Below are 144,179 nucleotides of genomic sequence, written 5' to 3'. Positions count from 1 at the left end.
CTGGAGGGTGTCGGTGCGCGCGGCTAGAGGCTGGAGGGTGTCGGTGCGCGCGGCTAGAGGCTGGAGGCTAATGGCTGATGGAGTCCGCCCCGGGTCCAGTCCGTCATTACGTGCCTCCCCCCTCCCTTCCACCCTTCCTCCCGCCGGCAGGTACCGCCGCCCCGGCCCCGCCTAATTAGAAAATAATTACCCCCTCCCCCTCGTGGTCCCAGGACCCCGGGGGCCCTGCGCCAGGCCTGCGCACAGCCGCGTTCAGGCGCGATCCCGAGCTGTCCCGCCGTCTTGCTGTGAGCGCTGAGCGAGGAACAGGGCACGCACCACGACGCCGAAATACATTAGCCCCGAAATATGTCATTGCAGGACTGCCACAAAGGTTAGGTTAGGTAAGGTTAGCACACAAATCCATTCAGTGGTTTTTCATTTTGCTCCTGTGGCAACATTTTTCGGCGTCACTGTATTTCGGTATTGTGGTACACAGCAGTTTTATAGCAGTCGGCGTTGCGGTCAATTTGGAATTCGGTGTTATGGTATTCGGCGTTATTGTACGTTCGGCGTTGTGGTATTCGGCGTTATTGTAGGTTCGGCGTTGTGGTGACCCCGAGGAACATCGTGATCTCGGATGCGGACCGACTCTCGCGTGATCCGTGGCGATGATCTCGGATCACACATCCGCGGCATTTCACGGACGTCATGCAGGCTCATTTGTTCACACGTTAATACTAGAGTGTTGTTATTATTATTAAATATTCAAACCATATACATATAATACCCGTATGAAAAAAAATTCACTTATTCTAGTGTTACAACCTCTTCTTACATAAATACCCATATTTTGTCTTGACTACTTTCCTTATTAAATAGAAGCTTTTTTTTTTTTTTTTTGTCAAAACCTAATTATATTTCAGACTTCTTCGATTTGAATTAACTTTTAAAAACCAGTATGAGTTTTCAGCCGTTATTAGAATTTTAAAGATTAGGTCACGACCATATGTGTTACTATCTCGCGGCAATCGCATGAACCATTTGCTCGCCGTTTAGCAATCGATTTTGGCGACTGCATATCGACCCAAGCCACCAATAGAAATGCACCTGGCATTTCTTCGACGCTGCTGCTGCCGGTTGCCGCGGATTGGAAATGTGTGAACTACATGTTCACGCGGACGAAGATCGTGTAGTCCCATTAGGCCTGTGTGTTGGCGCAACGCTTAGAGGAATGATCGTCAGATCATTCTTGGACTAAGATAATTTGATCGTGGATCGAAGAGCAGTATGGTGCAACTGGCCATAAACCATTTATCTCCGACATGCTTTCAAAAATATATTACGTAATATTCCTGAAAAAATTAAAACAGAAAAAATCTATACTTTAAATGCGTAAACATAACAAACGGATGACTAGTTTATGTAAGACTAGTATTTAAGTAGTATTTATTTTTATGGAATGTATTTTCCTCTTTTTTTTCATTTATTCTTATTACCTGCTGTTTTTGAAATACAGTACATAATATCACTTAATTTTCGCAGTTTTGAGATTTAAAACATTTCATATGTTTGTTGGAAACTTAAAAAGGTTTAAAAATGATTATAAAAAGTCCCGGGTAATGGTACAATATAGACTGGTGATACACACACAAACACGAATAAACTTTTGTGATTCTTATTTCCTGAAACATAAAATTAGTATGTAACTAACGGTGAATAATTTAGAAAGTGTATCTAAAATTTGATGAATAGATCTGACATAAGAGATATGCGCTAGGTATTTATTTTTATGAAAATATTATCAAGTGAAAAGAATATTACGATAAAATTAAAAAAAAAGATATTAACTAAATCCTTTCTCGAGGCAAAAAAGTTAAAACTAAATATTTAATGAAAGAAAGTAAAATAGTTCAAAGTATGAAGACGTTTAAAAGACAATCGTTTAAATTGGGGACAGCTATAATCGGTTATGGTACCTTGGTACGTAGCAACCTACTTTCGTTTCTAAAAATCTCACTTTCATACTAACGACCAACGGATACTGGTGGTTGGTCGTTATTCCCTTCTTGGCTATTTTAATTAATTATGGGCGAAAGGATACATACAGCGCGGAGAGCACATTTAATATGTATATTTCCTTTGAATCTTGAAGATTTATTTGTCACTAGCCGTGTTTCCGATAGGAAAGTATTTGATCGTCATGTTTGATGAATTACCAAAAACGCTTATACAACTGGCTTTTATTTATAAACAGAGGTGTAAACACCAATTTCCATATTTCTAACTTCAAAAATGACAAACTCCATACAAACTTTCATCCCCTATTTAACCGCTTTAAGAGAAACATTTTTAAAAATCCTTTCTTAGTGCTCACTTATGTTATAAGGAACTACTATGCAAAATTTCCTGCTTCTAGACCCATCGGTTTGAGCTCTGAGTTGTCTGTCAGTTAGTGTTAGAGTTTTATTAAGTATATTTGTAAGTTACTTTATACATGAAAAATGAAATATCGAAATTCAGTATTGTGAATGGAATTCTGTATTGGTGCATATTTAGTAACGTCTGTTATTACCTGTGTAGTCCATGCACACACGATCAGTCTTGTGGCTGCTGTTGCTGTTACCTGTCTTGTTGCATCATAAAATATGGAAGAAACAATGGATTTTGCAATTGCAGTTGCACTTTTAGTAAGAAAACGGGAAAACAAACTAGCCAAGCAACCCAAAGAGAAAAACTGCACGAAAACAATTTTTTCCCCCCAACTTACTTAATATTAGAGTGAATATCCTCTTTAAAATGTGATTCCGTATTAGTTTGGTTAAGTATTAATGCAATTTTTGTATAATATATGTAAATTTTCTTCTATATGTACTTGAGTTTTTTAAAAAGTATTTTATGCTAAATATCTAAATGGCGAAAAATTATTTTTAATTAAATAAAAGATCACCCTCCTGTAGCTCTCATCTCGAATTGTGATTTTCTCATTAGAGAATAATGCAATTCCGAGGATCTCTTCGCTAGTTTTGGTCGCTTTAACAATCTTTCTTTTTTCGGAAAGTTTTAAGACGCGCGCTGCTCCTCCCACTGGTGATATATAACCACGGAACTTTCCACTCAATATTTATGCAGAAGATTCTGGGATCGCAAATAGACATTTATATGTATATATCGCCAAAATTACAAAAGTCGTATTGCAATGGGGTGGATGTTCATTTCCCCCCCCCTTCCCCGCTATTTCTAATGGACGTACTATGGAAACTTTATTTTTTGTTTGGGAGGGGGTGAGTTTATTGCCTTATGGTTGGGCCTCTACAAAGCCGGTGTTACAATACAACCCAAAATAAAAGTTTTTGTCTCGAGAAGAACACTCTAATCAAAATGCTGTATGACGGTCTAAGAACGGACGGAATCCTCTGAAAAATATATCCACGGCTTAAATTTGCCATACATTTTGACTGAAACATTCCTTTTCCGACCTTGTGCTAAACGTTGAATCTGCATGGAAAAAAGGCATATCTAAATTACATGTCCGTAAAAGTTTCAGAATAACGAATTATCTCTCAGTATATATAATCCAATTTAATCTAGGAACCTTAATCCATGTGTTTTCTAAGACATATCTAAATAAAAGTAATTTTGTCACTTTTCATAATTATTAGCGACAAGATTTTATGGTTTTAGTTCTAGGACAATGTTGTTTTTAAAACAGGAGATTTCGGTTTTCTTGTTTTCAAAACTTTAAAAAGGTGTATTATTATTGAACAAATACGAAACTTAAATAATATTTAATACTTATTTCACCGAAATAGTAGGTATCATTGTGATTGACACCTGATGCACATATGCACAGTAAAATCATTAGAAATAAGAATAAGTATGTATAGAACAGAACTACTCAGCAAAATAAATATAAATCAAAACGTTTTGTGTGTTTAAAAAATGTGCCATTATAAATGTAAAAATGTGTTACTAAAGTAAGACATGCAAGATCAAACAATATAATATTAATTTGTTTCCAGTCCATTTAGGCCAAACATTTTGGTGCAAAATTGTGTATGAATTGCATTTCGGTGTTATATGTTGTGTTGGCATGATTGGCTGTGTTCTTCCGGTTTCATCGCAGTTTACCACATAATCTTTTCCCTATTTTTAAAAGGTAAAAATTAGGGAAACAACTTATTTCATTCAAATAAAAATAATATAGCTAATATAGCTGAGGTTTTCACGAATATACAAACTGTGCCATGTATAATTTTGTTGTTGTTAAATTATAAAACCCTGAACTGTATCATTTCCGTGTATATCCAGCTGTGTATGGTCAGGACCGAACTGAACTACCACTAGTTCTCCGACCACCGCGTCGTGGTAGTCTGGTCGGAGTGACAACCCAGCTCATCCCAAACACGGGCTGAACAAACATCTTCCCGTCATCACTGCTCGCATCAGTGCGTGAATGTGTGGCTGGTTTCTATGCACGTAGTACCACCTATTATCTCGTCTTGGCATCGCTGGATTTTTTTTAAAGTGTCAATTGAGGCGGTGACAATGGAAAAAATAGGTAAGTGCCATTACTGCTTCTTTTATTTTCAGGAAAAGAAAAACCAAATGCAGAGTATAAATACACTACCCTTGATTTATTTTGTTTTATTATGATACAATTTGTGGTACTTATATTCATGTTCACTTTCGCATCTTCAGTAGATCCTTCTTTTCCTGGGTAAATGGCAATGTGGTGAAATATGGCACTTAACTCCTTTGCAATGTCAGTGCCGCAATTACTTTCCAGCTATTGTATGCCTATGCTTAATTTTCGGTGACTTGTAAGTTAGCTTTTTGATTAAATTTTGTAATGGTTACCTCTTATCTTTGAACATTGACTCTTAATTCTGCATTCTATCTTATTACCTAAGTATTTTATAAAATATATTTTCATATATTATGATTATCTTTGTAAAATTTCAATGTATAATGTGGTTAAGTGTAAGAAAAGGCGTATTGCCTTAACTTCGCCAATATAAAGACGATAATCTGTATAAATAAAAATGTAAATGTTTGTTCGTTCAAAATCTTAAATCTCCGAAAGTTCTTCACAGATTGCTTTTAAATTTTGACACAACGTTGCATTCCAATAGACGCGTGTTTTATATACCTATGACACATCTGTGACAGGTATAAAGATAAAAAATATATATAGGTAAAAACATAAATTTTTAATCATTTCCATTGCATAGTGACATATAAAGGGATATAGAAGAGAGAGTTAGGGAGATATTGATATAGAGGTATGTATAGAGACATTAGGAGAAGTAGAGAGGTATACATGTACAGATAGAGATATAGAGGTATAGATACTATGCCCGGCAGATATCTTGGCGTCTGAGCTCCCTAGTCCTGTCTGGTGGGGAGGGGAGGGCGAAGAGGAAGCGATACCCTATTGTCAAGGTCAGCGGCCAGGTTTGTACTAGCAGAACAGAATACATTCGGCGCGTGACTTCCTACACTACGTAAGTCTGTATCCACGTCCGTGGGGGCCCCAGGGCGGTAAGGCCTTTTGGCTAAGAGCGCTGAGTTACCAAACCAAAAGTGAGAAATCCTATGAATTGTACTTGTATTACATAAGTGTAACATTGTGTAAATTGCAGTGGTTTTGCTCGAATATTTGTACTCATCTGTCAGGAAAAGTAACAAACTATTATCTAAACCTGCAACGTTTTACTTTGTCCCATTAAATATACTTACGGTGTCTGTTAATTATTATGCTAACCAAAATTAATTGAAATGTTAACTCAGTAACTAGCGAAAACCATACACGATTTATTTTGGAAAACTAGGTCACTTAGTATGTAAAATAAATTTAAAACTATGCTTCTCAGTTCATTGTGTTCTCAAAGTTAATTAAAACAAAAGTCTTACAAGAAAAAGCAAACGACCAAAACATTACGCAATTGTAGCTCTCCGCGCGAAAGCTATCTCACAGTTGATGACGCAGGAGCCAGTCTAGCCCTTATCGTTCTCCGGTTTCCGTACCTAAAACGTTCAATTTAGCGCTGGATGTACATTTAAGTAAACATGGAGCTTGTTATGTTATATTTGCTGCTTTAACTTCATGTCAGTCGTTTAGTAAACACCTGACTACCAACGTTAATGGCATTTAAAAAATGCTTGTGTATGTGTGGCTTTATATTTTAATGCACCTATTTTCGATTATTTGTTATAAATGTAAATACAATTTGCATTGTACTTCCACTTTAGAATGCATATTATAACCTTAAAAACCTCATATATATTATATGATTTGTTTAATGTAAGTATGAAGTTCTCTGTCCATGATAATTGATTGTATTAGGTGACGAAAAACAAAATTAAGTTAACATTAATTACTATTATTACTATTATTATTACTTTCTCTAGGTACTCCCGTTTTCCCCGTTCTGTCATTTCGTCAACGCTTCATACTCGTCATTTCTTCACAATAGGCTATCAAGACCTTACTTGTTAATAGCCGCCCAACTCACACACACCCTAACTGTCCAAATATTTTACTCCACTATACACTACGTAACAGTAACGTAGTAAAGATATATTTCCATTGTTTATTAAATACTTAAAATATCTGGGTTTTTTCCTGGCGTAGTCTGTGGGTCATGTGGTCGTTCTTTGCTGACTTTACGAATCCTGACTATAGACCGTTCACTCACACCCGTGTACTTTGCTGCGCTTGCCGCCTGTCTCTGTAAAGGCTTGAGCAGACATTTACTTTTCGCTTCTTCATCACAAAACTACATCACGGTTTTTATTATTTCCCGCTCTCCGCTATGTATCACTTTACCGCGCCTCTACGAGCTGCCACCTTCGCCTTCCATTTTCGGGTATACACTGAAGGGCGATATTTTCCTAACAGCCACTACACGGCTCTCGGCTACGTGTCGCCTGCTTACCCCCTCTTCTTTCTCCGGTCCCGCTGTCCCCGCACCCCCGCGCTGAGAGACGCTAAGATAACTGCCGGGCACAGTATATACATGGAAATAATAGATAGATATATAGGCAGTTACAGAGAGGGATATGATGTGTGTTCCTACTGCAAACAAATTACATAAAAATAAATAGCTTGAGGCATTGCAGCGCGTGCTAGTGAACAGACACAAGTGCACACGTGTGCGCGGCACGGACTGTACCTGGGCAAGGCCCGGGGGACCGACCAAATTACAGGGCAGGGACTAGGGAGGGGGGGGGGGGTGGTATCGGAGTCCACCACAGGCCCGCCGATAGCCAGGGCTGAGTCTGTGTCGGCGAGGCAAGTAGGGCAGCCAGGCGAGTTTGCTGTCAGGCGCAGTGCAACCGTGCGGTACTTTCAACCATCTGAACAGGAGGTTTCACACCTAAAAGTTATTTCCGAAATCACTCGTTCTAGCCACGTAATTCGTAAACAGGAAAAAAAAATTCAACTTAATTTTCTTAAATGCCTCTTGTAAATAAACACCAGTTGGATATCTTGAACAGTTTTTTTTTTTTTTTTAACTGTTTGCTATCCTGAAGCTCTTAACATTAACAGTGCCAGAGATAATTGAATAGCTACAAAAAAAAATTCGAATACTTCAGAAAATGCTCAAATGCTTTGGGAAATGCCGTGTTTTCGCGCAGTATAATTTGTTTGTTAGTGACACAGTGCACATATTTCAAGTATGATGTTTCGTAACTCGGGATAAATTTAATGTCTCCTAGCTCTCGAATCGATTCCAGCCGAAAGAATTTTATTTTCTTATTATTAATACAAAGTTTAGTCTCTTAAAGGCGATATCATCGCTCATGTTAAAATTATTTAAAAAAATATTAGAAAAATGTAAATTATCTTAAAATAGTGGAATTTGTTTGAACTCCCTAAGAAAGTTTCGTCAATCCTGTATTCATCTTCATATTTATTGTCGATTTATAAGGATTTTAATGTATGCTTTACTCTGAGACACTTGCTTTGTTTTAAAGCGAAACAGGATCTCATAAAAGCATCTTTCTTATAATTAATTACAACCTGCAAAGAGTAATGTGTATTTTTTTTGTATGCAGCAGTGTTTCCCCAGACATTATTTCTCTCAAAAAGCGTTTACTCGTAGCGTCGAAAATACGTAACCGGCATTCGTGTGCCGCTCTTTCACGCGACATCAAAGAGAAAACATATATATATATATATAATAAAGGGCTAGGTTTTGGAACAATAATTTCCAACTGTCGCGTGGAATAATTGCCGCGGACGGAACAGAACGCGATGCTATCGGCGGGAGTTTGAGGGAAGGACTTGCGGCGCGGAAGTGCGGCTGTTATCAGCGCAGCTGAGCGAGGGAGGCGGAGCAGGGCAGCCCTCCAGACCGACAAAGGTAGGAATGCACGAGTACCGCCACACAAGTCGCTTTTTTATGACGTTTTTGTTTCCTCGGGCCGCCTTCTGTCGCTTGGTACACAAAGAGAGCCGCCTCCGCCGGGAAGAGGGAGGGGGTAACAGGGAGGGAGGGGGACAGGAAGAATACAGTCGGCCGCGGGTTCCCGGCCCAACAGGAAGACCGCGCTGTCGGCTTGTCGCCAGGGAGAAGAGAGCGACACAATGTGGCATCTCCCGGGAGCCGTGGCTGAGGGACAGCTCTGCGACCGCGACTGATGCAAGAATAATCGCCGCGTTCGCGTGGAGCACAAATCATAAGAGTGACGTTCGTACGCGTCGCCAGTTCTGTCTCGCCTTTATGTGCAACCACAGCGGGTCTCAGCCTTAGTTTGCAGCGTGCATTTTAATGGGCATTTATTTACTCTCTAGTTACAATCTCTAGTTACAATGCATGATAGTTGCTATAAGCGCTGACATTGTTTCAGTGAGCTCTGTTGCGAAGAGCACAAAAGTTTTGCATACAACTTTATAATTTAAAAAAAAGTGTTTAGCTGTATTGCAGCAGTAGCTGCGCTCAGTCGCCGTCAGTCGCGATGCAGCGCCACCTCCTTTCATTTCCCCTACTCCCACTCTAGGTGTCTTGTTCCCCCTCCACCACCTCTCATCCTTCCCCTTTTTTCCCTCTAGATTCAACACTAGCGACATCTGTGATTTTAGTTCTTTTTAGAGTATTTAAGCGGGCTCTCAGCTCGCTATAGTTGCTGTCTGCCCAGTAGGTCTAAGGGGACAGTCCGCCGGTTAGCGCTAACGAGTTACGTCTACACTCAGCGTCGTCATGCTGCCCGAATACGGACTGACCGTCATGAACCTAGATTCGTGTTACGTAGATCTTGAAACCGTAAATCCGCGGCATTACATTTTGCAAAGTAAATGCTGGTAATAGTGACGGCGATTGCTGAGTGTTGGGCCCGCCATTATTTGTATGCAATTTATATTGTTAGTTCGGCTCTCTACAACTGCGTGTTGTGCGCCAGCACTATTTAATTTAGCTTGCTATTTCGTTATTACTCAGACGTTAGCGCATAGCCGGTGTAGGTAAAATATACGCTTACATATTTACGAGAACACTGTAAACCAATCCCTATGTACGTTAGGAACGTTTCCGCAACATGTTACGTAAAATCATAAGGCAATATGCATATAGTATTGGTTCTACACATAGGCGGACATAGTTTTGCTTATGCTTGTTGTAAAGGAAGACATTAAAGAGCAGTTACTATTACCTTGTGCCGTAAAAGTAAATCAAATATGTACAACATTCGTACTTAGTAAATGCACAGCATATAAAGAGATATATATATATATATATAGGTTATACCCAAATTGTAAAGATTCGTATGTAAAGAAATGATGCTGTTAATGGTTGTAAATATAAATAAACTTATATTGATGATAGACGCATGTATTATTGAAGCACCATATAAACAAGATTTTGTTATACACACAACAATTGGCCCATGCTAAGGGATTTTAATATCTCATTCTTGTTCTTTGTAATCGAGGCACTAGTAGTCAAACTGCAGTTTTCCGGCGTTTGGCTGCAGTATTATGAGTACTTTAATGAGATCTTATTCTTAACTTATATAAGTAATACAATTTAGTAACTTTTAACTTGATTAACTAACTCAGAAAGACATGTACTAGGTTCTTTTTAAAAAATATCCACGGGCGCCAGTGATAAAATCTAAGTATGGTTAAAATTAAGCCAAGTTTGAAATAAACTATTAGCGAAAATTATATAGTTTGGAAATTCTGTAATTCCCTCTTAATTTCATTTAACAGCTGGGAATATTGAAGGTAACACTGAACACCAAAACTAACTGGACCTAGTTTAAAACAAAATGACAATATTATTTGCAATGATATTTAAATTTGCCAACAAAATCAATACCACCATCCTAATTTCTTTTGTACCTGTGTTTACTGTATCATGATATATATATATATATTGTAGCACAATATTTTCTATTGTAAATGAAATCACAATTACTTCAACTAAGCAAGGTTTTTTTTATATGAAATGTTGAATAAGAATCTCTAAAAAAAATTTAATAAAATACTAAATGTAATTATTTTTAAAAAATCGCTTTCAGGTGCACACAGACCCTCCGTGGAGAAGTTAGGCACCAAATATCACGGCATTAGGCCTTTCCGTCTGCGCAACGCGAGCCATGCACAGACAGACTGGTACACAGAGAGATACAACAGAGGTGCAGTAGCGAAGACAGTGAGTGACGTGATGTCGTGGTGACACTTGTGTGACGCGGTCAGCAAGACATGGCATCTTCGTGACCGAATAACGCGAGCTTATGGAATCCGACCTCGAAATTAATAAACTTTATCAATCTAAGTCAGGTATGGCAAACCTTTATCGGTGAGCGTGCCATTTTCATGAAGAAACAAATTGGCTATGACGTGCCAACGAAGAATCTTGACTTAGTGATGATAAAAATAATAATGATTAACTTAAAAACTACTTATTTGCAATTCGAAATTTGTGCAGCATTCGAAATGTTTACTATTTTATGTTTATTTGAATATAATAAAAGGTTAGAGTGATTTTTGCTGTTGTCAAATTAGATGCTAAATATCTTATACCTATTAGTCTCGTAATTTTGTTACTTTTAATGATCAAGTACATAGGTTCTTTAATTATTAGCGTGCCAGAATTGTTTAGTCGCGTGCCACCACTGGCACTAGGGTGTCAACTACACCAATGACATCTCTGAACCACATACTGTAAATGTGATTGTTTCAGCATCAGACAAAAATGACGAAACCTATTCCAATCATATTTCTTAACGACGTAAAAAAAGGATAGCTTTTGAAAGCAAAATAAAATAAAATTTTGTCTTACAAAAACCAATATGCATACTACTGATGTAGAATATCTTTGATATCTTTGGTGGTGATATTTTCAAATGCCAATTATTATTAAACATTAAAATCTTTTAGAGACATTGTTTCTAGCACGGGTAAAGAATGTTGCTAAAAAAAAATTCACTCCTCTAAAAGAGAGGCAGATGTCTTTTCTAACAATGTATAGAATAATTTACAGAAGACAAAGGGGCATTTCAAAGTCTCTTTATAACAAATATAAGACAATTGAGAAAATAAAATTATTTATCTATGAGAACCATGTACATTTTTAGGACTCTGTATCGTCAAATGCAATGCACCTGAAGATTTTTGAAACTCAAGTTGACGAAGAAAACCAGTCTGTTCGGAAATGAGTTTTATTTTATGTTTGATTCAGAGACTTTCCTTTGCAGACGAGAGGATTCGTCTGCCAGATTTGAAATTGGAAAGTGTAAGAAGCAAGAAGGTGCCTAGTCACATTATCCAAGGTGATGAAATTTCTAAACTTTTTAAAGTTAACTGCTCCAACAGGGCTAGAAGCAATTCCCAATTCCATATACCTATAGCTGAAGTGAGTTATGGAAATTATAGCTTTTCTCTGAAGGGAAAATACGTCGCATAAATACATTCAAGAAATATTCATCCAATTTACGGCATTTTCAATTATTCGTTTTACGTTTTAGTCGAATCAACGTAGTTAATAATTCACTGGTGTCCTTCAAATTAGCCAGTTTAAATTATGTATTGTTACGAGTGGGGAGAAAAGGGTTTCTTAAGGATAGCCCAATTAAATTTTTACAGTCTTTTATTTGTTACTAATATCTACATAAATAGTTAAATCACCACTCTTAATGTCTGTTCACAAATCTCTAAGTATATGCCCAGTCCGCAGCTCGCTCTCCTCACTGGAGCCAGGCTCACCTCGCGCCTGTCCACACACACAGTCTCGCGCCACTCAGTCGCACTCTCACGGTCTTGTCACTCCACTTCGCGCCGGGGTATCTCGACCTCCTCGCCGAACTCGCACTCTACTCCACTCGGCTGTTGGAACTCTCGGAACTCCCGCGAAGGTCGGCGTCACCGCTTTTATACCCGTGTACCGTCCTTCTGGCATGTACGGGAGTGGCTGTGACGTGTCGCGTCATCCAGGGACACCCGACGCTAGAAGCATCCAGAACAGTGGCGTGGATGTCTGTGAACAATATGACACCGAGTTACTTCTAAGTGATAATTTTTTTCTTTGGCGGGGGTAGTATCCCAACCGTTGCCGAGGGCAATGCGATGAAGAAAAGAAGTGGGAGGAAATAAAGTAGTGAGGTTTTGAAAAAATCGGGTTCGAACCCCAATGCGAGCAGTTTCAGTCGAGTGCTCTGACTGCCAGAGTTTGCAGAGAGTGCGTATCAATCAGCCTCGGAGGATAGTTTATATTTGTCGTTTCGAATTGGGTTCATTAGCGGTCTCGCGAAGTGTGACGGTGATGATGATGGTGTTGATTGTTCGCGGCGCAGCGGGAGTGAGATTGTTCGGGCACCTCGGCCAGGGATAGAGGAGTGGGGCAACACACAGCGCCGGTTGTACCTGGAGGAGTGTGGGGGGGGGGGGGCCCGCCGTCATTCATAATGACAGCGATTACCCGCCATTTCTGCAGCGTGGCCCTCCGGCTGTTGCTTCAGCCTATTAATTCCCTCCCCCCTCCCCTTCCCTCGTCCACCCGTGACTGCGAGGTAATATTATGTATCCAGCATTAATGTCGGGCGCGCGGCGAATGCTCAAGCGACTCCACAGAGGCTCCAAAATAATTAACCGAAACTCCTTCGCGAATTACCTTGCGCCTTTCTCCGGCTGCAAACCGAACTTCTTTCGCTTTTCCTACGGTTTGCATTTTACATTTGATCATCGGGGCGGTAACTCAATTAGAGTACGCAGAAAAAGCAGAGATTGTTCAAATAAAATCATTAACCCGTTTAATATTGCTTGTCACTTAATATATGATAGCACCTTTAACCGATTTAAATTGTTCAAAAGTTTTTTCCGCCGACAATCATTTCTCGTGATGATCATCACTTTTAACGTAGAATTTGGTGATACATTTTTCAGGCAGAAAAAATAATGTGGATGATTTTTAAAGCGTATTGTTTGCGGTTAAAAATATTTCATATTTGTGTGTTGCAACCAAAAGAAGTCTAGAGCTTTGTCTGAAATATGTGCTTATTGTTTTGAGCCCTTAAAATAGATAAATGCTGTCATTGTTGCTTAAATGTAATAAACAAGAACATTAACTCAGTAAACGAAACTTAAATGAAACCCATGACAGACTGAAACAAGGCTTACGGAAATTTTCAAAATGAATTTTAAAAAAAGTATTATTTGTTTTGAAACTGTGATAAATATTGCTAATATATTTTTCTGGAATCTTGAAATTGACAATAACAGGACGTACGATGATAATAAATTCTGAAATTCCGAAATAGTAAGAAGAAGAAAAATTCGTGAGTTCAATTATAATGAAAATTTGAAGGATAAATTAATTAATGGAGCGTGTAAAATATATATTATATGAATTGTAACTTGCTGTCTCAAGTTATAAAATGTAATTCTTGAGGAATACAATAAGTATAGCGAATATGGCTACTTGAGAAACGAGAGAGCATGGCTGTCACTAGGGGAGGTTCGTGATTAGTCGACAGCTGTGATTGGTCAACGAGCTTCAAGGAGGATTATTCTCTTGAAGTTCTTACAACTATCATCCATCGGGGAGAAATTCTAATTATTATAATACTCAACCTTTATCTATGTTGATATACCTATACATTACACGCACAAAGCAGACACCGCCTGTCTGTTAGTGCTGACCCCATTGCGCACATCATTTATTTAAGAAAGTAATCATATAACTTTCTTTCGATACTTAAAAAAATATACGTAACAAGTACAAAGCCAACTGTTTTAAGAGATTTGCGCAGTTATTAAATCAAGGCGATGACATCATCAAACCGTAAGGCGAAGTGTAACAATCAGGCAGAGAGTGGTGAAACTGCGTTGCTATTTGGCGCCAAGTTCTGTGGCGATATCGAGCGAGTGCCTTGTGGCTTCTTATACATCGATTGCACATTACACACAATTGTTTATGAAGTCATTCAACACTACTAGAAACTTAATTTTCGGGTATATATAAACTCTTACATAGCCGGCAGCAGCGAACGAAAGCATATGATTCATTCGCTATGTAAAGAATCGGTTCTTGAAGAGTCGATTACTCGAAAGCTGAACACGATTCGGGAGGATAAGAAAGAACGCAGTCTTGATTCGTTCGTGAAACGACTCAGGTGTGTCAGGAGTCAGAGCGATCAGTAGTCGCAGCTTGCGCGTGTTCACGCGAGCGAACGGTAGGAGTTTGTATCAGCGACAGAACAAGTATCGCGCTACAATTACTATTTGTTTATTTTCTAGGTTTCGTTAACTGAATTTATCTGCGAGATCGTTGAAATGTGTTGAAGCATATATATATTTTTTTTGTAACAGCTAGACGTGTGTAATTTCAGCTATCCGAGTCGGCCACGCGATAGGCCGGCCGCCTAGACGTAACGAATACCCCGACGAATGAAGGAGTTACGACTCCTGAGATGTTCCGGATCTCGTTGTCGGCGGTCGGAACCGAGAGAGCGGCGAAGGAGTCGAATGAAGCACTGGCGGGAGCACAGGAGGCTGAGCCCCCAGCTGTCGGCGACCTGAGCCTTGCCTTTGAAGTGCGCCGCCGCGCGCGATTGAGCCGTCGCCGACCCCGCGGCGCGTGTGACGAATCCTCCCCACCTTCGCCCGGCGCGGCCACTTCAAAGCGCGCCGCCGGCAACATAATACAGTGCTAACGAAGTCCCGCGCCGGGGTCAGGAGGGGGACATTACACCACGACCCGGGGGGGGGGGGGACACTGGTAAACTGCTATCTGCAGCTGCATTGTAAGAAGCTTTCAATTTCCGACACCGCCCCTCCACCTCCCCTGTCGCCGCGTCTCTTTCTCCGCGCTCGCGGGCGGAAGCTACATGAGCGGCTCTAAGGGCTCCCCCCTAAGTGCAGTGTCCCTTTGACCCCGTGCGCGGTGCTCGATCACCCTCGTCCAGGCGTGCCACGCACCCGTACACCGTCGCACTTGAATGAGGGCGGGGGGGGGGGGGGATGTATATATGTCCATAATCCCAACTCTCTGAACTTACTTTATTTGACTGGCGTTTTGGAAAATTCGACCGGGCAAGCTAACCGAGCGATGTGGCGATTAACAAACAACTGCGAGTTTTTTTTTTTTTAAGACTAGCTGCACCCCGCGGTTTCAACCGCGGTTTAGCAGTTTAAATTTTACATTTAAAAAAAAAAAGGCCAAGTGCGATTTTGACTCGCGCACGTGTACGTATTTATAGTTAGATTATAGTGTTCAAACATATGGGCTTTTTTCTGTGTCTGTTACTTTACAAGTAAAAATAAAATTGGGCATAGGTGGTTATAATGATTGTTTCCACGGTCTTGATGTTTGCAGTCAAAATAAAAGAAAAAGAGACATAAAGAAGGAATAAATAGTAGCTTCGCTTGTGCCAGAAAAGATAAAATTATCCTGCTTTTCTTGTGTAAATTTTGTTTGAGCAACTGCTCGTATACAATGAATTTCCTTTTTCTTTTTTTATGTCTTTCTATGTCATTAACTTTTAATCTTTAAAAAATAGGTCAGTATTTTTTTTTATTTTCCTTATCCATCTATTATTAATTAGAATAAAAATTACTATGAATCTAAATTTTGTTTAAGATCCTTTCAACAAGCATCAAAGTAAAGTCTAGCTGTACTTTTAAGACAATCCGACTCTGTTTCGGTTCTTACAGCGATGTCGTTTTACTTGGAGTTATTAAGTTAACTTTAGATAATGATTGCATTTTATAATTCACTTGCAGTTCTTACGATACAATTTTGCATTAGCATTCAATATGTTTCTCCACTTCCTATCAGTTTATATGTTCTTCTGTAAACAAGCTGATAGCTTGAACATTTTTTTTGTTTAGTCCGTTAAATATAGTTTTATTCAAGCTGAAAATTGTATTATTTCACGTTCTTTTGTAGCGGTAATCATAATTGGGATTGCGTTAATTAGCGCAGACCTTTGATGTACAGTGAAGATGTATGTTTTTGGTATTCAGTGCCCTACACTGTTAGAAATTATATTCAAATTTACGGACTTTCAACGAAGAATACACCTTAAAAAAACTAAGAGTTATTTTCGTAGTAATAGATGACTGGAGTTCTATGTTCTATTGTCTACAGTGTAAACAGTGACGTGGAAGGAATAACTGGATCTTACCTGTATTTTTAACAAGTTTTGAAAGTTTTTTTAACAGTCCGAGATGATTCCTGTTGCTTCACGCTCAACGCAGGTAAGCTCTGAACTCAAAAAAATGCACATATATACGTGAATAATTTGTAACCAGCGTTGTTCTAGAATTTTAAGCGTGCTCTCTTACTGCTATTCAGTTATGATCCCACACTAATAAAAAATTCACCTTTCATTTACGAATAACCCTGGTTTCAAACTATCCAGGGATTTTATTAGATTTGCGGCTTTACGGTGTTTTGTTTATTTTCTTTGGACATGTATCCACAAGACTAATAATAGTATTTATAAATAACAAATTGAATAATTCCTAAGTCTACAGCAAACCCACCTTTCATTACTTCATGCGTTATTTTACCTTGTTTAATAAGAAACACATAAAATAGAAATTATTGGGACCAGACACTTTTGGGATTAACGAATTTTTTGTTCAATTAAATTTAATCGCCAGTGGAAGTAAATGAAAATGCTTGGATGAGTGGTTGCGAGCGACGAACACGACCGTGAGAAGTCAGACGATCAGCAGATCGTGGGAAAGGTTTTGATAGAACCTATAACGTCTCAGACGAGAGGCAGGTAGGGCAGACGGCGACAGCGAGCGGAGGGTATGCCACTCGGACACCGCAGCTGCACTTGCCCTAGCGCTACGCTACGCACACATTTGATGTAGCGCTACGCTATTTACACAACGTACACATTTCATATAGCACTACGCTACGCACACATTTAATGTAGCGCTCCGCTATGTAAACGTTTCATGTAGCACTATGCTACGCATACATTTGATGTAGGCTACGCTATGTACACATTTCATGTAGCACTACGCTACGCACACATTTGATGTAGCAACTCTCCGCCACGCTTTCGGTTTAGGATTACCGAAGTTCGGATTACCGGGACTCCACTGTCTCGGATGCAACAACCCGGCGGAGAAGTCCTGGTCTAAAAGCCCGCACGAGCAGCGCAGGCGCAGCGGGGACCTGGAAGCGAGGCGGTGATTGGTGGCTGCACAGCTCCACGCGCTGTGACGTCATCTGCGGAGTCGCAGTGGCGCGACGGACGCGACGGGTGCGACGCGATGCCGCAGTCAGATATCGCGTCCTCGAGAACATGCGATTCTCACCTTGTGCGAACAACAAAAATAAACGATTACATGCTACTTTTTTTTTTTTTGCCATCACACACGCACCAAACATGCGACAGCCATCAAATCTTGCAGGTTCTTTGTTAGAAACATGTTCAATTCAAATTTAACTTTGGGTTGAAATAAAATCACCGTGCGTAAACTCGTTCCAAATATTCCACAAACAATTTCATCAAACAAAACCTTAAATAATTGCATCACCAAAGCACCTGAATTCTTCTGAACAAAGAAACGACCTGTTACCCCTGGTTATTAGTAAACAACCAGTTCCGTGAACTGGTCGTGTCAATGACCCCAGGATGTATTCTAAACATCCTTACATGTGTTACTGTTGACGAGCAAAAAGCTATTTTTAGTTTTGTGGAAATGAGTAATCGAACGAGTGAAATTGTTGTCTCAGTGGAGGCGGTTTTAATTTTTTTCATAATTTTTTTTTAATTTCGATAGCCGGTGTGTCTGATTTTGTGAGCTTTCATAACAATATTATAATAAATTTTTGTGGTATTATATGTCAATTAATTTGTTATTCGAAACTAATATATTAATATGCCAGCGTTTTCGTATAAATTGTAATATTTTCTCAAAATTGTAGCCAGCCATTTTATTAATTATTACTGTCGCATTGTTTATTTTTTAATTTTTTTATTGTTTATTCTACTCAGTAAAATGTAAAAAATTTAAACGAAAAAAGATAAATATTAATTATATTTTTACTAACATAATACAGTGTGACATAAAAATGAAAATCTCGAAGAAATTTTCTTAACGCCAACAGTTTAACAAACATGACCCCATACTTTTCTTGGTCAAACCACGCCTGATTTAATATATATTATTTTCTTAACAGTTTATTTCTGCCTGGAAACAGCATACCATAGAAGTGAAAAATAAATCATCCGTCGTTATTTTTTCAATTACGGCGATTTAAGCAACACTCGTGTAAAATCAACCCAGTGCGAAACACTTGTGCCGAACCCGGGACGTTCTAACTGTCAGTCCCACTGGAGACCGACAACCCGTGTTTAGGCTGGGGTGGGGTTATTAGATTTGCATTTTACACTGTAATAGCATTTTCTGAGGGAAATCACGAGCAATTACGAGTTTAAGCTTTCCCTTTTTTTTTATAAAAAAAAAAAGCACCTTCGTTCAGGGCCTTAGGTGAATGTGCGGCTCTGAAAGACTCACAAAGCACAAAGGCCGCTGTAAAGCTATCGCCACAGGCAAGCCGGCAGGTGCTGGCAATCCTCGCCCCCTTCCACGCGCGCACGTAACCTGCGCAACACGACGGTAAGACGTGTTGCCTAACGTGAGTTAACAGGCGCGTTAATGTCAGCTGGTGCACACGGACAACACCAGAACGTATAAAAACCTCGACGGCATTTATCTGAAACTAAAAAGAAGGCTCGAACGTGCTTGTGCGCCAAAATCGTCCATTTTCTCCGAGAGACCTTTTTTTTTGTTTTTAGAAAGAGAAAAAGGCGCTATGGTTTTCACACCTTCTTATTGACGTTCTGATACCAAAATGGAAAACATACATACATACACTTTTGAATGTGTACTTCACTATTCGCGACACCTGCAAGACTTACAGTACTCTTCCAATGCCGCGGGAGTCTCCAATTACTGCACCAGCGCTTCCTTGTCCAGTGACGGCCCTAGGCCCTTCCCCGGGAAATAGACAAACTAACTCTTTCAAACAGAATTTCAAGCCAAACTGGAACTTAAATTTGAACGATGGTTAAGATAATTTATCTTTAAAAAATGTTTGGTCTTCCTCTTTCCGTGGAAAAACTTACATTTTTGACTTTGTTGACTAAATTAAAACTTTATGGAATCTGCTTTTTTAAATGCTTACGGTCAAATTCCGGTGGAATCGCGTAATTAAACGTGGCAATAACATATTTGAAAGTTTTCCTAATACAAAATCATGAATTTAAATTTGTATTGACCAGCACTTTAATTTACATGGTAATCAAATTTTAATTATTATTTTCCCATTAATGTTCACATTTTAAAAAGAACACTGTACAAACAAGTAAAATAAAAAATGAAAAACATCGGCGTGGGACCTGGCGCCGGCCATGTCCGTATCACACGAGTACATTATCAGTCAACTTGCTGACTCAAAGTCCCGTTGTTCCCGCTAGACGTTCCCGCTTCATGATGTCAGCGCTTCAGACCACGCGCGAATGACGCACGTGATTGGTCGGGAGAAGAGTGACGTACTATTTACATCGAAGCTCACGCATGTGTGTTTATTTCACCGCCGGTGTCATTATCACAGTATTTTCTCGATTCAACATTACAGTGAGAAAGAAGTAAACCGTTATTTCAACACGACACTTCAGTGAAATGTGCGGACATGCGTATAAACATTCAAACTACCGGAGGATACTTCATAGTTATTATAGTACTAAATGGTATAGCTAATTATCTGTACAGTTTCCGCGTAGCAAGATTCCATCACAAAATATAAAATAATAATTTTATTGATATTTCAGTTATAGTATCTAAGATTTAAAAAAACATAAACTTAACGTTTTATATTATTAGAAAGATTATTTAACCTGTTAACGTAATTCCCGACTCTGTTTTTTAATAAACGCGTGTCTGCCATAGTTGTCCACTATAGGGACCAGCGCATCCCAGGAGGCGCGAGGTAAACTAGCCCTTAAAGCTTCTGTCCAGAGCTGCTGCCACAAGCGACATGCGGCACGACCAAAATTCAAACGTTTTCTGAACACTGGGGCGTCGTCGGAAATAAATATGCAATGAAGGAAGAGAATAGCTATTGAGGAAAGTGAAAAATATAAATTGTTGTTGATTCGTCACATTATTAGTTCTTTTCATTACTAATAAGTTGCATTGTATTTAACGCTACACAAGTGCCGTTGCTATTATTGTGCGCGCAAGGAAATAGAAGTTCAAAAATCGGTGTTGTGTTAATGGTTAATGGAAGTGAAATATGACATGGTTAACCCTCACCCGGATAATCGGAAGTCTACTGTTACTTCATACATCATATTTCAACATTTCAACATTGTTTATAGGCGGCATCTCCCGGAAAGAAATAACACCAAAGTAGATCAGAAAAAAGAAGAACAAAAATCAAGAACAAAAAAAATAATGAACAATTAAAAAAGACGCCAAAACGTTTTCAACTCGGGTTGACTCGTGAATCGACGGGAAATGAACCTCATGGTGCCTCTCCAACTGCGAGTACGTCTGCCGGCGCAACGATTACAAGATTTTTGGTTTACTAGAGACCTTAAAGAATTTCAACATTCAGATTGTGATTTTTCAGTTTCGAGCTGACAATTTGAAAATTTTAAAAGGATTTTTTTTTTCTCGTTCTACATATATTTATTTTTCCCCGACCACATGTAAGTGGTGGTAAAATCAAAAGAGAGTGGCTCATGTATTCTCCGTCTACTGGAAATATATATTTTTTTTTCCGTGTGTTCTTTTTGGTGAAGCCCAAACCCAACCTCAATTTAAAACTGTATTATCTGATTGTAAACACGCATCACAACAGCGAGCTAGGGAACCCCAGCGCAGACACCCCCCCCCCCCCCCCTGACTGTGAGGGCCTCCAGGGTTGGTCATCGCAGTGCAGTTTCGTTCCCGAGGGGTTGTTTGAAGAAGTAACCGGCAGCGGGAGGGGAGCCCCTACACGGGGGGGGGGGGTGCCAGCCCCGATAAGCGCGGCGGCAGTCGGCGATCCATCACACCCCGGGACTATCTCAGCCCTCAGGAGCCCTGGTGCACTCAGCACCGCGCACGTGCTGATACAGGCCTACACTGGATATTCATGTAGAACTCACAGATATTTCTACATTTTTACATTTACATGAAAATAATTTCGTAGTAATAATGCGTTCGGATTCTAACCTGAAAATGTATACCAATAGTGGACTGCTCGCTCTCTCGGGACGGCAGATGGCAGATAGCTCTGGATTCCAACCAGCGACCTCGCTCGTCCGGGCAGTCCTCCCGCGACTACTCGTGCGGCGAGTAGCTGCCCGGCTCCGTGTGTCCGTGCACTCGCTCTGCGGACACGCGCGTGACGGGTCGTGACGGCACCGGCGCGTGTCACTCGTGTGTCACTCGTGTGTGACTCGGGCGAGTCTCTGACACTCCCGCCGCCTGCTGGCCTCGTGCGCTGGTCTGCGGACACGCGCGTGACGGGTCGTGACGGCACCGGCGCGTGTCACTCGTGTGTCACTCGTGCGTGACTCGGGCGAGTCTCTGACACTCCCGCCGCCTGCTGGCCTCGTGCGCTGGTCTGCGAGTGAGGCTCCTTCAACTCGGGGTCTGTCACACTCGCTCCCGCGTCACACTCGCTCCCGCGTCACACTCGCTCCCGCGTCACACTCGCTCCCGCGTCACACTCGCTCCCGCGTCACACTCGCTCCCGCGTCACACTCGCTCCCGCGTCACGTCCAGCGACTTCTTCAGGTAACTCGCTCGGTGACTCTGGAGGAGAAGAAACGGCCGTACGCGTTTTTACACTATATACTATATATTATATCATATTATATCATATTATATCATGCATAGTACAATATATAAATGAATTACCTAACTCAACATTAAGAATCAAATTCTAGGAAACAAACAAATAATTCTACATAATCACAAAATTTTGCTTAAAATTAGTCTGACAACTACAGCAGTTTGCAAAATAATATATTTTAACGTGTATCATAAATATAACAGCGTTTATTCTGGATATAATGCATTATTTGGAAGTCTGAAGGCTGTGTGATCTAAAAGTGGGCATTAAGTCTTCTAGGGCGGTACATAAGCCAAAATTTCTTTTTCCGTTTTACAGTTGCTGAGCCTTGTGAGGATCGAAGAAATTTTTTAGTTTTGTGTTTAACTGAACTTTGTTCGTAATCAGCCTACTGTATGAAGCGCATACTTACTTGTTTTATCGACTGTCGTATATAACGTTTGCCGTTTGTAAATGTTTATCAGAAATTTTAAAGAAATATGTTTTAAGTTGATATTTTTCTAACCTCAATGATTTATGCGCCATTAAATTGTAAGGATACTTTCATAACACTAGCACTACTCGTTGACTGTTAACTGACAAAAATATAATCCCCAACATTAAGCCACAGAATTACCTACTTCCCGAAGATCGTGGGTTCGAACCTCCGGCATGGTAGCACATCTAGAAGCGAGAGTAGAAAAGTTGAAAAACTGATCTTGGATACTGACTTTGGTGGTCATTTTACATGAACTTGACAATTTGCCATCGCAAATGCACTTATGTCCAAAAATTTAAGTATCGAATATTTCACAAATTTCAAAACGTTTCAAGGAACAGAAAATAATAATTTAATCTTGATCTACGACTCTTTTTCGACGATCAACATTTTCAAATAATAAGTGATTTCTACCTATCCTAAATAATACACAAAATTTTAAGGAAAAAACGAAATCCTTACATTAAATGTAAATATAATGCGCTATAATTTGGCTTTGTTGTTCAAACACTTCAGTTAGTTCATTTTATGATAGGAAATGACTTAAAACGCTTTGTGCTCCGATCGCTCGGAGCAGGCTCCAAGGGTTCCCCAGCCCGATGCGGAGTCGACGTGGTGAGCGACGACACAGCTCCGGCACTAGCCTGGACGGCTAGGCCTCCACCGGACCACGGGTTCACTGGGTGTTGTTGTAGATGGAGGTAGGCGCCAGCAGTGCTGATGACACAGGCAACTGTCTGGTTAGTTGAGAGAGGCAGGGGGCTAGCCTCTGGTCGTAGCTGAATCTCTAACACCTTCCCCGATCAAAAGAGGGAGCAATCCCTTATACAGTTCTGGCTTAAAACTGTCTCTGGAATGTTTAATACAGATCTGTAGGTAGAGACCGGAAAAATTCGCGGATTCATTTCACGACAGCCTGAAATTCAAATAGTTATACCTCAGTGTTGCCTCTGCTATTGGCTCACAACTCACCTGGACGACTCTGGGCCAGTGAGAAACACTCAACCGAAGCTGTATCGAATCACAGGTCGCTACGTCGGGACACCTTCACAAGACAGCAGCCAATGAGAGGGTGACATTTGACCGAGTGTACGTAGAACTATATAGTTCATCCTAGAGTTAATTGAACCCGCGAATTTTTCCGGTCCCTATCTGTAGGTCGACTCGGAAGCTACCCTAAAAGGAGGGGCGGTTGTAAAACAGTTGTCACCCACCCTCCTGAGAGCGCGACTTTGCCCACCCCTGAGCTGCGCGCCCGCCGCTTTGAAGTCCCGCCGCCACTCGCGTGCCGCCGCCTGGGGGCGTGGCCTCTGCCCCCCCCCCCCCTGCTACCACCCGGCAGGCCGTCTGCTTGTGCACGTCACTGCTGCAAGCTCCTGTAGTCGCGCATTCCTCTCGTGACACTCCAGTAACTCTTCCCTCTCACTGTTACGAGTGAAGCATTTCTCGGGTGGAGGGGGGGGGGGGGTTGGGGGGTAAATTTTGGTTTCGTTTTGCTGCAAGCTGCGATGCAAACTCTTTTACCCTTGTGTTGCTAATGCGACTGGCGCGTAGTTAGTCTCCTGCAAGAATCGCGTCAATATTACCGTAAGTGACAGCCTAGATTGCAAACGTTATTTCACTGAATTACCCCGAGTCGTTGGAACAAATGTTATTTGACACGCATTGAAGCCAATGACAAAAAGGTTAGAATCATGTTACCGGATAATGTGCAACCAGAAGAGAAAGCAAAGTAAGGCAGCTGCCAAAAATAATTTGGGATCTGACTTCATTAGGCATGCGTTTAAGGATTATATCCTGGAAACAAAAAATAGCGACGATTATGTAGGTCTCTACACATATGTACATATAATCTGTGAATACCTGAGTCAACGAGAAAACCATAATAGTAGGATAGCTTGGTAGGTCCGGCTACTGGGTTCATGGGTGAGAAGCTTGAGTAGACGACCGCCATCTTGAAATATGTCGTCAAGGCGTACATATTAGATGACCCTGACTTTACTTTTGACCTTCATCTTCAAAAATTGCCAAAATAGCCTTAAAATTTGCCAAAATTCGGAAAAGTTTCCAGTGTTTAGGGAAAAAATTCCGCAAAAAAAATCTAGAAATTCAAATTTTCCATTTTTGAGGGAAAAAGCGTTAAAAATTCAAAATGTTGAAATTCATGATGCTTCAAAATATTTGTGCCTTAAAAAAATCCCAATGGAGACTCAAATTCCCCATCTTCAAGCCTGCAATAAGCCTCTGGAGGGGAGTTTTGACCTTGACCTTGATCTCGGCCGCCATTTTGGATGACGTCACGTTCGCCATTTTGAAAATCAGTATTTTTATGCTAGAAAATCGGGAAATATTTTAAAATTTATAAAAAGTTACTTTAATAAATGTTGATAGTAAAATTTATAAAAAGAATTATCCTCGGAATTATTCGACTGATTCCTGCCCTTGGTTCAATCTTTGTTCGATGCAAAAAATATAATTTTATTTTTAAATATTTTAAATTAAATTTCACATCATTAACCAATAGTATAGTGATAGGTTCAAAAAAAACGCAAGATTTTTAAATTATTATTTTTTACGTAAATTATATTCTACAACATGAACACTTGCGAAAGATAGCAATCTAATACATAGTTCTGCATTGGCTTGAACTGACTAATTCTCAGCTCCAAACAGTTCACTGAATTCAGAGACCAGCCGGATCCTTTACTGACATAGTCTTCCTCTTCCCGACAGAGTTTCTGGACACTGTGTTCAACAGACTGCTTCACGTCGTCAGAACTGCAAATGGGAGTAGTCATAGTCTTGAAGCGCACTTCTCTTGGTCCTCGAACGGATATGGTTTACCATACTCGCAGTCCAGCTGCAAGTTATATTTTACAGATCCATGCGTAGCTAACTCATCTGTAAGCTATTTGATAATGTTCTGATGGATATCGTCAAGAAAAATACAAATGTATTTTGACTCACTACACGTATTTTGATGATAATAGTAGTCTTTCAACATTCCACAAAATGCAGATTTCAACTAGTTCCATGATTTTCTCTGTGAATAATGGATTATGAGGTTTCCAATGTATGCAAGTTGCAACTGGAGAGTGGCAAGATTTGACTCCCGCAGGTTTTGACAGAAACTTTGCGTCGGTACTGTCTGCTCGTCGGTGTTTATTTTCTTCGTGAGATAACAGCCGGCGCGCTCGCCACCCTAGTTGCAGACCTATCATGTTCCCGCCTCTGTGCAAGCTCGTCCGCTGAGACCCCGTTCACACGCCAGGGCAACCGCCGCCTGTCGCGGTCAGAAACGGGATAACAGTTGAAAGTTTGATTTCAAAGACCCCGCGCTTGATAGGACTTGCCCCTTTGCAGCTTATTACTCAACATTTTTATAAAGCATTGTTCAACTTGGGTATCGCCAATACAATTTTGAATAAATCCTCGAGTTTGCAAAGTTCATGTTAGAATGCTACACCTGTAGGTGTATCTCCATACGATTTTTGTTTTAATTATTTAATTTCACGTTCGGTGCGTATTCAAAAATTACATGAAGTAAAGAAGGAATTCTATATCCAGTATTGGAAATTATTGACAGAATTTTCTCCATGTTAGATAGTTAAATGCATACATTTAATAAATTTAGTTTTCATATAATAAAGCTATGCAAACATTTAAAAGTATTTTTTCTCAAAAATAATGAAAGAATATTCCGCTGCCAAACTAGAAATGTTAACATTTCTGGTCCTGGTCAGAAAAGTGCACTCGTTTGTGCGTAGTTCTTAGAGACCTGCTGATACCGCGTTCTTTCTTGGTGGTAAGGTTAACTTTTCAAACCTATACGTAATAAATTCGGTGTTCTTCATTCATTGCCTGCTACCTCAGTTGATCTTCATTTAGATTGCCAATTATTAGGGCCATGTATTTTTCGCGAAAATATTCCGATACTAGTTGTGTATTAATAGATTGCAGCATCGTCTTTGTTTCGTTATTGGTTGAGTTTCTCTACGTTACATGTCTGCTGTGGGCACACGAATCGCTGTAATCTCATGTGGAAGAAAACTCGTCATGATTGGCCTGCTCAAAGGTCGCAATGCCTTATCTTGCAGTCTCCCGCCAATCACAACCAAGAAACTGGTTGCCCGGGCATATTTTATTACTAGGGACTGGAAAAATTCGCTGTTTCAATGACCACTAGGATAGACTCCACGATTCTCTATGTACTCGGGCAACTATCACCTGGTCATTGGCTACTGACTCGGGACACCTGTTTACTGCGATTCTTATGATTCGATACTTCTTTTGTTGAGTGTTTGCCATTGGCTCAGAGTCCTTCAGGTAAATTGCGGTCCAATCACTGACGCAGCATTAAGCTAAACGAGTTTGGATTCCAGCCTGTCTCGAAAGGAATCCGCGAATTTTTCCGGTCTCTATTTATTACAGTCCTAAGTGCGCTTATATTGATTCGCGAAAAATACATGTTCTTACCCGTTATTGATTCCTGAGCTTCTTCTAATCTTCCGTGGCGACTAAAATAACCAATGGTTAGGGGCAGGCATTTTTCGCGAAAAGATCTTAACACTTATTAAACTGCAACAAGGTATACCCGCACCTGTGGTTTCTTCCTTGCGATTGGCGGCCGTCTGCGAGAGATGTCGTTGCATTATTTGACCGAGCCACTCAGGACGCGTTTGCTTCCGCACTGAATCACTGTGATTGGTGTTCGTTACAATCGATATGTACCTGGGAGAAACTCACCCAGTCACGAAACACAGACGATGCTACAGTGTTTTAACTTTCATCTAGTCCCGAAATCTTTTCGCGAAATCTGCATGCCCCTACCAATGGTCCAATAATAAGTTTCACAGTCAAATGCCGTCAAATAAATAACGTGGAAGTTGCACGGCACTGACAGTTCTGACTGTGGCTCTACAACAGCAGGAGATACCAACTCGAGGCAATGTCTGAGTGGCTCTTGCAACTCGCTATTGCGACACCGACCGTCAAGTCAGCCTTCCTCGGGAGTGAAATGTCAAGAATGTTCTGTGTGTGTGTGTGTAGGAGGGGTTAGGAAAGAGACAGCTCGACCCTTTCAAGGGGTTAATAAAAACACACTGCAGACGCGATCGATGTCCGCGCCGCCGATGGACACCCCTGGCCCCATTCCGTGCCGCTTCGTGCTTCGCGCGGCGCAAATTGCCGCTCCCCCCCCCTCCCCCCACGCCGCCCGGAGCCCTCCTGCGCTTTGATGTTCGCCGCCCCATTATTACTGGAAGGCCGAGTCCCCAGTGCGAGCGGAGATTAGATGAAGATATCTCGAAAACGGAAACAACCGACTTTCACTTTGTCTTGCCCCGCGTCCCGCCGACGTACAGTCGGGGGGGGGGGGGGGGGGAGGCTAGCGCTGCCGCGTGTTTGCGAGGACGTCTCAGCGACAGGGAGACCGCGGCCATTGGGCGCGGAGGACTTCTTCAGCGGCGACAATGTGTGGCTTGCGGTGCTGCGAGGTGTCGGTTCCCCCGCGCCCTTCGCTCAACCACACTCGGGGCCCAGAGCGAGCAGTTCCGGATCACCAATGAGTAGAGACCGGAAACATTCGTGGATTCATTTCACGACAGCCTGAAATTCAAATAGTTACACCTCAGTGCTGCCTCTGCTATTGGCTCACAACTCACCTGGACGACTCCGGGCCGGTGAGAAACACTCAACCGGAGCTGTATCGAATCACAGGCCGCTACGTTGGGACACCTCCACAAGACAGCAGCCAATGAGAGGGTGACATTTGACCGAGTGTACGCAGAACTATAAAGTTCATCCTAGAGGTCATTGAACCCGCGAATTTTTCCGGTCCCTACCGATGAGTGTGGCAAGGGGCGTATGCCTGGGAATTGGGGGGTGAAGTGGTTAAACTTATATCCCCCCTCCCCCTCCCAGATATACTAAAAAAAGTATATAAAAATATATCATTCCCAATAGTCCGGTCAAAATATACATAAAAATTGTTATCAAATAAAAAATTCCGACAGAGCTGAATTTTGGTAGAGACCTTGGGTACACCAGTAGAAATAAAGTGCCAAAAGTACCAATAGGTACCATGTGTGCTAATAACGTTATTCAAGATCAAAGGTCAAAATTTTCGGTGTTTTGGATTTTTCGCAAAAACGGCAAGTTTTATCAAACATATAGCCCTGACAAAAATTATCTACAAAAATGGTCTTAATACTTCTTTTCCTATGAATCACCAATTCTAAGATATCGCCATTCTAAAAGTTGAAGGAGTTAGATTTTTACATGATATGCACACAAATGCCACGTAAATAAGTAGTTAGGCACTTAATATAAGTAAAAATGCCTATTTGTGTCTCTTATATGTATAAAATATACAGTTCTGAGAATATACACTCAATAGCCAGTCCCTTCTACCCGCATGGCCCAAAGTGGTTCTATCTCCATCCCCCCCCCCCCCCCACCCGGAATATGTAGATTTAAATTTTGCATACGCTCTTAAGTAAGGCACGTATTTTCCCATTAAAATACATTTCGAGATTAGATTTGTGTTAAAAGAAAACTGTAACATCGTCTGTGATTCGTGATTAGTTGATTCCCCCCCTCCTTCTTCAGGTACATGTCCAAAGCGGGCACACCAATCACAGCCATTCCGAGCGAACACGATAAAACAAACTCGTCCTGAATGGCCCGGTGAAATAAGGCAATGGTTCCATTTTGCAGACGGCCGCCAATAAATTGCATATCTTTCAGCGGGCTGATGAGAGTTAAAATTTGATCGCGTGAAATATGCATGGCCCTGCCAATTATAAGAGACCTTCGGAATTCACGTTATTTTCTGGTGCCAAGTTACAATCCACGAGAGCATAGTGAATCTGAGATGTTCACTGTCTTGTGCTGCATAGTGCGATGGTGCTAAGATAGTACACAACGCTGACTCGTGTTTCCAAATTGTTAACGTTTAAAATTGTATTATGTATCATATAATAGGTTTTTTTTTACTGTTTGTTGATATTTCAAGGCTATTAATTACTGTCTATTGGGAGCATTATGACTTTGTAGACCTACTGACAAAAAATAATTCAATGATAAATACCTATTATTTCACAGCAGAATCTATTTTTAGCAGTCAGTCGCTATTAATAACAAGGCATTCCTTAAAATTATGTGCTATGCTCAAAAGAACAAACATAGTTTAGTTCAAATAAAATAGATAAAATGTTGAAAAGTTTATATCGAGATTCCGTCTCTCAATTCCTACTCCTTAGAAGTAAATAATGATTGCTGCAGTACCCGGTGTTGCCCGGGCTGAACACAGGCTGATAGCGCTATATGACAATGTGTTGGACATACAGAAATGACACACAATTGATGTTTGTATATCTACGACCTATGATTTTTTGTTTACCAATGGCGATAGGTTGATACGCTGTAGCGCCAATTAGCAACGAGTTCCAAAAAAAAAAAAAAAACACTTCGATGTGCCAACTTTCATGGCAATCGGTCAAACTGTGTCTGCGTTTATCAAAGTCATAAATACCAAAATCCTATTTTATATTTACATATTTTCTATGTTAAAATAAAAATAGAGCTATAAATAATTTGTTCGAATAAATTCTGCAGTGTTACCTATATTATTGTTTGTGTGCGTACTTGTGTTAATATTATGTGTGGTTTCATTAAGCAAGCTTAAAATTATTAAAATTTAGCTCATTGAATTGCATATATCCACACTCAGCAACTTGTGTTATCGATATAAAACCGATAAGTTTTATACACACTCGGTATTCTGAAATGTTGTTAAAATAAATCTGTTGGTAGTTATCATAAAATTTAACGATACCCAGTACCCTCTATGTGCATTGTATGTTTGTGGCACACCTGTAAACACAGTACACTCTTTATTTGGCATCCCAAGGGGTTTTTGGCACGGTGCCACTACAAATCAACAGTAACAAGCTTACGAAAAATACACAATTAATATATTATTATAGAGCACGCACAGGGCTTTCATTTTGAAAATAATTGACTGGTGTGACCGTCGAAAGATATAATTCCATCCGTTCAACGTTCATCCTCCGAAATTATGAGTTTGCCAAAAAGAAAAAAGGGGGTGTGGTTGTCTGTAAAGTCTGTTTACGGACGATAATTTTACGTGATAACGTCATAAGAAAGCATCGATGAAATGATGGCATACTTTTTAATTTTAAAATATTACTTACAGTTTTGCAAATTTAATTATAAAATTTGTTTAAATACAATTACGAGCAATTAGTTAAAAAAAAAAAAAAACAGTCTTTACATGTTTGATATTATAGAAGATTTTCTCGCACGGTGATTGGCCGGTTCCTGCACGCTCGGCTCAGGCGGAACGTGACAATGAGTCATGCGCTTTTTCGTGCGTGCAGCCGGCGTTCATCGGTTTATGAGACGTTATCACGTCAAAAAAGACGGACATGCGGGCGTTTTCCGGGTCGTGCGAAGCCTGCAGGTCTCGTGCCGAGGACGGCGAGGAGTGGGAGGGCTGGAGGGCAGGAGGGGAGGAGGGGAGGGAACAAAGCCCCGGGCCTCCTGCTGAGGCAGCGCTCAGCCGGTAACGACGTCTCAGCTGCGCCTCGTGCGAGCTGACGGCGCAGTTCCGGGAAGTCTGTAGTCCCCGGTAGAGGGCCGTGTCAGAGACTGTCCGGGTCCCACAGATGTGCCGGGGACTCCTGTTTGCTCAACCACAGTTACTGGGCCGGCTGGCAGCCCGGCGGGAAGCGACTAAAGTCGCCCCCGAAACAACCAGTGCCACCCAAACCAATGCGCACAACAATGTCCAAGCCCCCAACCCCCCCGCATGGTAGACTATTTTCTACTCTGTCCAACTCTTCTTCCAGATCCATCCTTCTGTTTTCCCGTAAGCCTCCTGCTTCATATCAATGCATGAAATTTTGCATCCCGCATGTCTGAGCCCAGGGTTTTCCCTGTGCCTATGCAGGTTTTACCTGGGTTCAACTTATCTAGTTTTAGTCTAGTATAGTCAGTGAGGGGAGTTAGTCATGGCGCCAATCGCTGCCAATCCCCCTCCTAGCACACGATGCATGAGACCCTCTCCTGCATGGCTAACCCCCTGCATGATTAGAGCGTATAGTCTTCGGCCTGAGACGCACTTACTGTAACTCGTCCTCAAGCACCTGCAAGTAGCGATGAGACGGCGGGGCTGCAGGGAGCTCGTGTTGACGGACACCCGCGTTTTTTGCAGAGTAATTTTTAGGCATAAAACAACAGATACGGGATCTTGAAAGCACTTAAAGGACATGCACTACACCTTTACCTTCATTTCTCCGCCGTATAATCTCATCGTCGCCCCATGCACTGGGAGAGGACTGCACTCCAGTTCATAGCCTTGCGCTAGAAGCACCAGTGGGCGTCGCACATATCATCCCGCCTTGCTGACACAAGTACATCCCTAAAATAAAAGATACAGCTGTAACGGAGCAATCAGTATCTCCGTTGTTGCTAGACGAGCGTCCCGGCCACAGTGCGCGGTTGCCAGGGATTAGCTTGCCAGCTTTGTCAACCACGTGGTCTAGTTTCAGGAGACGAGTGACAGCCGCAGATGTCACATCTGCGAACGCTTTCTGGAAGGAACGAACTTGTTCTTTCCAACCAACACCCGACCTCCTGAAGCGAAAAGGTCTTCAAAATATCTTAGCCAATGGTCTACCCCCATTGAAAACTGACAAATTGTTATGATACGTAAAATGTTTTATTTGGCTGGCGCAGAATCGTCACGTACATACTACTCCCGTGCCAGCAGTTTCTTCCTTGCTTTTGGCGGCCGTCTGCGAGAGAAACCATTGCCTTGTTTGGCCGAGCTGTGCAGGGCGAGTTTCCTGCCGCCCAGAATGGCCGTGCTTCGAGGTGCCGGCAAACACTGGTCCGGGAATAACTCGGCCAATCACGAAACACAGCCCGATGCCAGTGTGTTTTAACACACGGGTAGCCTCGAAACCTCTTTGCGAAAACAAATACATGCGCCTGCGCACACGGGAAAGAAGTCGCTATTATCCACATATCCTGAAAAGTATTTCAAACAAATGAAAAAAAAAAATGTGTCAGGTATCATATAAAAGATATTTCCTTGTTTTTATTTCTCTCTGAACCCAGTCGCATCCGCGCCATCATTACAGGTTTCGCAACTGAATAGGGCATTCTTTTATTCGCTTTGCGTTTTTTTAAATTTATTTATGGTGGGCTATTGTGGCGCAAACACGAAGAGGATGAATGAATGACCTCCCACTTACGGCTCCTCGTACAGCACTGAGACTGTTCCACGTTCTTTCCCTGGTCAAAGCGCATCCTATTATTATTATTATAAAACGTTAATTTCATATTTTATATATACACATACACAATATACACAAACTGAGTATGAATTCGAACAGCAAACTTCGACTACAGGTTCATATCAAAATAAGTTGAAAACATGTACACGACTTTTGATTTAAAGTGCTTCCCAAGTTTGGCATAGGTCTTTGAAGTTGGGGCTGAACGGTAGTTTTACTTTAAATAATGGAGAAAGTATTTAAGATGGAACACTGCGCGTCTGGATTATGTTTAGTCGAATTAAGTTATACAACCACCACGAATTTTGTCGCTGTAGCAAAATTGTTTTCATTGAAATAATTAGGGGTGGTGACACACCACAAAACATATGTGAAAAATAAAGGTGTAAAATAATAAACAAATAAATATATTTTTACACAAAAGTTTAAAAAAAATTGGAAGGTTTCCAAAGATATGTATTTGGTAACATTTGTTTAATCTCGGGCGCAATCATTTGATTTAATTTCTTAGTTGCGACCACGTCTTGTCACTGCCAGAAGTGTTGTCTTAGGTCTTTTAAACAAACACAGGCCACTGCTGTGTTACCAGCGCCACCTACCAACGTATTCTACTTTATCAAAACACTGAGAGCAAAGTTTATAAGAAATGCTGGTAGAATTTCGCTGATACTTTTCTCCATGTTTCGAGTAGAGGTGAAATGCAGATTTTCCATTCTGACATATTCCCCCCTCCCCGTAAATTTGAATTAGGCCAGGGGGCGTGTACCCCGTCACGTGATGGCGCTGCGCCAACAAACAAGTTCAGCGAGATCCATCGAGAAAGACAGCTTATTCCTAATTTACACCATTCCTTCGATGTTTAATCAATACTACTTATTATTATTTTTTTTGACAACTACGGACTTAAGTGTTTATTACTTTCCAGTTACGTGTACATTTTGTTTTGGTTACCTTTTATCTTCGAACATTAAGTTGAAGCTTAATTCTCCTTCTTATTTTATTACCTATCTTGTCATATTATGTTTATGTTATTCTTACATTTGAAAAATTCAATGTATGCTGGACTAGCAGAAAATGTGGTTAAGTGTAAGAAGAGGCACATCGCATTAACTTCGCCAGTAGGTAATAAAAACAATAAATACGTTTTATTTGTTTACATTTAGCACCCACGCATCCTAACTTGAAAACAAAACAAAAAATAAAATGGGAAGGATTTCGGAAACATGTCACACAGATGTTGCATCCGCACGCATTGAATAAAATAAGAAATAACCCGCTAATTAATTTTTGATGACAGTAAAACCACTCTTTAACGAACACAAAACTGTTTATTTGTGACAACCAAACCAACTACTTTGTTAGGATTTATTTGAAAACTTAACAATATTGGCAAGATTATTCTCTGAAACGAGGGGGGGGGGGGGAAGACTTATTTTTGTTAGTGCACGCCAAGAGCGGTGCAGTCGGCGGGAGACGAGCGATGGCAACGCCGCCCTGGCCGCAGGGAGAAAAGAAAGAACAAGAAGGTATCTCCTGAGCTCGTGTGTGTCCGCGTGTGTTCGCGTGTGTCCGTGTGTGTGTGCCTCGCGGGCCGGTGTCAGGTAATTCGAGGCCGACTGGTAATTGTCGGACGGCGGTTGTGGCGCAAAGACTCCGCCGCTTCCTTTGAAGCTCCGCCGCAGCGCGGCTGCCCGTCTTCCCCCCTCCGATACAACTTCCCCTCCCTCATGCCATCCCCTCCACTCGATTCCCCCTCCCCCCCCCCATTCCGATCTCTCGACAAGGTCTTCCAGAGTCGTGAGGCTCGAAGCCGTCCGGCCTCAGATGTCCGGTCTGTGCTGCGCTTCGGATCAGTGATCTTCACTGTCTGTGAAGCGCCGTGTATCATTTCCGAAACTAACACAAGGACCAGGCAGATTACCTATAAGTTAGCATTAATTAAATTTACAAAAATATGTTTTAATGTATTTTTAATCTGTCGACCAACCAATAAATACAATACATGGGATGTGGTGAATTAAAGAAAAGTAATTATGCTAAAAATGTTATATACAAATAATAAATAATACCTTAAAATCTAGGATATATATATATATATATATATATAATGGTTAACATCTTAGTTGTCGTTATACGGCATTTAGTATGAGTAATTTCGTGAATTACGGAATTAGCTTGGAACGGAGAAATATGTTACCACGGTGCTGCTATCTGTGGCCGTTGGCGCATACAAAAGTTCACAAAGACAAAGGGAAACATAATAGTATTACCTGTTTACTGAGTTTTAACAACATGGGTTGTATTTAAATTGCAATTCATTGTCGAAAATCAGGTCCAAAGCCGTGGTTTAGTATAATGCGTATCAATGTATGGAAAGCTATTCACGAAACGTTTTACAAATACCTTTAACTATTGGAGGTACTGGAACCACACAGAGCATAAATTCCCGGATAAGAATCCGAACTCAGTATTACTGCGAACGCTATTTTACATCGATACAGTCGTTTTCATGTAAATGTACAAAATTACGAATATATTTAATTTGATATAAATATTTCTGTTTCATTTACAAAAAATAATTTACAGCGCATCGAGACTAACTTCAGAAAAGAGCTTCGCAGTCCGTGTCTAGTCAGCCCCTGGTGCGAACAGAAGCTTCGCATCCAGATCCACGTGGCACTCGCATGGATGTCGACTAGGGCGTGTTCAATAACCCCCATGATGGACTCCACGGCTCTACGTACACTCGGGCTGTCGTCACCCACTCATTGGCTGCTGTCTTGTGATACGTCCCGACATAGCAGCTTTGGTTAGAGTGTTTCTCATTGGCCCAGAGTCCTCCAGACGATCTGCGAGCCAATAGCAGAACCAGCACTGAGGTATACAACTATCTGAATTTTAGCCTATCGCGAACTGAATCCACCAACTTTTCCTGTCTCTGATAATGACGGAATGATCGCTAGGTCAGTGTACTTTTCGCGAGAAGATTTCCAAAACCAACTGCGTGTTGAAAACTTTGAAGCATTTTTAGAGACATGCAAAATTCGCGGATTTATTTCGCGATAGGCTAGCATCAAAACAACTATACCTTCGTACCGCTTCTGCGATTGGCCCACATTTTATCCGCGGAACTGTGAGCCAATTGGAAACACTAAACCAAGAAAGTGCCGAATTACGGACAGCCTAGTTGAGACGTCTCACGCGTCAGTAGCCAATGAACAGGTGTCATTTCCGCGAGTATTTAAAGGACTTTGGAGTCTATCCTAGAGGTCAATGAATCCGCGAATTGTGCAGGTCTCTAAGCATTGTCTTTGTTTCGTGGACGGCTGGGGTTATTCCAGGCTCGTGTCCACTGTCGGCTCACCAATCAGAGCCGTCCACTCGTCCTGAATGGCCAGGCCATATAAGGCTGTGGCTTCTGTTGCAGACGGCCGCCAATCACAAGGAATCAAACGCCAGCGCAGGCATACGTTATTGCATTCTAATGAGCGATCAGATTATTTCGCGAAAAAAAAAAAAAAAAAAAAACATGCTCCTATCGATCGTCACAGGCTGGAAGGTCACCGTGGGCGTGGCGTAATGAAGACGGCCCAATCACACGAGACGTGGAACAAACGCATGTTTGTAGGGAAGCCTGCGGATGTGAAATATACCAAGAAATAGAAGGATTATTGATGAGAGATGTATTCCCCCTTCCTTGTACGCCATTATCTCATTTGATAATCAGACTGTCTTTAAAAATTATGATACAAAAGTAAAAAGGCTATTTAATTTTACTTTAATGATATCAGAGTCACTAAAATGGTAAACATATTAATTGAACGCATATTTAGGTAATTACGTCTTCTTAACAAGTGCGCGTGCTTAGCCACTGTGAACCTTAAGGCCCCGCCTACTCGAGCACACACAGTGTGGGGCTTCAGAAGATACTACGCCATTTGAAAACTACTCAAGATATCCGAGTGGGGTCTGTCAACGGAAAACATTTAAGAATGCGTTGAGGGAGGATGGTTAGTTCTGTAGCCCTGTTTCCGTATTTCGTTTTTAATCAGTATTTTTAGAAAAGTTAAAATTGCTAAAACACGTGTTTTTAGAATAATTGTCATGCATGATACAACCGATGAAGATTCTTGGAAGCACTTAAGGGACGTGCGTTACACCTTCATCTTCATTTCTCTGCCATATAATGTTGTTATCCCTCGAATCTCATAGTTACCCTGTATGCGTGCCAGTTCAGAGCCCGGCGCACAGAGACGCACTTATTCGGCCTCATCGACACAAGAAGACTCAGACTGAGATGCAGAAGTTAGAGCGTGGTTGTGTTGCGTCATCTCCCCCCCCCCCCCCCCGGCACCACAGATAACACAGCCTCGCTGAACGCGCTATCTGCGCCCGAGGAACTATCTCCAACCTGCCCCACTCCGCCGGCCAGGAAGTAGCGGCCGTATCGCCCACGTGGGTGGCTGGGTGAAGGGGGGGGGGGGGGGCCACGCCTTCCGGAGAGTAAAAGAAAACCAATGAAAATACATTGATATTCGAAATTTCACGCGGCACCAGATATCTCCACGGATTTCAGGTAGGCGCGGTTCGAAAGCTTTCAGGTAAGGTAAGGTAAGTAATTGATTGAAACTATTGAGTGAACTACAATATATCACAAGAAAGTGAAATAAAACTCTTGAGCGGCGTCACGGCCCAATATGTAGACCGCAAGCTCAAGATCACAAGTTAAAGCTCAGCGAGTCAACTCGTCGGATGCAAATGCTTGTTGTCAACAGGGAGAAAGTCGGGAATAGTTTGAGTCACGTACATATCTTGGCTAAAATTTGACAGTACTAGACAGTACTAGTAGCACTCGTTTCCTAACTGCAGTCTGCAAATTTATTTGCGTGCAGTTGTTTCAGGCCCTGTCACACTGACAGATTTTCGTCTCCAACTATATTTGACAATAGAGTTGGAGGGGTAACTTTGGACTTAAAATGGCTTCCAGCTATCTCCATCAAATAAAGTTATATTGGCTTAAAATTATGTATCTCTCTCATAGTTTATTTTTAGTCTGAAATACCTTTAATTTTCCATTTTTAAACTCATTTTAAAATTAAATAATGCGTTCCCAGTACTGGGTAGAGTTTTTGAACTTTAAAGCTTTTTGTACTATTATTAACTTTTTAAATTTCACTCACATTAATGCTCATTAAATAATAAAACTAATGTTCAGTAATGTTTAAAGTTATTAACACATGAAATGCATTTTACATATAAAATTATTTTGCATACGACATTCATATTAACATTATTTCAGGTATTCTCCTTTTTAACCAAATCAATCCACCCATGCCTTCTTTACCATTTAAAAGATTCGTTGTGACGGCAACGGACGTCATTTTCGTTTTCGTTAGGCACGATTCTCATTGGCTGATTCCATTCAAACATATTTTAGAACCCATCATTTGTTCAAAATATAATGATGGTAAATCTATTCATTCAACTAGCGGAACAAGCATGGCTGAGCTAATAACATTTTCATTGACGTCATAAACCTCCGACAAAATTTGACTAAACATATTTGAAGGTGTTGGAAGTATGTGGCAGTGTAACTGGGCCTTTACAAACACTGTTGACGGAACATCAATGACGGAAGGATACTATACTATTTTCGTCGCTTAGCTAATAATCCCGCCTGAATAACAATTTCAGTAACTTTAAAAGAGGGCCAATAACTGCTTATTGTCAAATACATTTATAGTTTATTTTTAATGAAATACATTTTTTAAAAGGATATTTTGAATATTTTTTATACCATCAAGCAAGGGTAAACAAGTACACTCCTGTTACCTCAGCATGGAGCCTACTGCAGTGTCGGCCTTGTGTATTTAGGCGGTTCCAGTTTTGTGCGATGGTGCTGCTATCTCTAGGATTCATCCCGTGAAAATTGTATCGGTGTGTGCGAAATGTCCGCTAGAATGCGTTGGAACCGAAAAGTCAGTTTCGTTAAGAATGTCAGTCAGGCTTGGACTCAAAAAGTTTATGAATGTCTTGTTACTATTATAAGATTATTATTGTTTATGAATGTTGAACGTGATTGAGCTCAAAATAGTAAAATTAGGAAGATAACTGTAAATCAACGAAAATCCCTGGATATTTTGTAATCAGCGTTCTTCGTAAATTCAAGATGAATATTTCTAACAGTGTAATCAGTAGAGACCTGCAAAATTCGGGGATTCATTCGGTGATAGGCTAGAATTCAAACGCATATAGGTACCTCTTAGATAATTTTGCTATTTGCTAACTGTTCATCTGGACGACTCTCAACCAGTTATAAACCCTCAACCAAAGAAGGATCGAATCACAGACAAACCAACTGAGACGACTTACAAGTCGGCAGCCAATGAACTTGCGTTATTTGCCCGAGTGTACAGGGGTATGTGCAGTCTATCCTGAAGGCCATCGAAACCGCGAATTTTGCAGGTCTCTAGTAATCAGAGATGAGATTATTTCACGAAAATGGCATACCCCTAGTTATTAGCATTAGTATGCAAGATATGGGAACTAGTAAATGTCATTTTTCTGACATATTATTGTTTGGTTTTGTTTCCCCTCTGTTGACTGAGGTACATAAGACACGAAGCGACGCTGCGCTGCTCTTGAGGACAAGAGGACGCAGGACTGTCGCTTGGGCCGCTCTCGCACCGAGTGCCGCGAGGGAGAAGCCTGCAATTGCCGGCTGGCGGCGAGGGAATCACGAATCCTCCCCGAGCCAGCGCGAGGGAGGGAGGGAGGGAGGGAGGCCGCGGGGTTCGGCGACCGCTGTTGTCGCCACGGAGTCGAGGTGGACTCGCATCTGTCCGCCGTCCGTCCGTCAGCAAGCCGAGCCGCGCGGCCGTCAACTACTCCTCCACTCTGATGCTGCCAGCCGACCAGAAGGCTTAAATACCGGTGAAACCTCATCTCGTGCAAGCATATCAGACTGACGATCATGAAACGTAAGCACGTAATGAATCATTTCAACTCATTTTTTTTTCGCTGGTATATTTATTAAAATATTTTCAAGGTTAAAAATATATTCAAAAGTAACTTAAAACATTAAATTGAAGCAGCTTAACAAATAAACGTACTTAAAAACCTTCTAAGATAGTAAAGGTTGCCGGCTATAGATATCCTGCTAACATTATGGAGGTTATTCCGTTCGTCCGCCCGTCGAAAGTTAAAGCTTCGTAAGGTTTCAATGGACGGACGGTCTGATTGGCCACCTGATTGGCTGCAGGTCACGTGATTGGCGGACCATTGTGAGTCCAGTTGAAGTTAACAGAGGCAGACGTCATACCACGGTCCAACATTGGTGAAATTCCCTTATTGGATAGTCTCTTTTGAGGGTGATGTTGGTCTTAATACTGCGTGCCAACCTTAGTCAATAAGGGAAAACAAAACCATCAAATAATATGCAAAAAAAATGACATTTACTAGTTCCTATATCCTGCATACTAATGCTAATAACTAGGGGTATGCCATTTTCGTGAAATAATCTCATCGCTGATTACACTCTTAGAAATATTCATCTTAAATTTGCGAAGAACGCTGATTACAAAATATCCAGGGATTCTCGTTCATTTACGGTTATCTTTTATTAATTTTACGGGCTTTGAGTTCAATCAAGTTAAACATGTTTACACAATAATAATCTTATAATAGTAACAAGACATTCATAAACTTTTTGAGTCCAAGCAATTTTTTTCTTCTCCAGCTTGTGTTTACAACGCAACACAGAACTAGAAAGTCGGAACTCGGCGTAATTTCTACGAAGATCAGGTTATTTGAGATTGCTAATACCTCTTCATGTATTTCAGGTTAATTATTCTTTTAAAAAAAACTTTAAATTGCTGTAATTTCTAACAGTATATACTGTAATAAGATACCACTGCGCTAAAGATTGTTCCCTTGTGATTGGCGGCCGTCTGCAAGACTCCATTTGGCCGGGCCATGCAAGGTGCGTTTACTCCCGCACTGGATGGCTGTGATTGGTGCGCTTACAGTAGACATGTGCTTGAATAAACCCAGCCAATCACGAAACACAGACAATGCTAAAAGGTTTTAACACACAAATTGTTTGGAAATCTTTTCGCGAAAAGTGCATGGCCCTGTCACAACTAATATAGCTATAGTCGTGTAAAGGGACCCACATACTGATATGCTGTACAGAGCTTCTGATAAAAACCACGTGATTTAAGTGGAGTCAATTTACGAATAGCATTTAAGAATAAGCTGGAAGCGAAAGAGGAGTCCTGTTTCCGTATTTCATTTTTAAAGTGAGTTTTTAGAAGAGTGAAAGGACTGAAATGCGTGTTTTCTGAATAATGTTCGGACATGAAAAACCCCGGTACAGATTCTTGAAAGCACTCAAGAGAGTTTATCTTCATTTCTCCGCCATAAAATGTTATGGTTACTGCTCAAATATCATAGTTGCTCTGTGCACGACGAGAAGACTGCGCGGCAGTTCACAGCCTTGCACTTAGAGGCGACACCGCGCTAGAAGCACCAGCGAGCGTCGCACTTATCATCCCGCCTCACTGACATACGTACACCCCTGACTAGGCGGGCCCGTTAATTTTTTTATTTTTACTGTCTTCCTTTTGTTACACTACCTTTTATATCCATATACTCAGTAAATGTATTTTTACGGTCTTGCAGGGCAGCATCTTCGGTTATATTTTCCCGACATAGGCTGGTTATTTCCTCATTAGTCTCTTATTTCAGGGAGGTGTTTGTTAATAACTTTCATCCAACATCTGCTTAGGAGAATTTTCCATTTTCTTAACTAATTCAATTATAATTTTTAAGTTATCTAGCAACAAACCCCACAAAAATGCACACAACTATAAACAGCTGCCATAAAAATGAAATCACGTGTGACAGTGTGACCAACTTTAGGAATAGTTTTATGCATGTCCATAAGAAATATGAAAATTTCTGTAACCTACAATTTTACTAAATAGCTTTATAACCATAAAATTTTTGAAGATGCAAAACAACGATTTTTAAGTTGTCGGAAAACACTTAGTTACTCTCGTAAACAAAGTAATACTGGTGTTAGAATACAAGAGCCTCGTGGCCCTGATAGGTCCAGCGCTGGAATGACCGCCAGCAACTGAGGACAATGAGCGAGCCTCTGTGTCCCTAGTCGCCGACAGCAGCCGAGGAACGGCTTCGCTTGCGGCTGAAGCCCACTGCAGCCGAGGAACGGCTTCACTTGCGGCTGAAGCCCACTGCAGCCGAGGAACGGCTTCACTTGCGGCTGAAGCCCACTGCAGCCGAGGAACGGCTTCACTTGCGGCTGAAGCCCACTGCAGCCGAGGAACGGCTTCACTTGCGGCTGAAGCCCACTGCAGCCGAGGAACGGCTTCACTTGCGGCTGAAGCCCACTGCAGCCGAGGAACGGCTTCACTTGCGGCTGAAGCCCACTGCAGCCGAGGAACGGCTTCACTTGCGGCTGAAGCCCACTGCAGCCGAGGAACGGCTTCGCTTGCGGCTGAAGCCCACTGCAGCCGAGGAACGGCTTCGCTTGCGGCTGAAGCCCACTGCAGCCGAGGAACGGCTTCGCTTGCGGCTGAAGCCCACTGCAGCCGAGGAACGGCTTCGCTTGCGGCTGAAGCCCACTGCAGCCGAGGAACGGCTTCGCTTGCGGCTGAAGCCCACTGCAGCCGAGGAACGGCTTCGCTTGCGGCTGAAGCCCACTGCAGCCGAGGAACGGCTTCGCTTGCGGCTGAAGCCCACTGCAGCCGAGGAACGGCTTCGCTTGCGGCTGAAGCCCACTGCAGCCGAGGAACGGCTTCGCTTGCGGCTGAAGCCCACTGCAGCCGAGGAACGGCTTCGCTTGCGGCTGAAGCCCACTGCAGCCGAGGAACGGCTTCACTTGCGGCTGAAGCCCACTGCAGCCGAGGAACGGCTTCACTTGCGGCTGAAGCCCACTGCAGCCGAGGAACGGCTTCACTTGCGGCTGAAGCCCACTGCAGCCGAGGAACGGCTTCACTTGCGGCTGAAGCCCACTGCAGCCGAGGAACGGCTTCACTTGCGGCTGAAGCCCACTGCAGCCGAGGAACGGCTTCACTTGCGGCTGAAGCCCACTGCAGCCGAGGAACGGCTTCACTTGCGGCTGAAGCCCACTGCAGCCGAGGAACGGCTTCACTTGCGGCTGAAGCCCACTGCAGCCGAGGAACGGCTTCACTTGCGGCTGAAGCCCACTGCAGCCGAGGAACGGCTTCACTTGCGGCTGAAGCCCACTGCAGCCGAGGAACGGCTTCACTTGCGGCTGAAGCCCACTGCAGCCGAGGAACGGCTTCACTTGCGGCTGAAGCCCACTGCAGCCGAGGAACGGCTTCACTTGCGGCTGAAGCCCACTGCAGCCGAGGAACGGCTGCACTTGCGGCTGAAGCCCACTGCAGCCGAGGAACGGCTTCACTTGCGGCTGAAGCCCACTGCAGCCGAGGAACGGCTTCACTTGCGGCTGAAGCCCACTGCAGCCGAGGAACGGCTTCACTTGCGGCTGAAGCCCACTGCAGCCGAGGAACGGCTTCACTTGCGGCTGAAGCCCACTGCAGCCGAGGAACGGCTTCACTTGCGGCTGAAGCCCACTGCAGCCGAGGAACGGCTTCACTTGCGGCTGAAGCCCACTGCAGCCGAGGAACGGCTTCACTTGCGGCTGAAGCCCACTGCAGCCGAGGAACGGCTTCACTTGCGGCTGAAGCCCACTGCAGCCGAGGAACGGCTTCACTTGCGGCTGAAGCCCACTGCAGCCGAGGAACGGCTTCACTTGCGGCTGAAGCCCACTGCAGCCGAGGAACGGCTTCACTTGCGGCTGAAGCCCACTGCAGCCGAGGAACGGCTTCACTTGCGGCTGAAGCCCACTGCAGCCGAGGAACGGCTTCACTTGCGGCTGAAGCCCACTGCAGCCGAGGAACGGCTTCACTTGCGGCTGAAGCCCACTGCAGCCGAGGAACGGCTTCACTTGCGGCTGAAGCCCACTGCAGCCGAGGAACGGCTCCACTTGCGGCTGAAGCCCACTGCAGCCGAGGAACGGCTCCACTTGCGGCTGAAGCCCACTGCAGCCGAGGAACGGCTTCACTTGCGGCTGAAGCCCACTGCAGCGCGGGGCAGGAAGCCTCAGCAGTTGCGGACGAAGGCAGCAAACATCGGGCGAAACCTTCTTGATGTTCCAACGAAAAATGTGGCATTACAATAGCTCTTCCACTGGAAATTTGGCCAGTATTTATTTTTCCTAACCGAATTAAAACTAAGTGTATTCGTTTGGGAGGGGTCTGGGTCCCAGGCCGGAGCGTTTAACACGTGATCATGCTGGGCATGCATGCATCATGTGCTTTGTTTGGGGATTGGCCAGCCATGGCAGCGATCGATACCATGACTGACTCCCCTATCTTTAACTCTAGGCTATAACTAGTTAAGTTGGTCCCAGGTGAAACCGTGGGCTCATTCATGCTGGGTGAAGTAGTGCAAGCACTTAGCAGGACAGTACGACTGGTCCAAGAAGAAGTGTTGATCAGGGGCAGGGAGTTCCAACCATGCTGGGGGCGGGAGCTTGAGCGCCTTGTGTGTTGGTACGAGTGGCGCATGCGCCCCTGGCGGCGGGCGACAGCATTATAGTCTATTAGTTATTTATCTATACTTGCCTATTAACAAGTGAGAAGCCACAAACGGCAGCAACAATTTCGATGAGGCACAATGTCGAATTAGCGTTAAAATTTTAAACCGTAGGCAAAAAAAAAAACTTTTAATTTTTTTTTCCCAACGACATACGACAGAAACATCACTTCAATACATATTACATTATCAAATATATTTTTCTCTTTTTTTTTGTCTCTATGTAAAGAAGAAAGTTCTCTTGCTCGTCTTTATTTTCTCTTATCGGCATATTTCTCGTAGGGATAGTTTCGCTTGTCACACACTGCACAGCTGCCGGACTGAGGGGTACACTATGCCTGTTCTGCGGTCTCGGCTTGTCTATGCCCTAGCGCCCACTGGCGGATCACAGGTCGTCACTGGGGGAGGCCGACTCGCGGCAAATACACCAAGAGAATTATACACAAAAAAAAATCTTTGTTTTTACATAAGATTCCTTTGGAAGCCAACTGCCAAGGAATAGTTTGTAATACTACGACTACAAGAAAGATATTGTAACTTTGTACAACACATGACTATTGTTATATTCATGAAAACGTTTTTCGAGTATTTCTGACTATTTCTTAAGAAAATTGGTGCATAATTTAATATATTTATTGATGTTTCAAGCAAGCATAATTCTTAAAACCATGGAAAAGATAATACAGTATTAAAGAATCTGACTAAATTGTGTTGTATAATGCTTATTATTTGAGAAGTTTATTGTTGTTAATAGCACAGAGGCTAACATAATCACATAAAAATAAAGATAGGTTTAATTCATCCAATACTGACAACATTATAACATCGTATACATACAAAATCACCTTGGTATACATATATACACCATCCGACTTATAAGTTGGTATTCAAGTCATTGCTGTCTTTTGCATAAAAAATAGTTTCGTAAGTGTTTCCTGAACATTTTTAAATGTGGACATTCTCTAATGTAAACTGGCAAATTGTTGTATTCCTGGAGACCTTTAGCATAGATTGACTGTTGAGCTGAAGCAGTCCTTCTATATTGCAAATAGAACTTATTGCAATTACGTGTGGCATAAGAATGTACATTTGAATTTTTTTCTAATCTATATTTAATACGGTTTAGAAATAACTTTAACTATTGGAGGTATTGGAAGAACACGAAGCATAAATGCCCGGGGTGTAATCCGAAGCCAGTATTGCAGCGAGCACTGTTGTGATTCCCGCGGAAGGCGAGATGCGTGTGTGTGTGTGTGTGTGTGTGTGTGTGTGTGTGTGTGTGTGTGTGTGTGTGTGTGTGTGTGGTGCCCTCGCATCCGAGCCACGCCCTTTATTTTATTGCGACAGCGCAAACAAACCGACTACAAAAGGACACGTAAACACGGGTCGCCCTTCCTCCTTTTGAAAGCTGGCAAAAATTACCAGGGAGCCTAAAGGATGGCACCGAAAACCGACGAGAGGGTTGGAACGGGAAGTAAAAAGAAATATCACACGAAACATACACACGCGGAGGGGGGCGGTGAAGAAGCCCTTTTGTCGCATTCTAAAGGTGGGCACTACACCTGGCAACATTGTCGGAGCGTAAAAAAGGTTGGCGAGGGGAAGAGGGAGGCCCTTCTTGTGTCCCCCCTCCACCCCCCAGGGTCCCGTCTTCTTTCAAACACCTTTTTTTTGTATTTCCTTTTTCTTTTTTCCCTTGCCTCTCTTTAACACGAACCGCCGACTTGACTGTCAGCCCGCCAAAGGAAGCGCTGCTGGGCGGGGAGGGGGCAGGAGGGGGCAGGGTCTGACCCCGCGGTGTGCGAGGAGTAGTGGGGATAGTGGCGGCCGGGTGGGGGCCGGCGAGCCAGATAATAGTTGTGAGGGTCCCCCAGTCGCGCGAGAGCCGAGCAGGGGGCAGCACGCGCGCCGCCTCACAGTGTCAGCCGCGCCGGGGGCGGAGCGCGCGAGTGCGGCATGTGGTTCGGAGCCCGGTGCGCCGGCGAGCGGAGTGCATGAAGCTGGTGCGGGACCCGGGGACCTTGCTTCTGGATGACTTCATGGCGGCCAACTTGGCCAAGTGGTGGAGGAACAGGTTCCTGAATGGATACAAGCAGTTCACCGGTGAGTGACGTGCAACGTGCAGTCTTGCGCGTCTCGTGCCACGTGTACGTCACGCACGGGGGTGAGCTCTTATTGAAGCTCTAACAGGGACGTATTTTTTTGTCTCAATCGCCAAACGTTTCTGCGATGGATTGAACGGCATCAACGTCAACGATACTGTCGCGTCAACGGAACTGTCAGAGTCGGGCGTATCGCGTGACATGACATCCGGTGCGTTGGCCTAGTTGTGAAACACGCTTCTACCCGCGGAAGACGACAGCGTGTAGCTTCAGGTTCAGAGCTCGTGGCGACACTGATGGCTGTGTTGTCTTTCAGACCATCGCCGAATTCCCTTCAGCCCCGTCAACACAATCATTTGTCAGGAGCGTATTCGCAGAGAGTATTGCACGATTAGTTATAGAAGATTGCTTTAGAACTGAACGAATGTGACTACTTGAGGGAATCTCAGTTTTTTTTTCGTGTTCGAAGAAAGAGGACGTATTTTATGTAAAGCCCAGGCTGGTTGGGTTGGAATCGTTTGTTTGGAATAAATGTTCCATGAAAATAAAGGCTATTCCCGAAAATTAGCGTCATGATTCCCTTAGCTGAGGGATCTATTAGTGCATCGTAGTGGATGCGGCCATCTTTGCTTCGCTTCCAAATTCACACAAGGAATGGCATGCGTCTGCTAAGTCCAGATTTCTACGGATGTGACGATGTTGATGTGTCCCTACATTCATTTAGCTTTGGAATCGTGTTTTATTTCGTTAGAACACAGTATTTGTTTCGTGAGTTGACGTGAAATTAGTGGAAAACTGAATAATTATCAGTTATAATTTAAATAGAGACGAGCAACAACGTCAGTAGATTTAAAATACCAACCCTACACGGGTTTATGAATGTGCATACAGTTAGTAGTAGGTATTTTTTTTTATTTAGGAAACTCTGAATAAATTGTTGTTTCGATCGTTAATCATCGGCGGAAACAGGCATAGTTTTTATCCGCAGCAATTTGACAAAAGAAGTTGTGGACCATGGCTTATGATTTCCAACACTATTGAATTCGTTATAATGGTTTTTGTTTGACTAATAAAAGGCATTAAAATGTTAAACTATTTGTTTAAAAATATGCCGTAGTTGTTGACAAGATTAGCTGCTACCAGTCAATTACAAAATAAAAACTATTAGTTGGGAAGCACTCTTAATCAAATGTAACGGTCGGGATCTCAGATGCCGACAAACATGGATGTTCGAGTGTTACGGTTTTCGCGTTGCAAGCAGTCGGCTTGTTTTCTTTTCTCTGCGGATCACGATGATGTGTCCTGGCCGGAGGTACGTGTCCGCTCTGTGTTTACGTGGGACGCCGGCTGACCTTGAGCGCTCCGATTATATTAATGGACCGTGGAAGGCGAGAGAGGAGGAGACGAGGAATTCTCGGTTCTCGTGGTTGGAGGCGGCTGCTCTTTAGAAGCCCGGTTTGTGGGTCCAGCTGACTATCTGTTTGCAGGAGGGGCGCGCGGCAGGTAATCTTGGGGCGGCTAGAGGCGGCTCTGATAAGAGGAGCGGTTGTGTTTAGGAGGCGCCCTCTCGGAGATAAGGCTTATCGCTGTGTCAACTGTCGGCACGGGCTCTGTGTCGCGCCCCAAATTTAAAATAAAATAAAAATATATATATATATTCTGTATCCCGGCACCCCATAATATTTTTAACGGTTTTATATACTCGTGCCATTTATTCATAATTGTCCACTTTGCTTGTGACTTTCTAATGCAATTTACAAAATGGTGACTGAAATGTTTGTCGGTTTAAAACTCGACTTTCTTTATTTCATTGCCAAACTCACAGTGGAATATCTTCTGTGGTAAGATCAGCAGCCCGTCTATAGCTAGGGGTCAATTTTTGTGAGCGAAGTAAGTAACAATGTTGATCTTCTAAAGTTGTTTAATACAGTTTTTACTAACCACGACATTTGCTACAGGGACCTACCTCTCTTGATATAAAAATGCATGGATAGATGAAGATACAGGAAAGTGTCAGTGATCGGTAGTCCATTTAATCGATTTCAAAAACACGTAATGCCTTGTGGCAGCGAATGTACAGGCACAAACGAATCTCATAAACTAACCCAGAAAGTGTCCCGCGCGCTGCAGGCCCGCACACCAGTATGTGGCGGTCTTATTGTGGCCGGCGCGGCGGTTTAAAATAGGCCGGAGTTGGCGAGATTCCATTAGCGCGGGCTTAATTAAACCGGAAGACGTAAAAAAAACGGCGGGCCAAAATGGTCGGTGTGTGCGTAGCTTGTGTGAATGGGTCGTTGCTTCCTGTGCAGGCGAAGAAAGTTTTTGATCGATCGCAATACTAAAAAGAATATAAGGTAGGTATGTGGTGAAAGCGCCGTAGTCATTTCACTCTCTTTAAAACCTCAGGCACTTGAGCGCTAACTTAACGGTTCTATAACCACTATTTTCTTACGAAATACGTATGTAGCTCATTTATTACATCGCTGATTCCGAAATTAAAATTCGATAGGTGGTAGTGAAATATTGATTTGCATCTGCAGCCTGGGACTCAAATACCACGACTGAAGCAAGACAATAACTCGTATGCTTTGATCCAGTCCAGTTCCCCTGAGAATTTCAAATCATAATTTGGACCAAATATCCAGTATTGAAATGTGTTGGTTATCCTGTCGCCGTTTCTTAAGTGGAGAGACAGCAATCATTCTGCGTGTCAGGCGCTCTTACGGCGCATGTTTTCTGGATTCCCCATGCTCTTACAGTAACCAGAACTATGCGAGGGACGCGATGCGACAGTTAAATATCGCGTTATTGTGAACATATGGTTTTCACCCGCGCTACAAACAAAAATAAACAGGTACTTAAAACAGCAAATGCTGGGCTGGTTCCTTGCTAGGCTATAGGCTATGTCCGATACTTTTCCAAACGTCCTTGATCTATGTTATCGTGTGTTACTTAACTGTCTGTATCTAATTAATGACACCGCTGCCGACTGGACGATAAGCTTATGAATAAAAAAAATGGTATTAAATGAGCCCGGAAACTGCTCTAAAATATATCGGTTAAATTTACAGTGCGTGTAATATTTGTGTGTGTGAAATCGATAAACTTAATTATACATTGTCTTACTATATCATTTTTAAATATTAAAACTGGTAACAGTAGACAGGTAGACCATTATCTTTGAAAGTTTTGTGCAATGGGAGTGCATGACTTGATGTAAGCTTTTGGACATGCGCCATTGCTAAGCACATGTGTGTCTGTAGAAGAAAACTACAAAAAACACAAAAGACAAAAACACAAATTAAGCAAAAAATTGCTGTTGTCAACAGGATATAGTGTTTGTTTTTCGTCTTTTCGTTTTGTCGTGTTTTTGTCTCGTTTCAACGGTTGTGTTGAATTTTTTTTTTGGGTTCAATATTTTTGTGCTGTCATCATTTGTGGTTTTTTTTCTCATTATGTTAGTCCATTTTTCTTTTTTTTTTTCTTTGTTTGTTGACCATATTCCTGTTATGGAATATTATGTGGTGTTTATATCCTGTTGACAACAGCAATTTTTTGCTTGATTTGTGTTTTTGTCTTGTGTGTTGTTTTCTTCTACAGACACACATGTGCTTAGCAATGGCGTATGTCCAAAAGAGTAACAGTAGACAGCTATATTACCCCAGTGAGATGTCAGTCACCGTGTAACTTGTAACGTGTAACGCGGGCCAGGAACACAGGAACACAGGAACACAGGAACACAGGCGGACGGGTGAGAAGGGGGAGACACGAGACAGCGGCTAGTGGTCCCCGTGTGCTGGCGCCGAGGGCTTATCAGCCACAAGCATGAGCAGCCTGCGACACAGACCTGTGTTCCCGGCGATGTGCTTCTCTTGGGTGCATTTACCTATTGTGGCCGTGAGCATGCTGCGACTAGCGGCGTTTCATGGTCCGTAGACCCCAAAAACACTAACTCAAAATGGTGTGTTTGTATGTATGTGTATGCATATGTATAAACTTTTGTCTTAAGCAGTTTTTGATAAGCTGACCCACTGCTACAAGGGGTCAAAAAAGAATCAGAATTTAAAAAAAAAATCATTTTTTTTATAAACTGTTAATGTTTTAGTACGTTTCCCCACAGAGATTTAAAAAAAAAAATTAAAACGCGCTAGGAGAGCAAATGTTTCCTTTATTATTAACTTTTCTCTCTTTTTTTTCCGTCAGCAGCAACGTGAACATTTTCAGGAGTGAAGTTAAACAAAAGTAACTTAAATTGAGAAATAAAATGCAATTTCCTTTGGTTTAGTTGACTATTTAAAAAAAAAAATTGAAATATTAATCAATTGTAGATTTTACTGTTTCAAAAGAACACATTAATTTTGCAGAATGCGATAAAAAGAATAATGAATAATTTCTATTTTTGGAAGCGTAAATAAAATATAAATTTTCGACGTATTAATATATAATTAATTTAAATCATATAATTATTTTTTAAAAAAGACTATACTAAATCGATGTACTTATCGCGTTAAAAAATTTGTACAGTTCAAACAATTATCTTCGAGACTGCAGGTGGCCTTAACATAATGTACGTTTACAACATCTAAGAAGCTATTTGCCTTTTTTCTTTTAATGTTGTTAGTTCAGTGGGTTTACATTCTGAGTTAATATATAAAAGCATATCAATATCGCAAAATATCCTATAGTTTAAATAGCTTAAACAAAAGAAAATAACAATCATAGAACTTTTCATTCACATTTAGTACTTTTTCCCTGCCAAAGTTAGTACGAAGTATATTTTAATGGTTGACACTAGTCAAATTGTTTTTTTATTATTTGCCAACACACATGTTTCGCTTCTGTTATGAGGTTTAGTGTTCCAAAAATTTGTACACCAATTAAATAAATATATTTTGCTATGAGAAAATAAATTTTTTGATGTCATAATTTTAGTATCGTAAATTTAAAACAAATACATTGTTAATACAGCTAAGGTATATTCTACCAGATTCGTGGATTTAGAAATTTTTGGAGATAACATAGACTCCCCCTCACTATCACCGCATTGCGACATCCAGAACATTGCGGGATTGGTACGAGTAGCGCTCTTAGCCCCCCCCCCCCCCCTTGTTTTTTTTTTTGCCTTTCCGAAGATTTTTAACCCTTGGTTCAAAACATAGGGACACTCGCGACTGGACTATCAGTAAATAAAGTAATACTAAGTACTGATTTCTGGCATTGGAACAAAAATGAAGGTTTTCTTAAAGTAATAACTATTGCATTGATGTGCTGGTGATAGTTAAAAACCAGGTATATTAGTTTAAAAAAAATTAAAACAAGATGATGCTTAAGTTACATTAATCACGTTATCTGCAATGTTTTAAACGCAATTTTTTTTTTTTTTAGCATTCGAAACATCGAGGTCCAAAGTATAATAGAGGTTTATTTATTTATTATTTTCAGTTTATGTGGCAAAGTTAAAAACAATACGCTTTTTCTTATAGCTAACCACATCAAAAAATTCTATATTAACATTACGTAATAAAAAAGAAAACAATAAAGCCCAGCAAAAAAAAAAAGAGACTTGAAGATAAAGTAACATGATATAAAACGAACTAAATGTTCCAAGCTAAAAGCTAAAGAGAACAATGATTGATGCATGACTGGAAATGAAGCATTAGAACACATCTGGCCCGTAACGCCTGCTGGCTGTAGACAGAAACTGAGCACGGTGGCCGGGACACTCGGGGTGGATCAGCGCGGGGCGGCGGGTGGAAATGGCGGCAGATGGCGGCTGCCCCCAGAGGAATGCAGCCTGCCACCCTCATTAGAGGCGCAGTGGGGGAGCTGACTTGGCAACGTCGCCCGGCCGGGGAGGGTGGAGCCACCCCCCGCCACAAGGCTCGGGTCGTGTGAAGCCCACCGCCCACGAGGTGGCGGCAGGTAGGGGCGGACCCCCCCCCCCTCCTCCCCACAGTGTTGTCCGCGAACATGCACGACTCAAGTATGTAGGCCATGCACAGTCCATGTAGTAAGTAAGGCTGGAATCCCCACCCCCTGCATAGACTGGTAACTTATATTAATCATTTTTGTCCGTTCATGAGGTTTCTCTATTACTTATTAATGCAGTATGAACCAGCAATGACGTATGTCCGAAAAAAAAATAGTGATACAATTGGCGTGTTAAAAATGACTGATTTCAGTTCAACATTGTTTTTTCCAGTAAGTTTTTTTTGTTGAAAAAATAAATTTAAACAATTGAAACAGCCTGTTCGGCTGGCCAATACCGTTCGAAGAGGCCAAACAGTGAACACGTTCGGATTCGTCCAGTACACCACAAGGGCAAGCTCCATCCGTCCGTCATCCGTACGTCGGTTACGTGATCTGCAGAAATGCTAATACAGTACGTACAATAGCAAACAACATCTATATAAATCCCCGAGAACAAAAAAAAAAACGGATTTTTGGCAGTCCGTAATTTGGGAAGATATTCTGACGGGCGAATGAAGTCAAGTTGTGTATCGCTTGGCTGGATGCGTGGCGTTGATAGACGGACAGATGATGGACGGAGGCAAAGGGCTATAGTAATTCCGCCTTAAGTAATGTTCAGTGGCTGCGCAGGTTTTTTTTTTAGTTTTATTTGGCCGGGGGGGGGGGGGGGAGATATCCTTTCTTGAAGTCGTGGGGGGAAAAAAGCGAGATCTCGGTGAAGGCAGTATATTATATTGGGTGGAATCACCTGGAATTGCAAACCATAATGACTGTGCTGCATGTTCATGCCAAAACATGAACATTTTTTTTGTTTAGCTGCATATTACAATGAACGATTTCGTATTTTTTTATAAGTAGTCGCTTACTTTCTGTCTTCTGTTTTTTTTTTCTAATGTTATCGAAGAAGTACCTAGTTTCATACTGTTGTCTTTAGATTGTAACGGTTCACGCTGTCCTAATATTTATTTATATTATTTTTTTACTAATTTATTTTATCATATATTTTAATGTTTGATATTAACCGATTTATTGCTCATTTTCAAGGTTGGCTGAACATTTTATAATTCGGAAATATATATGTATCTTCATATTTTCGAGTATTGTTGGCCGAAATAAGTTCCCGCGGCCGCCGCTCGCTTGAACGGCGCTGCAGTCGCCGGCAACACTCGAGGCAGCGCGGAGAAGTTACGCAACGCGGCATCTCGCGGCAGATGGCTGCACCGCCCCGCTGTGATTGCGGTTGCCCCCCCCCCCCCCCCCCCCCGCTCCTGCGGCGGTCACGAACCGTCCCGCATCCTGGAATTAAGTCCCCCGCCATCTTGGATTCTTACATTCCCTCCTTGCTACGATTTCAGATTTCAGTCGATCATGAAGAATGTTTTGCATGACTTTGTTACAGTCTCGTGTTTATTGTAAACGCCGCGCCGCGCCGGTAGAAAACTGATGATTTCACACAACTGTGCAGTCGGGTTTATTAACTACGCAAGAAACGCAAGTAGCGTCTGACGTAATAAAGTAAATTACCACATACCGCAAATCGCAAACAAATACATAGTAGCGCAAGCATAGGCCAGGCCAACTTTCAACTCCATTAAAAGTTAGGTGTTCAGAAAACATTTAAAGATGCAGACGTTAATGTCTGTAGAGGGCAACGATTTTATTTTTATCACAAGCATAACTTTTTCATTTGGTAAACTATCGCATAGTGAAAGCAAATTACTTTTTTTTTTTTTTTCAGTTATGAGTTTTTCACGTTTTGCTGAGAAACCAAACGTGGCATACGTGCGTGTATGTCTATGCGTAGTTTATAGTTACCTGTAAATGAGCTTTCTGGTTAAATTTTGTATTATCTTTGAAAGATTTGTGCAATGGGAGTGCATGACTTGATGTAAGCTTTTGGACATACGCCATTGCTAAGCACTTTTTCTGTAGAAGAAAACTAAAAATACCCAAAAGACAAAAAACACAAATTAAGCAAAAAATGCTGTTGTCAACAGGATATAAACACCACATAATATTCCATAACAGGAATATGGTCAACAAACAAAGAAAAACAAAGAAAAATGGACTAACAGAACGAAAAAACTGGAAAAACTATTGTGTTTGTTTCGTCTTTTCGTTTTGTCGTGTTTTTTGTTTAGTTTCAACTGTTGTGCTTAATTTTTTTTGGGTTCAATATTTTTGTGCTGTCATCATTTATGGGGATTTTTTCGTTCTCTTCTGTTTTGGAAAACTATTGTGTTTGTTTTGTCTTTTCGTTTTGTCGTGTTTTTTTTGTCTCGTTTCAACTGTTGTGCTGAATTCTTTTGGGTTCAATATTTTTGTGCTGTCATCATTTGTGGGGGGTTTCCTTTTAGCTTCAGAAACGTTTCACGACAAAGTTGCATTAAAATTCGGCCGTTAAATAACAAGTTTTAAACTCAAATAATTTAAATTCTGTACGGTATGCAATCATTTAAGTGACATAGAATTATTCAGGATACTTCTTTTACATTGTGTGAAAAGCAAAAGCCTTGTACAGTTTTTATAAATACCCGATATTTAGTTTTAAAATGTTCTTAATTAAAAATTAATAAAAAATCATTTTTTTTTAGAATTTTTTTCCCATGATATTTTAAAAATTCAAAGCTTTCTTTACAACACTATGGCTTTACGTTTGTTTACCTACAATGATATTCACGGGAGAAATAATTTCCCTGGTGGCTGCAAAACTATGGATCTTAGCCTTAACTTTCGTCGCGCCCAGAGAAGTTTCACACGAACAATAAGTAAACAGAAGCACAAGTGTTGTCCAGCCCTGGCCACAGGGCCGCGCCGCACGAAACAGTTTTATAATTGTAACATTCCCGTGACGGACAGCGGGGCTGTCGCATTCCAGCGCGCATTGAAGGGGCCTTTGCGGGCCGCGCGCAGGTACGCTCGCTGCCGCGACCAAGTGGAGCCCCGCGACCCGGTGTACAGTCCGTCCGTGAAAGAATGTCCCAGCTATACATTTTAATGGTATCAGCTGTAAGCGTTGTAGAGTGTGTTGATTCAAGATCACAATTAAAAAGTAACTCAAAACAGTTTTAGATAAGTGCGAGCGCGAGTGCTGTTTTGTTTTTTATTTCCTCGCTTGCAGCGCCACCTACGCAAAATGTCGACTCCTGACCGTAATTTTCCCAATTAATAGAGAGTAAGCCTGTAAACTTTATTTGGCAACAGGATGGAGCCCCTCCTCTTTAGAATCTATTTGTACGAGAGTGGTTGAACATCGAAGTCCCTGGCCGTTGGATTGGTCGTAATGGTCGAGACGACAGAGAGTAACAACACCCCATAACATAATAAAGTCCATTTATAGCCTGTGCCCAAATTATGAGCTCGACTTTGCACTTTAGTGTGTTTTTTTATGTGTAACATTTTAGCTGTTGGCATGCGGGATTTGGTGGGAGTAACTCCGTGAAAGGGACGGAAATGTGTAACAGGAAGCAGGGAGCCACAGCTGGCGCCAGTGCTGCAGCTGGCGGTGAGCGCAGACACTACCGTGGCGTCTGAACAGAGAGACAGCTGTTTACCGTTCGTTCCGCTGACAGTAGGCTTGAACAGCGGGACGCATTGCCACGTGGCTTTCCTAGTACGTAATGAACACCATGTGAAATAATAATGTACCTATAATATATCATATAAATTCAATCATATTATAGGTGCTGTATTAAAATACGTGAGGTGTTAATAGATAATATGTGAGTAGTGAAACACTCACACACGTTTTTAAAAAAAAAATAAAAATTATTAAGTGCCTTCTAAATAAGTGAATAACGAATGAATCCCAAATGATAAAATTATAAAAAGAACATTTAAATACTATATACGATATAGCTACCGAACTATTAAAATAACATAGTTTAGTTTTATGAACTTAAATAACAATGCTTAAAAGTTTTTAGAATTTGATGATACAGTTTATTTTATTGCGTTAATTACGCCTGCGCGTAGTTGGAGTCACGCTAATCGGGCTGGAGTAGAAATTGACCGTAATATTAAAATTAAAAAAAAAAACGGAAAAAATCGCCGCCCTACTAGGAATTCGAACCCAGAACTGCTCACACTGCAGTTGGAGCTTCAATAACCATTGCTGCGGGAGGTCGTTGCATGAATATTGTTCCGAGTGGGAGAACAGGTTTCGTAAAAGGATACCTAGCCCAATTAATTAAATGCGGTGTTATTTATTGACTACTATGTACATTATTAAATAAATTACAATACTTGAAATGCCTGTCCAAAAATTAATCACTCTGTCTTTTAGTGCACAGTTTACACTCCCGACTGGAGCTCGATTCGACATAGGCTCCACCTACTGCTCACCTCTTACCCCGCACCTCTGTCCCAACACACCGCCTCGCACTGCTCACTCGTCCTCCGCGCATAACAAACACCCCGATGCACCAGACTGTTCACACGAGGTCTGTCACTCGTCACTCGTCACTCGTCACTCGTCACTCGTCCTCCTCACTTCAGCGCCTCGGAGGCTGGCGTCGCCTCTTTACACCCCTCGGCCCCCTTCTGGAACAGTCTCGCATCCTTTCGAAGTGTCGCGTCATCAGGGTCCAATCGACACCCGAAGCTTCTAGAACAGTGGCGTCCTAGTTACGCCAGAATCCTCCAGAAGGACGGGGGAGGACCAACGGGCCAGCTGACCCCGCCTCCAGTATGCTCGTAACAATACTCATCACACCAGTGCTTGTCGCGTGTTGCTGGTTGAAAACTGTTGTATGATGAATGAAGCACGAGAAGGCATGTTCGGAATGCACAGCGATGGCAGGAGGGCACACACGCTCTGTGGAGTCCCGGCGGCGGCGCAGGGCCCCCCGCGTGTTTACGAGCGGCGGCTCTGCCCCCGGGGGCATTAGCCACGGCCTCCCCCCCTTCCCCCCTCCTCGAGGGGCTGGCTCCTGGTGTGGTCCTCCGGAGCCCTTGTCGCCCGCCCCCGTGGCGTGTGGTCTGAGGGGTGAGGGGGGGGCCTGGCTGGCTGCCGACCAGACGGCTCCTCTGGGGCCGGCGCTGAAACTGCACTTGTGTGTCGGTGTTGTTCTGGCGATGTGTCTGCGACCATCCTCAATTATTTGCGCCTTCTGCTGTCGGCCGCGATCTAGTTGTAGTCGTATGCGCTAAAAATAAAAAAAAGTAAAAAGAAGTATTTATAAAGAAATCATCATTGCAATGGCGTGGTTTCAAAACCAAGAGAAGTTGTTTCCACTTGATATGTGTAACATCTGACCTCGGTAACGGGCAAGTTATTGTGTTCTCGTGTTGCAAATAAAACTTGTGATTCGAACCTCGGACAAGAAATTTGATGTAGAATTCTTTAATGTAACCCCGATTGTGATCGGTTAAACTTGTAGGCTTTTTGAGTGGCCGAGCCTCAACTAAATGAAAAATTATACACACACACACACACATATATCTTATATATAAAATTCTCGTGTCACAGTGTTAGTTATCATACTCCTCCGAAACGGCTTGACCGATTTTTATCAAATTTTGTACGCATATTCAGTAGGTCTGAGAATCGGCTACTATCTATTTTTCATACCCCTAAGTGATAAGGGTTGTCCACCCCAAACTTTTTTTTAATTTTTGGACAAATTTTTTTATTTTTTATTTATAATGTGGCATTAAAAAATACATACAACCCTAAATTTTCATCCTTCTATCACCAACCCCTAATTTTTAATAGAATTTTATATTTTTCAACCCCGGTCCATAGCTGATCAATTAACACTTGATCAAACTTCCCCGCCTACAGAGAGTTCATTACCTGGATTAACACATAGACCACATATTAATATGTAATTCCATCCCTAAGGGAGTGAAAAAGTTATAATTTCATTTTATAACAGAAAACATCATAGGTCATAGACATACAAGTAGTGAGTGAGTGTCATTTCTTTATGTCTGCCACACGATCATACACATAGTAAGGTCTGGCAAATTCATATTTTTCTGCTTGGTGAGACCAGCCCGCTTAGTGGAGCTCGCAGCGGCTAGCAAAATAAAGGCGCTCATAACTGTTTTGTTCTTAACTTCGTCAATAGATAGAGTTGGTTGCCTTGAATTTTAAACGCACCATCGTTTGATGCGTTTGTCATGTCTTTAATTTTCGTTTGTTTGTGCCGTATGCGTTCCTATACCATTCATCCAATTGCGATTAAATTTTGGTGAGTTGTTATGCGCATGCCCGTGAAGGTTTCTGAGACGGTATAACTATTTTGTAATAGTTGGAGCACGAATCGTTTCAAAAAATGTGTTTATTTCATATTATATAGAGGCACTTCGTCTGTTTTTGTTGTATAAGTGCGCACGTATGACACAATTTATTTAAATATAAAAGAGAGTCAGAGATAGAGTGATATATATATATATATATATATATATATATATATATATATATAGAGAGTGAGATAGAGACAGAGAGATAAGTTGAGATAGAGCGAGGTATAGAAAAATGAAATGGGTTAGATAAAGAGATATATAGAAGTATAGAGCTATATAGAGATTTATATATAGAGGAGATAGAGATAGTGTGAGGTATATATGTAAATATGTAGATATAAAGAGAGAAATAGCGATAGAGAGATACATAGATATATAAAGATGTAGATAGAGATAAATATATGTTTAGAGAGATGGATAGATGATTTATATATGTGTAACTACTTCAAACATATTACAAAACAAAACTGAATGAGGCATTGCAATGCATGCCGAGCATTAGCTAGATAATGGAATCTTTTCAATATTAGTAATCTCTTATTTTTCAGCTTTTTTCTATAGTGCTTTATAGAGTCTAGATTACATACAGACCACCAATTTTTTTTTAGATATATACAGGTAAATAACTATACACTGGCAGAACGTCTGTTGGGATCTGAAAGCGATATAAATTATTTTGCACACTTGACATTAAAATTAAGAAGACACTAACTACATCTGATTTCGAAAAAGGTCCCCTTGAGCCTGTATTCAGCCCGGGCAACGCCGGGTACTGCAGCTAGAAATTCCCTAGAAATAATTTATATGGCAAAACAACGTTTGCCGGGTCAGCTACTATATATATATATATATATATATATGTATATATATATATATATGTATATATATATATATATATATATATATATATCGAATACTTTTTGCATAACTAAGTAGCATATTTGTGCGGTATGGTTAAGGAAAACTAAATTGAATAAATAACTGAAACCTTTTGTGTTTAAAGGCCTTATAATTCCTTCAGAAAAATTTATTTAATTTTATTTACCCTTTTAAAATCGTCAAAATTCTGATTATTATAAAAGACAAGGTAAAATTTAATAATTTTAGCAGCCAGTAGGTAAATCTGACTTTAAACCTAAACGTTCCAGATTTATATTCCATTCATTCTATTTATACATGTAGACAAAACGTTTTTAAAAAAAATGCAACTTTGCTAGCTAATTATGCAAAAACGTTTACGATATATATTTCATTTTGTGAATGTTCAGGCACCCAAGAAGTCGGCATGCTGAACAGCTTGGAACGTAAATACAAAACAAGGATCTGTAACTGGACTTGTCAGGGGTGTATGTGTGTTAGTGAGGCGGGATGATAAGAGCGACGCTCGATGGTGCTTCCAGCGCGGTGTAGCCTCTAAGCGCAAGTCTCTGAACTGCCGCGCAGTCTTCTCGTCGTGCACAGGACAACTGTGAAATTTGAGCGCTGACCGTAACATTATATGGCCGAGAAATGAAGATAAAGGTGTAATGCAAGTCCCTTTAAGTGCTTTCAAGAATCTGTAACCGGTTGTTTTACGGCTAAAAATTACTCTGAAATAATCCGTCTTACACATTTTAACTCTTCTAAAAATACAGTTTAAAAACTTAATCCGAAATCAAGAGTACCTTTTGGCCCTCAGCGAACTCTTAAATGCTTTTCGTAAGCATACCCCACTCGGATGTGTTGAGTGGTTATGAAATCGCGTTGTTTCTCCTGAAGCCCTGCGCACCGCGTGTGTGCCCGGTTAGGCGGGGGGACCTCGCATGGGGGCGGGGCAGGAGGGGGAAGCCTTCATTTCACAGACGAGAGAGCCACACCCGAAGTTCCCCGAAGTTCATGCACGCTTTTTTTTTAGTTATATCTCATTGTATAAACCGGTGTGGCATTAAATTTTGCGGTCGATTAGGATAAGTTAGCTACATTATAAATACTTTAAAACATTGTGGATGGTTGGTTATATTAGGTAAGTTTAGCTATATTAAAAATACTGTAAAATCATTTTATGGTTGCTTAGCAAATAACTTTTTAATATGTAGCTATCCAGGGCTAGGAAACCGTTTAGGGCCTACATGATTTCACAGTATCTTTAATGTAGCTATCCTAACCAAATCAATCGTCCACAATGTTTTAAAGTAAATTTATAATGTAGCTAACCTAAACTTTTACAATGAACAAAAAAAAACCGAAGATGCACGATCGGGCGGTTGGCTCTCTCGTCTGTGAAAAGAAGGCTCCCGACAGCGGGTGGTCGGCTGGTGGAGGAAGGGGGTTGACTGTTCTTCGTCGGCGGCGGCCGCTACCGGGGCGACTATAATTACCCGCGGGCACAAGGACGGCTACCCGGGTGAGGATACGCAGGCCTGTTTCCGTTCAGCGCAGCTCCGTTACGTTATTTGTTTATTTATCGTCTTTATTGGTGGCGAAGTTAAGGCGGTACGCCTTTTCAACCACTTAACCACCTTTCTGCAATTACATCAAATAGTGGAATATTGAAAATTAAGCATGATATAAGCAGATGTTGACTAAATATTAAGAGAACTTAATGTTTAAATATTAACTATTACAAAAGATTCAACCATAACTTATTTAAAGTAATTAAAAATTAAACATAGACATACATAAAAAGGAGAGTGATTAAACATACAGCAAATAGTATCAAAAAAATAGGTGCTGCTACATTAAAACCAGTCACTCGCACATTCACACACAGATTCAAGCAATAGGGTAGCTCTCTGCAGCGGGAACAACGGGAGTTGCCGAAGATAAGCGAACTGTGACTGAAAACAGGTTGAAATTGCTCCGCTGTAGTACAGATTGCTGGAATCCTGATTCCCCCCTTCCTTTATAAAACGTATTCTAAGTTTGGTAAGGGGGAAGGGAGGTCTGGGCTAGAGAAAACTTTTAAAGTGCTTCTCAGAACGAATGCGCCTATTTACTATGGAGGATTTTACAATTTTTTTTTGTATTGACCAAGGATCGAACAGGACAGGAGACGATCAAAGCAATCATTATTTTAACGTGCGATTTAAAAAAAAATGATTTTTGGAATTTTTAGGTAAATAATTAAGAGAATTTCAAGATGACGGCCGCCCTGGCAATAAATGAATACTGCACTCTATCAGGTAAAAATTAAACAAATATGGCGTCAGCGCGTCTAGCAGACAAACACATTATGTCGGATCCAAGATGGCGGTCTTCAGCCAACGGAAACAAGATGGTCGTTATGACGCCATACTGACTGACGTAATACCTTCCTTGGCCATTAGTGGGAGATCAGTCTGCCGGTGGCTTCCGTGGAGGATCGTTCGCCATATTTGATCGATTGCCCTCACCGTGTTTGAACCCAGTGCCTATTTTATCAATTTTAATATCAAAATTTAATTCTATATTTTTTATGCATTTAAATTTTCCTTAGAAATTCTGCCATTAAAAGTTGGATTTTTAAGATGGCGGATGATTCCAAAAGGTGGAATGATTTTATTACAATTTTATTAATTTTTTTTAGTTGAAAAAAAAATTCCGATAAAATCATACGAAAATGACAGATTTTCAAGATGGCGGCCGTAACGAAAAGTGCGACGGTGATGGTTGAGGTCAAGGTCAAATATCCTCTTATTGGAAGCTTGTAAATGGGGAATTTAAGTCTCAATTTTCAAGCCTCTGGGATTTTTTGAAGAGTAAAATGAGAAATTTTCCCTCAAAACGGTAATTTTTCCCTCGAAATAGGGAAATTTTTATTTTTCTGATTTTTTAAGATTTTTTTGGAGAAATGTTTTTTCTAAATGAAAAATTTGGCGAATTTTGTCGAATTTTTGGCAAATTTCGGAAAATTTGTAATATTTTTTGGCAAATTTTGAAGGTCAAGGGTACCGAAGATGGCCGCCGTGATGTCAGAATCCAAGATGGCGGACATTGACACACACACACCACACTCTGCACCCTGCGTTCAGAGCCCCTTTTATATACTACTATTAGGGTACATACAAAATGTATTGGTGTGCCAAATGAAAGTTCGTTATAGTGAAACTAACCTAGAATATATGTACCCGTAGACTGTGGTAGTCATACTGAAAAGTAATCTGAAGATTTAAAATACCTAGGAAAATTTGCATTTCAATAAAATTATTATAATACATTCTCCTTGCAAAATGTAATCGCTCTTGATAGCACAGTAGTAGAGCTCATGTTTGTTAATCTCAAGGGACGTGATTTGTAACTTGTCGCTGAATTAATTTCTTACTTTTTTAATAACATCGTAATATAAAAATATTACATAGCAGTATTGTCGAATCATTTCAATAAGTTTACGGTTTGTTTGTAGTCATTACAGACTGATTTCGGTCGTTTAAGCAAAAACAAACATACTAATATATAGGTGTACTTAGTGTTATAATATGTGTTTTAAATTGTTAGAGGTTAATATTTTAGTAATGCCATAGAAGTATAACTTTTAACGTGTGCGGAAACTTTAAAGTATTAAATGTTTAATGAATTGTAACAAGATGGACAGTATTTTTCCTTGTAGAAAGTTAGTGCCAAAGCAGGGGTTTAGGATTTTATCAAGTCTGGTTGCTTTTATGGAAGCCTTTTGTAATAGTTTAAATATCCGTTTGTTACGTGCTGCTATTTGTGGGCAATGGCGACAAGTGACGTTTACGATTCCGACACTAATTCTAGCGGCGGGCGCGTGTGATTTGCGTCTAAACATTTTGATATGTTCTTGAAAAGTTAATATTTTATTGAACAGTATATTTATTACGCTCGGCATTATTTATTTTTAAAGAATTTTTACTTTCAACTTCGTGTTCGAGTTTTGTATTAGAAGTTTATTTGCAACATGAACAGCGTGAAAACAAATGAATTGACACGTTACCGAGTTTACATGTTTCCACATCATTGGCGATTTCTCAAAGTCTCGCACACATATTTTTTTTTGTATTTATTTACTATTCATGTTTCAACTGTCTCGTTATTCCACTGTATCGTCTGTGCTGAGATCTTTTTCTGTCTTGATTCCTTCCACGGAATTATCTGCGCTGTCTGTGCACTTAACTTTTGATATTGGCTTATTCTGGCTTGTTTTCTGTGTGTTTGCATTCAGTTTTTCGTTCATTGTTGAAGTTTATCTACAACATACACGTAACCAGCAATGGCGCTATGTCCAAAAAAATTAATTTAATTTCCCCATTGCAAGAATTAAGGGCGTCGCCAGCCGAAGGCCGTGGTGGGGGGGGGGGGGGGGTAAGTTGTGGGAAAAGTATGTATTTTTTTTTTGCATTTGGCTACATTTTTTTGACTCTCTAGGGCTCAAGGGGAGGGGGGGGGCAACTGCCCCCTTACCCCCCCCCCCCCGGCGACGCCCTTGGCAAGAATCATTCAAGGAACGTTCCCGTCCTTGAATTGTGCGGAACAAACCAGATTGAGTGTGACGCCTTCAGCTGCAACTAGGAGGAGGGAGGAGGAGGAGGAGGAGGAGAGAGTGAGAGAAGCGAAGCTTTCATTGTAGTATAGCGGAAAGACACTGGACTGTCATGCCTGAAGAGTAAGCATGTGGTTCGATTACCGTTCCGACCAAACGCGATGCGCATATGCTCTGGATGGTCATTCATTTCCGAATGTCCTTGATTCGCTCGACTATTCGTGGTGCAAAGGACATCTCGAGTAGGTTTTAAATCGCGTAGCTTTTTCCTGAAGCTCTGCACGCCGTTAGGTGTGCCCAAGTAGGTGCCCTTAACATTGCACAATTTTTTTTTTTTTTTACTTTCGGTATTGCCGTTAAGTCAGTATTGGTTTAGTATAGAGGATGCCGAAGATCTCTGGAGCGCAGCTTGTCCACCCCTGGGCGACTCGAGCATGAGGGGGCGGGGCGGGGGTGCTGCGTCGACACATTCCTCAGCCTCTTGGGTGGGGGGGGGGGGGAGTGTCTGTGCTGCCAGGTGCGCGCGTCGCAGCGCCAGTAGCGGCTGCTGTGGCATTTATGCGTACCGGCTATAGGGTTCGTCTTATTTTTGACGTGATTAACGTCTTATAAATCGATGAACGCCGGCTGCACGCACGAGAAAGCATGACTCATTGTCACGTTCCGCCTGAGCCGAGCGTGCAAGCGAGAGCGCGGAACAAGCGATAGAGAGGCACGATCGGCCTAAGCGTTCGGCTTCTGCTATTTAAATTAAATTTGCAAAAAAACTGTAAATAATATTTGATGATTTAAAAATATGCAATTTTTCATCAATGTTTTCTTATGACGTTATCACGTAAAATTATCGTTCGTAAAACGACTTTACAGACAAACCCCATTTTTTTAAACAACACTTACTACACACTGCAACACTGAAAAAAAAAAGTAAAAATATTACAATTTTTTTTACAGTAGGTAGGTTTTTGATGTATAATTTAGCTCTCGGTATATAGGCAATTTGGTAGGAGTAATTTCGTGAATGGAAAGGAAGTCGCATGGAACGGAAATGTGTTACAACCGCGGTGCTGCCATCTGTGACGGACATGTGGCGCTCGGTTGTATCGTGATTTGCAAACTATTGTGTTTGTTTCTTTTCGTTTTGTCGTGTTTTTGTCTCGTTTCATTTTTTTGGGGTTCAATATTTTTGTGCTGTCATCATTTGTGACGGTTTTTTTTTCTCGTTCTGTTAGTATATTTTTCTTTGTTTTTCTTTGTTTGTTGACCATATTCCTGTTATGGAATATCATGTGGTGTTTATATCCTGTTGACAACAGCAATTTTTTTGCTTAATTTGTGGTTTTGTCTTTTGGGTTTTTTGTAGTTTTCTTCTACAGACATACGTGTGCTTAGCAATGGCTTATGTCCAAAAGCTCACATCAAGTCATGCACTCCCATTGCACAGATCTTTCAAAGCTTGTATCGGCGGGTAACACAAGATCGTGGATGCGTGTAGAGTTGACCGCCCTGCGCCTCGGCTTCCCGATGGAAACTTCGCGCAACTCAGAGATCGCTCCAGCTGCGGGCATGGCTCAGTCCACGAGCCCCGGGTCTGTGCCCCCCCCCCCTCCCCACTGGAGCAGTCAGGCGGTTTCTGGACCAGAGGCGTCGAGCCACAGACCGAACGCAGTGTAAATATGGTAAAAAAAAAAAAACTTGGCTTTATTTTGTTTTTCATCGATATCATCTGTTCCTGACTTGCAATAACATATGTCAATTTCATTTCGAAGATAATAAATCATTGTTAATCAAAACAGGCAAAAATAAAACAGCTTATTCATATGTAAGTATTGGTACGTAAATTAATAAAAAAAAAACACTGTTAATGCTCCATATCTGTACTTGTTACCTGGATGGGAACTAGCGACCTAACAACATAAAGCGCTGCGGCGGGCAGGTCTGGCGGCTGTAGCGCGCGAGAGGAAGCGAGCGGCTGGTGTTTGGCCACCCCTGCGTGGAAGATCCGACAGCCGCGGTATTGTGCACCGTGTTTTGTGAGAAGAGGGCTTCTTCTGTTCCCCCTCCACACACCCTAGGAGGCGGTGCGGCGCGGCCTGCTCTTGTGATGCCTCCGGGAGGGGGGGGTGTATCCTGGTAGGTGGCCGCTAAGAATATACACAGTCCTGCGGCGCGCCCCCGCTGCAAGGAGACTGCCCTCCGCGGTCGTGCGCGCGGGGTCCTGTTGGGAGACAACCAGGCGGGGGGAGGCTGGGGCGTCTTTACTTGTTTATTTTAGAAAACTGCGCAATATTTATTAAATTAGCAAAGAATATTTGAAATTTTTTGCTAGGAAAGTCAGTGAAAAGTCAGGGTAATTCTAGTACAAATTTGTGTACGTATGTCTTAGAACAAGCACTTTCATAGGCGTGAATGTTGCATGGCAAGCTGTCTCCCAGAAGTGAGAACAGTCGTAGAACTGGCAGTCTCACAGGTGTGAATGTAGTAGAACTGGCAGTCTCACAGGTGTGAATGTGGTAGAACTGGCAGTCTCACAGGTGTGAATGTAGTTGAACTGGCAGTCTCACAGGTGTGAATGTAGTAGAACTGGCAGTCTCACAGGTGTGAATGTGGTAGAACTGGCAGTCTCACAGGTGTGAATGTAGTTGAACTGGCAGTCTCACAGGTGTGAATGTAGTAGAACTGGCAGTCTCACAGGTGTGAATGTGGTAGAACTGGCAGTCTCACAGGTGTGAATGTAGTTGAACTGGCAGTCTCACAGGTGTGAATGTAGTAGAACTGGCAGTCTCACAGGTGTGAATGTAGTAGAACTGGCAGTCTCACAGGTGTGAATGCAGTTGAACTGGCAGTCTCACAGGTGTGAATGTAGTTGAACTGGCAGTCTCACAGGTGTGAATGTGGTAGAACAGGCAGTCTCACAGGTTTGAATGTAGTAGAACTGGCAGTCTCACAGGTGTGAATGTAGTTGAACTGGCAGTCTCACACGTGTGAATGTAGTAGAACTGGCAGTCTCACAGGTGTGAATGTAGTAGAACTGGCAGTCTCACAGGTGTGAATGTAGTTGAACTGGCAGTCTCACAGGTGTGAATGTGGTAGAACTGGCAGTCTCACAGGTGTGAATGTAGTAGAACTGGCAGTCTCACAGGTGTGAATGTAGTAGAACTGGCAGTCTCACAGGTGTGAAAGTAGTTGAACAGGCAGTCTCACAGGTGTGAATGTGGTAGAACTGGCAGTCTCACAGGTGTGAATGTCGTAGAACAGGCAGTCTCACACGTGTGAATGTAGTTGAACAGGCAGTCTCACAGGTGTGAATGTGGTAGAACTGGCAGTCTCACAGGTGTGAATGTCGTAGAACAGGCAGTCTCACACGTGTGAATGTAGTAGAACAGGCAGTCTCACAGGTGTGAATGTCGTAGAACAGGCAGTCTCACACGTGTGAATGTAGTAGAACTGGCAGTCTCACAGGTGTGAATGACACAGAAAAGCTGTCTCATGGTTCACTTCTCGATAATGAAGCAAAGGGAATGCTAACCTTGACGGAGAGTGGAGCCATTTTTTTCTGACGGTGAAACCAAACCGGACCTAAGCACATCAATGAATACACGCCTTTGCTTCTCTCCGACCACATACCAGGCTCATGCTTATGTAAGTCCTCCAATATTTGTGGGTTCTGTTCCGAGAGCGATGCCGGGCGGCACTTTTGTGATTCGCGGCTGCATGGTTTGAGGTTGTTCGGCACGCAGAGATACCGTATTTGCAAGTTGCTTTTTATTTATTATTATTTGTGGTCGTTGGATAATAGCGCGCCTGATAATAACGGTGTGTAAACAATTATAAAACCTATATGGTTCGATATACTGTGCAGGGGAGCACATATTTCACTCCAATAACATGTTCTTTCCGACACGAATGTTTACGTATGAGAATTATTGCACGTGTCTATTTACCAGCTCGACGGTAACGATGTGCGGACCAAGGACTCTGATGGCGAGAGTTTGCAGAGTGTGCGCGAGGGAAGCCTTCTTTTCACAGACGAGAGAGCCAAACGCCCGATTGTGCATCTTCGGTTTTTTTTTTGTAGGTTAGGTTAGCTACATTATAAATACTTTAAAATATTGTGGACGGTTGATTTGGTTAGGATAGCTACATTAAAGATACTGTGAAATCATGTAAACGGTTTCCTAGCCCTGGATAGCTACTTATTAAAAAAATTATTTGATAAGCAACCATTAAATGATTTTACAGTATTTTTAATGTAGCTATACTTACCCAATATAACCAACCATCCGCAATGTTTTAAAGTATTTATAATGTAGCTAACCTGTCATATTCGACCGCACAATACAATGCCACACCGGTTTATACAATGAGATAGAACAGAAAAAAATAAGCGAGCATGAACTTTCGGGTAACTTGGGGTGTGGCTCTCTCGTCTGTGAAATGAAGGCTTCCCGCGGAAAGAGGCCCGCACTTGATTGGCTCGCGCGCTGTGTAGCGGGGGCTGCTAGCGACTACACTGCGGGCGGATCAGTTAAGCCTGTTTCCGTCGATTGGAAATGGATGAAACTCTCTCTCCCCCCCCCCCCCCCGCCATCAAAATAATATATTAAGCGTACGTATTCTTGAAAGCATTAAAGGGCCTTGCATCAAATATATTTTTATCTTCATTTCTCCGCCAGATAATATTATGATCATTGCTAAAGTCTCGGTAAGTTTCTCCATACACGCGAGAAGTCTTGCATCGGCAGCACTCTGAGCGTCCCGCCTCGCCAACACGAACACACTCCTGACTCAGCTAGCTCAGTTTGAATGCCGCATCAGTGGAACCAGTTCACACCATGGTTCCCCGGCGCGGTGAGACCCCCGCATTTTTTTTTTTCGCAGATGGGAAACGTGGCGGACGTTGCCGCGAGCCGGTGGGGTTTTTTTTAGTCGTTCTCCCAGTTCCTCCCATCCTAGCATTCCGTCAATGCTGCGTTTCAGTAAATCGGAACTCTTTGTGAGCACTTCTTAACTGCTCCACATGATTTGAAAAGTGTCCTGATCTGTTGTCCGTTGGACCAGGTGTAATGCAAGCTATTTTTAAATGTGGAATTTTGTGCAGTAGTTTACAGGAATCATTGACTATCGGCAGGGACTGGAAAAATTCGCGTTTTCGATGACCTTCAGGATAGACTACACAGTCCTCAGTATAACGCCTGTTCATTGGCTGCTGACTTGTGAGTCGTCTCAATTGGTTTGCCTGTGATACGATACTTCTTTGGTTGAGTGTTTCTCATTGGCCCAGAGTCGTCCGGAAGAACAGTGAGCCAATAACAAAAGCAGCGTAAAGGTATATGTATTTTTGGATTTTAGCGTATCGCGAAATGAATCCGCGAATTTTTCCGGTCTGTATAACTATCGGGAATGAAAATACTAGCGTCGGATAGAAGGTGGATATTTCCGACGAACTACTGTGTGCTTAGAGGCGTGTCTTGGGATCGACAGATGTGTTTCGAGGCTTCGACGCATGTGCATTCCTACGTCACTTATGTAAAAACTCTAAATTAAAAAAAAAATATATATATATATAGGTGTTCATGAAGTTGTAAAAAGTACCTAAAACCAAGCATTGCTAGGGAAAATTTTGTTTCGCTTTATTTGGTAGTCGTACATCGATTGTTAATTTCATTCGACGTTACTCCAACCAGCACCTGGCAGTTTTGATAATTTTGGTATGTTTTGATTAGACGCCACCAGACATTGTTATAGCATCTGCAACGACGATAAGCCGAATGGACTGTTTCTTGAACTCGTGCTGCTTGTTCGGAACACGCGAACCGCGGTGAACAGGAGAAGGTGAGGAAATAAAAGGTAAATGGTCGAAAGGGGGGGGGGAAATGAATAATTGAGGAGAAACCATTATAGCCGCGGGTGTGTGGCGCGAGAGTTCACAGGGTTGCCAACGCCTCGCGCCTCGCCGCACAGAAATACTCTTCTGACGATCGGCAAAGGCGCAGAGCGTCGCGTCGTTGACAACGCGCATTTCGGTGGAGACCGCGCGAGTGCTTCAGTTTTGCCAACCGAAGTCAACGCAAAGGTTTGTGCAAAAGCTTGTACTAAAAAAATATATATATGGCTTCGAAACGTGCCAAGCGATGGGAAATATTTTCGTTTAGTGTTGCCTTAGCACTGATCTGAACACTTCTAAATAGAGACCGGAAAAATTCGCGGATTCATTTTGTGATAGGCTGAAATTCAAACATGTGTACAATTGTGCTGGTTCTGCTATTGGCTTGCAGTTTAAGTGAAGCTCTCTGGGCCAATGAGAGACTATCGACCAAAGAAGCGTCGAATCACAAGCTACCCAGTGGAGACGCCTCAAAATTTAGTACCCAATGAACACGCGTATTTACTTGAGAAATGCAGAGGATAATGGAGGCTATCCTAGAGGTCATTGAATCCGCGAATTTTTCCGGTCCCTACTTATAAACCATCAACAAATCAAGTTCACAATAATTGTGTGTACGAAATCGCATTTAAATAAAATATCCCGAGAAAACTGATACGAGAACGCGGATCACTTTGGTGGGAGGTAAAGCCGGTTCTTTTTTTTGGCCCGGGGGGGGGGGGGATGTGTGGGTGCTTCGAGAAGCTCGCTAGAGTCAAATGAGGGAATGTGTCCCTGTCCTAAAAGCTTCTAGGACAACGATTTAAGATCCATCCACTTGAGAGGCACCTCCGTCTCTGCACCGTAACTACACCGTCACACTGTTTCCCGATCCACAGCCGCATGGTTGTAAACCGTCATGCAGTCGATCCTGCCGCGGCGGCGGCGCTGATTGGCCAGGGCCGCGGTTATTGCCGTCACTTAGCGTCTGGTCGGCGTCGGCGTTGCGCCACTGTGCCGCGAGGCCGCGCTTGTTTGTCGGTGAGCGCCGGCGCCGCAAACAACCACGCTCTCTCTCTCTCTCTCCCTCTCTCTCGCTCGCGGGCCTGCGTTGTTCCGTAGTCGCGCGGCGCCCGCGAAGCAACGAGACTGCGGCGCTGCCCCCTCCTCCGTCCTGCTTCCCCCACCACCTTCATTCGCGGTCGAGCAACTTGGCGGGTTCGTGGAACTGACGCGCGATTACTTCGGCGGCCGGACACAGCCTTGTCTAACGAGCGAATTGTGTAGCTGCTCTAAGTTTATATATATATATATATATATATATATATATATATATATATATATATGTGTGTGTGTGTGTGTGTGTGTGTGTGTGTGTATGTAAACCAGTTCCCAGATAAATGTTTCCAAACTTAAAAATCGTATTGCTCTTAAACGTTTGTGTTCGAGTAAATTATTCACTAACATTTAGTAATATCAATTAAGGTCTTCTCTTAATATAATATCACAAGGCAAAAAAAATTAGGTAGGCAAGAAAAATGTTTTGCGTAAATAGGGCACTGCAACTTTTTTTTTGAGTAATTACTCTTTGTTTAATATGTATATATTGACACAATAAGACAAAATACATTTTACGTGTGCTTATTCTGTAAAACAGAAAGTGAAACTTAAAAAAACTTAAATTAATTTTACTATTTAGCATTCGCTCAATTCACGTTCTCGAAGCAACCCCTCGTTTGTCGTTTAATACGCGTCGAGTACTTCGGATACGTTATGTCTAACCTTATATTAGACGTTACCTATAGACGTTTCCTAAATTATCAGGGAATTTTGAAAATTATAAAAAAAAAAATCAGGGAAATGTTAGAAAAAAAATTTGGTCAGGGAGTTTAAATGAATTTGTTCGTCCAAGGGTGATCCTGTATCGTGAATCCATGAACTGTGATGCATATCTTCTTTCAAATTTTTATTTTTTATTTTTTGCACATGGAGCTTAATCCCATGTTTCGCTGCATTAAAGAATCTGTAAGTACTTTGGGTCTACGGCCAAGTTAAAGTTAGAAAGTAGCGAAAAATTTATTAAGATTCTTTTCTGTGGAAATTTAATATATTTTGGTGTGTGATAAATGACAATAGTCCGGTAGATGTCAGATATCTCCTTATTATCAGGCTATTTTTAATTTAACTCTTAGATCCAGATTAGGGTATACTAGGAGGGAGAATCTTCGTGTCATTCTTCCTGCAATTCATAGCCTATATCATTCTTCGTAATAGATATAGTTTATCTGAAATACTTGTGATTTTGTAATTTATCATATTTCAATCAGCAGGTACTTACATTTAGTTTTCGTTATCTTCATTCTCATGTTTAAATTATTCGTATTAATTTTAGACTGCTCACATATTACCTAAAATATTCTTAAAAATTCCTCTAATCTGTATACAAGACAGACGCTATTATAAGCTAATCGAGTAAGAAAGTAATATAAAAATTACCTCTGAATTTCACTTTATTACATCAGGCAGTTATGTTCGTGGGTGTTGATGTTCGCCGATCTCCCAGCCTTCCGAACGTAAGGTCATGAAGGGGACGCACCACAACGCCGAACGTACAATAACGCCGAAAACCATAACGCCGAATTCCAAATTGACGACAACGCCGACAGCTAGAAAACTGCTGTGTACCACAACGCCGAATTACCACAATGCCGAAATACATTAACGCCGTAAAATGTCATTGCAGGACTGCCACAAAGGTTAGATTAGGTAAGGTTAGGCTAGGTTAGGCTAGCCAAGGTTAGGTTAGGTTGTGGTATTTCGGCGTTAAGATACATTTAAGAAACACACAAAAATTCATTCAGTTGTTTTTCATTTTTCTCCTGTGCCGCCCCCCCCCCCTTCCCCGCAGCAACATTTTTCGGCGTTACTGTATTCCGGCGTTGTGATACACAGCAATTTTCTAGCTGTCGGCGTTGCGGTCAATTTGGCATTCGGCGTTATGGTTCGGTCAATTTGGCATTCGGCGTTATGGTATTCGGCGTTGTGGTATTTCGGCGTTGTGGAAACGACCCGGTCATGTATTGGGGGGTTGGGGGTGTTGAGGAGGAGGGGGGAGCATTCTCTCCCTACATGCCTCACGTCCAGAGCGGGTTGTTTGTCGGCCGACCGCCGGACTGAGTCCACCGCGAGTGGAGTTACGCCTGTTTGCCGGGCCGTCGCACCTTCAAGTCGCGTCGGCGAGACCAAAGACGCCTCCCTCACGTGCTGTGTGGTTAGCACGTGCCTTCTCAACCCCCCTTCCTCCCTCTCGTCATACCATGTATGCAAATACACTTGATAATACATAATGCTCTTCGGGTCATAGCCTTCGCTTGGTTTGTGAGAAGTGAACAAAAAAAATTGTGAATTTATTTAACGAGGACAACGTCCATATTTCTTCCTTCTTTTACTTTTATTCTTGCACCCAGCTGGCATCATGGAAGGTTTAAGTCCTCTAAAAATCAAGAAGTAACTCGCCAGTGCCAAATATCTTCTGTGTATGTGACTGGTATTAATGCAGTAACATTTTTTATTTTATTAAAACGTGTGATATTTAACGTTTAATTTTAATGCAGCAAGTATATACGTCTAGACTTCATTTAGAGGAATATATTTTAATTTTTTTTTTGTTGGAGTTTGTACTTGTCTTGGAACTTTAAACTAGCGCTTAGTTTTTTTTCCTCCCGGCATTTTACCTATCTTATCGTCAATACTATTTTCACGTTGAATGCTTTATTTTGAATAGTGATAGCGATGGTAGTTAGTTTACAAATGTGGTTTAATGTAAGGGAACGTGTATCGCTTTAACTTTGCCACACACGAAGACGCGAAGTAAAATAAATACCACTGTTTCTGTTTTAAACTTTGCTTCAGAACAGTGATGCTCAACTGGTGGCCCGCTTACAGAATATCTTAATAAATAATATTATCAGGTACCTATGTTGCCATTATTTATATTTCTGAAATGTATATAATATTTCCTGGTAATTCTTACATTTATAGGTTATTTTTTGATGACTGCTTTTGACGTAACAACGTCTAATAAATCGATGAACGCCGGCTGCACGCACGAAAAAGTGTCCCATTACGCACATTGTTCCGTTACGCTCATTGTTCCGTTACGCTGTGTCTTTTATTATTAAAATAAAAATGATTCAATTTTATCCATAAAAGAATGCAATCATTTCATCAATGTTTTGTTATGACGTCACATTAAACTATCGTCCGTAAACCGACTTTACAAACAACCAATTTTTTTAGTGTTTTTAAGATATGCCACATATTGTATTTTTTTTATTATTGCATGTAATAAAAATGTTTGCGACAGAAATGAAACTTTTTGCGTGTTACATAGGTATAGGATACATAATTCTCTTTGGCTAAGGTCGCAGATAAAAAATTACACGCAAGTATGCGAGCGGTAAATTATGTTATTATGCAAGTATACAAGAATGCCAGTTTAAAGTATGCATGTGTGCAAGTATACAAGTGTGCAAGTATGCTGCGACATTTCTACCAGTCCCCTGCCGTCTCCTCTCCCGGTTCCCCCACCACGTACCTGACTATTCCCCTCGTGCGATCGGAATTTTCGTAACGCTCGAAAATTGTAGTCCCCTCAGCAAAGACGTTCCACTTCAAAACTTAAAATAAAATATGTCTAATATTGATTGATATGTAAGACCTTTTGGATTGGTTTGAAAAATGTGGCCCTTGGAATGAGTGACGTCGGCCAACACTGATCCTGGTTCTGAAGACTGTTGTGGCCCGTGTGTCACGTCGCGTTGCGTCGCGTCGCGTCGTGTCTTGTTGCGTCGCGTCGTGTCGCGTCGCGCCGCGCGTTACGCGCACCGGCGGCGGTCAAGGCCGCTCGAGGAGGGGGGGGGGAGGACATGGTGGGAGGGGGAGGGGGGGAGCGGCTCTAATCACGCCGCGGGGCGGCCAATCTCCAGTTCCGTCTCGGTGAATGAGCCCCGCACGGTAATTTATGTGAGCGCGGCCAACATCCATAAATTATGTGCTTCCTCCTCGCCCGGGGTGGGGAGGGAGGGGGGATTGTCGGAAGAATCGGCAGGTGGGGAGTCGGGGTACAGGACGGCCCGAAAACCAGTCGCCCGCCACAGGGTGGCTCGTGACTCGACCGCCGCCGCCATACGCTCGTCTGCCGAGTGTTTCCTTGGGCCAGTTGGAATATGCGTGATGCAGGCCTTAAGGCGGTGGTGTTTGTTTGCTAAAACCATTTAAGAAACCGCCGAGGTGGATGGGTAGTTCAGTTTCCCGTATTTCGTTTTTAAATTGTATTTTTAGGAAAGTCAAAGTTAATAAAATGTGTGTTTTAATAATAATTGTATACATTATTCTTGAAAGCGTCCAGGAACTTGCGTTTCACCTTAATTTTAAATTATCCTTATAATGTTATGGTTACCGCACACATCTCATATTTGCCCCATGTACGACGAGAAGACTGCGCGACAGTCTACAGCCCAGAAGCACCAGCGAGCGTCACACTCATCTTCCCGCCTCACTAACACAGATTACCTCCAGGTCGGGTTACGCTTAGTTCGGCCATGCGTCTATTGCAAGTTTGCTGTAGGCTTTCCAGTGCTTGTGGACGCCTGGAATGATGAGGGTTAGCTCAAACATTAGCAGTCTAGCCTGTCTCCAAGCAAGAACCAGGCCTACGGTCTTGTACGTACTACATACTTGAGCCGATACCGTGTGCTCATCGGCTTGTGACAGTATCACAGACGCTGAAAGTCGCACGCGATTCCTGTCAACAGTGTTTGTAAACAACTTCATGTGGTTGTCAGTGTTGGTAAACAAGCATCATGTGATGCCTTGCAAGTGTCAGTTGATAAATGAATACTGTTTTTGAGGGCGTTCACATGTGAGTCACGTTACATGAGACTGCGTACTAGGAACGTAGGGTGATTTTTAAATAAACATGTAATCAGAATTAAACATGAGCCAAATGTAATGCACGTTTTTTCTACAATCCGCACGAACGTACCGACATTAAAGTTTGAAAAGCTAAAATCTTTTCGGAGATAATTTCCAAATTATTTTAAGTTGACAGTCGCCAAATACTACTGTATGTCTTCAAAATTGAAGGAAGGCACACAAAAAATGCTGGAAATTTAAGTTTCGTGATTTTCAGCTCCATTGCTGTTTATTTGAGGACATTTTTGTGGTTTTGTGACTAATCTTTCAGTTTCCACTAGCAGTTTTTTTTTTTTTTACTTTCGGTATCTGTAGATACTCTGTAAACGTGTATGTATTCAGCGGTGCTGCAGTGTCGGTGAAGCGCGAGCATGCAACTCATGGTCCGTGGTCGCCTGGCCAGGGTGTCCACAAGGAAAAAAATATTTCGTACCAACTTAGGCGAGAAAAAAAGTACTATATTAGAACAAAAAAGAACTAAATTATAATTTGTTATGGTTTTTAACAATTTAGGAAGTTATTATGACATTGCAATGCTGGAACTTAAATATCACACCACACACACATACATTCCATAGTTTTTTTTTAATAATTACGCTTAATAATAAAACATATTGGAGTTACAATAATATTATGATATTAAAGAGAAATGTACTAGATCTGTACTAAACCACTAATATAGTTATAAAAGCACTAGATCTAATAGGACAGTACTAACTGTGGAGACCCTGAGCCGGGCTCTTGGCGGTGTCTCGGCAGCTGTCGAGTCGACCCGCAGGTAGGGCCCGCAGGGGGTGGGGGAGAGTTCACCGGGTGAAGGAGGAGGATGTGGCAACGCCGGCTGAGCCGGAGCGCGGCACTTCAGTGCTGCCTTTCTTTGTGTGCCGGGCCTAGTGTAGGGGAGGGGGCCGTGACAGCCGCGGGGATTTTTGGAAGGAGTTGAAAGAAACGCGGCGCGCGCCGGCGCGAGCAACAGCGGCACATGTCCTCTCTCGCCGCCATCCTGTCCAACCAGGGACAGCTCTTCGCATCGCGTGTGTTTCCGTGACTGCACTGCACCTTTTCTTTTTTTGACGTGACGTCTAATAAATCGATTTACACCGGCTGCACGCACGAAAAATGATGACTCATTGTCCCGTTACGCTCATTGTACGCTTGCGCCGTATCTATCTCTCTTCCACTCGATTAGAACCATCGATTTGACTTTTTCGAGGCACATTAAACTTGAAACACCCCCATTCGTCTCCTACTTTTCCTATCATCGTCCTATCCTTAACAGAATAACACAGATTGTAAGAAGATAAATAGCAAACATGTATAAAAGTTATAGTTAAAATATGTTCGTTAAAGTAATAAACATATATTTGAATTAATGAGTGCAAATAAAAGTAAATTTATCAATTAAATTGTAGATTTCTTTACTCCTTCTTTGTATCCATACAAAATAGTGATAATTCAATAAAAATGATTCAATTTTATTCATAAAAGTATGCAATAATTTCATCAATGTTTTATTATGACGTCACGTTAAACTATCGTCCGTAAACCGACTTTACAGACAACCAATTTTTTTTTTAACGGAACTGTAACATTCATGTAAACTTGAAAGATATTTGTGAATTTGTTCATTTACGCGAAAACAGAAGTATCACTACAAAATAACGTTCACAATAATACTGGGTTCGAATTCTTACACGGGCATTTATTTATATTTTGTGTGGTCCCAGTACCTCCAATATTTAGAGTTATTTGTAAAACCTTCCCAGAATAACTTTCCAGTTGCGCAAATAAATAAGCATGATACAACAAAATAGTCATGATTCACTATTAGAATATTTTTTTCCGTGATTTGAAAAAAAAACTAATTGAATGAAACATTAATTAAAATATATTATTTTGCTCCAAATTTAGTAATAAAATAACTCGAAAAACGTATTACAAATTTCAAAAATAATCTTAGCTATATGTTGTACAAAACTACAATATATTTCTTGTATTATAAATTAACTCTGGTTAACAGGTGATATTCTCTCACGCAGCTTCACAGCCGGCGAGTAGGCCTAACATCATCAGGCGTCCAAGTATACGCCAGCGCAGTTTGCAAACACAGTGTCGCACAGTAAAAAAAAAAAAAAAAAAATACTATGCCAGTTATAAATACAAAAATGTTTGATGATATACACAATATTAAAAATAAAATATTGTAATTGTGAATTAGATAACTTAATCCGCTATCTGGTACTGAAAACATGTAAAAAGAAACTGTTAAATTGTATTTCATCAGTGTCATTTAATTGATTAATTATTAAAACTACGCTGTATAAATTATAAATGTAGTGGTTTTAACAGTTTACCTGTGAAAGTACACTAATTTACAATATTTTTATACTTTTCCCTATCGTCGCGTGATAAATAACATAGATCTAAAAGCAACGATGGAGTTGTAAGAAAGTTGTATGAATGAAGCCTAATGGAAACAATGCTTGCGTGGTGACTGCTTGCTCTGTGGGCGGAGCGCAGAGCTACGGGCCGGCCCGCTCTGTGAGTCTGCGGCCGCCACAGACCGCCTGATGACGGCGCGGTGTTGCCGCTTCTCCCGGCTCCCGGTGTTCCGCGCAGAGCCCGGGTGTGTATAGCCCGACCACCACGACAAGACTAGTGTTTGAGTGGAAGCTGCTGTAGTTCCTTTTTTTTTTGTTCATTTTGTTTGTATTATATATACCTATATGTATTTGAATTTTCCTGTCTATATTTTAGCATACATCAGTTTGTTTTGGAATGGGACAGCTTGTTGTGTATTCATCTTGGAAATGACCGCTGCACTGAATAATCAGCGTCAGTGCAGTGGCACCGTCGACCCCCGCCAGTAGTTTCTTCCCCGCGCGCTCACTTGCTCGGACAAGCTCTTGGAATCCTCGTGTTTTGTTGACCACCGCCTAGTAAATCCCGAGTATATCCCTCTTCTATCCCGCTCCTTTATACTTCCCCCCCCCCCCACTTCATATTCAATCATATCTCTCCTCCAGACGCCTTACTCCGCCAATTGATATCGAAAGAGCAACTGTTTGCCGACTGTAGATTTGTTTAACGGCGTTCTTCTGTTTTGTCATCAAAATGGATCACGTACATGGCTAAAAATGTTTCACTTCAAATATGTCGTATTTTCAGTATTTGTTACTTATTGAAGGATATATTCTATATTTACACAGTAAATACCAAGAACAATTCATGCTAAATAAAGCTTCTTCATTTTTATTACTGGTTACCGATGTTTTTCTGCCTTCTGGGTCCAAACAAGACGCTTGGAGTTGAAATGAAAGAAAAAAAGGTAACAGATATTTGACGTGTAGACGCCGTGCGTTTGAAGAACTGAAATACGGACGCTACTGGCACCGCAGCGGGAAGAGGAAGGCGCTGACTACTCAGCCAACTCCTGTACTACCCGCCCGGGAAATGTTCACGCCGCGTCCATAAATAAGACGCCGGGCCAGTTTTCCTCGATCCTCTCCGCCGCTCTGTTATTTCAGCGAGCGGCTAAAAGGGAGTCCGCGTCAGCGCAGCTGGACGTGCCGATTTGTTGGCACGTGTGCCGTATCTCTGGGTCCCGTACCATGTACCGAACAAACATGGGAAGCCTTCATTTCACAGACGAGAGAGCCACACCCGAAGCTCCCCGAACTTCATGCCCGCTTTTCTTTTTCCGTTCTATCTCATTGTATAAACCGGCGAGGCATTACATTGTGCGGTCCATTAGGATAGGTTAGCTACATTATAAATACTTTAAAACATTGTGGATGGTTGGTTATATTAGGTAAGTATAGCTACATTAAAAATACTGTCAAATCTTTTATGGTTGCTTAGCAAATAACTTTTTAATATGTAGGTAGCTATCCAGGGCTAGGAAACGGTTTACATGATTTCACAGTATCTTTAATGTAGCTATCCTAACCAAATCAACCGTCCACAATATTTTTAAGTATTTATAATGTAGCTAACCTAACATAATTGACCATTAGTTATCATGACAAAAAAAACTCGAAGATGCACGATCGGGAGTTTGGCTCTCTCGTCTGTGAAAAGAAGGCTTCCCAACAAACATTGCCTCGACACGCAGCAATACCAGCTTGCTGACGTCGACCTCGAATTAAAACCTTCCGTCTATCATCGAGAATAAAGTTCAGTTATAGTCAACGATTTCACTATCGGTTATCATTTTTTATTTATCTTTTTCAATAACAGTTATTTGTATGCTCTCTAGTCTTTCAATTTATTTTTATTCATTTAATTATTTCGCGGAATAAACACTAGCCATATGTGGAACAAAAATATTGATATTATTCTTATCAATACTTATATAGTGAAGGTGCTAACCATTTTTCTATGATTATTGATGCATATATATTTTAGATGATTTCACTACGCATGCTTGATATTAGTACTATGTTTATTTTAAAATCACAGTTTATAATATAAGTTCTGTTTGGTAGTTCAACTTAAAATTTTCGCTCCAATAAAATATAATAAAAATTTACAGTCTATCCATATTGTGTTATTATTTGTTTACACGGGCGAAACTAATCCTCAATCCGTCTATATTCCGAGGCATATTTAGGTGGCATAGCATCATACTTTATCAATAAATCAAATTATATAGTATTCGTGCAATTTTATGAGTGCCAGTTTTTCCATGAAATTATGAGTGTAATAGGTTTTTTTTTTTTTACTTATTAGGTGCGTTGATGATGAAATTTTAATATGCAACGGAAATGACAAGCATGCACGCGCAACACACGACGGAAATTTAAAATGTTGAAAGTCCAGTGCGCTTGCGCGGTTCTGCTATAGCCAATAGAGCTGGCGGGCCCGCGTGGGACAGTATGCACCCGTGTATATTCACTTTCGTGGAGGAGGTGCTAAGCTCATTGGTGTGCCAAATGAAAACTTTATGATATTGAAACTAGCATGTAACACACTTCGTAATGTTCATGTTCTGATTCCCGAAACTTCAAAGCAGCCAACGAACTCGAACCACCGCACAGCTCCCTCTTTGCAAATACTTTTTGACATCCACCAACCAGGTGACTTTATCCTCCTCCTTGTTTTAGCCTGAGGTGTATAACAAATAAAGGTGGCCCGCTGCAAACTCACCTGCGCTCACGGCTGCTGGTGAACTGCCCTTCTGGCGTGTCTGAGGGACGTGACCTGTGGCTTCGATGCGGCTACGCTGTACGTTGCACCGCGTCCTGTCGCGGGGTTATGCACGCAGCGGACGACACGCAACATAAGAAGATACCCCCACCGTAAGACGCTGTGTTTCGAACAGCGGGCAGAGAAACCCTCGTGCCAGATATCCTCCCGCCGCTGCCGCACCCGCTGGTTGTAGCGGACTCTTCCGTTATTTTCACGCGAGACCTCCGAGGCCGCCGTCTGGACGGAGCTGTTTTGCGTGACGGATGCGCGTCAGGGGGCGGGGGGTCGCTACCACAACGCCGAAATACCATAACGCCGAATGTCAAAATTGACCACAACCCCGACGGCTAGAAAACTGCTGTGTACCACAACGCCGAAATAACAACTGAATGAATTTGTGTGTGTTACTTAAATGTACCTTAACGCCGAAATACCACAATCAAACCTAACCTTACCTAGCGTAATATAACCTAACCTAACCTAACCTAGCCTATCCTAACCTATTCTAACCTAACCTAAACTAGCCTAACCTAGTCTAACCTAACCTAGTTTAACCTAACCTAGTCTAACCTAACCTAGTCTAACCTAACCTAGTCTAACCTAATCTAGTCTAACCTAACCTAGTCTAACCTAACCTAGACTAGCCTAACCTAGTCTAACCTAACCTAGTCTAACCTAACCTAGTCTAACCTAACCTAGTCTAACCTAACCTTTGTGGCAGTCCTGCAATGACATTTTTCGGCATTATGGTATTTCGGCGTCGTGGTGCGTGCCCGGGGCGGGGCGCCAGGGGGGGGGGGGGGCTGAGCGGTACAGCACTTCCTGGAGCACCGACGAGGCGGCTTCTCTGCACTGTACATTCTGGTTTGTAAGTATTCACGCAAAATTACACATATTTGCAAAAAAATTTACATTTACACGAAAACAATACAGTACAAAACGGTGTTTGCTGTAATACTGGGTCCGGATTCTCACCCGGGCATTCATGCTGTGTGTTGTCCCGGTACCTCCAGTGGTTAAAGTTATTTGTAAACCGTTCCCTGATTAGCTTCCCAGTATAAACTGCGCATATTATAACAAAATAAAGTCAAATAATTTAATTGATTATATTTTCCATGGTTTGAAAAAAAAATATTCTTGAATGAAACATCAAGTAATATATCAAATAACGCTCCAGTTACCGTATGAAAAGCATATTTATATATGCAAAAATAACCAAAAAAAAAAGCTTTGTACAAAATTACTTTTTTTTTGACATGCAATCTTTTGTAAAAGTACAGAATTTTTTTCTTTCTCTGTGCTGGTTTTTAGGTTATGCACCAATATTTTCACACCTAATTACCACCGCGAAAACATTCAATTTAACCTAGTTCCGCTCTACCGACAATAGAATGTTTGCTGAATGCTATTCATAAACATTTGCTGTTGGTCAGTTGAAGCTTGCTCTCACACGCTCTGCTGATCATTTCATTTCCTTATCATTGCTTCTTGTTTGAGGGATTTTCTTGTATATTTATTCTCATAGCTCTCTTGAATTTGTTTCTGAAGTCGCAGATTTTCTCACCAGATGTTCCAAAAAAATTATTTTCAATGGAGTAGTCAGGGAGAGTGTCATGCCCCCCCCCCCTTTTTCCAAGAAACTCATTAGCCAGATTAAAATAACGAAAATATATGGCTCAATTTATGGTCACTGAATTTGAAAAATTACAGAGTAGGAAGTCTTCTCTTTGAACACATTTTAGGACACAATCATAAGCATTAATTACATAGGTTAAGAATCTACAGTTCATGAGTGTCAAGTTGTATTAAAAAAATTAGTTTAAAAAAAACTCAAAGGTTATCAGATAGAAACAAATGCGTATTAAAACATAATCTTTTGAAACGTTTCTAGGGGAGGAATACCGCACCAGCCGTTTTTCTGGTAACCATTGAAAAGGGGGAGGGAGGGGCGCATTTCACACCATTCCCCTCAGAAACCCCCCCCCCTCCCCCCCAAAAAACAGCCTATCAAATATTTATATTTTTCATACCTTCATTTGGCCCCTCTCGTCCACAAATCCTAGCTACGCCCATGGTTGTTTTCGAGCTATGAAAGGTCGCATCATCAGATACTGTTAGATAATAGTTAGTAAATATTAGTTGAGAAAATTTGAGAGGAATCTTAAAAACGCAAGAGAGGCAACGTGGCAAGTTGACAGGAAAAGGCACTCAAACAACAACAATGGCAAGAAAATGAAATAACCAACATGGCATGGACTGGGCCTTAGTAAATGGCGCGTGATATAAATCTCTGCATACCATTTGGCGACCTAAAGCATTCTTGGCACGCGCTACCCGTGGTAAAAAGGAGGGAAGGGGGTTAATTTCTCATTGCAGTACTTGTTTTTTTTGTTTTTTTTAAGAGAACATTGAATGTCTACACGTAGTCTGCAGAAGAGTTGCTTGTCGACAGAAATCCTAAGAAATATATTTCTGGAAAAAAGAAGTTAGTCTTAAAGGGAACTGAACACCGCCATCCTAGTTATCCAATCACTTATCCACAGCTTGCAGTACACATGTCGTATGAACCCACATATAAGCAATACTTAAGTGACATAATTTTTTATGTGTAACATCTTAGTTCTCAGTATACGGCATTTGGAGGGAGTAATTTCGTAATGCGACGGAAGTAGCATGGAGCGGAAATGTGTAACCACGGTGCTGCCATCTGAGGCAGATGGCGCGAACCAAAGTTCACAAAGCCAAATTGAAACTTCGTAGTATTAATTGTTTTATGAATGTTAACAAGATGGGCAGTATTTAAATAAAAATTCCTTGTCGAAAATCAGGTCCGAAGCCGGTTGTTTCATTATTTTCCAAGCCTTTTCACTTTCATCGGAGACGGTTCATTATAGCTATGGTTTAAAATTTCGGTCTGCAAATTGAATGCTTAGATAGTCGACGTAGCTGCTCCGGCAGAGAATTCTAGCGGCGGGTGCGGAACTACGTGTGATTCGCGTCCATAAATGTAGTTTTAAACACAATTTACGTATTATATGCAATTTTTAAAATCTTACAACCAAAAAATATGTGACTTGATGTAAGCTTTTGGACATACGCCATTGCTAAGCACATGTATGTCTGTAGAAGAAAACTACAAAAAACCAAAAGACAAAAAACACAAATTAAGCAAAAATTGCTGTTGTCAACAGGATATATACACCACATAATATTCTATAACAGGAATATGGTCAACAGACAAAGAAAAACAAAGAAAAATGGACTAAGAGAACAAAAAAAAAAAAAAACACAAATTATGAATTGAACCCCAAAAAAATTCAGCACAACAGTTGAAACGAGACAAAAACACAACAAAACGAAAAGACGAAACAAACACAATGGTTTTCCAAAACAGAAACAAGCCAGCACTACAGACATACATGTGCTTAGCAAATGGCGTATGTCCAAAAGCTTACATCAAATCATGCACTCCCATTGCACATTTATTTCAACGATAATAAAAAAAATATGTATTTTATATTATTATACTTAAAAAGTTACCGTGTGGCATGTACGTAGCGCTTAAGCTGTAATATTTCCAATTAATTTTATCTACAATAGACTTATTTCGTTCTACATTAAACAACCGGTCCTGTCCCTCCGTCTCGTGTTCCTGTGGACAATCATCGACTTGTGCTTAGAAAGATGTTTGTGCCAAACAATTAGAAATATGAATCATAGCAAACAAATGCGCGACGACAGTTTGATGATCAGCTCCTCTAATACTTCGCACTCTTGGGAGGTATCGGTAGGAAATAATGTACATGCTGTGTATGTGTATGCTGTGTATGTGCATGCGGTGGACAAACTCCGCCGGTTATTATTTGATTGTGTGTAGTTCAGGTAGTTGAACCCGAAACCCTTGGAAGGAGGAGTAAGTTGTGCAGGAGGGGGGTAATTCCACCCGCCGTTTAAGTTGACTGCCAGTAATTGAGAGAAGTTAGCCACGGCGCAGTCATGCCCGGGGGGGTAGGGATGTCAGGTTGGGAAGGGGGGTGGGGAGAACGGTGTAATTACTTTACGATCGCTGCCGCCGAAACTTTAATTTCCAGGTAATTGCTTTTAATCGCGTGTCACGGGCGCCGCTTTGAGGTTCGCCGCCGCCGCGACGCCGCTGGCATCTGGCGGCGCGCCGGGGAACTGAGACATGTCCGGCTCAGGGGCAGCTGTGGGCGAGAAGCCTTTACATTGCGCGACCGCGCGGCAGGCAAAGAATTCCATATTTATTTTGATAGCCGCCGAGGTAGCGAGAAGCGAAGACGCTGTGTGCCAAGTTTCCCACCTACATATTTCGCAGCACACACCAACACCATGCAGATGTGTTTAAAAATATCGCCTGGCACAGTAACATAATAATCAGCTATTTTAAAAAAGAAAGAAAAATACACCATACTCCCAATTTCTACTGGAATGTGTGACCTATCCATAATCCGAAACAATGAAATTGGTCGGATTTAGTTTTTCCCTACTAATATTATAAATTCGAAAGTGTGTTAGTCTGTTTGTCTTTTCACGCAACAACGGAGAAACAGGCTGATATGATATTTTTTTTTGCATATAGATACTTTATGGGCGAAAGTGACATAGACTACATATAACTATGAAAATCCATCCTTAAATGAGTTAAAAAGGGGTGAATTCAGTTCTGTAATAGAAAATCATAGGAGGTAGAACATACGACACACAAACAGTGAGTTTGTGTCTTTTCGTGTCCGCCACACGGTCATGTAGTAAGTTCTGGCAACTTCATATCCTTCTCCTTCGCGAAATCCTTCCGCATAGTGATGTTCGCGGCTGCTAGAGAACTAAAGGCGTTGATATCAGTTTGGTTTAGAACTTCGTCAATAGATGGCGTTGCCTTGAATTAGTATCGCGCGTCTTGACTAGGGCTTACCTGCCTTCCCACAAAATTAACTTGGAGATTGGCGGCCCGGTGTTGCTGATGCGCAGCCTTTATGCACCGATATTGTGCAATCAACGGGACTTTTAAATCAAAATTTCACGGTTTTCAAGTGTGTAACCTCCAAACTTTAAACTCGGCACTGATTTTCCTTATATTATGATTTGTTTCGCCCGGGCAACGCCGGAACTTCAAATAGTGAATAATTAAAAAAAAAAAAAAAAAACTACAAACCCGAGCGTGTCGTTAAACCATTCCGCATCCTGCCAGATGTTTTTTTTATGACGTGACAACATTGTCGTTGTATTTATACGCGGCGTGCAGTTTTTGCAGTACGGCGAACAGGAATGAACAAAACTGCGGTACTGTTTTTTTTTTTTTAACATCTCAGATTATTCACGCAGAGTCCTATAAAGTACATATTGACGTTATCACTCATTGATTGAAACGACACACGGAAACTAAAAATGCAAGGGATGTATGGAACCAAATTTGTAGAACAACAAAACGTGCTATGTGCGCAACACATAACGTGTAAAGTTCCCAATGAAATACATCAGCAGTTGATGTGTAATTGTTGTTCTGTCATGGTGAACGGCTCCGGGGACATCTCCCCCCCTACAGGCGCCGTCTGGCGGCTCACGCTAGGAGAGCGAGCATCGCCCCCGCCCCCCCCCCCCCCCCCTGGTCCCCACAGGCGCGCGGTCATAAAACGCGGTCCCGTGTGACGCCAGCGCGCCGGCGCCGCGGCGCCCTGTTTATACCCGCTACTAGCGGTCCCGCGCACCTCCGCCCGCGCGAGTACGCCCCGTGCCGAAAACATGCGCGCGCGGTGCGACGCTATCCTGCTGTCCTACAGTCAGAGACCTCTAACATAGACTCCACAACCCCCTACACACTCGGGCAAATGCCTCCTGCTCATTGGCTATTGACTCGTGACACCTGTCGACTGGGACGCTTGCGATTCGATACTTTTTTGGTTGAAGGTTGTTCATCGGCTCAAAGTCATTCAGATAAACTGTGAGTCAAGCACAGAAGCAATATAAAGATACAGTTGTTTGGCTTATAGCATATCGTGATATGAACCCACGAATTTTTCCGGTCTCTACCTACAGTCCTTCGGCACTGCCTGTTCCTCTACTTCACAAAACTATTACACTGATATCTTTAGAATTCAGGCTTCCAAGAAATGGTAAAATACATCAATCTTTTCCTGGATGATTAAACTGATGAAGAGATTTATTTGATATTTAAGTATGGTTTTTATATATTGTTGTAACTTATGTACTTTTTTCCTTTAGAAATTTATTTTTGACATTTTTATAGGTAGAGTTTTGCTGCAACAACGTTATACGTTGTCTTGTATTTAAATGAGTTGTTCTTTTAAACTTCAACTTTATATCAATTAATGTAATTTTTTAAAGTAATTTTGTATTTATCTGACAACTGTTGCAAATTTTTAAATGTTTATATTAGTCAAAATACCGCACTTCAATTAAAGTGACTAGTTGCACTCACACATAAGCTTACTTTTGGGAGTGCTAAATTTCCGGTTTAATTTTGGGAATTATTTTCAAAGTATATAAAAAAAGAAGAAAATAAATTTAATTAAAAATCTACTTGTCTACCAAGATACTACATTCGGGGAAAAAAAATTAAACTGTGAACAAGTAGTTTTTTATTTTTTAGATCGTAGGCCGTCATGGCTAGAGCACTACTAACTACTTGTAGGCTTCTGGGTTTGGCCCAACTCCGGTTAAACGATGTGCCCGACGTTTCGGCGTGCCTTGTAGCAGCCATCTTCAAGGAGCTATTAACAACTGACGTGCCTTAACTCAGAAGCCAAGAAGTAGGTAGCTAAATTATTTTTGTGGAAGTTAAGTATTTTCTTTATTTACTATTCAAACTGTTTGATCGCACTGTGCGTATTTGCTACTGCGGCTAAAACTATGGCTGAAAATTTTCTACAGCATTTTTTTTAGGGTGCACAATACAGGTTTCTCAAGACTGCACTAAGTACATTCATCAACATCGAACATGTAAACAATTGCTACAGTATAAATCACCGAGTATATACTGGCAACATCTCCGTTTCAAAAGGCACAGTGTGACAACGGCCTTAAAATATTACTTCCATTTGAATTTTAATCAAAATTCAATTTTCCTTCTCACCTCTTCTACAGTGAGGTGAAAGACTGATGCCATAAAACTCAGGAAATGAGGAATTAGCAATGGTCTTATTCAGGGTTGGTTGATTTAAACCACATTGGTTTAATCCAATTTTTTTTTAAATGTCAATTTAAATAGAATATCTTAATAAATTTAATGAGAGGTCTAATTCCACTCTTTATAACAATAGTTTGCTCATTAATGTTTTTTGTGGTTTACGGGAACAAATAATTATATACTAATCAAGATCTTATCATTTATGTTATCTGAATAAGTTGTAAATTATACCCAGCTAAATACTCCTATAAAATTAAATTAATTATTAAATTGTAGTCAAAATGTTGAAAGAAGAGGAAATAATTTAAGTTATTATTTAAAAAATATATATATATTGTGGGAAATCCCTGACTGTACTGTAAATCCCCATTCTATTGAGAATCCTCATTTTGGGAACATACCCTTGCTAGGGTTAAGCCCCAGTCAGATGTGAAGATTTGCTGGACTCCAAAGTAACTAATGTAATAAAAAAACTGGTTTAAACAAAAAAACTGGTTCTTTGGTTTTTTTTTATACAAAACAGGTTTTATTCCCAACCCTAGTCGTATTTTCAGGAACCGCACCAGGAATTTATTGTAGTGGTTTTGGGAAATCATGTATAGGCAGAACCGAAATCAGGATGGAGGGACCTGGATTCGTACTTAGGTTCAGTGTAATGCCTTGCTCGGTGCTTAGGGTTTAATATTAATTACACCAGTTCCAGGAAGGCGTATGCTCAGGTTTATTTTTTTGTACGAATTGACTTTAAAAAAATGTAAATAATTTTTTTCTTCGATCCGGTAGACATCACGACTGCGCACAAGACTCGTCTCTCCATCGTATGCCCGGTTTCTTATAAGATGCCAGACTAGCTGAAATTACAAGACAAATAACCTAAGTGTTCTATGCCTTGAGTAGTATAAAGATGTATTTACTGGCCCTGGGTGCTAGGTGTGGTGTCAAGGTCATCCAAGGGGGTGGCTGTGATGTCACTAATCCAATATGGCGGTCATCAGTGGCACCACACCCAGCATCCAGAGCGAGTAAATACATTTGTATACTACTGCCGTGTAATTGCCACCCGTGGTTTTCAGAAAGAAAAATGGACTTGATTAAAGGACTTTTGATTTTACGAATCACATATCCGATTTTTTTAGTTAATTACCATTCTGGAGTGATAGCCAGCAACTGCCTGTAGGCTATAACTTAATATGTGTACAGTCACTTTGTAGTCCTTATTTCATGTGTTAATTTGTGTCATCGGTAATGTATAAAGTTTAAACAAGTCATATTTTACCTCCATGCTTGAGGCGAGCCCCACAGATATCCTGTGTTTGTCTTCTATGTCGTCTTACTTTCTAACTACCCGCAACGTTGCGAGCTCACTCCTTTGATGTTAGATGCTAGTTTCTCGCATTCGATTATTCAAAACCTGCGGATAGTTCTTAAGCGCCCCATCCACCTAGGCATACATGCGGTGTGTAGATCTCCAGACCACGCTGTTAAAAAACTACTCGAGATATCCGAGAGGGGCATGATTACGAAAAATAATTAAAGAATACACTGAGGTCGCGGATGAGTCGTTCTGTTTCCGTATTTCGTTTTCAAACTTTTTTTTTTAAATAATGAAAGTGGTTAAAATTTTAAAATGTGTTTTCAATATGATGTTTAGACCTGAAACGGGTCGTTACCACAACGCCGAATGTCAAAATTGACCACAACGCCGACAGCTAGAAAACTGCTGTGTACCACAACGCCGAAATAACAACTGAATGAATTTGTGTGTGCTTCTAAAATGTACCTTAACGCCGAAATACCACAATCAAACCTAACCTTACCTAACCTAACCTAATTTAACCTAACCTAACTTAACCTAGCCTATCCTAGCCTAACCTAGTCTAGCCTAACCTGGCCTAACCTAACCTAGTCCAACCTAACCTAGTCCAACCTAACCTAGTCTAACCTAACCTAGTCTAACCTAACCTAGTCTAACCTAACCTAGTCTAACCTAACCTAACCTTTGTGGCAGTCCTGCAATGACATTTTTCGGCGTTAGTGTATTTCGGCGTTGTGGTATTTCGGCGTTGTGGTGCGTTCCCACCTGTGAAACATCCGGTAGAGAGTCTTGAAAGCACTCAAGAGGGTTTGCATTACACCTTAGTTTTCATTTCTCCGCCGTGTAATGATATGGTCGCCAATAAAATCTCATAGTTATTTCATGCACGACGAGAAGATCGCTCGCCAGTCCACAGTGGTGCGCTTAGAGGCCATAACTACGCTAGAAGCACTTGCCATCCCGCCTCACTAGCACATACGCCCCTGAAAGGCAGCTTCTCGAAGGGGTTTCAATGTATTTATTTGCATATTGCCCCCTGCCTGCACTCGGCCGTTACGCGAGACGAAACAAACACCCGTCACACGCGTATCCGCGTCGGCGGCGGCTCTTTGAAGTCCTTCACGGGCTCGCTCCCTCGCTCTTACATATTCTAAAAGGCCGGTTTACACACACAATGAGCAGTAAGTTTCTACCGTGCGCGCATTATCCCCTCCTTCCTTTTTTCTCTCTCTTCCTCGCCGTGCCGGGAATACGTGGTTCAAGTACCCGCATGGCCCGCCAGAGCGTAGCACCGCTGCAAGGCTCACGTGAGCCAGTTGGAGCGCCGCTTCCTCCTGCAGTGCAGAGCGCGACACTACGAGTCAGGTTAGTACAATCCAAGCAAAAACTTCCCAGGTTAATCAAATGGAGAAATACTTTACTTTGCCTCAAGTCACGACTGTGCAAGCCAGCCTATGTATGACACTACTCTTACTTATAGTGTCATATTGTATACCAGGGGCGCAAATCTGTAGGTTTCGAAAAAAAAAGGGGGGGGGGAAGGCCGATATTCTTAGGTTGGTTTGGGGGGGGGGGGATATTCTCGGGTGTTTGTGGTGTAGGGGGGGGGGGGGAGAAGCTACGCAACAAACAACTTTAAAATATACAGAATGTTTTCCTTAAAACATAATTTTGACGTTTACGTTCTTCAATCCCGTTTCACAGTCATGACTTTGCATACGTAAGCGGGGCCTCAGTTCAGGAGGGGATCCACGCGCGTGTTGTGTACCATCAATTATAACAAGTTTTAATACTTCTTCAATTTGTCGATATTGATATACTATAAAATTGTGCATTTTGTCTGTTATTATTACAGTTGTACACATTGCGAAAGAAAAATAAATAAATTCTAAACATCAATTATTATAGCACAGGATAGACTATATGTAGTTGTTGGTCAAACAGAGACAGAATGTTTAATGTTTAATGATGTCATTAAAAAAAATGTTTAAACCTAGATGGCATTTTTCAATTTGCGTATTTTTAAAGTAAGAATAGAACGTTACTCTTAGTAAAATACAAAAAAGAAAATTTATTTCGAAAAATCATCATTCCAAGTTTTTTTATTTGAAAAAAAAATTATATACTTTTAATATTTATGGAAGTATGTATTTTTTTACTTTATAATGTCGTTTCTAAAACTTGTGTGCTCTCTGGGTAGGTATATGAGGAAACAGAAGGACACGGGAACAGAAGCACACGGGAACAGAAGCACACGGGAACAGAAGCACACGGGAACAGAAGCACACGGGAACAGAAGCACACGGGAACAGAAGCACGCGGGAACAGAAGCACACGGGAACAGAAGCACACGGGAACAGAAGCACACGGGAACAGAAGCACACGGGAACAGAAGCACACGGGAACAGAAACACGCGGGAACAGAAGCACGCGGGAACAGAAGCACACGGGAACAGAAGCACACGGGAACAGAAGCACACGGGAACAGAAGCACACGGGAACAGAAGCACGCGGGAACAGAAGCACGCGGGAACAGAAGCACGCGGGAACAGAAGCACGCGGGAACAGAAGCACACGGGAACAGAAGCACACGGGAACAGAAGCACGCGGGAACAGAAGCACGCGGGAACAGAAGCACGCGGGAACAGAAGCACGCGGGAACAGAAGCACGCGGGAACAGAAGCACACGGGAACAGAAGCACACGGGAACAGAAGCACGCGGGAACAGAAGCACGCGGGAACAGAAGCACACGGGAACAGAAGCACACGGGAACAGAAGCACACGGGAACAGAAGCACGCGGGAACAGAAGCACGCGGGAACAGAAGCACGCGGGAACAGAAGCACGCGGGAACAGAAGCACACGGGAACAGAAGCACACGGGAACAGAAGCACACGGGAACAGAAGCACACGGGAACAGAAGCACACGGGAACAGAAGCACGCGGGAACAGAAGCACACGGGAACAGAAGCACGCGGGAACAGAAGCACACGGGAACAGAAGCACACGGGAACAGAAGCACGCGGGAACAGAAGCACGCGGGAACAGAAGCACGCGGGAACAGAAGCACACGGGAACAGAAGCACACGGGAACAGAAGCACACGGGAACAGAAGCACACGGGAACAGAAGCACGCGGGAACAGAAGCACCCGGGAACAGAAGCACACGAGAACAGAAGCACACGGGAACAGAAGCACGCGGGAACAGAAGCACGCGGGAACAGAAGCACACGGGAACAGAAGCACACGGGAACAGAAGCACACGGGAACAGAAGCACACGGGAACAGAAGCACGCGGGAACAGAAGCACGCGGGAACAGAAGCACGCGGGAACAGAAGCACACGGGAACAGAAGCACATGGGAACAGGGCAGCGCGAACAGCAGCTGTCGTGCGCTGGAAACAGAGAGTGAATGCACACCGGAGTGCAAGGATGAGACACGCTGTATAGCGGGCCTGGTGACGTCACAGCGCGCGGAGCGACCCGCCAGGTGCTTTGTCGGCGCTCGCAGGAGTGAGCGGGGCAGGGGGGGAGGGACGCCGTCTGCCTGGCGTCGCGTTGGTATGCGAGACGCCTGCGGGCGCGCTCAGACGTCACGTGTGGGGGGGGGGGCACGGGCCAGCTGTCGGGGTCACACTCGCACCGGCGCTACACGGCTGATGTCACCCACTCGTTGGCTGCTGTCTTGTCGCAGTTAGTTTAGACCTTCTTTTCGCAAAAAAAAATTAGTTGTCTGTAAAGTTGGTTTACGGGCGATAGTTTAACGTACGTCATAACAAAACATTGATGAAATGATAGATGCGGCGCAAGCGTACAATGAGCGTAACGGGACACAGCGAAACGGGACACTTTTTCGTGTGTGCAGCCGGCGTTCATCGATTTATTAGACGTTGTCACGTCAAAAAAAAATGCATGACCCTACCCATGATTTCAGTGATAAGGTTCAGTCGATTGTTAACATTCGAAACCCGCGGCCATACAAGAGGATTAGCGATTTCAGCAGGTCCCGGCCCATGCCATGTAGTGATCTTGGGCTGGCGCTTACGGCCTGCCCGCAACACACGGCGCCGCGCGCTCTGAATAGCTGCAGCCGAGCATCTGTCCTGCCCTGTTTGGGTCCCCGACACCCCAGCACGATCGATTATTGCGAATCCTTCTTTTCACAGACGAGAGAGCCAAACTCCCGATCTTGCATCTTAGGTTTTTTTTGTTCATTGTAAATAAATATGGTGGTGTTGATAAAAGGATACTAATGATCAATTAGGTTAGGTTAGCTACATTATAAATACTTTAAAACATTGTGGACGGTTGATTTGGTTAGGATAGCTACATTAAAGATACGGAAAAAAAGCACGAACTTCGGGTTTTGGCTCTCTCGTCTGTGAAAAGAAGGCTTCCCTCGATTATTACAAGGGGCATGTCTTTCTCACGAGAAAAAAATACAAAGCTCATTGGACTGTAATGAGGCATGCCCGCTCTAGCGATCGTTCCCTTGTGACTGGCGGTCGTCTGCAAGAGAAGTGATTGCCCTGTTTGACCGAGCCAATCAGGACGCGTTTGCTTCCGCACTGGACGGCTGTGATTGGCGTGCGGACATTGGACACGTACCTGAAATCAACACAGATCATGTTGCACAATTTTGAAACACAGCTGGTGTGTAGATCTTTTCGCGAAACAAAAAATTGCATGGCCGTAATTACTACCCATTATAATATTGGAGGTCCCGTCGCCTTGGGCTTCTGTGCTAATGACACTGAGAGAAACCAAGGGCCTGGGGGTAAATAATTCGGGTGGTTTCCCTCCCTTTTATTTAGTGAACAACACACACACACTGCGGCTGCTAGTTCATCGGGACAGAACAAGTAGCAGACCTCTACACTACTCATGGTCTAAGTGCTTCCCAAGGCGGCTGGTATACGTCTTTGAAGTTGGGGTTAAACAACATTTATATTGTAAATAACAGAGCAAGTATTTAAATATAACACTGAGCGTCTCAATTATGTTTAAAATTGACCGGAGTTTTAATGAAATAACTTTGCTAAAAAAAATCGCAGTGTTCTGTCTTAAATACTTTTATTATTTACAATAAAAATGTTGTTCACCCCCAACTTCAAAGATCTTTGCGAGGCTTTGAGAAGCACTTTACAGATGTTTTCATCTGCAGCCGTGGTTCCTCTGCTGCGCCCGTCACAGCGCGTGTCCGAGCATCGAGTGCTGCCCTGGTGTTCTCATTGCAATGGGAGTGCATGACTTGATGCAAGCTTTTGGACATACGCCATTGCTAAGCACATGTATGTCTGTAGAAGAAAACTATAAAAATACCTAAAAGACAAAAACACAAAATTAAGCAAAAAATTGCTGTTGTCAACAGGATATAAACACCACATAATATCCATAACAGGAATATGGTCAACAAACAGAGAGAAACAAAGAAAAATGTACTAAGAGAACGAAAAAAAAAAAAACAACCACAAATGATGACAGCACAAAAATATTTAACCTAAAAAAAAATTGACAACAGTTACACAACAGCAATTTTTTGCTTAATTTTGTGTTTTTGTCTTTTAGGTATTTTTTAGTTTTCTTCTACAGAAAAAGTGCTTAGCAATGGCGTATGTCCAAAAGCTTACATCAAGATACCCTGGTAATTCAAACAGAACAATGTAATACATTGTCTTTGTACCGCCCTGCCAACTCTAGTTGTTGTTGGTAAAGGACGACATTCCTTAGAGCGGAACTGTTGGCGAACCTGCGGCCGCATGGCTTACGAGCAGGAGGTTCGTCAGCTCCGCAGTGACGACGCAGTTCGCGAATACACCGAGGCCGGGTTTACAATGAACTACGCGAGGAACGCAACGACGCAACAACGAGGCGCGCAACCGACGCAAGAAAATCACGGTCGCTTATAAAGCACAGAAGTCACCAACCCTTACAAATTTGAAATTGTAAAAACTGTAGAAAAATAATTTCTTACCCAAGCCTCATTTGATAATTCATGCTTGTCATGAAAACGCAAGTAATCGCGATTAATTTTGATTTAATAATGTTATTTTCTTACACTGCGCGAAAGTTCAACAAGTGACAACGTAATGTATATAACATCGTGGTCTTCAATGCACACGACGCCAGCATCATTAAACAGTTTTCGGAACACCACACTTCAAACACGGAAGGCGGAAACGCAAGCGAGAACGCGATAAGTTGAAAGTTGGTCGATACTTTTTTTTTTTTTGCGTGTTGCGTAGTTTACAAACGAGTATTTGAAAACGTCGCGTCGTTATGAAACATTTTGCGTCTTGTGTTTTTTTCGCGTAGTTTATAAGCCTGGCCTAACTGACCTGAGCGGCTCAGGCGCAAGTAAAAATTTGGGGGAATTTTAAAAAAATTTTTTGGGGGATGGGGAGAGGGATAAGAAAATATAAAAATAACAGAACAGAAGTAATTTTTTTCTTCTTCAAATAGTTGGCCGCTAAAGTGCAATATTTTAAAAAAAAATTTCCTACGGTAGGGCCTCTAGGACCACCTGTTTGGACACCAGGTCATAGGTAAGTAGCTGTATTGGAGCGACTGGTTATTTGGGGTGACGTGAACGGCTCTAGTTGGCTTCTGTAAGCGCGGCCGCTCTGTGCTCAGGTGCCGCCGCGGCTAGCCAAGGTCGCGGCGGTGGATATCGGCGACGGGCAGCACGTGCTACTCGTGGACCGGTGGACCGGTGGACCGGCTCCGGGAACCACAACCCCCCCCCCCCCCCTGTCACCTACCTCACGGGTTGTTTATACGTAATGGGTGGATGTAGCGAGTCCGCTCTGGCCCGTCGGTTGTCGCTCTCTCCTTCCCTCCCTCCCTTCCTCCCTCCCCTCCCCGTTCCTGTATTATTTTTCGTTCCCCCGGCACTCCACCCTTCGTCTCTTCCTCCCATCGCGCTCGTTCTCTCTCTCTCTCTCTCTCTTTTTTTTTTTTTGCTCGTCTCTCTTCCTGCCGGAGAGCGCGCGTGCATGTGTGCGTGCGTGTGGGTTCTTTTCTTTTGGAGCTGTGAGGGTGGGGGTGGTGGTAGGGGGGCAGGGTGGCAGGGGGAGGGGAACTGGTTCCTCTAGCGGCGGCCGACACAGCCCGGGCAGGCGGCTGCGGTGTTGCCGCGTCTTGCATCAATCACGGCGTCCCTCTAGCCGCCGCCTAGCCGCCTCCAACAACCAACTGCGCAAATACCAGCAACATACAACTACAGACTTGGGAAAACAATTGGCTGTCTGTGAAGTCGGTTTACGGACGATAGTTTAACGTGACAACGTCATAACAAAACATTGATTAAATGATTGCATACTTTTATGATTAAAATTGAATCATTTTTATTGAATTATCACTATTTTTATGGATACAAAGAAGGAGTAAAATGAAATCTACAATTTAATTGATAAATTTACTCTTATTTGTGCACTCATTAATTCAAATATGTTTATTACTTTAACGAAGAGATTATTTTAACTATAACTTTTATACATGTTTGCCATTTAACTTCTTCCAATCTGTGTTATTCTGTTAAGGATAGGACGATGATAGGAAAAGTAGGAAACGAATGGGAGTGTTTCAAGTTTAATGTGCCTCGAAAAAGTCAAATGGATGGTGTTCCAATCGAGTGGAAGGGAGATAGATGTAGCGCAAGCGTACTATGAGCGTAACGGGACAATGAGCGTAACGGGACAATGAGTCATCCTTTTTCGTGCGTGCAGCCGGCGTTCATAGATTTATTAGACGTTGTCACGTCAAAAAATGGCGGATAAAAGGACCTGCAGATAAACTCCATAGACATCTACCGCACTGAAACCGATGTATGTTTAGGGCCATGTATTTTTCGCGAAAAGATTTCGAAACTAGCTGAAAGTGAATAAACACTGTAGCTTAGTTTGTGATTCGTGATTTTTAGCGAAAAAAAAATATGAACGCCTATTAGACTGTAACAAGGTAAACCCACACCAGCGGTTTCTTCCTTGTGATTGCGAGAGAAGTCGTTCGTTGCCTTATTTGACCGAGCTACTCAGGACGCGTTTGCTTCACCGACGTTTCGGTCGACATTGCAATGCCATCATCAGGGTCGCCATCAGGGCAGCATCCTAGTAAGATGGTGGTGACCCTGAAGATGGCGACTGCAATAACGACCGAAACGTAGGTGAAACCGCCACCCTGTTCGCGGCTAAAATCCCACAAGCCCAGAAACTTCTCTAGTGGTTTCATGTGATTGGACCATTATTTTTGTTGCACTTAATTATTGGTGCAGAAGCCTGCACGTGAACTGTTGGCCAATAGAAGTCGCAGAGAACAGGGACAATTGTTTAGCCTGCCAAAAAAAAAGTATTGCTTTACTATGTGTAGAAAGGATTTATTAATTTTTCCACAAGAAGAAAATAGGCCAACGTAGGAACTGCATATTAAAATGTAAATATTATCGTAAAATTAATAACGTAGCAGGAATTAATTATGCGGGTAAAATCAGTTTATTTCTGATAGCCAGCGAGATGTGACTTTAAATAATAACAAAACTGCAAAATATATTTTAAAAGATCACACAATCTCTCTGAATCATTTATAGGCTATTTATACGTAGATTGTGAATACGATGCAAATAGATATGTCATGTTACAGGCACCTACATTTTTTGACTCCAATTCTCAAAATACAAGTTTAATGTTTAGAAAGGCCACCCTGATTTTCATATTCGGAAATATATTCTACAGTGGCGAATCCAGCCGGGGGAAGGTGGGGATAGGCATGAAAAAAATATGAAAGTCTTCGTTAAAACCAGTGTTATTTTGGGTGGTGCAAGATGAGCTGTTATATCTAATACCCACATTCACAAACCACAAAGGCAGCGATGCACATTGAGAAGGATAATGTTAACTTAAGTATTTTAAAAACAAAAGTTCTTATTTAATATATATTTTTTCAACTATTCTCTCGAAATGAACTCTCGTATCCGCCACTGGATGTGTTGATGTACTGTGCATATGAGAGTTCGCCCTACTAGAATATACCTCTGTATAGCGTGTTATAGTCGACGTGTAAAGGAAAGGTACAAGGATGCTATGGTGTGGTTGCAGTGGTGCCAACTGACTGCAGCGATGGCCGCCCCTCAGACACTGAGGAGCTGCTGGGCCGACAGCACGACTGCAGCGCTGCCAGCGACAAGGAGACCAACCAGGAGAAGAAGAGCGCTCCTAGCGGCAACGACAGGCAGCTCAACTTCGAGGTAACACACCCGACACCCACTGCAACTGGCGCGCTCTGTCCTCTGTGTGTTGGGGTTGGCAGCTGCCGAGGAGGCAAGGATCAGGGGAGGGGTGGAGGTTGACGCACGCTTTAAGCAGTGACGCGGAAGCGAAAACGGATCGCGTAAACGGAGACGGATTTCACTGAACTGAGTGTCTACAATGGCACCGGACCCGCACGGATAGGCTAGGCATTTTCCAGCTCTGCGTTTACGTTACTTCGTGCGACCAATAGCAGCCGAGTTTTTTTTGTGGCCGCGTTGGTAATACAGCATTGAGATCGATGCGGTATGTTCTTCTGGCACAGTTACAGAGAGCTTGGGTTCAGAAACTAATGTATAGAGACCTGCAAAATTCACGGTTTCGATGGCCTTCAGGATAGACTGCCCATACCCATGTACACTCGGGCAAATAACGCAAATTCATTGGCTGCCGACTTGTAAGTCGTCTCAGCTGGTTTGTCTGTGATTCGATCCTTCTTTGGTTGAGGGTTTATAACTGGTTGAGAATCGTCCAGATGAACAGTAAGCCAATATCAAAATTATCTAAGAGGTATATGTGTTTGAATTCTAGCCTATAACCGAATGAATCCGCGAATTTTGCAGGTCTCTAACCATAACTCTTACCTCCAATGATGTCCAGTTTCTACATTGTACACACAGAGGTAGTAGGCATGGCGTGATCTGAGACTGCGCAAGCCCGTGGTCCATGCCCGAGTCTGTGCAACTGCCGGGTGACGACTCAGTCGCGCAGCAGTGGCAAGCAGGAGAGCGAGGTGAGTGTCGTCCACTCGGCGACCCTTGAACGAGGAACCGACGGATAGCGGTCTAATTGCCGCGCGAAAGCGATGCTCGGCCGATAAATAGTCGCCGACCCAACGCTCGCTTCTTTTGAAAGAAGTTGCTGTGCCGCGAGTTTTTACCGCTCCGATTTTATGGCGAAATAAATATCTCGCGCCGTTGTGTAGCGCGTCATTTTACCACTCTTAGAACGGCCGTTACCGCAAGCCAAATGGCACGTTTTAATGTGCAGTGCCCATTAAGGCAATGCTACGACGTGTTTATTTTGCTTTGCAAAATATTTTTTTTTAAGTACACTCCGTTACATCTTGGTTCTAATAAAAATGCACAAATAACAAAATAAATATTTTTTTTATTGTTGAAGTTTTTTTTGTTTGCGATTAATACTACCTAATCGTGTCGCGATGAATTGATTTTTAATTTGACGTGAATTCTTGGGTACTCTTAAAAATGCATTAAACAAATCTTAATTTGATTTTGATAAATTGTCGTTGATGTTGATGTTGTTGCTTGTTGTTTGAGGTTTGTGACGCGTGATCAAACATTCAGAACGCAGCGCTTTTGTGACGTCGATTGCTTTTTTTTCTTCCAAGGACAACGTAACCATTCGCTGTCACGTGGATTAATGGACTGTCGCAGAACTCCTTCCATGCGATCGAAGGAATCACCGAACCGAACTATCTCCCCTCACAATTCTTGATGTTTCAATTTTTTTCAAACTTCCACGCAAAATTTATTATATATATATATATATATATATATATATATATATATATATTTTTTTTTGTGTGTGGCACCGAGAATCTTATATATATCTAGAAATTCCACCCTTTTCAATAAACAATTAAATTTTTATATATGTTGCCTATTTGAAACGACCAGAATTATAGTTTTGCTGATATTTTTACGTATTCCAAAGAGTTAAATTTGTGAAGACACTATGTATGTCACTTTAATTGTGTTTATTAAATTAATTGACTTCCACAAATAGGGGTTTGCGTCACAAGCTGTGGTCCTTCGCTCGAGCGCCAGGCCATGAACGGGACAAGTGTCACACTTGTTGCGCCCGGCCTATCAGGGGCGTATCTGTGTTAGTGAGGCGGGTGCTTCTGGGCTGTGGACTGGCGCGCGCATAGGCCAACTGTGATATTTGGGCTGTGACCATAACATTATATACCGGTCCATTTGGTGTTCTTAAGAATCTGTACCGGGTGTTCCGTGCCTTAATAATTATTCTGAAAACACTTGTTTTAGCCATTGTTCACTCTTCTTAAAAATATAGTTTGTAAACGAAATACGTTAAACGAACTACTCATCCGCCGTCAATGATTTTTCACAAATCAGACTCCACTCGGATATGTTGAGCAGTTCTCAAATTGCGTAGTTTCTTCTGAAACTCCGCACACCGCGTGTGTGCCCGGGTGGACGGGGGCCTTAATCTCGACCAGGTACTCGATAGTCGAGATACGCTCATATGGCAAAGGGTCGCGGTTCAATCTCATCACCGCAGCATGACTCGTTCACTCGTGTGTGAGTAAACAGAAATTACAAGTAAATTCACGATCTTTCCAACGAACAATGAAGCTCAAGTAAACGAATAGTACTTCTTCATTCCAAATAACTGGTTCTTCGTAGGAACTGCGATTAATTCCGAGTTCCGAGTTTCGAGTTTAATTCATTGTATTCAGGGTAAGAGGAATGAAGAAGAAAGAAAAGGGTTTTTGCTGTGAACTAATTAAGTTTTTGAATTATTGGTTAATTTACCCAAATTTTTCTTCTGGATTCATATTCAAAGTAAGAACAATACGTATTCGTAAATTAAGATCCCTGGATAATTTGTAACCAGTATTCTTTGTAAATTTACGGTCAAAATTTTAACTGTAAATCAAACTGCATGGAGCAGAAACAAATCTTTGCTGAAGTTCAAATCCAGAAACTGGCTTCGGGGGCGCTGGCCTGTCGGAGAAGCATGCACAATACTCGCTAAATACAAAAATAGATCACCGTGTAAGACATCAGAAGTGAGTTTCCAAAATATGTGTTTCCCCTCACCAATGCGTGGATGTATTGGTACATGGAATGAGTGTGTTTTCTAAAGTTGAAGTCAGTCTGGGTTAGATAACGGTCAGCGAACAAACCGTAATAAACTCTAACGCTAGAAGTTAGTTTGCCAGCTCGAAGAGTATTTACTAGGAAGTACAGCGTAACTGCAGTCATAAAGTGAGTATTTTTAAACAAAGACGTTAACACATGAGGCCTCCAGTCGTGTTACAAACATAAACAGAGTAACGGTCGTTTATATTTATAATGTGATAAGCCCACGGAGAAAAATCTGCTATATGAAGGAACAATATTTAAATAAATAAATAAAAAATATGTATGTGTGTATAAATATATAAACATACATACACACACACCACCAAAAAAATAATTATACGTTTTTTTAGTTCAATATTTTTGTGCTGTCATCATTTGTGGGGGTTTTTTCGTTCTCTTAGTCCATTTGTCTTTGTTTTTCTTTGTTTGTTGATCATATTCCTGTTATGGAATATTATGTGGTGTTTAAATCCTGTTGACAACAGCAATTTTTTGCTTAATTTGTGTTTTTGTCTTTTGGGTATTTTGTAGTTTTCTTCTACAGACATACATGTGCTTAGCAATGGCGTATGTCCAAAAGATTACAAGTCATGCACTCCCATTGCACAAATCTTTCAAAGATAATATAGGTACGTTAGTGAGCTGTGCATGGGGCTGGGCCTGATACATCCATTGACACGCAACTTCGTAATTGCGCCTACCGGGAAGCGTAAAGATTTTTCCTTATTTTCAATGTTGCTGACATAACATAATAACCGACCCAGCGCCGGCGCCTCTGGGAACACGTGGTCCACGCGCATGCGCGCAAGCGAGACGCAGCACTCGCTCTCCGGGTGCTGGGTGCGAGTCCCTGTGTGGGGTTTCCGCTCAACTGCTCCTTGGCACCTCGTGTGCCCGACGCTTCGGCATGTCGTCAAGGCGTGAATAACAATAAGCCCAAAAGCAGATGTAGTTATTTTATATTTACCCATATCTGCTGCCGCTGTTGAAAAAAAAGTAAAGCTAAATGAAAAAAAGAATGGGTGCGTGTACTTATGTGCGCGCGTTAGAAGTGTATTACTGACTTGGCGTACTAAAAAACTAACTTTTTGCACGCCAATAATTGATAGAAACAAAATAATAAAAGGACTGGAGTGAGATTATAAATACGGTTGGTTAAACATAAATTCAATCAAATTGAAAAATTGAAATAGACTCTCAGCATTCAATATAAATACAAAACGCGTATAAAATAAATTGTTTAATTTATTAAAATATTTGTGAACAGATTTTATTTGATAAATAAAATCAATAAATATTCTGAATATTTATTATAATTTATTAATTTTCATTATTTATTAAATAACTAAGTCAATATTTATAATGTAAATATAATACAAACACGGGAACATAACCTCACTTATATAAATACACCTAATATTCACAATAAACAAATGTTTTTAATGATATGGAACAGTATTCAATATCAATCACTAAGGTCTACGGTCTAAAAGCATATATTTAATTTATATTTGTACGTAGTTTTTTTTTCTTCATCCTGTGAAAATTTCGTTCCATGGTGCGCGCGCATTTTAAAAATTCACTCTCATAATATTTTCATAACTCGCCTAAAGAATTATAACTTCAAAAAAAAATTCGCAGAAAAATAAGTGATATTTGCGCAAGCAACGACAGAAGCAGTAGAACGACTGACGGTAGATCCAACCAGGGCGCTGTTCCGCGGTGCTTCACTCAGTGGTCTACCCGCCGTGGCAGTAGAACAGTGAACCCGCCGTGGCAGTAGAACAGTGAACCCGCCTCTCCGAGTGAGCTGCGCATGCGCACGACCAATTACGCGGCGAAGGCCGTCCGCGCAGCTCGTCCGAGAATAAACAATCTTCGGCGGCGTCTTTGTGCCGCTACGTTCGAGTGGTTTCCCCACATTGTTATGTCTGAGGCTTTGGAAAAAAAATTCAAACTAGTGGCCAAGTATTTTTTTTTAAATCTAAACAATCGTCGAGACAACGCAAGACCCAATACTTCACGGGAAAAGTCACAAAGGCGCCGCCCGGTATCTTTCCCAGAAGAAACGCTTCAAAATTCTAGAAAACGTGGACCCTCCTCCCCCCCCCCCCCCATCAGTGATAAACGACACTTGTAGAAACTTTTAACGAGCATGGTCACAGTGGCGCGAATTCTGGAGCGATCTACAATGAATCACGAGGCAATGGCGCTTAAATTAAATTACCTTGTCCTGCGCAGCAGTAAAAAAAAAAATGAACGTTTTGGAAAGAGCCGATAAATTATTAAGAGAAGAGAGCATCGCAAGACACGCGTTCAGATTTATTGGCATAGTCGCCGCAAGTGTTACAAACAATGATGCGGGTGTTACACATCCAGATAAGCTTAGTGTAATTAATAAATTTTTTCCACGCTATTCACACAATCACACAAAGTTTTTTTTTTAAGGAAATCCGACACCCACAAAAGCAAGTTTGTTTGAGCGCTACTAGTCTCTTTATGCTACGTGTGGTATTTTAACCTTTTCAACTATATTATGGAAAATAAAAAAATTCAATATTACTAAAATACTAGAAACTTAACAGAGCAAAAAAAAAATAACTTTATTAGGGTCGAACATCTCGTCGAACTCGGGAGACATTGGAAAAGGCTGAAAGAACGAGACAATGGCGTAGACCGCCCCCCCCCCCTTCCTGGTAATAAGAAACCCCTCACTGAAGGGGTCCACTTGCGCTCGCAAAATCGTGACCGTGAAACGGGGTTGATAAACGTAAACACTTCAAAACTATGTTTTATGGATATCTGCCTATTTTAGAGTTTTTTTTTTTTTTTGCTTATTGCATGCATACGGGCCCACATGGGTAGCATGCAACATACAAGCTCTCTATCCAGAGGTGTCTTGTATACGCATTACTCTCGGTGAACGCGGGCTCCCCCCCCCCCCCCACACACACACACACTGATGCACGCGGCAGCCCCTCCTAGCGGGCATGTCTGTCCGGTCTGACCCCACCGGAGCCTCCAGGTGTTGCCACGACATCCCGCCTGCACGGAGCTGGCGCTAGTTGCCTCAGCTGGGACCCCCCCCCCCCCACACACACACACACACTGATGCACGCGGCAGCCCCTCCTAGCGGGCATGTCTGTCCGGTCTGACCCCACCGGAGCCTCCAGGTGTTGCCTCGACATCCCGCCTGCACGGAGCTGGCGCTAGTTGCCTCAGCTGGGAACCCCCCCCCCCCCACACACACACACACTGATGCACGCGGCAGCCCCTACTAGCGGGCATGTCTGTCCGGTCTGACCCCACCGGAGCCTCCAGGTGTTGCCTCGACATCCCGCCTGCACGGAGCTGGCGCTAGTTGCCTCAGCTGGGAACCCCCCCCCCCCCACACACACACACACACACTGATGCACGCGGCAGCCCCTCCTAGCGGGCATGTCTGTCCGGTCTGACCCCACCGGAGCCTCCAGGTGTTGCCTCGACATCCCGCCTGCACGGAGCTGGCGCTAGTTGCCTCAGCTGGGAACCCCCCCCCCCACACACACACACACACTGATGCACGCGGCAGCCCCTACTAGCGGGCATGTCTGTCCGGTCTGACCCCACCGGAGCCTCCAGGTGTTGCCTCGACATCCCGCCTGCACGGAGCTGGCGCTAGTTGCCTCAGCTGGGACCCCCCCCCCCACACACACACACACACACTGATGCACGCGGCAGCCCCTCCTAGCGGGCATGTCTGTCCGGTCTGACCCCACCGGAGCCTCCAGGTGTTGCCTCGACATCCCGCCTGCACGCAGCTGGCGCTAGTTGCCTCAGCTGGGACCCCCCCCCCCCACACACACACACTGATGCACGCGGCAGCCCCTCCTAGCGGGCATGTCTGTCCGGTCTGACCCCACCGGAGCCTCCAGGTGTTGCCTCGACATCCCGCCTGCACGGAGCTGGCGCTAGTTGCCTCAGCTGGGACCCCCCCCCCCACACACACACACACTGATGCACGCGGCAGCCCCTCCTAGCGGGCATGTCTGTCCGGTCTGACCCCACCGGAGCCTCCAGGTGTTGCCTCGACATCCCGCCTGCACGGAGCTGGCGCTAGTTGCCTCAGCTGGGACCCCCCCCCCCCCCACACACACACACACTGATGCACGCGGCAGCCCCTCCTAGCGGGCATGTCTGTCCGGTCTGACCCCACCGGAGCCTCCAGGTGTTGCCTCGACATCCCGCCTGCACGGAGCTGGCGCTAGTTGCCTCAGCTGGGAACCCCCCCCCCCCCCACACACACACACTGATGCACGCGGCAGCCCCTCCTAGCGGGCATGTCTGTCCGGTCTGACCCCACCGGAGCCTCCAGGTGTTGCCTCGACATCCCGCCTGCACGGAGCTGGTGCTAGTTGCCTCAGCTGGGACCCCCCCCCCCACACACACACACACACACTGATGCACGCGGCAGCCCCTCCTAGCGGGCATGTCTGTCCGGTCTGACCCCACCGGAGCCTCCAGGTGTTGCCTCGACATCCCGCCTGCACGGAGCTGGCGCTAGTTGCCTCAGCTGGGACCCCCCCCCCCCCACACACACACACTGATGCACGCGGCAGCCCCTCCTAGCGGGCATGTCTGTCCGGTCTGACCCCACCGGGGGCCTCCAGGTGTTGCCTCGACATCCCGCCTGCACGGAGCTGGCGCTAGTTGCCTCAGCTGGGACCCCCCCCCCCCCACACACACACACTGATGCACGCGGCAGCCCCTCCTAGCGGGCATGTCTGTTCGGTCTGACCCCACCGGAGCCTCCAGGTGTTGCCTCGACATCCCGCCTGCACGGAGCTGGCGCTAGTTGCCTCAGATGGGAACCCCCCCCCCCACACACACTCACACTGATGCACGCGGCAGCCCCTCCTAGCGGGCATGTCTGTTCGGTCTGACCCCACCGGGGGCCTCCAGGTGTTGCCTCGACATCCCGCCTGCACGGAGCTGGCGCTAGTTGCCTCAGCTGGGACCCCCCCCCCCACACACACACACTGATGCACGCGGCAGCCCCTCCTAGCGGGCATGTCTGTCCGGTCTGACCCCACCGGGGGCCTCCAGGTGTTGCCTCGACATCCCGCCTGCACGGAGCTGGCGCTAGTTGCCTCAGCTGGGACCCCCCCCCCCCACACACACACACACTGATGCACGCGGCAGCCCCTCCTAGCGGGCATGTCTGTCCGGTCTGACCCCACCGGGGGCCTCCAGGTGTTGCCTCGACATCCCGCCTGCACGGAGCTGGCGCTAGTTGCCTCAGCTGGGACCCCCCCCCCCCCACACACACACACACTGATGCACGCGGCAGCCCCTCCTAGCGGGCATGTCTGTCCGGTCTGACCCCACCGGGGGCCTCCAGGTGTTGCCTCGACATCCCGCCTGCACGGAGCTGGCGCTAGTTGCCTCAGCTGGGAACCCCCCCCCCACACACACACACACTGATGCACGCGGCAGCCCCTCCTAGCGGGCATGTCTGTCCGGTCTGACCCCACCGGGGGCCTCCAGGTGTTGCCTCGACATCCCGCCTGCACGGAGCTGGCGCTAGTTGCCTCAGCTGGGACCCCCCCCCCCCACACACACACACTGATGCACGCGGCAGCCCCTCCTAGCGGGCATGTCTGTCCGGTCTGACCCCACCGGGGGCCTCCAGGTGTTGCCTCGACATCCCGCCTGCACGGAGCTGGCGCTAGTTGCCTCAGCTGGGACCCCCCCCCCCCCACACACACACACTGATGCACGCGGCAGCCCCTCCTAGCGGGCATGTCTGTCCGGTCTGACCCCACCGGGGGCCTCCAGGTGTTGCCTCGACATCCCGCCTGCACGGAGCTGGCGCTAGTTGCCTCAGCTGGGACCCCCCCCCCCCCACACACACACACTGATGCACGCGGCAGCCCCTCCTAGCGGGCATGTCTGTCCGGTCTGACCCCACCGGGGGCCTCCAGGTGTTGCCTCGACATCCCGCCTGCACGGAGCTGGCGCTAGTTGCCCCAGCTGGGACCCCCCCCCCCACACACACACACACTGATGCACGCGGCAGCCCCTCCTAGCGGGCATGTCTGTCCGGTCTGACCCCACCGGGGGCCTCCCGGTGTTGCCTCGACATCCCGCCTGCACGGAGCTGGCGCTAGTTGCCTCAGCTGGGACCCCCCCCCCCCACACACACACACTGATGCACGCGGCAGCCCCTCCTAGCGGGCATGTCTGTCCGGTCTGACCCCACCGGGGGCCTCCAGGTGTTGCCTCGACATCCCGCCTGCACGGAGCTGGCGCTAGTTGCCTCAGCTGGGACCCCCCCCCCCCACACACACACACTGATGCACGCGGCAGCCCCTCCTAGCGGGCATGTCTGTTCGGTCTGACCCCACCGGGGGCCTCCAGGTGTTGCCTCGTCATCCCGCCTGCACGGAGCTGGCGCTAGTTGCCTCAGCTGGGACCCCCCCCCCCCACACACACACACACTGATGCACGCGGCAGCCCCTCCTAGCGGGCATGTCTGTCCGGTCTGACCCCACCGGGGGCCTCCAGGTGTTGCCTCGACATCCCGCCTGCACGGAGCTGGCGCTAGTTGCCTCAGCTGGGACCCCCCCCCCCCACACACACACACACTGATGCACGCGGCAGCCCCTCCTAGCGGGCATGTCTGTCCGGTCTGACCCCACCGGGGGCATCCAGGTGTTGCCTCGACATCCCGCCTGCACGGAGCTGGCGCTAGTTGCCTCAGCTGGGACCCCCCCCCCCCACACACACACACTGATGCACGCGGCAGCCCCTCCTAGCGGGCATGTCTGTCCGGTCTGACCCCACCGGGGGCCTCCAGGTGTTGCCTCGACATCCCGCCTGCACGGAGCTGGCGCTAGTTGCCTCAGCTGGGACCCCCCCCCCCCACACACACACACTGATGCACACGGCAGCCCCTCCTAGCGGGCATGTCTGTCCGGTCTGACCCCACCGGGGGCCTCCAGGTGTTGCCTCGACATCCCGCCTGCACGGAGCTGGCGCTAGTTGCCTCAGCTGGGACCCCCCCCCCCCCACACACACACACACTGATGCACGCGGCAGCCCCTCCTAGCGGGCATGTCTGTCTGGTCTGACCCCACCGGGGGCCTCCAGGTGTTGCCTCGACATCCCGCCTGCACGGAGCTGGCGCTAGTTGCCTCAGCTGGGACCCCCCCCCCCCACACACACACACTGATGCACGCGGCAGCCCCTCCTAGCGGGCATGTCTGTCCGGTCTGACCCCACCGGGGGCCTCCAGGTGTTGCCTCGACATCCCGCCTGCACGGAGCTGGCGCTAGTTGCCTCAGCTGGGACTCCCCCCCCCCCCCACACACACACACACTGATGCACGCGGCAGCCCCTCCTAGCGGGCATGTCTGTCCGGTCTGACCCCACCGGGGGCCTCCAGGTGTTGCCTCGACATCCCGCCTGCACGGAGCTGGCGCTAGTTGCCTCAGCTGGGACCCCCCCCCCACACACACACACACTGATGCACGCGGCAGCCCCTCCTAGCGGGCATGTCTGTCCGGTCTGACCCCACCGGGGGCCTCCAGGTGTTGCCTCGACATCCCGCCTGCACGGAGCTGGCGCTAGTTGCCTCAGCTGGGACCCCCCCCCCCCACACACACACACTGATGCACGCGGCAGCCCCTCCTAGCGGGCATGTCTGTCCGGTCTGACCCCACCGGGGGCCTCCAGGTGTTGCCTCGACATCCCGCCTGCACGGAGCTGGCGCTAGTTGCCTCAGCTGGGACCCCCCCCCCCCCACACACACACACTGTTGCACGCGGCAGCCCCTCCTAGGGGGCATGTCTGTCCGGTCTGACCCCACCGGGGGCCTCCAGGTGTTGCCTCGACATCCCGCCTGCACGGAGCTGGCGCTAGTTGCCTCAGCTGGGACCCCCCCCCCCCACACACACACACACACTGATGCACGCGGCAGCCCCTCCTAGCGGGCATGTCTGTCCGGTCTGACCCCACCGGGGGCCTCCAGGTGTTGCCTCGACATCCCGCCTGCACGGAGCTGGCGCTAGTTGCCTCAGCTGGGACACCCCCCCCCCCCACACACACACTGATGCACGCGGCAGCCCCTCCTAGCGGGCATGTCTGTCCGGTCTGACCCCACCGGGGGCCTCCAGGTGTTGCCTCGACATCCCGCCTGCACGGAGCTGGCGCTAGTTGCCTCAGCTGGGACCCCCCCTCCCACACACACACACTGATGCACGCGGCAGTCCCTCCTAGCGGGCATGTCTGTTCGGTCTGACCCCACCGGAGCCTCCAGGTGTTGCCTCGACATCCCGCCTGCACGGAGCTGGCGCTAGTTGCCTCAGCTGGGACCCCCCCCCCCCCACACACACACACTGATGCACGCGGCAGCCCCTCCTAGCGGGCATGTCTGTCCGGTCTGACCCCACCGGAGCCTCCAGGTGTTGCCTCGACATCCCGCCTGCACGGAGCTGGCGCTAGTTGCCTCAGCTGGGACCCCCCCCCCCCCACACACACACACACTGATGCACGCGGCAGCCCCTCCTAGCGGGCATGTCTGTCCGGTCTGACCCCACCGGGGGCCTCCAGGTGTTGCCTCGACATCCCGCCTGCACGGAGCTGGCGCTAGTTGCCTCAGCTGGGACACCCCCCCCCCACACACACACACTGATGCACGCGGCAGTCCCTCCTAGCGGGCATGTCTGTTCGGTCTGACCCCACCGGAGCCTCCAGGTGTTGCCTCGACATCCCGCCTGCACGGAGCTGGCGCTAGTTGCCTCAGCTGGGACCCCCCCCCCCACACACACACACACTGATGCACGCGGCAGCCCCTCCTAGCGGGCATGTCTGTTCGGTCTGACCCCACCGGAGCCTCCAGGTGTTGCCTCGACATCCCGCCTGCACGGAGCTGGCGCTAGTTGCCTCAGCTGGGAACCCCCCCCCCCTCACTCCCCTCTCTGGAGGCGTGTCGCGCACCAAAACACCGTGGAAAACATTTCCAAGGGATTTGAAAAATGAATAAGCGCGGGGGTTGAAAGGCGTGGAACGTGGAGCATTTTTCGATCGCGGCCTCTTGTCCCCCTCTCTCTCCCTCCCGCCCGGATCAAAGAGTCGCCGCCCAAGGCGGTCGCCTTTGAAGTCTGGCCGCGTACAGCAGCGCGCGTGGAACCTTAGCACTGGCCGCGACCGCCCTGGGCACACTGGCCTTGTTTCATTTCATTGGTCATGCTGCGAGCAGGGTGTACACATTCAGGAGTCGGGGAAAGTCAGGGTATTTATTTTAAACCATGTAAAAGTCATGGAAATTCCTCAGTGATAATAATTTGAAGGGACAAATGTATGCTACAGTTTGCCATCAACCAACCCAGATGGTGTTTTAGGGCACAAGTCAAACTATAAAACTGCGTATTCAAGGCTCTGTTTAAAACAAAGAAAGTTGAGAGAGAACATTGCCAGCCATGGGGATGGTTAAACTGCATTTTCTTTATTTATGATTCCAGAAATTTGCAATATTAGGTAAATTATTAAATACAATTAGTCAGGGAAATGTTGGTTACGGAAAGTCAGGTAAATTTTATTGTAGATATGATTATGATTGGAACAAAATATCACTTAATACAATTTATTAAATTTGGAAAAATTATTATTGATCTTAAAAACACAAACTTTCTCATTTTTCACACCTTAAGAGTTGAATTCCGTAAAATATAAAAATTTTCGTTAATAGTTTTCGTATGTTTATTATTGTGCCCAAAATCATTCATAACGCCTAATTAAGTAATGAGATAAATATTAATCTTAAAAACATACATCTTTTTTACACCTTAAGCGTTGAATTTTGCAAAATGTAAAAATTGTGGTTGGTAGGTTTTGTGTGTTTAGTATTGGTACCTAATATCATTTATTACATTTAATTAAATTCGGAGGTAAAATTAATAATCTTTAAAATATACTTACCCCTTTTTCACGCCTTAGGGGTTGAATTTCGAAAATACAAAAATTGTTAGTGAAAGTTTTTGTATGGTAATTATTTGTACCCAAATAAATACGGAGTTATAAATATTAATTTTTAAAATATACATACCCCTTTTTCATTTTTAAGGGGTCTTATTTCCAAAATACAAAAATTTTAGTTGGGAGTTTTTGTATGGTCATTATTGGTACCCAAAATCATTCATTACGCTTAATTAAACTCGGAGATATAATTATTAACTTTTAAAACATTCTTACCCCTTTTTCATCCCTTAAGTGTTCAAATTAGTAAAATATACAAAATTTCGTGGGTAGTTTTTGAATGTTGATTATTGGTACCCATTATTCTTTCTTAAGCTTGATTAGTTTTAGAGATATAATTAATCATTGTAAAACCATATTTACTCATTTTTGTAACCCCTTAGGGGTGGAATTCTGTATTTAGACATAGCTTAGTTTCTAAGTTAGCCAAACAGCTTTTCATTTTAAAAAAAACTTCAACATCCGTCCTGCTTTTACTCACACAGTTTAAGCCCCTACTAGGACCCTCCCCTTGTTAGATTAATAATAATTACTGGATTTAAAAAAATCACATTTGAAAATAGTTTGCGTGACACTGGCCTTACCTGGTTGTGCTGGTGGGGGAAGGGGGGAGGACGTGACGTAACACCCTACATTCCCCTCGTTAAGGGGGTGCCTCCCATTTCAGGTAAAGATTTGATATTTACAGTAATTACAGATAAACTTGTAGATTTTTTCCAATTGTTTAACTTTCACGAAATGAAAAATATATACAGCGCATACTTTTTGCATAATCAGCTGCCAAAGTTACATTTTTAACGTTTTTGGGTTGTACAAAAAAGAGAATTTATTTTATTGGAGAACTGAAACTTTTTAGGTTTAATTGAAATGCCACTGGCTACTTCAAGAAATGGTTTTAATTTATTTCAGAAAATATTAATTAATTTTACCTGGCATTTCAAAATTCTCAAATTTGGTACGATTTTGACAGCTAAGACACATGAAATGGGTTTTTGTGATAGAAATGCAAACCATATCATGAAGTAGCCAGTGACATTGCAGTTAAACCTAAAAAGTTTCAGTTCTGCAATAAATTAAATTCTCTTTATTTGTACAACCCAAACAAGTTAAAAATGTAACTTTGGCAGCTAATTATGCAAAAAGTGTGCGTTGTATATATTTTTTCGTTTCGTGAAAGTTAAACATCTGAAAAATTCTAAAAAAATGATCAGTGATAAATATAAATATGAAATCATGACCTGAAATGGGGGACGCCTAGCCACGGGTGTGTGTGTGTCGGCGAGGCGGGATGATAAGCGCGACGCTCGCTGGTGCTTCTAGCGCGGTGTCTCCTCTGGACTGGCGCGCAGTCTTCTTGTACAGGACAACTGTGAGATTTGAGCGGTAACCATAACATTACATGGCGGAGAAATTAAGATAGTAAATGTAACTCCATAGAGTTCTTTCAAGAATTTTTTCATGTTTAGTAATTATTCTGAAAACACTCGTTTTAGTCATTCTCACTGTTAAAAATACTGTTTGGAAATAGAACTACTTACTTATCCGCCCTCAGAGTATTCTTAATTTTTTTTTTCCGTAAACAGACACAAATCGGATCGTTTGGATTTTTTTTCTGAAGCTTTTCACACCGTATGTGTGCCCAATTAGACGGGGCCCTTAAGTTTTGTCGAGCCTCGTCAGTAGGGCGTACCTCGCCACGACACTCGTGCGGCGCCAGAAGCAGCCTCGATGTCCACACAGATGGACACACGGACACACGGACACACGGACACACGGACTCGCCGCAGTTGGAACAAATCGCCCGTCTTCTGGCCAGCTGGCCGCTGCGAATGGATCAATAAGTCGCGAGTGTCTGTAGAAAATAATAATAAAAAATTACTCCACGCTTGACAACTGTTTTCTCTTTGACGGGAACGTTAGTCTTCCCCCCCCCCCCCGCCCCTTCTTTACATCTCACCCCTACCTTCAGTTTGAAGCATTTGTTTGTTTGAGCCGCGCGTGTCCGCGGCTGTTTCCCTTGGCCCGGGTTCACGCGCCGCCTACCAGCGGGGGGGAGGGGGGGGGGGGACGTATTTTGGCAGCCGGAATGTTGTCCTCGCTCGCTGCTGTCGACAAGTTCGAACCTAGCGTCTCTTTGATCTTCGATCACGTTATTCATTTTTTTTTTCCAAGGAAGTCAGTAGTTCTCGGTGACCGTTATCGCTAACGGTCCATTCGCGTTTGGAATCATCCTTTGAAAGAAAAAAAAACCTTCGCTGCCTGTCGTCGCACGGGGTTGAACGTGAACGTGATCAGGTTTACGCCCTCGGACCCCGTGTGTGGTCTGGGCCGTCCTGACGCCAGGACGAGAGTTACATGTCTTTTGAAGTATTATTATGCATTTTAGTATTGGGTTTAACATTGTGAGTATTACTGTCAGTTATCAATTTTATAATGGGTTTTAATGTGTACCATTTACCAGGTCACCGTCCGATGTCTTCAAGAGTTACCATTTTGTACATATGTACTCTGTATTACTAAGATTCAGTGCATAAAGAATGTTTCCATTTCCACAGATGTTAAGGCTTAATTTTTATTTATTAAAATTTTACTCTGCTTTTAAGTGAAGTTTATATTTTGGCTCGGCACTAGTTTTTTTACGGATTGTTTTGCTAAGCTCTCGGTCATTTGAGAGAAAAGTTAAGTTTGAAATTTTTAATATATTTAAAAAAAAAATTTTTTTTCGATTGGAGAACGAATGTCTGGGACGCTGCCTTCCGTTCTTTTTTGTAAGGACGAAAATCGCCAAACTCACAGGAAACCTTTACAAACTATGCCATACATGCATATCACATCGACACTCATGGCCACGGTAATGTTTACGTTTCATTGTGACTTTACTTTAAGAGGTAGGTTTTGAAAATGAAGTAATAATGATGAAATTATTTTCCCCCGGCCTTGGTTTCTCTCGACGGCCCCGGGTCACGAGTCAGTCGGGTGTGTCCGCCTCTACCGGCTCGCCGCCGACGAGACCACAATCATTCGTTATAACAAGAGTTAGCATCAAACCACGAGAAGTATTTTATGCTACTCAAAAACCTTTTAAAAAACGCGACGTTCAAATTATATTGGCCACCGAAACCTGTTACCTTTCGTTCATGAACGTAGGATTAATATTCACGTTCATTAGTTGCGCGCATGCACACGTGTTTCCGGAACCACGTCGGTTTTAGGATAGTATTCCCCCCTCGACTTTGAGAAAACACATTTGTAAAATATCAGTGAAGGTAGTGTGTTACTTTGGGTAATGCAAGGTGAGCTGTTACAACAACTGTAATTTCAACTGTGGGAAGCCACGTCATTACGGCTGCATCCTGTAAACCCATATGTAGAGACGTGCAAAATTCGCGGATTCATTCGGTGATAGGCTAGAAAATTTTGCTATTGGCTTACTGTTCATCTGGATGAATCTCAACCAGTTATCAACCCTCAACCAAAGACGGATCGAATCACAGACAAACTATCTGAGACGACTTACAAGTCGGCAGCCAATGAACTTGCGTTATTTGCCCGAGTGTACAGGGGTATGTGCAGTCTATCCTGAAGGCCATCGAAACCGCGAATTTTGCAGGTCTCTACATCTCAGTGTGTTAGTGTGAATAATGTAAGTATTTTGGGATACACGTGTTTATTGTTTTTTATACATAAATTCCTCCTTCCCCCACAAAAAAAAAATCCTGTATCCGACACTAACCCTAGCCTATACTTACTTCTCTACCCTGTACATAGTCTTGCGCTATATATATAGTACCATACACAGTACAAAAGTATTCTGTAATTGCGATTTAGATCGTAAATCGCCCTTGAAGATGGCTGCAACAGGGCATGCCGAAACACCATTATGTCGCGCGGCCTCAAACAAGAAGCGAAGAAGTAGTCCGTGCGGTGTTACTCACCATCTGGGTTTAGACATGGTTCAAGCACGTGTACAATCCGGCAGTGCAGTAGTTGAAATGTGATGGTGGGCTGATCACGCGCTGAAGCGGAGGTAGTTCCTCGCCGCCAGGGACGGAAGTGTGTAGTGCATGGACCAGGCCAGGCTGCTGTGGGCTGGTCGCCCGTGTGGAGCCGGGAGGAGGAGGGGGGAGGGGGAGCGTGGCTCGTTTTAAACCCAAGTACCCCGCGCGACCTTGCCGCATGTCATTTCAAGGTCAAAGCCGCAGCGGGCATGAATGGAGGCGGGAGATGTTTTTTTTTATCGGCGCGGCAGACATGCGCGGTGCTGAAGTGTCCGCCTTGGTACTGCGATACTCGCATCGCCTGTGAACCTGTGTGGAAAAAAAAAAGGGGGGGGGGGGGAGAGGGAATGTGTGCGAGGTTTTCGGTTCTCGCCAGAGATGTGTAACATCTAACCTCGTGAGGCTGGGCCCCATCAGAGTCACAACTCCCGCTGCAAGCATCAACTCTTGTTACCTTCCACAAGGTAAACATTTGCCCAGATGGGGCCTAACCTGCATATTAAATTAAAATAAATAAGGGATAAAACCTATCCTGAAAGCGAGCAAATTCACGCGTTCTCATTTTACAAATACTCTTATAATGCGAAACTTGGGACACGGAATGCAACGCAGAATTATTTAAAATGTGCGCGAATTTGTGTTTTCCTTCTACATTTCCGGACGCGATTCATGCGAGGTTTCCGCACTCGCCGCTAGAATTCGCTGCCGGAGCAGCTACTTCGACTATTGAATAATTTTATTAGCAGACCGAAATTTCAAACTACATATATAATGAAACGGCTCCGATGAAAGCGAAAATTACTTGAAAAAAAATTCTAAACCCTGGATTTGGAACTGACTTTCGTTAAGGAATTATTTGTGATAATATTGCCCATCTTGTTAAAATTCATTAAACAGTTAGTTAACTTTGGTTCGCGCCACCAGCCCCAGATGGCAGCACCGTGGTAACACATTTCCGTTCCACGTGACTTCCGCTCCACTCACGAAATCACTCCTACCAAATGCCGTATTCCGAGAGCTAACAAGTTACACATAAAAAAAAATGTTTTAATAGTTGAATGAACTAAAAATTAAAAAAATTTTAAGTTTTTTGTTTTAACAGCCAAATAATGCTCCACAACTCTGTATAACTAAAAGCATGGGGTGTTCTCGTCTTTTATTTTCGTAATTACTAGATCCTAAAATTAGAGATGGAAAATTTAAGACAAATGATTTCCAGCACCCCATTATTAATTTTAAGTTCATTATTGTTATTAAGTTCATATCGTCTTTTTCGTATTGGTTAATATAACAAAAAAAAATTCGTATTGACTGTATTCTAAAATTAAGGATAGAAAATCTATTACAAATCATATTGTTTTTACTTATATAAATTTTAAAACAAATTATGTGAAGGCCCGCCCCATTCTTTCCCCGGGCACATTTTCCACCATAACCCGACCTTTTGGATCGGAAACACTCCAAATTGAAAAAGAATTGATCTTAAAAAATTGTAATGGGTCTTTAACCCCCCCCCCCCTTCCCCAGGGGCAAATCGACCCCGGGGAAAATTCCCACCATGCCCCGACCTCATGGATACACACAAAGATATTCTCACATACATATTAAAATATATTATTTGTATTTTCATAATATTCTTATATTTAAACGTTATATTATTTATTTTTGTTAATATTGCAATTGTTAACTTCATTAGTCAAGAAATAATATCCACTTCAAAAACATTTAAAAACCATTAGCCAAGACAATTGTAAAAGAATTACCAATTTTTTGTTCTCTTTAATATTACGGACGATGTGCTATCTTTTATGCATGGTTTACAAAGTACGCGAGACACGCAACGACGCAGCAACGCAACAACATAATAACGCAACACCGCAACACGCAACCAACAAAAAATAAATTGCAAGACGTCACCAACACTACAACTTGGAAATTGAAAAATGGCAGAAAAATAATTTATTATCTGGACGTCTTTTTGAAGGTTTATCGTGAAAACATTGAATTGCCAATAATTTAATTTAAAAGTTTTATTTTCTCCCTCTGTGCAAAGTTAAACATGTGAAAATGGGATGTAAATATTAAAAACAACATCGTGGCCTTTCGGAACACTTCACGTCAAATATTTTAGGTGGAAAAGCAATCCTGAAGACAAGAAGTTAAAATTTGGTGGATGCTTGCATAGAGTTTTTGTGCCTTGCGTTTAGGTCGCCATTGAACGTTTTGCGTCTTGCATTTCTTACGTTATTGCGTGTATTACATAGATAATAAACACGGATTTAGTTAATTTGTCTAAAGGCCGTAATCCAAAAGTTACATGTATCTTGTATAGTATTAATAAAAAATTATTTTGTGCATTAAAAAATAAAAGTGTAACTTCAGTAAGGACTTTGAATATATATACTGTATAGAAGTCGCCAGCCCAGGTTAAAATTTCTAATACGGTTTTGAGGTAGTTGGTTAATTCACCGCCGCAATCGCTACCATCTCTAGGGCATCGACTTGTGGTGGTCCCTAGCGGACAAGTGCCGAACTCTTTAAACACCCCTTCCCCCACCCGTTGAACGACCTTGAGCTGCAGTGAATGATAGATGAGGGGTGCGGGGAATGACAGCGGGCGACAGTGCTGCATTCTAACGTGTACACAACAACTAAGACGATACAGGGCGTTACGGCAGCGCACTGCAGCGGTGAAGTTCCCAAGCTGCTCATTTTACGCTCTTGAAAAACGTAGAGTAAATCCTATCCACTCGCGACTTCTATACAGTATATATATTCAAAGGTAAGGAGTACTAGCTGGTTCTACCCCAATTTAAAGGTCATGATCACAACTCTCCTCCCCTTTCCACCCTTCCCCTCCCTTCACACTCCATTAGTCTATTGATTATATCATTAGCAGTGGTGAAGAGTTAGTAGGGGAGTGAGGTGGTATGTGTTGGGGAGAAAACATACACACACCTCCCTCCAATGACTAGAGGACGGAAATATTCGCGGATTTATTTTGCGGTATGCTAGAATCCAAACAAATGTACCTTTAGATTACATATGCGATTGGCAGTTTACGTAAAAGACTATGAGCCAATGAAAAACCTTCAACCAAAAAAGTGTCGAATCGCAAGACTACCTGTTGACAGGTCTCACGAATCAGTAGGCAATGAGCTGGTGGCATTTGCCTGAGTATGTAGGGGATTGTGGAGTCTATCCTACAGGCAATTGAAAGCGCAAATTTTTACAGACTCAACCAATGACACAACAAATAGTGCCATGTATTTATCGCGAAAATATTTCGAAACTAACTGGGAGGTGAAACACGGTAGTATAGTCTGTTTTTCCGTACTGGTCGAGTTCTTCAGGCGCATGTCTACTGTCAGCGCACCAATCATTATAAATTAGTGAGGAAGTAAACTCGTCCTGAATGGCCCGGCCAAATAAGGCAGTGGCTTGTCTTGCAGACGGCCGCCAATCACAAGAAACTGCTGGTGCGGGTATACCATATAGCAGTCTAATGGGCGTTCAGATTTTTGAAGTGAAACTTCGTTACGGAGAAGGCTACAATTTTCGAGCGTTCGGAAAATCCCAGTCGTATGAGGGAAATAGTTATGTACGTGGTGGGGGAACCGGTAGAGGAGGAGAGTGCGTCAACAGCGACGCCACTCCAACGCATGCGCTAGCGGTCGAATGAAAAGACAGCAAAAAAAAAAAATGTGGGGGGGGGGGGATAGGTACGTAACGTAGCATGCTATATGCTAGTTGTACCAGTCGGAAGGGGCGACGGGAGGGGAGAGGTATAAATGACGCAGCAGTGATGCTACTTGTGTTTGTCTACTCCTCAGTTCTCGTAAGGCTGACGATGGACGCTGCCATATTTTTTTTCTTTTATTTCAAGAATCTACAATTTATTTATTCGTGTGGAAAAAAAGTTATTGATTTGTGCAGTTGAGTTTATTATTATCATTCATTTTTATGTGGATAGTTTGATCGAAAATGAAAATAATTTATCTCTATTCCTAAAAAAGCAAGACGTTTGACTTCTGTCGTGTGTGGAATCCACGCGCAAAAGTATTCCCTCGAAAGTGCGTGCCCCTGTAAATAGACTAATGGTTAATGGAGCGTGAGAGGGGTAATGAGAGGATGGGAGACGGAATGTACTCCCTACTAACGTGTGACGCGGGAACCACAAGCGCAGGTTGACGGAGTGTGCGTGTGTTCGCAGGAGTTCGAGTGCGACGTGTCTGTGGAGGGCGGCGTGGACTCCGGCGGCCAGGAGCGCCAGGAGTTCTCCTTCACGCTCTACGACTTCGACGGCCACGGCAAGATAACCAAAGACGTGAGTGCTGCGACACACGCGTCTTCACGGTAGCATTTGAGTGGAAGTCTTGGGCCTACCCGGGCACACACACGGTGTGCAGAGCTTCAGGAAAAACAACGCGATTTCAAAACTACTCAAAATATCCGTGTGGGGTCTGCTTACGAAAAGCATTTAAGAGTTCGTCGAGGACAGAAAAGTACTTTTGACTTTGGATTAAGTTTTTAAACTGTATTTTTAGAAGAGGTAAAATGGCTAAAACGCATGTTTTCAGAGTAATTTTTAGGCGTAAAACAACGTGTACAGATTCTTGAAAGCACTTAAGGGACTTGCATTACACCTTTATCTTCATTTCTCGGCCATATAATGTTACGGTCAACGATAAAATTTCGCAGTTATCCATTGACGACGGGAAGACTGCGCGCCAGTTCAGAGACTTGCGCTTAGAGGCTATACCGCGCTGAAAGCACCAGCGAGCGTCGCGCTTATCATCCCGCGAGGCGGGCCCTAGCAGAGGTCGGCTGGATCAAGAGCAACTGGGTGCCCGAGGGGGTCCCAGGGATGAGGCATGGGCCCGTGTCGGTACTTCCCGTGACCCCAGCGGGGGCAAGCACCGTCTAGTGACCTGGGGCATACGGCGGGATGACGGCTTGTCTTGTCCGGTGGCGCCTCAACCTCTCGACGTAGTAGCTGTTCAGTTGTCGGCACCACGCCGCTATCTCCCGGTTCTCGGAACCCATGCCCAATGCTAGGTTCTCCGAATTTGCACGTGTAAAAGATCCATATTATCTCCAACTCGGGTATACCCTAACGGGAGTTCGATGTGCGCGGGCTTGTAGTCTTGCAGAATCTGTAGCATTTTCTTACGGGTTTACCTTGAGCCGCTATTGTTTCGCGGATATATTTCACTCTAGGTTAGACTCAACTAGCCTGCATATACTTCGACTGCAGTTCAACACAAGTTGAAAACGTATTCGTAGAGACAGGAAAAAAATTCTTGGATTAATATTGCGATAGGTTAGAATTGAAGTAGTTACACCTTTGCGCTACTTCCAATACTGGCTCGCAATTGATGTGAAGGACTCTGTGCCAAGTAGAGGCCCCCCAGTGGATACATGCGGCAGCAAGCAGCGAGCAGAGCAGAGGCCGGGAGGCTATCCCAGAGCTCACAGCTCCGGTCCCTCCTGTACTTGTGGTCTGTGCTTCCCAAGACGTGTGTACGTTTTCAAGTTGGGGCTGTAAAAAATTATAATTCTAAATAATAGAGAAAGTATTGTTTCGAAATGAGGGATGGAAATGTTCGTAAAGGATTTGCGGATTATTTTTAAAAAAATATATGTTTGCGCGGAGTGCACGCTCAACAGAAGTGAAACTTCTTGCTTATCAGATGCACATAGATATATTTTATTAGTATTTTTTATTGAACAAGAGATAATAATTGATAATAGTAAGGACGCGGGTATGATCTCACATGAAAAAAGAAAGCTTCTTTCTGCATGCTGTACTCTCGCATTCTTTCACTGGCACTTTTTGGCGCCTCTTGTGGAGGTTTATTCCAACGTTGCCTTTGATAATCCCTCTTTTCTGCCTAGGCATGATGTTAAATCACGATCTCCAGCTGAATAAAATGAAATAACAAAAAACCACTCCAATCGAACGTAAAATCTATCTCGCAAGTCTGTAAGTCCTTTTGACATTTCAAATCACCAGTGTTCACATACCAAAAAGAAATTACGCTCATAAAGCTAAACTCTTAAGTCTATACGTCCCGTTTACATTTTCAGTCACATTATTCACGTAAAAATGAATGATAACTTATTGCACAAATCAATAACTCTTTTCCACTCTAATAAATAAACTTGTAGATAATTTAAATAAAATAAATAATGTAGCGTCAATCGGTGGCCGTTACGAAAACTGAGTAGACAAACACAAGCAACGTTACGAGAATTTCGTAGCATCACTGCTGCGTCATTTCTACCCCTCCCCTACCGTCTTGCCTTCCGGCCGTTACAACTAGCATAAAGCATGCTGCGCTACGTAGGCCTGCCTATCAACCCCCCCCCCTCCCTTGTCTTTCCCATTCGACCGCTAGCGCATGCGCTGGAGTGACGTCGCCGCTGACGCACTCTCCTCCTCTACCGGTTCCCCCACCACGAAACTAACTATTCCCCTCATGCGATAGGAATATTCGTAACGCTCGAAAATTGTAATCCCCTCAGCAAAAAAGTTTCACTATAAAAACATATTTATTTACTAGTCTACTATTTACACGTGTTATTGTAAATGGCCGTGCATGTAAACCAAACACCACACAATGCAGTACCGTGTGACGGTCGACCGACGCCTGCACTTCAGCCGCACTGCTGCTCGTCGCGCCCGCCTCGCTACCTAGGAGGCTCGCAAGACTCTTCGCTAGTATCGCTACCGGAGACACTTCCTCGGACTCTCGCCGTTCCTCGCCATCGGGCCTTCTCTCCTCGACCGCCAGGCCTCGACACTCGTCGACCGGCGCCTTTCATGTCCTCGGGGACCATGAGTTGTATACATTATTTCAACTGACAGATTTTGTCGGGTTGAAACTGCAGCCGAAGTATGTCGGTATAATTCAGACTGACTCTGAATGTATGTTGAGCCTTTTTAGAGCGCTCATTGGTCGATAACAAGGTCATGCAACTTTATTTGCTTGTTGGTAACTGGCCCAAGGTCACCAAGGACATGTCAAGGGCACTGGTTCAGTTAACGTGAAGCATATGTGTACACGTCATTCAAACCTCTTTTTATGCTCAGAGAATTCGCGAAATAATCGTGCCTTTAGGCACAGAGTTTTAAATGAAACTTTATTCTGTTCTAAAATTGTAGCAATGTTATCAACTAAGTTGCCAAGGTCCCGCTAATAACTGTAACACTTAAAACACTTTTTCACGTATATAATTTTTACTGTATAAGTAGGACCATGCGTTTTTCACGAAAAGATTTCCGGGCCAACTGTGTATTAAACCACTGTAGCACCGTCACGGCAGGTTTCTTTGGGCGTGGGGCAGACAAAAGCGGTGGACCCACGTTAAGTTATAGTCATACATTGTAAACTACTTGTGTAAATACGTGGACAGTAAACGTGCGCTATACCCTTTTAACGCGCAGCATCAATACGTGTACGCAGAACACTTGCAAGGACAGTTCAACTCCGTTGCTGAAGTCCCAGATCGCTGTTGGAGTTCAGTTTTATTCGAAGTTTTTTCTTTATTAAATTTAAAGAAATACGCGTGTGTCTGTAACTCGTGAGCCTCCATGGCTGGGACTGGATCAGGATACCGGTGCGTCACTTGCTTGATCGTAGCGTAATCCCTTGGTCGGACTGCATCGCGAGCGGTTGTCATATTTCTCGGGAATTCTTCCCGACAACTTCATTTCGGTTAGAAGGCAAGGTGGAGTAAATAAGTCCCAGTATAAAGCCTCTCTCGTCAGAATGCTGTTTACGACAAATTCATCTTCGTTGTCTTCCGCAGACGAAATGCGTGTAGCGTCCGCGTCGCGATTAATATCTACCCCGGGCCCGCTGCATCGCGACCCGGAGGAGAGTTTTAATGAAAGCAACCGGTGCGCCATGGGGAGGGGTTGTTATGCAATAACAGGACCTGCGACCATCTTCAATTAAACTGCCGGCAGCGCACATTGTGTGCGGAGCGCGGCGCGGCAATATCCCCAGCGACGTCTGCCGCCAAGTCGTTCTCTCATTTGCGTCAAAGGAGCTCGTGGAAGGCCGCGCCCTCTTGCTCCTCTCATATTTACTAATCTCTTTACTCGTCGCGCGCCTCCTGCCGGCGAACAGAAAAGAATATGAGATGACATCTTTTGTGAGACTGCGATCTGCCTTACCTTTACAGCAAATTTCATTCTCGTTTCCAAGCTCAAAAGGACACTGGGAGGGAAAGAAAGACGGGGCGGGCTCCTTCTTTGTTCGTCAGTCTTCACCTTTCAAGTCCCTTTTTGTTTGTGACTGGAGGGGGCGCGTGCTCGCAGGACATAGCGGGGCTCGTGACGACCATCTACGACACGCTGGGCTCGTCCATCAAGGTGCCGCACTACGGCAGCAAGACCATCAAGGTGAAGCTGACGGTGTCGCCGGAGCAGCGCCAGAAGGCGGCGGCGGCGACCCCGCACAGGGTCAAGTTCAAGCGCGACCTGAACGTGACGATCCAGGAGTCGCGGCGGCCGGGCCGGCGGCGGCGCCACGAGGACCGGCCGCCCCCGCCGCCCCCGCCGCCCCCGCGCCGCAGCTGCAGCAGCGCCAGCGAGAACAACGAGGAGGCGGCGGACGCCTCGGAGGAGGAGGAGGACGAGGAGGACGAGCCGGCGCCGGGCTCCCCCCACTCCCCCCACTCCACGCCGCGCGCCGCTCGCGACAGGTGAGGCCCTCCCCCCCCCCCAGGACATCCTCCAGAGAGTCTGCAACTTAAATATCAACAATGCTTATGTTCATTTATCTCAAAACTTTTTTTCCCCTCATACATTTGTTGGTATTATAATCTTTATGATCAAATTCCGAGAAAAGCGCTTTATTAAGGTAAATCGTGGAGAGATGGCACACAATTCAAAGAAAAGTCATAAAGACATCATTTTTACCAATAATATGACCATTATTGTACATATTAGCATACTTGTAATTATTAAAGTAAATGTAGCAATGGAGCTCAATACAGTATAAAGTGTGTATCTGATATCCAAGTTTTTTGTAAGAATATATGTAATTTAGTTTGGTTAGCAGCACAAAATAACCCTTTGTCTGTCAAACCTCACAGTGTAATTAGGTTGAAATCGTCTGAAAGGCATACTTAAAACAACATCTAGGCATACATAGCACATTATGGAGATTCATTTTTTAATTTTCTCTTATTGTCCAATCTGCCACACATCGCACACTTGTCTCTGTAGATGGAACAGCTGTCGTGAAGCCACCTTGAACATTTGCTGCACTTAATCCAGTCTGACAGAGATCGTGTGTTTTAAGCTCAAAACATTCGACACACTCATCTTCATCGAAGTCTTCACTGTCATAGTCTGTCAACAGTAGCTCTTCATTGTCTTCAGATGAAGATTATGAGTAATATTTTAGACGTTTCTTAACTGCCTGTCGTGGTTTATTTTTCAGTTTTCCAGATGTTTTGTCCTTTGTAAGATTATCGTGTTTTATTTTCTCTTCCGGCCTTGCCTTTTGATTGACTTTTTCCAATTCTGTAAGGATGTGACCTTTCTTCTTATTAATTGTCTTTGCTTTCCTTGCAGCTGTTACAGCATTTTTCTTTCTTCTGTCGTCAATGTAAATGGGGTCGGTCACATTTGTAGCAGCCTGTTTTCTTTTTGAACGTGAGGGGTCTAAGAGATTTAGGAATTGGTGATATTTCCTTCAGAACTTTATTGGGTGTTAAGATGACATACCCATTAGGTTCTGCACTAGCAGAATTCCCCTCTTTGCTACTCAATGTCAAATCTAATTCACTGATCATTGGTTCTATAGTTTCTGGGCTGGAATAATTATTTCCTGCGATACCTAATGTAGCAGTGACTTCAGAAGTAATGTGTTGCAGTAGTGGTGTGTTTGAGAGGTCCATGGTGTTGGCTGGAGCAGGAGAGTCTGCAGGAGGATCATCCTGTGGCATAGTTAAAAGAGGCACAGGAATATCAGGATTGTTATCAATGTTTTGGTCACACGATAGAATATATGCATGTTCTGGAATAGCATTTATGTCAAGAGGATATATTCCTGTTGCTTGGAAGGCAGCGATTCCCATTTGAGTAGTTGCGCAGCGACTCCAGGCAGAATTTAATAACTCACCATAATCTTCTCTTGTCACTTTGTTCCTTACTCTTACCAACTTTTCACATGCATCTTTGAAATATGTTTTGAAAGGTTTAAATACTACTCGATCCAGTGGCTGCAGGTAGTGCGTTGTGTGGCTAGGAAGACACACAATAATGACGGCATTGTCGTGTGCAACTTGAAGCATTTCTTCACAGTTCATGTGAGCGGAATGGCCATCTAAAATTAACAAATTTGTTCCTCTTGGCTTGCGTGGAATAAAATGATCTGTGAGCCATTCCATGAATAATTTAGTATCAATGTAGCCATTTTCTTTCCTCATTTTTATCTGTGTGCCCGGTGGTGCACCCTTTCCATATTGAGGCTTTTGATAGGTGCCTTTAAACACACAAAAAGGGGGCAAAAATTTCCCTCTGCACTGCAGGTGGCCAACACCGTAGTTGTTTCACCTTTCTTGGTGGATGTCACCACATCAATGTCTTTACTTCCCTTTGCAACAATAACATGGCCAGGATCATTATTTAACTGGGTTCCAATTTCATCTGTATTCCAAATGTTTCCAGGTTTATCTATTAAATTATTGTCCAACATAATTCATGTCAGAAGGTTAAAATAGTTTTTCACTTCCTCTCTGCTCATGGCTTCTGTCCTCGCTCTACTTATACCTTCAACTTTTCGTACAGAAAGCTCGGGATTCCGACGTAAAAATGAAGATAACCAAACTTTACCTGCCATTTTACTGTCTTTGTTAAAAGTATGCCGTACGTTTAATGATTCTGCCAAATTGTAAGCCAATGTACGGACATCTTTCATACTAGGTGCAAAACCTACAGTCTGAAGGCTTTTAATGTGGTCTACGAGCTTCTTTTCTGCATCTATCCCAAGCTGTGAAGATGGGCCAAGTCCTTTCTTGCTATAGGTACACTTGTCTTTTCATTCTGTTCCTTAAAGTTGTCAATGGTATTTTAAACTGTTTACTTGCCTGGCGCAATGAGAGCCTCTCTGTTGATACTGCATCTACGGCTCTTACTAGGTCATCCTCTAACCAGGAAGCTCTGGCAGTTGTCCTCACATATACATTTGGCATACTTGTGAGATCTGGAAACAGCAAATCACTTAACAAAATAGTCACACATTTCTGTAAGTATAATAATATATCTGAATACATGTGAGCCTATGTATAACATTTAAATATAATCGTTCCTTCCTAGCTTGACATTTAAAAATATCATCTATGATTTTTAATGAAAATGCTTTACCGCAATAATATAATTTACTTTAGCTCCAAACGAAAAATAAATGTTTCTTGGAAGTTACTTGTTTTGTAAACATGTTCACCTGAAGTAGTTCGGCGCTCTCAGTTGGTAACAGCGGCGCTAGTTGTGAGGTGTGGTGGTGTGGTGGTGTGGTTCAATCCCGCCAAGGGTAATTTCATAAAAATTTTTTTTTGTCATTCCTCCACATTATTTACAGGCAACTGACTACCCACCACTCTCAGCCCTTTTGGCCAAGAAATATATTATTTCTGCTCTCATGACGTCATGAGGGCCATCTTGGATCCACCATTTGTATTTCGTCTGCTGGAGTATGGACCCACCATCTTGGTTTATTTTTACCCGCTAGAGTGCAGTACTATCAATCACAAGCGTGTCATGTGCTGAAACTGAAGTTACGGCATGTTGCAGCGGCGGCCGCAGCGAGGCGCGGCGCCACCAGCACGCGCCACCGCGCCACCGCCAGCCGGTAGCGCCCGTCCCGCCGCGCCAGAGGAGCAAGAAGGCGCGCGCCAGCTCCCTGCAGCGCGAGGAGTTGCTGCAGATCATCCAGGCCAACATGGAGAAGAACAACCTGAGTTTTCAAACCTCCAGGTCGGTGGTTCAAACTAAGAACAACACGCGAAAAACAAATTAGCAATCCAGCTGCATAATGTTACAAAGATACCATTTGGAAAAAAAAAATTAAATCCTTAGTGGGCAACATTAGTCTACTTCCTCCATATGAGTTTTAGAGACCTCATACACAGTTTTCAAGTGCATCCTATATTTCATGCCAGTTTGCACATGTTTAAGTATGACTTTAACACAACCTCGAAGTGTGTGTGACTTTCTATTCCGATTTAACAGAACTTTCATGGTAAATTTTATTTTAAATTCTTACAATTATGACTTCAAACATTGCACGAAGCAAAGGAGAAGTGAAAAAAAAAAAACTTTAATGTCTGGTTTAAATTTTTGTGAATCTTGCTCTTGACAATTAAGAGTTCTTTACATAAAAACACTGTTGAGTTCTCGACCTGAAGACAAGTTTCCTCTTCAAATGCCACTTTTCTTATTTAATTAGAAATTATGGTAACAAATATCACAAAATATGATCGGATGTTCAATAATTTTGGTGTTTTGATCATACAGCCGACCAAGCACTATGCAGTTAGAGCCAACCAAGTGTGGGTGGTGTGTTGCAGAAAACCCTGCACGGAGCGGCCAGAGGCGCGCCACGCTGCGCCCGCCAGAACTAGACACAAGCTGCACTACCTCAGCATGGGCGACTACGCCGACCCGCGCTACCTGGACCTGGCGGGCATGGAGCCCCACGGGTCCGAGTACCACGTGTACAACTTGCCGCAGTGCCGCAGCAGGGGCCACCACCGCTCGCGGTCCCACGACCTGTCCGGGGCGTTCCGCTACCACCTGCTCGACCCACACCGCCCCTTCGCCGAGCACCACGCGCGCTCCCGGTCCCACGAGGCAGAGTTCGGCCACGAGCACCGCTGCGAGCGCAAGTTCCCGTCCGCGACGGGCCACTCGTCCTCGCCGCACCACCTCAAGCACCGCAACCGCGAGCAGGACCAGGCGCGCGCCATGGCTCAGGTGGTGCGCTGGCTGGAGCGGGAGTTCTCGTCCACTCTGGACGCAGCAGCGGGCAAGCAGGGGCACTCCGAGGCCCCTGGGCCCACGCCCCCCGCCAAGGACCCCCCCAGCCCTGCAGCGGAGCGACTGGAGCACCACCATGTGCACGAGCACATTCACCACCACTACCACCACTACCAGGAGACCCCAGTGCTGGTGTGACGTCCATGCTGAACCACTACCACCACTACCAGGAGACCACGGTGCTGGTGTGACGTCCATGCTTAACCACTACCACCACTACCAGGAGACCACGGTGCTGGTGTGACGTCCATGCTGAACCACTACCACCACTACCAGGAGACCACGGTGCTGGTGTGACGTCCATGCTGAACCACTACCACCACTACCAGGAGACCACGGTGCTGGTGTGACGTCCATGCTGAACCACTACCACCACTACCAGGAGACCACGGTGCTGGTGTGACGTCCATGCTGAACCACTACCACCACTACCAGGAGACCACGGTGCTGGTGTGACGTCCATGCTGAACCACTACCAGGAGACCACGGTGCTGGTGTGACGTCCATGCTGAACCATTACCACCACTACCAGGAGACCACGGTGCTGGTGTGACGTCCATGCTCCACCACTACCAGGAGACCACGGTGCTGGTGTGACGTCCATGCTGAACCACTACCACCACTACCAGGAGACCACGGTGCTGGTGTGACGTCCATGCTCCACCACTACCAGGAGACCACGGTGCTGGTGTGACGTCCATGCTGAACCACTACCACCACTACCAGGAGACCACGGTGCTGGTGTGACGTCCATGCTGAACCACTACCACCACTACCAGGAGACCACGGTGCTGGTGTGACGTCCATGCTGAACCACTACCACCACTACCAGGAGACCACGGTGCTGGTGTGACGTCCATGCTGAACCACTACCACCACTACCAGGAGACCACGGTGCTGGTGTGACGTCCATGCTGAACCACTACCACCACTACCAGGAGACCACGGTGCTGGTGTGACGTCCATGCTGAACCACTACCACCACTACCAGGAGACCACGGTGCTGGTGTGACGTCCATGCTGAACCACTACCACCACTACCAGGAGACCACGGTGCTGGTGTGACGTCCATGCTGAACCACTACCACCACTACCAGGAGACCACGGTGCTGGTGTGACGTCCATGCTGAACCACTACCACCACTACCAGGAGACCACGGTGCTGGTGTGACGTCCATGCTGAACCACTACCACCACTACCAGGAGACCACGGTGCTGGTGTGACGTCCATGCTGAACCACTACCACCACTACCAGGAGACCACGGTGCTGGTGTGACGTCCATGCTGAACCACTACCACCACTACCAGGAGACCACGGTGCTGGTGTGACGTCCATGCTCCACCACTACCAGGAGACCACGGTGCTGGTGTGACGTCCATGCTGAACCACTACCACCACTACCAGGAGACCACGGTGCTGGTGTGACGTCCATGCTGAACCACTACCACCACTACCAGGAGACCACGGTGCTGGTGTGACGTCCATGCTGAACCACTACCACCACTACCAGGAGACCACGGTGCTGGTGTGACGTCCATGCTGAACCACTACCACCACTACCAGGAGACCACGGTGCTGGTGTGACGTCCATGCTGAACCACTACCACCACTACCAGGAGACCACGGTGCTGGTGTGACGTCCATGCTGAACCACTACCACCACTACCAGGAGACCACGGTGCTGGTGTGACGTCCATGCTGAACCACTACCACCACTACCAGGAGACCACGGTGCTGGTGTGACGTCCATGCTGAACCACTACCACCACTACCAGGAGACCACGGTGCTGGTGTGACGTCCATGCTGAACCACTACCACCACTACCAGGAGACCACGGTGCTGGTGTGACGTCCATGCTGAACCACTACCACCACTACCAGGAGACCACGGTGCTGGTGTGACGTCCATGCTGAACCACTACCACCACTACCAGGAGACCACGGTGCTGGTGTGACGTCCATGCTCCACCACTACCAGGAGACCACGGTGCTGGTGTGACGTCCATGCTGAACCACTACCACCACTACCAGGAGACCACGGTGCTGGTGTGACGTCCATGCTGAACCACTACCACCACTACCAGGAGACCCCAGTGCTGGTGTGACGTCCATGCTGAACCACTACCACCACTACCAGGAGACCACGGTGCTGGTGTGACGTCCATGCTTAACCACTACCACCACTACCAGGAGACCACGGTGCTGGTGTGACGTCCATGCTGAACCACTACCACCACTACCAGGAGACCACGGTGCTGGTGTGACGTCCATGCTGAACCACTACCACCACTACCAGGAGACCACGGTGCTGGTGTGACGTCCATGCTTAACCACTACCACCACTACCAGGAGACCACGGTGCTGGTGTGACGTCCATGCTTAACCACTACCACCACTACCAGGAGACCACGGTGCTGGTGTGACGTCCATGCTGAACCACTACCACCACTACCAGGAGACCACGGTGCTGGTGTGACGTCCATGCTCCACCACTACCAGGAGACCACGGTGCTGGTGTGACGTCCATGCTCCACCACTACCAGGAGACCACGGTGCTGGTGTGACGTCCATGCTGAACCACTACCACCACTACCAGGAGACCCCAGTGCTGGTGTGACGTCCATGCTGAACCACTACCACCACTACCAGGAGACCACGGTGCTGGTGTGACGTCCATGCTGAACCACTACCACCACTACCAGGAGACCACGGTGCTGGTGTGACGTCCATGCTGAACCACTACCACCACTACCAGGAGACCACGGTGCTGGTGTGACGTCCATGCTGAACCACTACCACCACTACCAGGAGACCACGGTGCTGGTGTGACGTCCATGCTGAACCACTACCACCACTACCAGGAGACCACGGTGCTGGTGTGACGTCCATGCTGAACCACTACCACCACTACCAGGAGACCACGGTGCTGGTGTGACGTCCATGCTGAACCACTACCACCACTACCAGGAGACCACGGTGCTGGTGTGACGTCCATGCTGAACCACTACCACCACTACCAGGAGACCACGGTGCTGGTGTGACGTCCATGCTGAACCACTACCACCACTACCAGGAGACCACGGTGCTGGTGTGACGTCCATGCTGAACCACTACCACCACTACCAGGAGACCACGGTGCTGGTGTGACGTCCATGCTGAACCACTACCACCACTACCAGGAGACCACGGTGCTGGTGTGACGTCCATGCTGAACCACTACCACCACTACCAGGAGACCACGGTGCTGGTGTGACGTCCATGCTGAACCACTACCAGGAGACCACGGTGCTGGTGTGACGTCCATGCTGAACCACTACCACCACTACCAGGAGACCACGGTGCTGGATTGACGTCCATGCTGAACCACTACCACCACTACCAGGAGACCACGGTGCTGGTGTGACGTCCATGCTGAACCACTACCACCACTACCAGGAGACCACGGTGCTGGTGTGACGTCCATGCTCCACCACTACCAGGAGACCACGGTGCTGGTGTGACGTCCACACAAACGCTTGCTCATGCTCAGAGACATTGTGTCACAGTTTGCATCATGCTAAACTGTTTCATGTGAAACACTACACTTGGTTTCAAGACTTGTTGAAAGAATGTAGGTAGTTGTAATTTATACCCTCGGTAACTGAGGGGTTTGTACCTAGTCGTGAATGTGGCAGTGTACTTACTGTCTTGCAGTATGAGTTTCATTCAAACTGTATTGTAATGTACATAATTTAAAACAAGTTTGTATACCATCATGGAATATTGTATACTGTATGTGAATGAATTTCATAATGAAATCATACTCAATGTTAGTTGGATTTGTAAACATTTATGACTGATACTTGTCAAACACAAATAATAATCTACCTCCATCAGAATCACAATAGATTTTACCCCTCAATCTACTTTTTTTATATTATCAGGAAAACAGTACAATTTGAATATCATATTAGTTGAATTTATGGCATAATTAATTGATTGCGAACTATTTCATAATTATCGTACTATGGTTGATCATTCTAAAACAATAAGTTATTTAGGTCTTAACTTGTGCAGTAAAATTTCATGGTTTTTAAGGGTGGTGGTACAAACTATCATCATACAATTACGTATCAGGCATTTTGATAGCAGAACTGACGCTCTCGACAGAAGAGCGTTACTCAAGGACATTTTATATTATTCTGCAGCCATGGATAATTGTTTACCTACAGGCATCTGAAGGACTACATAACATTTGGAAGTTGTTTGTGATGTAGCTTTGCCTATTCTAGGAATCCAGCTGTTGAGAGATATCAAACTTATTCTTTCTTGAACTTTATTGTTTCTACACCTGTGTTTTACCACAGTTTAGCCATTCATACTTCTTCTCATATCAGTTCGCATTGGCCCAAGAAAGTGTTTTTTTTTTTATTAAGACCTTTACCATAATGTTGTTCTTGCTAATGGCAAGCTTAGTGAAGTGGAAGTTCCAAGCACTTATATTGGTGCTGTCCCCTAGATTGGTCCATGAAATATTTTGCAGCTTTAAAGAAACCAAAAGATTCACATTTTGTTTTGTAATGATAAGAACACAATGTCAACATTAAATACTTTCATGCCACAGTGTTAAGTAAGAAGGTTACAATAGTTTTAGACTTTTAGAGCAGCATTTCTCAACCTTTCTTTGAGATCTTGACACCTTAACCACCATTTGCTTAAATCAGCAGCATATACTTCAAACATTTTTTTCAGCATGCCATTCATTATTGCTATTTTTTTCTTCCAGTGTTAGCATACCACTGCACTTGGCCATTACTATCCTCTTATATCACCTGTACGTGATATTATATGTTTTTCATTTAAACTGTACTTTCTTTTATATGATGTATTTTTATTTACCAGGATCTCATGGCACAGCGACAGAGGCTTTCTTGGAACGCTAGCTTGCTGCGGAGCAGTGATGGGAAATGACAAAAAGTTAATCAATTATAATAAAAAAATTTATGTTTTATTTATTTTATGGCATTAATCTGCTCACTCACAAAACTAGAAATGGTTTCACAAACACTATTCTGTCAACATCTGCCATTCTGCAAAGATTGGGCAGCATATTAGTAGTGCCGTCTTAGAGCATGAGGGGATAAGTTATGTTTGACAGATTAGCAAATATAAATATAGGTACCCATTTTGTTTACAAAAATCTTTTATTGTTAGGTACCAGTGCTATCAGTGAATTAATTTTATTTAATTGTTTGTAGAGATGAAACCATTTAATATTTACAGTCTGAATTTATTGTACTTTCAATTTTTAAAGTAGAAAAACCAAACATAACTTTTAGTAAGTTTATGTTTTTACTGATGTGTTGGTGTCATATTTCTGTACCAGTTACAATTACTATAATTTCATATTAATTGTATTTGATTGCACCTTTTTGTTTGAAGTTTAAGGTCTTTCCACTGGCATTCTGAGACAACAAAAGAGGTAAACGTTTTCTATAAAACATTTTATGCATTTTGTTTTACATCCATTTCATACTACCATGTTTTTACATCTGTGGGTTTTGCATTGAAGGAAGGTATAAAATTTATGAACTTGAGCACTTGCCATAATTTTTAATAAATTAAACAATGTACACAACAGTATTATAGGTAGGTGTGAATATACTACTTAAATACTCTAATTTTCGTGGCAGTACCTACGTAAATGTATATTCAAACATATTGTAACAATTTTCATTATCTCTCAAAAACATGCAATTGCTTTTTTTCTATGGAACATTTATTTGGCTTTACAAACATTTTAAATTTAGTGGGCCAAAGCTACATATTCAGTTACTGCACATTTCAGTGTGCCAATACTTTAATTACAGCTTTAAAAGCAAACTTAACAGCACCATGTTCAAGTGACTAGTAACACAGTCTTTAAGGTCAGAGTTAATTGGTCAATCGTATTCTTCTGCAGAAATAAGATTGCCTGTGGAGTTGACATGACTTTGTATCAGTTAAAAAATTGTTTTGTATAATGTAGATATCTTGTGTACAAAAAACATACCTTCATAAAGTATTTATTTGAAAATGTGTTTTAATACAATTTTTTTTAAATTAACATAGTTGTTTCCTGTGTAGAACATTGTATTGATTATGAATTTCACTTATGACAAAACTCTGTAAATAAAAATATCAAGTTCCTTACATTTGATTAACTGCATTTGTAACATTCGTCATACTACCTACATCCGAATACTAGCCTAATGGAGCCCTTAGTTAAGGGACCACTAAAAGTGCATCGTAGTGGACTCAGCCATCTTTGTGTTGCTTCGGATGCCGATGAATCCCTACATGTGTCCACTAAACTCAAGATTTATAGGGATGTGACACTCATATCCACTGATAGTCCCTGCAACCATTAGCTTCTGAATCGAGCCTTATTTTGTTTGTATATGATTTTACTTCAGTTTTTCCATAATATTTGTTTAAAACGTTAGTAATAACTCAAATAGAGCCTTAAAAATAACAAAGTCAAACTCAAACTTATAGGGTTATTTAATGCTCATTTGAAGTATTTTTAATATTTGGCATTATAAAAAACTTTTTTATTTTAATCGCTAACATCTATAATCTCTCTGCTACAATTGGTTGTTGCTATTTACATTTTGCTGAATATTCGTAGATATCACGACTCAAAATGGCTATGTGCACATTAGTACGACCAAATCTAAACAGGTGTTGCTAGCAGTAAGTATTCAGATACTATCCATCCATTAAAAATGCATCCTGTACATTATGGTTGCATTTGCTAATGGATGTAGGAATGTGTTGTGCTGTTGTCGCATCCCCATGTATTCGGATACAGCTAGTCTCTCGCACACCCAGCCTAACCTAGAAAAATCAGAAATGTAAAATTATTTTGTATATTTTCTAAAATTTAATGTGACAAGTTGGAAAAAGTTCAAACCCTGGCAAATCTGTAAATTTTTTTCATGGGAAAACATAATTTCTGTTGCCTTGTAGAACATCTACTCACTTGCCACCACAGGGCTTTGTACTCATGTGCTTGCAGGGTTCTATTCAACTCGAAAAATCTGCACTACTTGGACCCAAGTGGTTTGAGCATTGTCAGGGCATCTGTAGGTCACAAAAAGGAAGTATGTTTCATTGTCAAAAGTTGTATGATCTTTGTCCCTTTGTTGTCACTTTTGAAGTTTGGTCATTTTCCACAATATTAAAGTCAAATAAAATTTTTTTATATAGCAAAAATTTGTTTGGATTGATACACTGTTTTTGTACAAATGTATGGAGAATATATACATTCCTCAACGACAAGTTTTCAAATGATGAGAGAAAATCTGTGCTGAATTTGATTGCCCATTGTTATACAAGGGAATTTTAATTTCACGGGCGTTCTTCAGGCTGAGTCACTAGGATCACTGCAGTCTGGTATCTCCAGCATTCACTGTTCAAAGGCAAAATTTTTTCCTATATTGTCCTACTACAATATATGCTAAAATTTTAAACAATTCACTTCTCACTGCATGTTTCACATAAATGTGTAACATTACTTGATGTTATAAGCTGTTTTTGAAAAATTACCACCTGAATGATCAACCTTTTGGTTGTTAAAAATCACTCTGTAAAATTTGCTTCAGTAGTAGTCTAATGTCACAAATTATGCAAAAAATAATTAAATAAAAAGTTGTGTTTTTCAGTTTTAATAAATCATTGTTGTTATTCTGTAAATGCATCAATGTGATATTCAAATAATTAAATTACGTAAACACTTAAAATGAATGCCTGGTCAGTTTGGGTACGTTTAAAACACTTTAAAACATTTTGTCAGTTCGTTTGGATTAACTTCATTTATAATACTGTAAAAATTATTTAATTGATTTGTTAGGTTAGGTTTTGTGGGCAAATCAAAGAATTACTTATAGCTCTAAAACATAAAATTTTCCAGATTTTTTTGTGAAATAGTCTCCTCTCTAGGAAATTACTTCAAACACCAAAATTCACTAAACTATTTAGGGTCCTACCCACATGTTTACATGCAATTCATCTATTTAGACACTAAAATTGTGATTCCATGCATATTACCTTTTCAAGGATGAAGACCATAAAAATTTATCGTTAATTTTTCTTGAAACCTCAAGTGTAAAAATCAAAAATAATGATAGCACACCTACTTTTATTCATTACTATAAATTTAACATTTTTCATGTCATGCATATACATAGAACAACCGTTTATCTAGAGATTAAATTGTCCTCTTTGCTGAACTTGCCCAATACAAAATAAATTTATTTCCTTACCTGTAGTGGAATAAACATGAATACAAGTTAATGTTTTAAAATCTATGTAGTATATGTAACATCATTTGCTGAAAAAAGTAGGGCATTTCCATTTAAGGTGCATATTTTTTTTGTAAGCATTGTTAGCTACATTAAAAATATTGTAAACATTTTTAACTTAATAACTGGGTAAAAACCAATCTCAGATACATGTAAATACACCAAAGCATCTTGTAATGCTTGAAAAATTTATAAATACTAATATAAACACTGTAAATTTAAAGTAATTTTTATTAAATACATTTTCAAGTAGGTATGTATTAATTTCCATAATCTCTAACCATTGTTGAAATTCCCATTGTTTACATTTTTAAAATTTGCTTATGAGTATAAATAGCAAGGAACTCTATAGTAGGTATTATAAAAATGGATCAAAACTAATGTGGGTATTTGGGAGGTTAAAAAGAGTGGTAGAGAGATGAGCTTCAAACACCCTTTTTTTTTAATATTCGAAGCAGACGTTTACATTGTAAATGAAAGGAAACATGAAAACACAGATTGAACTGTTGTATCAGATTTGGCAAGATCTACATTTTTGTCTCGTGACTTTATTTACTGTACCTCTCTGCTTCAGTAATATCTTCCTTAGATACAACAAACTTCTTTCTTATTCAGGGTAATTTTTCTAATTTTTTTTTATGAAGTATCAAATATTTTCCTTGCTTAAACGTACAGTTAGTTTCCCTTTCAAAATTAATGAGATCTATAATTTGCCCCATTGTGATTTATCGTAGCATTGTAGTTATTAGTAAAAATTTAGTTAAAAACAGAGTTTTTTTTTTAATTTTTTAAAAATTTTTTTCCATGCTTATGGGAGCACGTACAGTCAAAATAAGCATATTTTATGCAGTTTGAATTAATTTATTACTGCCAAATATGACTCAATCTGATTTATAAACATATAAATAATTTTTATTTTAATAACACCGCACCTTGTACTGCTCTCTCCTCTACACTTACTCTTAAACTCTGTGAGACTTTACTTGTGTATTGATACTCTTCCACTCTCCTATGCTTATATTGGTTAAATTGATTAATTTGTTTGAGTGTCACTTTTATGTGTGTATGCAGAAACCAAATGAAAACAAATAAATAAAAGAAATATTACTCTTAATCAAATATTCAGGTTGGGTGAAAGACAAGGATAATAGGTTTACTGAACACACACAAGATTTAATAATAATATAACAAAATATAGTTAAGTGAAATTCTTTAATAAAATAATAATGTTGAAAATTCTGGTTTGGCAAGTGGTATAAAATTATGTATTTAAAACAAACAGGAAATACATTGCACACATGTGTCTCTAACAAGAGTTCATATAATTCAGTTTATAATGTCCGTTCTCATACTTGTAGATCGTAGAAGAATTTATAAAAATTATAGTTTATTATTACTAATATTTAATTCAGGGAAAAGTAAGCTTAGCTTTATTGTTGGGTCGGTAGAGAAATAAGAATTCCGTTCTCATTTTACCTCAGGGTATGGACTGTTACGTGTACATAATTATATGTAACGATTAATTTAATTATAATGTACTTATGTCTTTGAATGACGTTGGGTATGTACTTAGTTCTCAATATTCACTTTGTTTTCATTCGTAGATGGAATAATAAGACATTTAGCTTAGGAGATTATCTCTTACGATGGAAATTGGGATCAGTTTGTACTCACGTCATATATGCACTCCTAATTACATATCTTTCCAGATATGCCCTTCCAATAACACATATAATTATTATTACGTCGACTTAAAATATCCTTACACTCGGATGACCTATTTTAGCTCGAAGATTGACGAATATCAAAGGGATTAATCCCCCTGGCGATTTCAATACCGCCGCCACAATTACATAACTCCCTTTTCATTAAGAAGTTCTAAAAACTATTAACTTTTGTAACTCGGCCTCCCATTGGCTGGAACAATAAAACCGTTAACGGAAATTTACACATTAAAATAATTACCGACTTTCAACAAAACGTTTGAAGATACCAAAATACGTTAAAATTAAAATAATAATTTCCAACAATGAACACACTGTTATATAAATTACGTGGAAAAAGTTTCTTATGCCGTTAAAGTCAATAATGCCCTATTGTTGCTCAAATGTCAGTTCGTGCTACGTCATAGAGTGTAGCACACGTAGATACGCTAAAATATAAATATAGAGCGTTCGTAACGGGGAAATAAACCAATAACACATAATTAAAATGTTATTAAAAATAATAATAAGTCACTTTCTATGCGCGGAATAGATAGTCATGTAACGACACAACCACGGTCTAAGAAGGGGAGGTCTGGACACTCGCCAGATAAAAGTGACCACTTACTGTCTCCATAGTTCGTTTGACGTCCGCTATTCAACTCTAGCGCTAGGTGTCTTGCGGTGGAAATATATCATTAGGCGTTATGATGATTTTGTCAATTCTCGTGAAAAACAAACAAGAGGTAAATAATATACGATACAACGATAGTTTAAAATCATCGCCGGAGGACGCACAGTAACGTGATAATCGGGCATAGGGCCACATTTCCGCAACCTAATTTGTTAATGTCTATAAAACTTTAAAAAATACACTCGTTTAAAAAGGTAATTTTTATGCAAATTACTGGAAATATCGCAATGCCGTTTTGCAGAATGATCAGGAATCATGTAAGGAAGTAAAATAAGTTTTGTTTTTACTTTTTTTTATTTCCATGGTGGCCCCATACTCCATAATTACAAACGTAGAGAGTTACGACAGTATTTGATGCACTGCAATGAATTTTAATATAATTACACTATATTTTAACATTTAAAATTAAAGGCTGAATCAAATTACATAACTTGGTTGATTTACGTATTTGAATAACAATACCAAACCTGCATTTACAATACATTATTTGCTACACAAATAAGTGGCATCGTCAATGTTTCGTGTCTCATGTCAAGTGTTGACGCTTCAGCTTGGGTGCATAGTAGGGACGTATTTTTTTATTTATTTTTTATTTACATTGCCTTACAATATCCAAATAAAAAATATATACGTTTTTATAAGTTGTCGAAAACAAACAAGACGCACATACACAGCAAGCAAAAATAATTTTGATAGCCGCATGAATGCACAGGTATTGTAATGTAAATTACAAACTGCTATTACTCCTAAACGAGTTTGAATTCCGTATCTGCGCCTTTTAAGATAACAAAGGAAAGTTTAAAGCACTGAATAAAAGTATTTTGGGATTTTTATAATTTTTTTAAGGAAGAGATCGCACTCGTTTTGCAAATTTTGTATTTTAACAAAAAATGGTGTATTGTCAAACTACTTACAAACAGGTATTATCAGGATTGTGCTGGTCATTAATAAAATTCGACATCATACATTCCATTTTTAAAAAAGTTGGGCCTATACAAAAATAAGTAATCTTTAGACTACATTCATACAAATAATAAAAATTAACTTACTATTCCAATGACGTTTCCGAACTGATCTTTGTGTTCCTTTTTTTGTGAGAATGTCGTCTTCCACAAAATGTTTTTCGCATACATAATGTGATCTTTTAAGTACAAACTTGTCTCATGGAATTGCTTTCTGCCACAATTGCCTAACATTGTCATCATTGGGAACTCGGAATATTGCAACTTTCTCGTCCGACTTTGCCTGATAATTTGTTTTGCACCCAGGTGCAACACAAAGGTTAGGCATTTTCACAATTAAAATAATATACGCTTATTCTCTTTACTAACAATCAATGCTCCTTGCTCACAATGAAGTTCCCGCCAATGCCAATGTGGAAACTATACTTCGTAACCTAATTGACCTAATTTATGAAATAATTCCCAAACTTATAAAAAATAAACACATCCAATTTAATACTGTATCGATATCTGGAGATTAATGCATTTTAAACATTTAAATGAAAATTTAAATGATTATTATGTTGAGTTGTTCATAACAACATAGCTTAAAATACCACCGCAGAACAACCAGCGCTACACGTCAGATGGTGGAGCGGAGCGGAACTACGGAGACATTAGGTGTGCCACTTTTGCATGCTGGCCAGGTTGGGGAGTGTCCAGACCTGTGGACACAACCTACCAAAAACCAAGCAATTTCATCTTCATTTGACCAGGGAAACAGAAACAAGGAAGAGGTGGTAGGTATATCAACGGGCTCAACAGATAGATAGATGGCAGCACTTGCCTAAAACAAAGAATTTATAGCCATTTCATTTTCATTCTACCAGGGCATCATAAACAAGGAAGAGGTATATCAACAGGCTAAACAGACAGATGGCAGCACTTGCCTAAAACAAAGCATTTAAAACCATTTCAGTTTAATTCTATCAGGGCATCATAAACAAGGAAGAGGTGGTATGTATAACAACAGGCTCAACAGACAGATGGCAGCACTTGTCTAAAACAAAGCATTTATAGCCATTTCAGTTATAAACTACCAGGGCATCATAAACAAGGAAGATGTATTATTAAACTGTGCTGAAATGATAGAAGCACCTATCAAAAACACGAATCTTAACCAAGAAGTTATAAATGGTTTCATATACTTGCTTGAGTATATGGCTTTCATTGCTAGTCTTTCTATTCATTCTACCAAGAAGTCATAGGCTGATAGGTTTACTAATTAATTTAATATATAATAAAAGACTGTACCTGCCAAACACACGTAAGGATGTAGCAAGTAACAATCAACCAGGTAGTAACTTGCCTGAGTAGATTTACAGCTCTGCAATTTTCTATTGTGTTTAAATATGGACAGAATATGACTGACGTGCCTCCTGCATTTTATGACGAGGTCCTGGACACTTGGGACAAGGGTACCAGACCCCACTGATGTCTCGTGGAGCCTAGATGTCGAGAAGGTTCAGCTTCAACCATCATTGATGCCCCACCAATCACAGCTCACGAGAAAAGGGGGAGGGGTGATAGCCCCTTGCCAAGCCCAAATTTTGTTTTATTTTGTGCAGAATATTTGTCAAGTTAAATACTTTAATTCATGTGTTAAACTATTCTTTTATTAAATGTTGTTTGAAACTATTAAATAATAGTATTTTAGACCATACATTTGTAAATATTCTAAGACTATCTGTGATTTTTTTTATCTCCACAGGGCCACTGCAAATTCACTACCCGCTACATTCCTAATTGCTATTGTACAAATGTATTTGGAGAAAACAAGTGCATTTAGTTGTTGCTACAGTGAAAGTAAAACCTGAAGATTTATAGGATCCCTTGTTTAGCAATAACATTATAATATCCAACCAAAACTTTATTTTTACTCTCTTGAGTATTCCTTTGTAGGCATGTCTCAGATTGCAAATTCCCTCATGCGTGGAAATTGATTCTGTCATCTCTCGAAGAAACAGCTGCAGTGCAGGAAATGGCTTGGTTAAAATGAGTCAATGTGTGTGAATCCCGGCCACTGCAGGCATGAATGCACCATTCGGTGTTTGGTTTCATGTGGTTTGGTTTCGGTGTGAAGTGTGAAGGGAGCCTTAATGTATGACAGCCCCTCAAGGGAAGTCTTCCTGTGCCCTACCTGCGTGCAGCCGGACAGCGAACTCCGACTCCACCGTAGTCCTGGCCTCGAGCGTAGGGGGAGGGGGGGAGACAGAACCCCTTTTCTCACTGTTTGTTGTTTTCAAATTCTTTCAATTCTTGGGAATAATTTATTTTAGGATTTTTTTTGGGGAGGGGGAAGTGGAGATGTCTCTCCGCCTGGTCCTGATCACTGCATGCACTTGCTCAGCGGTCAGTGTCGTTGCCACGTTTGGCTGACCATTTAACTGGCCCCGCAGGCACCAATCTCTAGTCTTACTGTTGGTAGCCAGGACTCAGTGAATGAACTACTGGGTAGGGATGATGTACATGATGCACAATAAGTTAATTATATATTAATTGTGTAATTTGGCCTCCTCGTAGTTAAGGCTCCTGTAAGTAATTACAAAAGATAAATTTTACATTTTATTACTACCGGTAAGATATTTAATTTCCTGTACAGAGTAAAAAGTTTTTGTTCTTCGTACACTAGTAAATTCTGCAGCAAAAAAAAAAAAATAGTTTCCACACATTTCATTGAGGCATCCCAAGTTTTTGTACAGCAATTACTAACATTTTAAGTTGGAAACGACAGATAGTATAAAAGAACTTTTACCATATCTAGTTTTCTGTTCATGCAAGTTTAATCATTGTACTTTTAAATTAATCTGTCAAATTCATGCACCTAACTTACAATTTGAATTATTTTACTTTTTTTTAAACAATAGCACATTCATAAGCAACAGATTACAAAAATAAACATGTACAGTATTACACACACCTACCCAGGATCTATAGCAAGGAGCAATCCCAGCATTATTAGTGCAATTGATTGAAGGCAAAGCAGCAGAGAAAATAAACAAGAATTCATTGTGGACTTCACAAACATGTTGAAGGATGTCAATTTACCACTAGAAAAGGACCACTGTCCGCACTTGGCTTCAAAAATATGTACCTGTTACGTAGGCATAGCTTTTTTGCCTGTGGTAAGATTCAAAGATTCTTAAAATATTTGTCTTGGTTCAAACTGCAACATAAAATTTAT

General features: G+C 42.9%; 1 protein-coding gene across 1 annotated transcript; it reads left to right on the top strand.

Moving 5' to 3' along the window:
* The first annotated feature begins 45,987 nt into the window (after nt 1–45,987).
* LOC134541861 (protein naked cuticle homolog 2-like) lies at nt 45,988–129,546 on the top strand. The gene is made up of 7 exons (XM_063385561.1): nt 45,988–45,991; nt 46,560–46,853; nt 99,134–99,282; nt 120,428–120,541; nt 124,544–124,929; nt 128,027–128,209; nt 128,803–129,546. Exons 1-7 carry the CDS (start codon nt 45,988–45,990, stop codon nt 129,407–129,409), a joined length of 1,737 nt encoding a protein of 578 aa, XP_063241631.1. The 3' UTR covers nt 129,410–129,546.
* Nucleotides 129,547–144,179: the final 14,633 nt, after the last annotated feature.

The sequence above is a fragment of the Bacillus rossius genome (genome assembly GCF_032445375.1).
Source record: "Bacillus rossius redtenbacheri isolate Brsri chromosome 4 unlocalized genomic scaffold, Brsri_v3 Brsri_v3_scf4_2, whole genome shotgun sequence".
NCBI classification, from domain to species: Eukaryota; Metazoa; Arthropoda; class Insecta; order Phasmatodea; family Bacillidae; genus Bacillus; species Bacillus rossius.
The sequence above is the reverse complement of the archived record's forward strand: the minus strand, read 5'-3'. Positions and strand labels throughout refer to the sequence as shown.

Coding starts and splice junctions, on each gene's coding strand:
- LOC134541861 (XM_063385561.1), top strand. Junction 46,854..99,133: donor TGGATACAAGCAGTTCACCG/GTGAGTGACGTG, acceptor GTGTGGTTGCAG/TGGTGCCAACTGACTGCAGC. Junction 128,210..128,802: donor CTGAGTTTTCAAACCTCCAG/GTCGGTGGTTCA, acceptor GGTGTGTTGCAG/AAAACCCTGCACGGAGCGGC.